General features: G+C 39.9%; 4 protein-coding genes and 1 long non-coding RNA gene across 10 annotated transcripts; 3 read left to right on the top strand and 2 right to left on the bottom strand.

Moving 5' to 3' along the window:
• Positions 1-343: 343 nt before the first annotated feature.
• Positions 344-4,752, bottom strand: TSTD3 (thiosulfate sulfurtransferase like domain containing 3). Its single transcript, XM_032105136.1, has 4 exons — positions 2,732-4,752; positions 2,499-2,654; positions 2,110-2,269; positions 344-762 (listed from the first exon to the last, which is right to left on the bottom strand). Exons 1-4 carry the CDS (start codon positions 3,000-3,002, stop codon positions 699-701), a joined length of 651 nt encoding a protein of 216 aa, XP_031961027.1. The 5' UTR covers positions 3,003-4,752; the 3' UTR covers positions 344-698.
• Positions 4,753-5,099: 347 nt separating this feature from the next.
• Positions 5,100-57,936, top strand: USP45 (ubiquitin specific peptidase 45). 4 transcript variants are annotated; one of them, XM_032105126.1, is made up of 18 exons: positions 5,100-5,150; positions 13,365-13,474; positions 15,560-15,729; positions 17,214-17,317; positions 17,703-17,803; positions 26,303-26,448; positions 27,691-27,786; positions 29,899-30,029; positions 38,659-38,746; positions 42,296-42,377; positions 43,374-43,465; positions 45,439-45,495; positions 46,843-46,986; positions 48,241-48,910; positions 50,590-50,687; positions 51,065-51,151; positions 51,602-51,755; positions 53,090-57,936. In XM_032105126.1, exons 2-18 carry the CDS (start codon positions 13,375-13,377, stop codon positions 53,221-53,223), a joined length of 2,454 nt encoding a protein of 817 aa, XP_031961017.1. In that variant the 5' UTR covers positions 5,100-5,150; positions 13,365-13,374; the 3' UTR covers positions 53,224-57,936. The 4 variants fall into 4 exon arrangements, with proteins under 4 accessions (XP_031961017.1, XP_031961018.1, XP_031961020.1 ...); XM_032105127.1 differs by lacking the exons at positions 45,439-45,495; positions 46,843-46,986; XM_032105129.1 differs by lacking the exons at positions 43,374-43,465; positions 48,241-48,910; positions 50,590-50,687; ... (1 more) ...; positions 51,602-51,755; positions 53,090-57,936 and having other exon boundaries at positions 46,843-46,874.
• Positions 57,937-60,187: 2,251 nt separating this feature from the next.
• PNISR (PNN interacting serine and arginine rich protein) lies at positions 60,188-87,494 on the top strand. 2 transcript variants are annotated; one of them, XM_032105124.1, is made up of 13 exons: positions 60,198-60,283; positions 66,424-66,552; positions 72,785-72,903; positions 74,143-74,328; positions 76,087-76,310; positions 77,971-78,157; positions 78,427-78,617; positions 79,234-79,371; positions 80,385-80,484; positions 81,195-81,248; positions 82,533-82,703; positions 84,199-85,300; positions 85,541-87,494. In XM_032105124.1, the coding sequence occupies exons 3-13, from the start codon at positions 72,816-72,818 to the stop codon at positions 85,569-85,571; spliced, it is 2,472 nt and encodes an 823-aa protein (XP_031961015.1). In that variant the 5' UTR covers positions 60,198-60,283; positions 66,424-66,552; positions 72,785-72,815; the 3' UTR covers positions 85,572-87,494. The 2 variants fall into 2 exon arrangements, with proteins under 2 accessions (XP_031961014.1, XP_031961015.1); XM_032105123.1 differs by lacking the exon at positions 66,424-66,552 and having other exon boundaries at positions 60,188-60,283.
• Positions 87,495-89,719: 2,225 nt separating this feature from the next.
• COQ3 (coenzyme Q3, methyltransferase) lies at positions 89,720-99,467 on the top strand. 2 transcript variants are annotated; one of them, XM_032105132.1, is made up of 7 exons: positions 89,720-89,820; positions 90,691-90,814; positions 91,185-91,337; positions 91,499-91,598; positions 93,199-93,441; positions 94,660-94,819; positions 97,424-99,467. In XM_032105132.1, the coding sequence occupies exons 1-7, from the start codon at positions 89,730-89,732 to the stop codon at positions 97,609-97,611; spliced, it is 1,059 nt and encodes a 352-aa protein (XP_031961023.1). In that variant the 5' UTR covers positions 89,720-89,729; the 3' UTR covers positions 97,612-99,467. The 2 variants fall into 2 exon arrangements, with proteins under 2 accessions (XP_031961023.1, XP_031961022.1); XM_032105131.1 differs by lacking the exon at positions 97,424-99,467 and adding an exon at positions 96,220-97,295.
• LOC116442301 lies at positions 94,773-102,611 on the bottom strand. Its single transcript, XR_004239495.1, has 3 exons — positions 102,541-102,611; positions 99,514-99,702; positions 94,773-94,857 (listed from the first exon to the last, which is right to left on the bottom strand). It is a non-coding gene; the product is annotated as an uncharacterized LOC116442301 (long non-coding RNA).
• Between the last annotated feature and the right edge of the window lie 2,314 nt (positions 102,612-104,925).

The following is a 104,925-nucleotide window of genomic DNA, read 5'->3' as shown; positions in this document are numbered from 1 at the left end:
AACAGAAGTTGTTGACTGAATCTTACAGCATTCTGGGCTCAGAAGCAGATCTGCATGTAAGAGTGGGTATACTTTTAAAATAAAGAATCATACAGCATTTTCAACAGTGAGTATTTTAGCATCAGGACAGTTTCCTTTTGTATTTTCTGACCAGTAGTTATGTTTTGGCCATATAATCACATATTACAAACCTAAAAATTTGTACTCGTATTTTTTGATGGCACAGCAACTATTTTAAAACTTCATCTACATGTGAAGTTTACTAAACCTGTGCTTAGGGTTCCATGATTCCATTAGAATATCTGCAGTTTGACTATTCCAAACAAAGTACCCAACACAAGTATTTGAGAAATAGTAATTTTATTTGTCCTTATCATCATTAGTTTCAACAGTCATAAACTACATCATACAAAAAAGCAGACATAATCAGACTTAGGTTCTCTTCATATACATTCACCAAAACCATAACCCAAAGTAAAGGTTGAAAGGTTGAGCAAATTTAATGTCCTCTGTTCATGTTGTAGTCTTTGGGTATAATTTAAACCAAGCAGTTGATTTGCATGGCTATTTGAAGGTGAATGTCCATTTACACAAGAAGCCAGCAGTAAGCTTTATTATGGAACTGGAATGTGTGCAGTTTGCTAAAACCTACAAGCCATCCTGAAGCATTGATGAGGTAAGGGTTGGGGCAGTTGTCTTCATTTCTTTTCTGGAGGTTCATGTTTTACCCAGTCGTCAAAGCCACCAGCATACTGCTGAACTCTGAAAATATGCAGAAGATACCTCTCTCAAGAAGAGTCCTTCTTAATATTGTCTCTTACAAGGACAGAGCAAAAAAAACAAAACCAAAAGTAAAAAATAAACACCCAAAACCCCACAAACAAAAAACCCCACAAAAACCAGATTTAAAAAAACGCACAGAAATTCTCTGCAACCATATACACTTGAACGTAGCTTCAATGAGCCAGATGGACATTCCTGGTACTCTAATACTGCCTGCTTCCATGCCATGAGTTCTGTAACTCCCTTCTTCCAAATGACACTGCTGGAGTGCAAACATCATGCAAGAAATAGCAGCTGGCTTAATGAAACAATTGCCGCTTCTTTTTTAAAAACAGGAGCACAGACTCGCAGCAGTGGGAGATTTACGTGTTACTGTGTCTAATACTTCAGATGTCACCAAAGAAACCCGGCACACTGATCTTTACTTCCTTGCAAACCTACGTACTCTATAGGTCTGACATACCCTGTGCAAAACTAAACTCTGGAAAACAAAAATCCAGCACGCAAAACAACGCTGACTCCTTCAATTAGGCATCACGAAAAGCAGGTAATGGAGGATATTTTACACTTTGAAACAAGAACATGCTTCCGTGCTTTTGACTAGAATTAATAGGAATAGTCCAGTTCATAAACTGCAGTTCAGTGAAAACATGAGCAAATAACCAATGTCTTAGATTTCATCTGCAGTCTTCAAAACAGCAAGGCACCTTCCAAAGGTAGGTTTAACAATTCTGCAAACCAAATGCTGCATTTGATTTCACTCTATCATAATCTCATTGCTTTGTTAGCTATTGCCTTCACTGCTTTACTCCTGGCAAATAATCCAAAGATTTTCAGGAAGTGAAGGCACCCTTTGTCAACAGTGAACATTACAGGTAGAACTGCAATTCAACAAAGGGTGTGGTTTCATAAACTATTTAAGATTGTACTTCTACCAAAGCAAGCAATTCTCCACCCTTCCAATCTTCCTCCATTTCAGAACTAGTGCTTATGAAGCTGTATAAGGAAGAAGCATCTCAGCAAGGGAGCCCTAAGAGGCAGAAGGACCCTTCAGTGGCAGCCTGGTCTTGGAGCAGTTTGTGTCACCAGTGGCACATGCGCAGAGCTGCTGAGGGGTTGTTTCAGAGGGTGGTACACCTCACTTAGCTGGAACATCCAGTGTTATCTTTCAGTTTCAGTGGAGACAAGAGGAGGTGTCTAACTCAAATACCAATCATTTTGTTCATATTCCACATGTAAACTTTTACCCTTGCCCACAAGGTGAGTACGTGTTCTGCTTCATGGGGGGAAGTAGCATTAATCCCATCCTTACACACGAAGTCATACCTGCTGAAACCCAAGGACATGGCAAAACTAAGTGCTTGTTTACTTCTTGTTCCTGCCAAACAGGAGAAAACCACAGGGTCTGACTTGGATGGCATCTTTTGATTATACTGCTCCTTGAACTCTGCTGGGTCCATTTGTAGAGCTTCCATTAATTCACCCACTGGGAAATACAGAAAACAAGGTATTGTTTATTCTCCATCCACAGACAGGTTTACATTGCAAGACTTCCAATTGCTCTGGAGGAAAAGTTCAGCCTTATTACATGCCAGCAGCTTTCTAGCACCGTTCCTCTTTGCTCAGTCACCACCACTTGACTGCAGCCTTGCCCATTCCAGCCAGGAGGAACAAGGAACACCCGACGCCTGCACACAGCGGCGTTGACAACTTACGCGGTATGTTGATGGACTCCGGGATTTTTCCAAACTTGTCGATCTCCCACCTCTCCCGCACGTCAATGTGGAGGACGCTGGCCTTCTTCAAGTCTTTGAGCTCCTGGTAGGAGAGGTTCGGCGCCCCGGCGGCGCAGAGGCTGCGGCAGGTGGGGCCTGGCGGGGAGGCACAGCCGGTCAGACCCGCCCGCCCCGGACAGACCCCTCCCCGCCCGCCCCCGCTCCCCGCTCACCGGGCGCTGCCGCCCGGCTCCAGCCGCCGCCCGCTGCCCGCAGGGCCCGCGCCGCCCGCCACCAGCTCCCGAGCCCCATCCCGGCCATGGCGGCCGCGCAGCCAGGACCGGCCCAGCCCCGCCACCCGCCCCCGCCGGCGGGGAGGAGACATCGCCTTCTCCGCAGGGGCGGGGGCTCGGAGCTTTGGTCGGTGCTGGGCCGCGCAGAGGATCGGGGAGCGGCGCCGGGGGCAGCCGGGTCACACAGACACCGCCTCCGGTTTCGGTACATTCAGCAACTGCTGCCTTGCCTGGGCGGGGTAAATTCTACCGGCCAACTCAAACTGTTGAGACGCCTGGAAGTACCAAAGGCTGGGAGAGTAAACAGAGATGAGGAATTTTGATGCCAAATCTAATTTAAAAAAACCTAGCCTCTGAGTGTTATACCGAGGAGAAAAGGTGATTTTAGCACCAGCCTGCACAACTTTCACCACTGTCACTGTCCCCTTAGAGCCACAGGAGATGTGGTCCAGGCACCGGTCTCCTTTCTGGTGACCAGTGAGAGGATGTGCGGGAATGGCATGACGGTGCATCACAGGAGGTTTAGGTTAGATATTACGAAAACCTTCACCCAGAGGGTGGTCAGGCACTCGAACAGCCTCCTCAAGGAAGTGGTCATGGCACCAGACTTCAAGAAGCGTTTGGACAATACTCTGATCCACATGGTGTGTGATTCTTATGGCTGTACTGTGAACAGCCAGGAGTTGGACTCAAACTTTGTGTGTGCCTTCCAACGCAGGATATTCTATGATTCTATGATCCCTAGTTTCAGTTTGGAACGTTTCAGTTTTGAACCAAGACCCTAGTTTTGTTTTTGAAAGCTGTCAGTCTTCCAGCCACAAGGACTAATGGCCAAGACATATGTGAGTGGAGAAATGAGGGTCCTTCTGTTCCACACATTTTAAATCAGTACTCTGTATTTACTGCATACCTTTGTAGATGTTACATACCAGCAATTCTATTATTTGAAAGCAGGCATGCTGGATCTTTTCATAAAAGATGCATTTTGAGGAGTATGTTGTGGAATCTTTACTAGTAAGAGTTTTCCTTCTCAAAACAAGAACAAAATATTTCTTTGTACTGTAAAGTGTGACAAATTGAACTTGGCACATATAACTGGTTCACTAGCTGCCCTTCTGCCAGCCTCTCCATATGGCCTCCTTAACAGGCATTTGCAAATTGCCTGTCTGAAGCAGTATATCTATAAAGGAATTGAGGTTTTATGCATTTTCCATTTCCCACAAGGTAAGGATAGAACACACTGCTTCTAGAAATTATCTTTTGAAGGATAGTTTACTGTATATTTTATCTGTAGTAAAATAATGACCACAGTTCATCTCCACTTATTGCATGTATCACCATAAGGACCATAATGCGTTCAATGTGAAGCACCAGAACACTTGTCATATGAAATGCATACTCACAGGAAGATGCGTTTTTATGGTTTTAATTTGTCCCTGGATCATATTATGTACAAAAGGAGAGAACACACTTGTTCTTGAAACTAGCTCGTTTGCCAAAATAGGAAGCATCCACTAGCTGTCTTGTGAAAGACTGAGAATTTGAGGTCAGAACAGATCAAGCTTGGGTAACTCCCGCAGCTTGGTGAGAAGGTGGGGAGCAGCACATTCAATTCTCCTTTTGTCTTCATGGCTGCACCCATCCAACCCCTCCTCAGCAGCTTCCTTCATTTCACCTCTTAGGACTCTCCATTTCACCCTCTCCATTTCACCTTTCCTTCACTTGACTCTCCCGTTCTGCACAGCCTCCCACACTCAAACTCAGTGGCACCCAACCCAGTTTCCACTAGCTCCTCCCTCCAGTGCTGGACGCCCTTTACTCTGCCTGTCCTCGGCGGGGATATGCACATTTGATGTCCCTCCCACGGTGGGTGCCTCGGAAATCCACGCAGGGCCCAGCCCCTGCTGCATAACCTCTGGGCACGACTGTCCACAGCCCTGCGCGCTGGCAAACCCCCTCTTAGCGCACTACCCACGGGTACAAACCCAGCGCAGCGTCTCGGGGTCTTTCAGCAAAATTCAGACGTGAAGGTCACCCCACCCTTTGCACCGTCCTTGCCCCGAGTTTCCAGGGTGCCCCGCAGCCAGACCTGTCGCTACCTGTTGCCTCTCAGTGGGCCCCGGTGCGCTCCCGGGCGGTCCCGCTTCCCCACCGCTCTTCCCACCCGGGACACGCGTTGTGCCCTGGAACCAGCACCAACCCCGCTGCCACTCGTGCGGCTGCCCCGAGTTCCGCGGGGAGCCGCCCGCGCTGCGGCTGGGGCGGGGAGCGGCGCGGCGAGGCCGGGGGCGGAGCGGAGCGGAGCTTCCTCCGCCGCTTCCTGCCGCCGCCGCGCCTGCCCGCCGCCGCCCGCCGCTCCGTGAGTGCGGGGCGCGGGGAGGGGGCGGGCGGCACAGCGCGGGGGGTGCCGGGGCCGCGCCGGGCCCGTCCTGCGCAGCCGGGGGGGGGGAGGGGGGTCGCGGAGCCTCGGCCGCGGCCGGAGGGTCGGGCCGGGCCGATCGGCCTCGCCATGGCGGCGGCCGGGCCCGCGGCCTGCGGAGCCGCGTCCCTCGGTGCGCCGGGCGGGCGCGGGGCGCGGGCTGGGGGCGGTCGGAGGGGGCTCTGCCCCGCCGTGGCCCCGGGCCGGGCGGGCCGCCCCTCCCCGCTGCCGGCGGCACCCACGGAGCGCTGCCCGGCGCTTCTCCCGCCGGGCTGGTGGCCAAGTGCGGCTCGTGTTGGGTCGCCGGCGACGAGCTGCTGGTGGCGACCTCCCGCTGTCGGTGTGGAGCGGGTTAAGCCTGCCGAGACATAAGAACGGCAGCGCCGGGCCGCCTCCGTGACCCGCAGCGCGTCTCGCGGTGTGTTAGACTGAGGGCGGTCGGTGGCGGCGCCTGTGGCCGGGTAGAACTCGCGGCCCGGTCACCCGGCGGAGGGCACGGGGCTGCGGTGCGCGCCCGGCTCCGCGCTGCGCGGCTCCCGCGGCCCGCGCTGCCTGTGCCGGCCTGCAGCTGCCGCCGCCGCCGCCTCAAGTTGGTGCTCCGCGCCCGTGCCCGGGGATTAGATGACAGCCCGGTGCCGGTCCTCGCGGTTAATCTGAGAAGTGGTGTTCTAAACCCATAGCTGCAACTCTCCACGTTTTATTTATTATTGGGATTCTCTGATTTGATTCCTTTTTTTTTCTTTCTGTCTTTTGCTGTCACGTCCTTTACTTTAGGATTTTGTCCTGCCCTTGCTATAGCTACGTTGCTACTTGTGCTGTTAAGCAGGGTATGCACGACAGCATATTAAACATAGGTGCAGTAGAATGAAGACATCAAGAACATAGAAGCAGATGGCAATAGCTGCAGGTGTAGCACTCTATTCTAGTTGCATGTCATCTTTAACTACAAGTATTTCCCGATTCCATTAAATAATCCTCATACAAACATAAAGAGTGGAGTTGTATTTAAAGGATTCTTTCCCTTCTCATTTTCTAGCTTTTTAAATAGAAGCATAGTAATGGCACGAGCATGTGCAAGAATGAAGCAGAATATGCCTTTGTGAAATTGTTCTGGTGTTTACTACATTTGTAAATATTTTGTCAGATTTCTTCATGAAATATTGAAGACCTGGTGCTCTGTAGCTTTATTTCTATGAGGTTCACAGAACTGCAGCTAGTGTCTCAGGGGTTCTGTTTTGAGCATCAATTGTAGATCGAGGACAAGTTGTTCCACTTCAGACATGCCATCAAAACAAACTGGGGCAGTCTGTGTGGAGGAAGAAAATGGAATAAAATTTTTTGTTCTTGGTGGCAAGACTTAGACTTTCAAAGAGCTCAAACTAGTAGTAACTTACTGTTTTATCTGTTCTACCCTCACTGATTAACCAACTTCCACAACACCCTTACAGAGTAGATAGGAAGTTATATGCAGCCATTGTCTTCCTTCATCTGCTCCAGCTCAGCCCTTTAGGCAGAGGTACAGCAGGAGTCTTAGCTTAAAGTATTGTCTTGTGTGGGTTTCAGCCTTCTGTCTCACACACATGCTGCAACCACAGTTCCTTTATTTCTTCGAATTCACAGAATTAGCATTTCTCTAAAAGTCCTCTAAAGTAAATATTGCCCTTATTTTCTGTTATGACATCTTGGACTGCTTTTTCCTCAGTTTTTGGCCACATGGTTGTCCTGGCAGGGTACTGTGGGTTCACTGGTTACTCTCCAGCTGTTTCAGTTCTTATGCCCTCAGATTTTCTATGGTGATGGCACAGTAATGTTGGTGTTTGTATCATGGGAGTCCACAGTCTGTCATCTGACTGCCTTTTCACATACAAAGTTTTCACTTGCAAGCCAACATCATTAGTTATAAGCTATGGCTCTTTTTATAGTACTTAGGTGTTTTGCTTTTTAAAGGATGAGTTTTCTAGGAAGACCTGTGTTGGACCACAAATGCATCTACCCAGATGTTTTTCCCTTTTGGTGTATTATAAAAAAACCCCAAACATTTAATGCAGGATAGAGAACATAAACGAAAGTTGCAATTTGCTTTATGGGGCTGGATGTTGACAGGTATATCTGAAATTTTCCATATAATTTTGCTATAAAATACTAGCAAAAATATGTCAGCAAAGTACTACTCTCTTTACCCGCTCAATGCTTTAATATACTCTAGTCATAAGTCCAGTTACAGAGTCTTTTCATTTTTGTTTCTGGACACATCTGGCTTCTGTTCATCTTTAGAGGTAATTTTTCTGTGGCAAGTGGTTTCAGAAGGAAATCTGAGGGGGATTGCGCAGGATACAAACACGAAAGTTGATGAAACATGCTTAGCATGGGCAGCTGGATAAAGTGGATTAATGAAAGTGAGAGATGCTATGAGATTTTTACTGTCACTTGGAAAATTGTATCTAGCGGTCCAAAGCCTCTGTCTCACTCCTTGCTCAAAAAGTACATCAGTGTCTCACCCTTTTAGGACTGTGATACGACGTCAGGATTGGCGTTGAGCTCCGGTGATGGTGTAGGATGTGTGATGTACCTTTGGGCTAGGGAATCTTGGAGATGGCGCTTTCAGAATTTCAGATGACATTTTCCAGGGGAAGAAGCTTGGCTGCCACTACCAGTCAGCAATTCTGGTCCTTTTACTGCTCTCGCAGGCAGCGGGGGCTCATTTTCCGCAGAGGTTTCGGTGGCTGTCAGAGCACGGAGCTTCCCGGCCTGCTGATGGGTGACACTGCCCGGCTGCTGACCGTGATGGATGTGGGGCCTGTTTTGATTGCGTGACACTTGGTCTAGTGGCGAGCAAGCCAAAATGCCACAGGTAACGCTTGGAACAGATGTCCGAAATACATCAGCTTGCAGCTTACATCAAAACATGCAGCAGTTGTGGAGGATCTGGCATTACTGATCCATACAGGGACCTTTCACAGATGTGTTTCAAAGCATCTTTGGACTTAATCTGCACATCTGTGCTGTTCCTTAATCCCTTTGGTGCAAGGCTGCTGTTGACAGCTGGACAGTTCTGTTAACATGAAAGTGCTGTCTTTCTGTTAGCATGAAAGTTTCTTTCACATGAAGTGCTAATTTTTCCCAGTATTCAGTGTATGCTCTGCCCTTTCAGTATGACACAGGTTTTTCTTTGCATTAGCAATATAAAATGATACAATTTTAACTTGAAAGTTTGACAACAAGTGGTGAGACAGCTGGAATTCAGGATACCTCAGATGAATTGAGAGATTGAGGTAAATGTGTTTTCCCCAGCTTCTTTGAATTTAGGTGCTCACTGATGAAATAATTAACAATACTGGTTCCACAGTTAATGGGCAGTCCTACTGGGAGAGCATTACCCATATCTGAAATAGTACTGGAGATTATCTGTAGACTCACTTGGGTACATTTTATAGAGTAAGTATGCTTAGGCTGGTGGGTTTTGCATAATTTTTGTCTTGTTTGCATTCTAGTAATGCAACTGTAATCCTAGTTAATCAAGAATCAGAAAAATACTGTAATAGGTATTACACAAATAAGAACAAAAATGTGGCACTTGTCTGAAAGAGCTCACACCCTGGTTATAAGAAGAGGGGAAAAGTGATCTAGGCAGATGGAAGCAGTGATATGGTATTAATCAGTGCAGCAGGTTGTTTCTGAAACATACTGGTGGTCTGGTTTGTGTTTCTTATAAGCATCATGGTGAAGGTACAGCATGGAAAAACTCCCTAAGGTGACACATTTCAGCATTTAGTAAGTGAACTGTAGACATTCTATGAGGAGGGGCTCAGCTTCCGGGTAAGAAGTGCCAGATGATAAGATGGGAAAAGGTTTTGGGAAGTGAAGACAGTTTGCTTCTCCCACTCCCTTGCATAAAGATGTTGTGAAGTGGAATAACCTGGTTGGTTGGGCTGGTTTGGTTTGGTTTGGTTTCCCAAGGAAAAGTGATTTTTAGTTCATACTAGCCTTGTAACTTTTATTTGTGTTAGCTGTACTGAATTACTGTAAAATGCAATTTTTTTTTAAAGTAGCAGTTACTTATTTTAGGAACTACATTCAACTCTTGTAAGTATCTAAATATATACTTTATGAAGAGGGTCAATTTCTAAATATAGGAATATGAATGCTGTTAAATAGAGACTATTTCAAGCATATCTTACATTTAAAGTAGTCTAGGCACACCATAGATTTAAGTTAACAAATTCAGCACATTGATTTTTGGCACTCTGTCAAATCTGAAGCTTTTAAAATTAGATAGGCAGATCATTCTGCTGCTTTTGAAGTGGTTTGTTCTTTCTAGAATGGTGGAAATGAGCAGTTGAGTGAGGAGGTTTTGATCTTAATCAGGTTTTTGTAGGAAGACTGACATTAGGAGTCTTTTAAGAAGTGAAAAGTCAACTGAGAATAGCTAGTGATGGTGATGATTACACTTCAAACTCTTGTATGCTGAGCTCAAAGAATCTGACCACGTTTGGCAAGGATTAGTTCTTAGGTTTGTATGAAATGATTTTTTGAAAGGAAAAAGTTTAGGTTTTTCTAATCTAGGTTTTTGTATTTTTTGATTTTTCCCAATGAAACTGCATAATTTCTATTTAAGATTTTTACTGTGTGCCAAGTAGAGATGAGGGTAGAGCTAACATACCCTCTAAACTCAGGTTTTTCTACCACAAAAATCAGTGTCTTTTTATCTGTCAGATACATTAGTCAAATATCGTGTGCTCCATGACTTGATTTTATGTGTGCAAAATGAAGAACTTAAATGTATTTGTTTTTCCATCACAAAAGGAAACTTCAAGCAAGGGCTTGTGGTGGCTTTTCTGCATAGGAAAAGGAGGAGAGTCTGTCCCGTTTAGGATACTCCATAGCTGGTGGCTATAGACACAAAATACTCATTGGACAGAGTAAAAAAATATGAGAATGGGTTGGAAAGAGGCAAATCATGGGAATACTACCATGGTTTTTAATCTTCAGTGTGTCAGGTTTGTTTTGTCTGAATTGTTTTTCTCTTTTTTTTTTCCCTTTTCTCCTGCTTGTCCTGAATGGCTTGTGCCTATGGCCAACAATAAGCTATAAAGCATCCCTTTTGTTTTTTTCTTAGCTGTATTTTATGCTTTCTTGAATCTATGTTTGTTCAGGATTTTCATTCCAATAAAATCTCAAATCTTTTATTTCCCATGAACTGAAATATTTCTGAGAAGTTATTTCTGAAGCATCTTAAGTTTCTTCCTCATTTAACTCAATTAAATATAACAATCAAATTCCTGGCATAAACATTTTGATTTTGAAATTACGTTGATTGATGTTGATCATGTTTTTATTAAATGGGATCTTTAATTTGTAATGTTTGCAGTCCCTGAATGTACTGGAAAAGGGCAGACAGTACTCCATATACACTGTGCTACTTGCATCGTAGATTGTGTGGAGTAGCTCATTGCTCTTACCCTTCCATCACACTGCCGTGCTTTTCAAAATCAGGCACAAACCCTGGCTGGCTAAGTCCTTGATATGCTCTGGTTTTTCCAAGAGCTCACAGGTCAGTAAACATTGTCTGATGGATGTCCATCTATGTGTGTGTCCATGAAAAGTAATTAATCTAATGGTCCATGTTGTCTTTTCCTCTGCCTGCTCTTAGTGAAAGGAAACTGAAAAGTGTCTGGGCTGTGCAGTGTGAATGCAGCTTCTTACACCAGTGTTCATTTCTAATGCCATGTTGATTATGTTGGGCTTGAAGTGCCATGTTTTCAGTCATTGTGGGTATCAGCTGACGCTGTTTTTTCCCCAGTGTCCTGAGGGTCCCTAGGATACGGGTCCAGCAGTGGTCTGTGTGTGCTCTGATCCAGATCCTATCCCCTGTGCTGTCAGTCACCGGAGTTCACAGGTGGTAAAGGCTTGCTTGTATTTCAGCTGCTTGGGCCCACAATTATTTATTTGAGCCCTCTAAATGTACTGATATGAAGATCACTTTCATTGGGATGAAGTCTGTGGTTTGGACAGTTTTACATAATCTGTCCAAAGAGATCAAAATTGTTATGCTGAGATGAACTCATAGACTGTTTATGTCAACGTTGAATCACCTAAACACAACCATGTTCCTTTAGGGAGGACATTTTTGCTGTCTTTGCTACTGACTCTTTACATAATTTAGTGTAGGACCTTGTGTTTTCTCACAGCAGCTCTATAGGCCTTAGTGTTTGATGAATGTCTCGATTAATCTTGTGCTCAGTTAAGCGGCAGTGTGACAAGTGGTGATGGGTAGTTTCACATGAAACTTGGGTATATATGATAAGCTGCCAAGGCAGAAAGACACAGATGAAGTTGTTTGAACCTCCTCATGTTTTAGGGATGCCAGGTTGCATGGTTGCTGATGGACATTATGTGTGCTAACATCTGTTGGAAATATATAATCAAGAGCTGGAATATGTAGGTCTTTCTTACTGTATGAACAGGAATTGCGAACCCATGAAATCAGCAAAGCTGAATTCAGTGGCACTGTTCACTTGCATGTCTAAGCTTTATAACCATAAGTATAGGAAAATTTGAAATCTGTGATTTAAGAACATGGTATTTAATATAGTGTAAGCTAATTTCTACGTAAATGTAGCATTTTGCAAAAAATGCATTGTGTTTTTGCAAGGCTTGAGGAGACGTGAAGCCATTGATGCAAGGAAGCAGCAAGTAAAGATTTCTTTCATACTCTACAAAAATTTGACTTGTCCAAAGCAAATCTCTGATGGGTAGGTTCATGCAGAAAACCTCCAGCACTATTAGCATGTGTGGCAAATGCAGGGACATCTATCCAAATCTGTAGGAACTGGGAACAGGAACTTGGAGGTACAAATTGCCTGCTTCACTTCAGGGAAGGCTGTTTAGATACCAGTGGTGGTGGTGCTCTAATACCGATATTGATGACTGTTCTGCTGATTGGCTTGATGGATAAATAAGGAGAGGGAATATTGAATTCAACATAATGGTTGATTCCTGTGTCTCTCAGAGCTTCAGTGGTACAAAGGTCTAAACGCATATACAGAAAAGATTAAAAAACCTTAAGTAGACAAACCTGCTAAACTTTTGCAAACTTAACTAATTGATCTGTAGTAAGAATATACCTTTTGGTATTCCCAAATGTAGGGCGTTTTAGAGGTTTCCCATACCTAAATGCAGTAGCACAGTTGAAAATCTTTGGTCCTGGTGGCTCAGGTGACACTACTAGCCTGTTTCTGGTGCACAATAAGATGTCATTTTATTTCTGAACAGAATGGCTCACATGTTTGCAGTGTATGAATATTTGACTATTTTATGTTCATATGCTTTGTATGTGAAAACAAAAATCTGTTTTTATGAACAACACTGTTAAAAGACAAACTGTAAACTAAGCCCCAGCGTCTGTCTGATGCACAACTACAGTCCTTCAGTGAATTCACATTTGGATTTTGATTAAATGACTGGTGTGTCAAAATCTCTGAGGATTTTTTTTTAAAGTTTACTGGCAAATAACTATGCTTTAATTCTGTTCCTCATAGGACTTCTTGATTAATGACACAAACTTCCTATGAGAGACTTCCATCTTTATGGATTCTCCAATGTTTAATAGAGGGGTCAGCTTGCACTCCAATCTGTTGTCCCTCATAGGATAGAACACTTTAATCAGATTTGGAAGACTTTTTTATTTTCTTATAGTGTTTGAAATTGCTCAAAAACTTTTAGGGAATGTGCCAAGGGTAAATGATGACTGAAACCTTTCATAAGGGATATATATTAAGAAAGAGAAACATTTATTTTGATGAAGTTTTTCTGGTATGTTATGGTTGTAGCTCTGTAATAACTTACTTTGCAATAGCATTATGAAGAAAATCTTGATCTCTCAAATATTTAACACCACTGCTTAGAAGTGAGTGTGTCCCCTTTTCCTACAGATACAATTCATCATGTTCTGTAACTGATCTAGCGACATTCCTAAGACTTCCTTCCTGACACGGTCATACTCCTTGTTACATAGTAGCTGACATTAGACCAAGTCTAAAACTGCGTTCGCCAGGTTCGAATGTGTGGTTTGATCTTGTGCTTTCAAACTTGCTACATTCGATGAAATATTTCAATAGCAATAACAATAAAGCCACCTCTGTTTGTCTTTCCTAGTAAGCAACAGATGCGGGTGAAAGATCCATCAAGAACCAACCCTGAGAAGCCAAAGAGAAGCAAAAGGCCTAACAGGCCACAGGATGAGGACTCTTCAGATGATATTTCAGGTAAGTACATTAGGTGATGTTTGTCCTGAGGTTGAGGATTAATAACTTCCATGTTGACTGATGAAAACCACAAATCATGGTACCATGAAATACTTTTCTTGCTTGAATTTATAACAGAAATATCCCCAGTCAAGTGTTTATGACATGATCAGCTGTTACGCTGCATGACTGCTCTGAAGGGCTGGAGAGTTGGTTGATCTTCGATGACAACCTCTTCAAAGCAGAATGGTCCTTTCCTCTCCATGTAAGGTCAAGCACGTGTGGCAGGAGGCTTCTTGGCTGAACAGGGAGCTTCCAGCTTAGCGCAGAGGGGAAAAAGAAGGGCAGAGAGGGTGGAGACAGGTTTGGGCTGCCCTTGCAGAGTGTGCAGGATTAGGGATTAGGTAAAGCAGCTTCAGTTAGATTTGGATCTGATGAGGGATGTGAAGAGTAAGATGAGCCTGTATGGATACAGTGACAGTAAAATGAAGACTAGGGTGAGTGCAAACCTCCTGTGTGAGGGGGCAGGGGTCCTAGGGACACAGGAGGAAGAGGCTGAGGAACTCAATTCTTCCTTTGCTTCTGTCTTCACATGTAAGCTCTGCACTAGATCCTCTTTGGCTCCTGACCTTAATGGGATACTTTGGGATATAAATATTTTCCAGAGTAGAAGATTGAGAGCTGTTAAACAGGCTGGATGTGCATGAGTCCATGGGGTCAGATGGGATGCATCTGAAGTTGCTGAGAAAACTGGTTGGCGTCATTGTGAGGCTATGCTCTGCCATCTAGTCATGGCAGCAAAGTGAGGAGAGCAGTTGATATGCAGGATAGGTCTGCCATTCAGAGTGACTTAGACTGGCTGGAGAAATGGGCTGGCAGAAACTTCTCAGTGTTCAACAACGGCAAGTGGAGAGTTTGGCACCTGGGCATAACCACATGCAATTACAGAGTGGGAATTAATGGCTTGAAACTAGCTTTGCAGAAAAGGTCCTGGGGGTCCTCATGCACACACTGAATAAAACCGAGCTGTGCTGTTTGTGCCTGCTATAGGCAGGATTGTATCAATGAGAGTGCAGGGCAGGTGGGGGATTTCCAGGTTTTCCGCATTTGTGGGACTTCATTGGAAGAACTGTGTCCAGTTGTGGGCTCCCTCGTCCAAGAAAGGCTGACTTGTCAGAGTGAGGCCAATGGTTCACCCCCTCCACGTTTTTAAGGAGATTGAGAACATGATGTGGGATGAGGGGCTGAAGCAAATGTCTTTGTTTAGCCAAAGGAGTGAAAGTGTAATTTCTTTCATTGACTGCCTGATGGCAGTTACAGAGAAGGCAGAACCAGATTCTTTTAGGAGGTCCACAATGAGAGCACTATAGGCAACAGACCAAATTTAGAGCATGGAAAATTTGACTAGGTGTGAGGAAATTTATTTTATTTTCACTCTGAGGGTGGTCAGACAGAAATCTGATTTTCCAGGGAGTTGGTGAAATCTCAGTCCTTGAAGATAGTCAACACTCAGCTGCACAAAGCTATGAGCAAACAGATCTAAATTAGTAGTTGGGACTACTTTAGATGAGGGCTTGGACAAAATGGCCTTCAGAGGGTATGTCAAACCTAGGTTATTCTGTGACATAGTGGAATTTGTGCAAAAAAATATGACAGAGAAGAATGGTTGATATTCACATTCAGAATGAGCAGTTGTAGTAGGGATGCATGGGTATTTGACAATCTTTCTTTATGGGTTGAAAAGAGGTCAAAAGCCTGTGTTATGTGCAAAAATAGATTTATGTATTATTTTATTGTCAAAAAAAGGGGAAATTAGTTTTGTACAAAAGTAATCCTTGGACTTTTGTACAAAGTAGTTTATCTGGTTTTAAGAGGTGGCATTTATTGACTTGAAAAGAATTTCCATTATGGAAAGACTGAAAAAGATTCCTTCATAAAATTCAGTATGTGAGGAGCAGCTGGCTGATCTTTCCTACTTTAATTCTGTGCTGATTTTTTTTCCTAATGCTGAATTCGTTGAAGATTATGGTCTTTCAGCGTACATGTGCTGCCTTTCATAGCTATTATTTTTGATGGATGAAAGTGAGTCTGTGTTATTTTCTGTAGGCTTAACCTGCCAGCACGTGAGCCAAGCAGTGGATGTGCATCATGTGAAGAGAGCGGTGGCTCAGAGCGTGTGGTCAATCTGTGCGGAATGCCTGAAGGAGAGGCGCATGAGCGATGGTGAACCCGTGGCGCCTTCAGACATCTGGCTGTGTCTCAAATGTGGCTCTCAGGTACACAAGTGCACTCACTTTGCAGAGGTGGAGTTTCTAAAGGATACAACTGTTGTAGATCCTTGTCTGTTTGGCATCTCATTACCTCCAGAGGAGCAGTGTGACATAAGTGCTTAGTTGTGAGAGTCCATGCTTCAGCTTCCTCAGGAAGTGGGATGTGACCTTATGTTCTTGTCTCATTTTTGGCAGAGTTTAGGGTTAGCTTTATGTGTCACGGTGAGGTGTGGCATGATTAGTAAGTGACAGTCCTGCCTTTTCTCTGTTCTTATCTGCATCCTGTTGCCACTTAGAGAGAATTGGCTCTGGGAACTATGTGGCTGCAAAATGCATCCGTTCAGCTGGCTCCTCTGCAGAAGTTCCCACAAATAGGAATGAATGAATGAAAAACCAAATGTGTATTGCTGAGTGAGCTTGTGCTGTGGACACTCAGTTGCTAGATTTGACTGAAACCAGGGAGAAAGGACTGTGCTGGAGTGAGAATGCTGCTTCTGTGGCATTAGACTGGATCAGTTATAATGTCAAATCATGGCCTCAGAGTTTAAAATGGTAGGTCCTGACCCCAACGGCTTGCACAGGTTTCTGCCCTGGGAGTGAAGTAAAGATTGATACAGCAAAATTCAGTTTATGGTCATTGTCAGGCTTGATTCAGCCAATAGTTGCCTGAACAAAACATTTCACAATTTTGGAATTTCAGTTGGTTTTACTATAGTAAGGACAGAAGCCAGCTCCTACCAGTATAATATGAACATACTTGATTGTGCAAAGAAACGTGCTATTCACAGGGTTCGGAAGATAGTTAACTAGATCTGAGGAGGACTCATATATCTTGTTTGAAAAATTCTAGTTAAGGAGGGCTTTTAAAAGGAGTTAATTCTGTCTGCTTCTTCATGCTGTTAAAAGCTTCTAAAATTCGTGCCTCATTCAGAGCCAGTCCTGAATCTAAGTCCCACTCTGTTAATACTTGAACAATTGCAAATGCTTTCTCTTGAAATTGCTGTTACAGAAATGGTGTGTTCGGAGCAGCTTTGTAGTACAAAGCACTTTATGTACTTTTTTCATTTGCTGTCTGGAATGCATTTGACATTCTTGAGCAGTGAGAGTTACCTATGCTGTCCTTTTTCTTGGTATTCTGTGGACTAAATATGCCATGTAGTTGTTTCATTCACAATTACTAGAGAATTCTTGCTTTTGTGAATGGTATAAATTTTTGTCTATTCGTATTTATTCAATACTTATCCAAAAGCTAGGAATTATTTCTATTCACTTAGAACAAACTTAATAAATCTCTATATTTTTAATTGATTTTTTCAAGTAGAGAAGATGAGAACGTTAACTCCTCTCAATCCTTAAGAATGCTAAACGAATAGGGCAGAATAGCTTCTTGTCTAATTTTGAAAAGTGGAGTTTTTGTAATTCATTTACTAATAACATAGTCTTTTCCTTCCCTTTTCCCACCCTTACTGGGTTGATGTTTCCATTTTTAGGGATGTAGTAAGAATTCGGAAGGCCAGCATTCTCTGAAACACTTCCAAACTGCACGCACAGAACCTCACTGCATCGTTATCAACCTAAGCACATGGATCATATGGTAAGAATCAGTCTGCAGGTGTTTGTGTGTGCTTGTATGTAAGGACTTCACGTGACTTAAAGTAGTTTCTTCTCATGATAAAGACTGATTATGACAGATAAAATTAATACTTTCTGTAGAGGAAGGGCAGGCTTTCTGGAGACAAAATACGTTGGTCCATTGCGTTCTCTGAAATTATTTAAATCTGTAAGGACCACAGTGAATTGGGACTGATCTATAGAAGAGCGTATAAGAAATGAAGGAATTCAATTCTATTCCAATTTTTAGTGTGAAAAATTGAAACTGAGAGCTTAAGTAATTAGTGTGAGGTTGTTGGCAAATTTGCCAAAGCTGGGATGTGCATGCGGATAGCCCTGGATTCCAGTTTGTCTCTTCTTTTGTTTAGGTGTTATGAATGTGATGAAGAGCTGTCAACACATTGCAACAAAAAGGTTCTGGCTCAGATAGTTGACTTCCTTCAAAAACATGGTGCCAGGGCTGAACCAAGTAAGTTTGCACAAACAATTTTATCTGGAGATACCTGTAATGTACTGTCTCTAAAAATAAGCACTTCAGATTTTGAGTCCCATTAAAAATACAATTGAAAAATTATGTACAATGTGACCATAATGTAATTTATCATTGCAGAGCTACTTGGGGAAGTAATGCCTGTCAAAACATAATGTCACTTTTTTTCTCCAGTATGATTACATTTTAAAAATATTTTGGGCACTGTAGGACAGTGTTTCCAAATTTTGTCTTTAACAAAGAAAATTTACCATAGAAGAGTTGTTACCTTAAATAAGATAAGGCCATATAAATTAATGCATAAAAATATATCAAAGTGTACACTATACATTCACTATAAATAAATTTAATTTTATCGGTATGGATGTATCACAACTTAAATTTTTCAGATTTAAATTTGTTCTCCACAGTTAGCTAGATTTGTTTAAATGGATTTTCTAGTACTCTGTTGTTGGATGTAATGTCCCTTTCTGCTATTCAGTTTTAATTGATAAAATGTTCATTTCTATTAAAATAAGATAGTATTAAATTATTTTCTTGTATTAGGAGCCTAATATACCTTTTCAATATATGTGATAGTTGATAGAACTTTGTATGTGTGGCCTTCAGCTGTCTACTCTTGATAATGTCAACTTTATTCATCCCTACTGTAATGCACTTGGCAGCATTTCTGGCTTGTGACTCAGAGAGTGCATTGAATTCCAGATTTGCTTCTCAAAAACCACCTTGAGTAAATCAACTGGTTAGAAGTAAGAAAGGAGAAGGGTTGCCTTACTGAATGACACTAAGTATTCTTCTAGCTGCATGTGCATAAATCCTACTGGTTTTAAGAGGCATTACGTATTTTTTGAGGGATGAAGATGAAGGACTACTTAGAAATACGATATTTTGATGTAGTCACAGGTTGTATGTTAAATTATTCGATTTTAATAAATTGATATATTGCTACCTTTTGCATCTTTTTTCTTGGAGCAGTTAAAATACAGCATGTGATTTCACTTTTGTTCACAGCTTTAGTTTCAAATTTATGTGTAATAAATGGGTGTTGCAGCTTTCTTGCAGATGAAAATGCTCTGGTGCTTTTTCAGATAATGTAATGAAAACAATTTTATTCCATTACTGTACTGAGTGAGTGATACAACTTTCTGAGTGATACAACTCTGTGCCTCATGGCTTAGATTCTTAATTCGTGAAACTTCAAAACATCTAAAGCTTTCAAATTATGAAGTTTAGACGTATTCTGTGAAATGTCTTAAAGTAAGCAACTAAAATTCCAAACTAACTCAGGAACAGTAAGTGTATTATAGCAGAGCAGGGTGGCATATGTATATGTTTCTGCTGTATATGCATTTGTGTTTAATTTTGATACTCAGTTTTGAAAACATATATTTCATGTAAGTGTTTGCTGATATAACTGGGAACTTTGCTGTAACTGGAACCAAAATTATATATATTTTTTTGTTTAGGGCTTAGACATAGCCTTGCAGGGTGCCTGCCTTGGCAGCAAGAGGTCTGAACATGCCAGGGTTGCTCCTGCAGGGCAGTCACGTCTCCTGCTCCATTCTGGGAAAGGGTTGAGGCTCAAGTGCAGGCTTGGATTCATGCATAAAGTGTGTGTGTGTACTTCCAGTGATGTTTTAAAGGTGGAAGTCTGTGACCCTTTCTACTCTGTCTGTGTTGAGCAGTTTGGATTGCATCCCTGAAAGCTCTGGAAACATGGGCCCAAAAATGATTTGTTGGGTTTTCCTAAGTGGCAAGGAAAAGACAGAAAAGCTCTTTGCCTGGGACAGTCTGTTGTTTTGGGCCAGGCTCCTTGCTGGAAGAGGCTGGAAAACAGCCGTGTGTTCATAAATGACTGGTGTGCATGACAGGGAACTCCTGACCAGAATCGGCACTCCTGGTTCATTTTGATAAATGACAGACTTGGTACTTCCCCTACAGAAATCTATCTAAGGTTCTTTTCTTTTCATTAGACTACCTTTAGGGATTCTAAAAAAATAAAACCTGAAATTGAAATGAAATTCATGCTGTTGTCCAGAACACAAAAGTACAAGATGTATAGCTGTTAAAATTCACTCTGCTTTTGTTTTGGTTTAATTTTTTTCAGTGTAGCATTTTATTTCATGTTCCATTGATATTTTCAGTGTAACTGTCATTCTTTAAATTATTAGTTGGTGTAATTTTTAAAATTTATTTTGTATATTCACCCCTTAAAAACATAAGCTAATTTAAAAAAAAAGGAAAAATAACTTGCGAGAAACAAGTAGTGTAAAACTGACAGTTAATTCATATTTCTCACTTAAAAATCAATCCTGTGCTTTTTTCCCCACTGCTTTTCCATTTCTTTCTAAAAAAGCAGTCAAAGTGAAGACAGTTCTCATGGCAGAATGTGGCACTGTAACAACAATTCATCTTAGGTCTGGATTTCTTTCTGTTGTAACAACTGGTTGGCATGGTGCATCATTAAAATTCAAATAGCATTGTGTAGAAATTTCTGTAGAAATGCAGTATGAACATGGATTAAGTAGCAAGTGAGGGCTGCTAGGATTTTTTTTTTTTCAGTTCTCAGAAGTGCAGGATTCATTTAAAGATAAAATGATCAGTTGAAACATGTGAGGGAGGGTTATATAGATTTCCTAATTAATGCATCTTGGAAAATAAACAAAAGCAAAATGCTTGTCATTTGGTACTAATGTGGTGGAATAGTGTGGCAGCAGGATCCCTGCTTTTCACTCGGCCTCTCATAAAGATTCAACTTCACTTCAGCTGTAAAAATGTGCAAATTACATTACTACTACATGACTGACTTTTGTAATTACATTAAGCGATTGAGATAAATCCCAGTGCTGGGTTCCCAAAAGAATGCTTGCAGCTGTGTGATTTTCACATCTGATCCTATGGTTTGTTGTACCCAGCAATGCCTGCTCTTTTCTTTTTTTTCCCCCTTTTTTTTAGAGGAGTCTGTTTGGTTAAGAGGTCATGTTGGGCACAAGCTGGAAGAAAAAAGCAAGATTGCTTTCTAGGGTGTACCACCCAGAAATTTGTTTTGTGGAGAAGGTTAGCAGGCCACGATGATTTCCACAGAAAGGCAGGTGCAGTATTGTCTGTGTGGCACACTTGTGAGCTTCACATGGACATAATGCACATGTAGTACACAGGAACCATGCTGAGACATCGCAATCTGTGTGTCTGCTCATTTACTGGAGACAACAAATTGTTTTGCAGTCTTAAAAGTGAATCTGATGTGTATTTTCCTTTACAAAAGCCAAATTATGTGTCAGTGGAAACATAAGATTGCATACTTTTTATAGAGCAGTTAATTAAATTGATTTGTGTGGCAATAGAATGGGAAGGAAGAAGATATATTCTCGAATTTTGTAGTTAAATTTATTGTTGGGAAGGGGCAAGGAGAGAAATGAGATTTTGCTAGTAAGTTCAGCTGCCCGGATTTGCCAATAAGTGAAAGTTAGAAACTTGATTTTTATTTTGATGGCTATAACTGATGTATAAAAATAGATATAATTTTACAGTACAAGTGAGAGTTACTGACTTGTATGGAAAAACAGGTAGTGTGATGAATAACTTTTCAGGTTTGCATTCTGCTGTGGATATTATCAGTTGACAAAAGATCATATTGAAAAAAATTGTATTCTTTCTTAAGTGACTTTTACTACATGTAGTTTGGAGTCATAGAAGACCATTCTATCTACTTAAAATTCACTAGCAAAATAAAACAGATTATGTTGTTTCTCTGAATCTTCTGAATCTGAAATACACTTTGGCAAAATGACATTTCTGTTATTGGTCAGAAATTTCTTTCAAATTTGCTTTTTTTTTTAGTAAGCTCCTTGCAAAGGAATGAAAACTGAATCATCAACAACAAAAAAAAATTTAAGCATTCTGTCATTTTTAACCATGGATTCTTACCTTTCCTGTCCACTTATTTACTTGTGAGGTGTAACACAAGTCGTCTGAGCATCTGAGGGTCAAAAGCAGTCCTTGAACAGGTTGCTCTTTCACACTGTGCAGATGTCTTTTCTAGTTTATAACATTGTGGCAAGACTCAAAGAAATAAAATTACTGTTTATAATCTTTGATTTGCTAGGGTTGTAACACTGCAAGAGAAATTGGGCTTTTAAAATGTAAAGCTAGTGCCCATTTCAGAAGAAAACCAGGATGTTTTTCTAAGGGTTGGATTCTCATTGTTGTACAGTGTCAAAAAAAAATCTAAATGTTTTAGATAAAAAAGGAGTGCCAGACAATTTAGTAGCATTTTGTAGAACAGCATGATGAGAACTTGGTAAAAGAAAGGCAGTCTGTTAACCTTGCTTTTACTGTGAAGACCTTCAGCTGAAGTACCAGAGTTGTATTCAATAGAAAAGGCTTGACCTTGGAATAAAAGTGCGTATTCCTGGAACCCTTATTTTTAATTAAAAAAAAGATGTGTTGAAAAGATGAGCAAAAGTGCTTACTCCCCTGGCTGAAAGAAAAATTTGATGTCATTTATCTTCTTGCTTACATACCATCTGCACCCCCAGACACAGCTCAGTTTCCGCAAAGGCGCTACAGAAGTCCATGTGCGCTGCAAATGTTTGAAATGCTGGTAAAACAAATTGATAGGGAACCCACAATAAGTTTTCTTTTGCAAGCAGATGTGTCGGCACCGTGTGTGTTTGTACACCTGGTCCAGTAAGTGGCTCTGCTTTGTGCAATGAATCGTTGTCCATGTTAACGTTGGGCTTAGGAATCTCAGTCACTACCCATGAGGCTGGTACTGAGCAGCTGTGGGACAAAGCAGTGTTCCCTGCCTCCCGAGAGCTTATGAGACAGGACCACCGGTGAGCAGAGCAGGCACAAGAAAAACTGAAGAGAAGAGCAGCAAGAAAAGGGTGCTTTGCAGGCAAGAGCTGTAGCAGAGGAGCAGTTTCTGCTGCCCTTCTTCCCAGGGCTCTGGTGGGAAGGGGGTTTCTAGCATGGCGGAGAGCTGGGTGGTGTCAGGAAGCTTCACCAAGCCTGAAGGCTGTGTCTCTGTACAAAAGCAGCTGTCTGAGAGCTGGAGGTGGATATCGTGGTGGGACCAGAGGCAGGCACTGACCTGGTGCCTATGGAGAGGTGGTCAGTAGGGTGTGATGATCTGGATGGAGAGCTGGGCAGTGGGTTTTGGCAGAGTGCTCAAGTAGGGTGTCTCTGTAGCCAGATACACTTTGTCAAAAGAAAAGAAGGTTCCGATGATCAAGGCACAACTTAAGTGAGAGTCTTCCTTTTATGGCTGGATTAGAAAGGTCACCTCTGCATGAAAACAGCAGAAAGAGTCTGACAGAGGGGCATGGTCTGAATGTGAGTCCCAGGCACAGTGGGGATGGACAGGTTTGCCTAGGGCCGATGTCCACACTACCTGAGAAAGGCAGAGAGCTTAAGGGTCACCATGTCAACTTTCTAAAAGATGAGTAAACTAATGACAGAAATCAGTCTGAATTTGATTACTTCTGTGCTTTTCACCTGCCTTGCTGTCATTAATGTTAACAAGGTCCTTTATAACAAATACTACTGCATGTGGATGGATGAGTTGGACTACATCTTTTATTCTGTTTGGCCAGGAGCTGAAGGTCCTTGTGGGCAGCAGCAGATGACAGCCATTTTGATGGAATCCTTCAGCTGGGATCCTTGTGTATATACTGGCTTAAAAGTCACTTTTCATACCCCAAGGCACGCCTGTTAAATTACAGGATTGCAAGATTGAAACGGCAAGGGTCCAGGAAACAGTTGTTCAGTGCAAATTCACTTTAAAAAATTACATATTAGCCTTTTGATTAATAACATGCTTGTAGCCTTGGGTTAATCTTGCAGAAGGACCCTCTAGCCCCAATCTGTAGAAGTATTAGCTATCACAGTCATTACCAGCATGTTCTATTAAGACTGACCAACTCTTCACATGTCAAGTAAGCATTCAGCTTCAGGCCTGTCTGTCATTTATCACTGAGCCGGGGACACTGAACAGAGCTAAATTAAAAACTGCTGTCCCTCCTCTGGCTCTGTATATGTACTTAAACATATCTGTGTATTGTAAGCAAGGCAGCAGATAATGGTTGTAATGGCAAAGCAGCGCTATTCTGTCAGGACTTTTTCACAGATACAAAAACATAGTAAAATGTCATGTGGATTGTGCTTTTAAAATAATTTAAAAATCAAGAGGCAGTAATTAAAACCTTCTGAATGGAAGGAGGTTCCTAACTTTGATACCAACATCCAGGCATTTTTTCCGATTTCCTCTACTTCTCCTTATCCCTATACTAATTATCCAGCTTTGTGGCAATCGGATGTCTGGTTCTCATTTATTGTGTTTTGTAACTGTGTATTCATCCAGCTCTTATCACAAAGCTGGATGCTTCGGCTTTGTTTTCCCTCCCTGAAATAATTTATATGTAAGGTTCAGCAAATGGAACCTTGCTACTTGTGTGAAGCTGCCATTTAACCATGAAGTGAAATGCTTTTATCGAGTTTGCCCTGCAGATATGGTCCGCTGTGGCAGTGCTGTCCATATTTGGTGGCTCTGCAAGGAGAGCCAGGTGGTGCTGCAAAGCATAGCACAGTGAAGCGTGGACAGATCTAGGTTTGACATTTGTCATCCTGTACTGCTAAAGGGAAGAGAAAAATCTGCTTTTCCATATGCTTATGCTTTAATTTTTGCCTGCAGTTTTGTCCAGATGGCCTTGTGAACATTGTTTACTTTAAGATGCTGTCCCAGATGTTTTTGAATGCCGATGGATAAATGCAACAACTGTGGTATACTAATACACAAATCATTTCCACAATTTTGGCCTTTTTTTCCCCTCTTTTTTTTTTTTTTTTTAACCATCTCTTTTCCCCAGCACTACTCTGGATGGCCCACTTCTCTGAGGGGAAAACATCTCCAGTTATAATATTAAACTTCTGAGAGTGAGCAGTGCCTTTGAGTTGCAGATACTTGCAGCTCCCATTCCTATGCTGTGGTTTTCTGGAGCTCTGTGGGTGGACAAGCCTCAGACACTGTAGAATGTCCCTTCTAAGCATGCCAGTTAAAAGGTGTTGCTTCATGTAGCCCATAAAACAGTGACTGTTTCAGGGTATGAGCAGCTCATTTGTTGTTTGTTACATTCAAAAACACTTTGTCTGCTTTTTCAAGGAGAACTCGGTCTTTACTTTGTCCTTGTACTCTCTTAATTTTCCACCTGAGTGGAAAGGAGAGTAATTTAAAGCTGTGTAAGCACTGTTAACAAGAACATTCAAAAATATTTTTAAACAGCAAAGCACCTTTAACTCTGATACAATTTGGAAGAATAGTTGCACCTCGATGGCACTGTAGGGTGCAGGCAGACTGGGTCAGAAGCTTGTTGCCAGATACAACAGATATTTGAATGACTTCTTTTTTATTTAATTATTGTTTTTTCATTTTCCAAGGAAGAAGGTATTTAGGAGTGTACATAAAAGAACCTTTTGGTATGAGAATTTCATTAACGTAAATAGGTCTGTTAGTTATTTCTCAAGAACACTTTAATGAGACTTCAATGTGAAACTCATTAGAACAAATACATGAATTCATATGTCAAGACAGAGATTGTAGCATCATGGTTCTTGGCATCTATTAAGTCCATAACTCGTTTACATTGACGTGCATTGTTAATCAATATTTAAGACACTGCAGATGTCAGTAATGTTCACATTTAGTCCTGCAACCATGACAATATGAAAGTTGCTAGTAGAATTCAAGGCTAAATATTGTTATCTCAAGTCTTTCTATTACCTCTAGGCTACAAGTTAATGACTATCTAACTTTGCTGCCCCTCATCTATTTAAATAATAAGGGAAAAAGGGAATTATGTGGATGTTATAGCATAGTTTTATCAATTTTTTGTTACTTGAAATTAAAACACTAGCATTGTATGTATGTGGGTTGCATTAGCAATTCCTCAGGCTGTGACAAAAGAAGGTGGGTTGAGGAGCGAATGTAGGGATAATGAATCTGCTTGGGCTGTTGACAAGGCAGTTGGAATGGAACACTATAGTTGATAAAGACTTGCAGCATTCAGTGGTAACTTTCGGCTACCTCCATTCAGACGCACCAAAAAGCGGCCTTTCAGTGGTGTTTCTAGTGTGTCTAATGAACATATAACTCAGCTGCCTATTGCTAATAAATGAACTCAGTTTATTTATTGCTTGTGTAATTGTGGAAGTTACAGTCTTATAGGACAGTATGATTACTATGGAAGGTTTTGTTGAATGTATGTACTTGTTGAGGGCGTTTTTTTTGCCCCCCAGGGCTTTATCTGATGATGTCTGTTTTTTTGGTTTTTTGGTTTTTTTAAGACTGCATACAGGAGCTTAGAGTATTATCAAGGTATCTTTCCACGTATGTTAAAATTAATAAACATAGTCATGAAAAGACTCAATTCATTAAACTATGCAATTATGTGGTCATATTAATCTGTAATTTAATTATAGGTTCATCAAAAATCATACGTCTTCGTGAAGAAAACAGTGAAACAAGTGAAATACTGAAAGGAAAAAGCTCTGGTAATGGTGCATCAGTTCCAGTTAAAGGGATAAATAATTTAGGAAATACATGCTTTTTTAATGCTGTCATGCAGGTAAGATGGAAAGATCATACCACTTTATCTTAATGGATTTCAGAAATACTACATCTGTATAATATCTATGGGCTTCTGAAAAGGTTCTGAGTGTTAGGAGTCTTCGTTCTGCTTTCTGAAAGTCCTTTACAAATTCTTTTTACTCCTTGCTATCCAAGGAGTATTTCCTGTTATAATAAAAAAGAATTCCTGGATCAGTAGCATTTTGCACAGTAATGAGACAAGTGAAAATGCCAAGTGTTTTACACACTGCATATATGTGTGGGTGTACTCTAGCATGTGGTTTTATTTGAAGTTCAGCATTATCAGTCATGACTAATGCAGGGTATTTACCATACTGGTCATATAAATAGTGGTACTTTGTGCATAATGTAAATTTCTGCACTCTGCTTTGGGATGATTTTAAACCCCTACAATGGATGCAGTTATAAAATTACTTCTATTGATTATGAGGTTTTTTTCTGACTAGAATAAGAGGAACGAGCTATACTAATATACATCTGTTGATGTTAAGTGTACAGCCAATCTAATGTCCTCAAAAAAAGCAGCAGCCTTAGCGGGTTTTATATTGCACCATTCTGTTGCTTGTCAGCTGAGCAGAGACATCTCTATGTCTGCAGACAGGAGTGAACAAATGAAAGAAAACTGCTACGAAGGTGTTCTGCACCAGTACACTTTACCTTGTGTTTATGATGTTGATTACAAAACTCATCGAAGAGATACTAAAATTACAAATCGTTATCTGTCCATACTTAGGGCATCATAGAAACCTAAGTGATCTGCAATCAGAGTTGACCAAAAATCAAGAAACAAAGCTGAGATATATTGAGTTGGTTTCACTCCTAAATTCAGGGAGGTAATACTTTTCAGTGTGCCAAAGCCTTTGTGCTTCATAGGGCATGATGAGAGGGACTGCAGAGTTTGAAAGAGGCAAATGGTTTCTAATAATAATGTCCTCATCATAAAAAAAAAAAAAAAATTAATCTTGTTCAACATAAATAACAAAGTTATTACTAGTGAACTATTTTGAAATTACAGAAAAAGAAATAGATACAATTTTAGATACAGCCAGATCAGTGATTTTTTTAGAACTCTTTCTAGTGGTCTGATCTAAACCTCAGTTATACATTATGAAATATATCTGGTTTTGTCTACCTCTGAATCTAGAATATATAACTAAAGAAACTGTGTATCTGAATAATCAGCATGTTTCTTGTGTATTTTTGGTTTTTTTCCTTTAAGAACTTGGCACAGACTCATGTACTAAATGAACTCATGTATGAGATAAAGGAGAAAGGAACAAAGTTAAAAATCTGTCATACTTCAGATTCTCAATTGGTAAGTATGCGCTGAGAAATACAAATTTGGGAAAATGGGGGAAGAAGCTGGAGGACAGGAAATCACGTCACTGTTAAAAGCACACTGTTACTCTCCCATTTCCTTTGCATTTTAATTTTTTAGCTGGTTTATGTTGCCTGTGAACTGACTTCTTTTGCAAAAATCATTACTCAGCCGTGGAGGAGGAGGAAGAATTACTTGCTTTCACGTTTTGTCATATTGAAGTATCAAATAATGCCTGATCTCAGGAAAGAGCAGCAGGTTTATTTTTCTTTGCCATTTAATTTCTTCAGTATGAACATATGATAGAGGATATAGTCTGTTCGGCTCTAGAATGTGTCCATGAAATATTTTCCATCCCAACCCTTCATTGATAAGTCATGTAAAGTCTATTGCGTGCTTCACAGCCTGGGGGATTAAAATGAGAGAAGCGAAAATTTCAGTGAGGAACAAATTTCTTCTCCTCAAGCTCATTGCAGGCACATGGGAAAGTGTCTCCTGTGGCTATTATCCAAAGAATATTCTGCTGTTCTGGTCATGTCTTAGAGACTTGGGGTTTCATTATATGTTGTTGGCAATAAAGATAATACCCCTTTCGCTCTGCTAGCTGAAGCAAATATTTTACAGAGGATTTTTTCTTAGTTTTTTCCTTTTTTCCCCTGCTGTTTGCTGTGAGCTTTCTGGTGGCAGTGAGGGTAGAAGAGTGGTATTCTGTTTCAGATACCTTTAAAATGATGAAGATTTCACTGTGTTGCTGTAGGTGATGTTTGTAGCTTCTCCAGACGAGAGCAGTGTGAAATTCACTGCATTGCTGTCTGTATTTCCTCCAGTGGCAGTTCTGAGCAGCAACATGTTTCACTAAGTTCTCCTGAGCCACAACAGAAGTCTGGAGCTTGTTTTTGCCCAAAGGCTTAGAAAGCCATTGGGGTGTTGGGTTATGCTTGATGTGTAACTTGCACAGCCATAAGGTTGAAAGATTTATTTTTAGTTTCATGACAATGCTTACAATGTAAATAAGGTCTTTGGAGCAAAGACTGTGTTTTCTGGTCTTTATATGCCAATGCAGAATTAGACTGCTGCAGTAGTCTAATTAATAGTAATATAGAAACCTGTAGCTTCCTGCTTGGTAAGGGGCCTTTTCCCACCTTTTGATAGTGTATATAAAGCACGTACTTTATATCTGCGTGCGTCCGTCGGGCTTACGTTTTGTGTGGATCTGCTCTCTGGACAAGGCATCCTCTCCAACTGTTCATCTGGCACTTGTTATCTGTTTTTCTGAGAGTCAGGTCAGCTGGTAGGGAACACTGTGGGCACATACGAACCTTGGAGTGCTGGTGGTGTGCGGCCATTGAGACCGCATTGAGACCATTGCTTACCTGGTGTGTAAGCAATGCAGGACTATCTTCTGCTTTAAGACTGGCTTGAGTGGCTGCTGGCTGGATCTTTTCAAACCCAGAAGTGCCTGCGGGGTAAATGTTATATCAAGAGGGGCTGTGCAGGATGCACCCTGTGCCTGTCTCACAGTGCCATGGGGAATGTGTAGGATCTGCCTTCATCTCTTGCTGGGAACCACTGCTGGTACCTTCACAGCACCTGGTTCACGGAGGAACAGGGTGCGTTTCTGTGGCTGACGGATGTGTGGAAATTGCAGTGTGTAGCTCACAGATCAGAGAAGCTGGACACCCCGTTCCTAAGGCTGGGTAACAGAGAGCCACTGAGCACAATCTTATGCTGGCCCACTGCGGTGGTCACCTGGGTTGTCACTCCAGTTGAATTTCAGTGCATGTTGGGCGTAAGAGTAAAGCAGGTAATACAAAGGTTGTCTGTTTTTGTGAGAATGAGACCAGCTCATTGACATGCCTGTTTGCAAAGCTATTGGTTACCACCAATTTGCTCAACAAGAATTGTTTGGTTTTGTGACTATTATTCCTTAAATAATAAGCCTGCTCTTAAACTATTTCAATCAAATAGGTGACATCAACATTTACAAAAAACACCCTGAAACACTGTTAAGACTGAAAGATACATTGCTCATTATCATGTGTGTAGTAACTCCAACAAGTCTTGTGTCATCACCTTTGAAATCTGATGCGTAATTTACCTTTGTTTTAGGATCCTTTGGTGGTAAACCTTTCCAGCCCGGGACCTTTGACTTCAGCAATGTTCTTGTTCCTTCACAGCATGAGGGAGGCTGGAAAAGGTCCTCTTTCTCCCAAAGTGCTGTTCAGCCAGCTTTGTCAAAAGTATGTATTGTCAGTATCTTTCACTTATTCTTTTAATTTCCAGTGATGTGTTTCTAAGGGTGCAATGTCTGTTGTCCTTTCTAAAGAAGCTGTTAGATTTTTACTGGGCAGTCCAGAAAACAGCTTGTTCATGTTTTAAAGTTGCAGGACTCCTTGTTGCATGCCAGGGTTGTACCTGCTCTTCCCATAATGTGTGGCCCAGTTCATAACCATGGACATTGAATTGGCTTCAAACTGAGTGTGAGGGGGCAGAAGAGGGCATGGTAAAACTAAAGAACATAGGACTACCTTCCAGGTTTTGTGTTTATTAGCATAAAGCTGTGCAAACACTGCAAAGTGTGTGTAGGTATTTTGTAAAAAAGAGTAAGATTTTAAAATGGGGAACCTCTGCTATGATGTCTAACCTTGGCATTGATTCAAAATTAGAAAGGGTCTAGTAAGTAAGGACTGGAAGCAGTACTGAAATGGCATATGGCTCCAGATTGCAAAGAGCTTACAAACCCTAAAGAAACTCCAGTTCCTTGGTGTGGAAAATGTTTACAGTGGTGCTTTGTAGGTACTTTCAATGATGATGCAAACATTCTTGCTTTTCAAAACACCTGTAGAAGACCTACTTAAAAGTTGATACAAATATTTAAACGTTGACTTTAAAGTAACAGAATCTGTAGAAGCAGAGTTGCTGGAGGATGGTATATATTAATCTCATATTTAAAAAAGAATAATATTGCATGATAATTTACTTGCTACATTATTGTTGCAAGGAACTTTAAGCAACTTTAAATTGCAGCCTCCTACCATGGTGTTCCAGGACAACCTTACTGAGCAGGAATGGATTTAAAAAGCTTTTAGACTAGAGCAGGGACAATTTAATTCTGTAAAGAAATAAGTCATTGCCTTTTCTTTATCCTCAAAATTCCGCTTCAGAAATGTAATATTATATTTTTCCTATTGTACTTGTCTCCCTTTTGATTCTTTTGAGCTGTAAAAGGAAATGTGTATAAAGTGACCTTACAGCATTTTTGAGTCAAACAGCAGTGTTCTTTGTTTAGCATTATCTACCTGGAAGAAAAATATATAGGGAAAAAAACTATATTGTTTTCTCACTCCTCCTCCTTGTGTTTTGAGGCTGTCTCAAAAAATGTGATTGTAAGAATTAAATTTGGCTGAGAAATGGAAGGGAAATGATTGAATAACAATAGTAGTTCTTTCCCAGTAAGTATTAAGGATCGAAGGGAAAAGATGATGTAAAACATGTTTTGAAGCTCACCTTAGCAAATTCATTGTGAAATAATCACAATGCAGTTCACTTCAGATGGCATGGCATTTTTAAAAGTGACAGGTATTTTGTATCTGCTCTGTGTGTATTTGTGTAGTCATCACACGATGTCAGTGTTAAATCTCAGCTATCTAGTTGTTCTTCTGTTGTTGTCTTTTGATCATTAAGATGTGCATACACTTTAACTAGCAGCTAAAATGGAAACATTTTAATGTGGTCAGCAGACTTTTGGTGTTTAGACATGTATCTGCCAGCTCCTACCATCCCTTGCCTTCATCCCTACTTCTTACTTCTGTTATCCTTGCAGAACACCACGTAGTTACAAACCCTTTACTAGCCCTGCTATCAATAGCAAAAGTGTCAGCCACATCCTGTTAGTGAGAAGTTAGGTGTTTGGGGGCAGTAAGGGGCTGGACAGGTATGACAGAAGGTTTTGGTCTTTGGATTGTTTATAATTGTTGGTGACATAAGCAAGAAAGGGGGTGGTTCCAGAAAATTCAGCGGTGTGCAATGGTAAAAGTAGGAGAATGAGAAATCTTTATCTTTGCCAACTTAATGTATTTACTATTTATTAGCTTTAACAGTATGAATGCAGTGTTCTGTCATGCCATTTTTACAAAGCCTTTTTTTCCCCTTTTTTTTAAAGTTGGCTTTCTGTTCTTCAGCAAGGTTGAAATGCAAGAGAGCACAGAGCAAGATTGCAGGAGTTTCAGCTAGGAAGAAGTCTGTGTTACTGCAGCATCCTCTGCTTCTTGAATGCTGCCAAGAGGTCATGCTAATAAAGTAATCCTAGAGGCAGGCACTACTTGTGGTCTTCACATTGCATTAGCATGAACTCTTTTTATTCAACAAGCAAACTTCAAACAACAAGTTTCCTAAAGAGATGACAGGATGAATGTGTAAAAGGGAGAGCTACAGTGACACAAAATGACGGAGATACATCAGAGAAAGACAAGTCAGTTAACTACCGGGGAGGAGGGCATGGGGGAGGCATTCTAATACTAATGTTTCGGGTTTATATACATTACATAAAAGCTTGCTGACTCCAGTTGCAACCGTTTTTCTTTCTAAATTCATTCTTTCCCCATCACAGATCTTGTCTCAGTACAAGTGTAAAGCGTATGACCATACCTTTCTTCGGTAAGGAATTTATGGAGGAGATTGTACAGATAGTGTAGGATGGAAAAGGCTGCAGACACTGCCTTGTTCAGCTGCAGCTCTGGCATGTCCGAGTGGGATCCCAAAACCTGCAAGTGGATACACGTTCACTGCTCAAAAGCAGTAAGAGAAGTGGAACACAGTCATTTTCAGCTGCAAACTGCTTCTTCAAGAGTCTGAGGAGATCATGGTGTGAAGTTCATAATCTTGTGTTTGAAAGGGCATTTGTGGTGCTCTTTTTTTTATTAAATAACAAAAGAAAAAAATGATATTGAGTGTTAATTTTATCAAGTGGTGGAGTAGCCAGGTTGAAGAAGGGGAGAAGAAGAAAAGGAATGGATGAGTCTTTCTATAGCAACTGTTTAGCGTCTGGTACTAATTCATCCACTGTTAATTTTGTTAGTGTTGCAGCTGTCAGATGTTTTGCAAGGACAGATTGTGAGCATAGCTACGGGGCCCTTCTGTTGGTTTTCCACTATGCTGAATATCAGGACTGCAGATTTCTGACTTATCTGGAGACTTAGTGACTAATGCAACACTGATGTATTAAGAGGACATACATTTTATTTCCTTTATTTTTTATGATTGAATAATTTTATTGGTGGAAGAAAGCTTAGCTTTGCCTAGCAAGTAAATGTTGCAGCATATAAGTGATGAGTCCAGAAAGGAGTTACAGAATTTAGCTGCTTCAAACCTCCATCAAATACTAATTAATAGAGATATTTTATTGCTACATTAACATGCAGGAAAAAATGCTTCCCTAACAAAGATTTTATTGGTGTTCACAAAATCTACATATGTCTTCCTTCTCCAAAGACTATTCATCTTTCCTTCTCATGAGCAGAAAATAGAACTGAAGGCAGAGGTGGTACTGGCAGAATGGAGGTCATGTGTGGTTAAGACTGTTAATATTAACAGAACTATAGTTTTGGAGGGGAAACCTAAACAATTCCACATTTATCACTTCTGAGAGGAAATGCTGAGGAAAACTAAGGTAATGTTATACAAGATACAAGACATAAAGGAAACAGGATTTTTCTCATTAATTAAGGAGTCTTTCTGAGTCTTTGCTGTCAGCAAAATAATATTTCTGTGGGAAAAATATCTTTTTAGAAAAGATTTTTTGCTTGCTTATTTTTCCCATATGACTTCTACCATTTAAGTATAATAGCAGCAGAACACACAGTTGATGTTATGAATTATTTTGTGTCCCTGTCATGCCTCTGTGTGCCTTGCTTGGTGGTGCTGTGTCATGTTCAGGAGATCTGACAGAGGAGATTACAGCTTCTCTGCGCAGCAACAGTTGAGAGATTGCATGTCTTTTTTTTCAGCAAACTTTGACAAAGTTTTCATAATTTTAGGAACAAGTTTATGAGTGCAAAGTAGACAAATTGCATGTAAAAGTGTGTGTTGGCAGAAATCATCTGCATGTGTTCCTGAGCTTTATGTTCACTTCTACTCAGGAGGAAGACCTGTGTAGCACTTTGGAGAACACAAGTATTTTCAATGTGTGGTATTGGTGAGCTCTGTAAGCAAAGGTTATAGATAAAATGAAGAAATAAATTTTTTAGGTACATTGGAGGTGTATTCTCTATTTGGGTTAACCAGAATTTGGCAGAGGTAACAAAAATAGGAAGCTTTATGTCAATAGGGACTTGAATATTAGGAGTTTAGGCAGGAGAGAACATGAAAAGAAGACGTGACAGCAAGAGAAGACAATGAATGATAGAAGATAAATTAGTTGTGCTTCTTTAACTGCCCTTGTAAGAGTTCAAGGAGCTGTCTGTGAAACTGAAAGGCAACAGATTTAGAGCCAGGGGAAAAAAAAAAAAAAGAAGAGTAGTTTTTTAAACATTTTGTAGGGTTAACCTGTGGAACTTGCTGTCACAGAGCGCTGTTGGAAATCTTAAAGGAAGAAAGAATTGATCTGGTGCATTGCAAGAAAGTGGAGGTATCTCATTTTCCCTTTTGGGGGAAGGTGAGACAAAAAAGATGAAATAAATCACCCAGAACATCCAAAGGAGAGCTAAGTGCTGTCTATCCATGCCCTTGAGATAATACAGTTGTGCCTGGTGTTATCTGTTAGTTACATGTGGGGCCAAGCCCTTGTTTGGTTGGGCTCCTCCCAAGCACCTCCTACCAAGAAGAACTCTGTAGTGTATGTACTGCATTAAAGGATTCTTGTGCATGTTGCCCTACTGGAAAAAATCAAATAGTATGTTCTGTTTTCTGTTTCCAAGCACTTATTGTTGTTTCTAAAGTTTTCCAGGGTATTAGGCTATCTTCTGCACAAAGATAGTAATCCTTGAAAGGATGATTTTGGAGAAGATTTTTTTAGAGACAGTAAAAGTATGTCGGCTTTGTGCAGTACGATTGAATGACTTTAATTGTATCCCAGTTCTGCTTTTAAATCATAGCTTAATTTCCCTCAAATGAATATAATATAGGAATTAAAACTATTAGTTTTTTTTTTTCTTTGAAATACTATGTTACTATGTAGTTTTTGTTACTACAGCGTTCTAGGAAGTAGATCATAATGAAAAGTATTTCTTTAACTGACAGTCAAGCAATTATAACTGGTCTCCAGATGAGCAACGAGAGGCTAGATAAGTAGCATGCATGTAGATGTCACAGTTGTCCTTCACCACTTATGGCCATTAGCAGGAGTTCAACCTGTTCTGTCATTATCCTGCTGACACTGTACAACAGGTTGTATCGCATTGGCACTGGCTTCCATATGTCAGCACATCTGTGAGCGGTCAACTCAACCAACCATCTCCAAGTCCCTCACTTTTGCCAAGGATATTGCTTGAAGCATATTTTCAAGGAGACGAGAGCACACATCTTTTAGTTGTCAGATTTCTGTGTATCAGCATGGATTAATTCCTTTTTCTTCTCTAATACTGGTTTTTAAGTGTAGGAAGTTTCCAGTAAATGCATTGTGAGGTGTGAAATTCCCTCCCTCCTTTTTATTGTTATTTTTTGGTTTCCTCTTGTGGTTTCCCCCCCAAAACAAATGCATTAATCTCAAATGTTTTTCCACAAAACATGAGATATTTAGAATTATATGCAACATTACATAGTATGCTATGTACATGAATGACAGATTAACTATATCTTAAGCAGTGTTAACAATGACATCATTTGTCAGTCCAAGTAAATGACTCAACCTTACAGGGAATCTTTACAAGTCACTTTCCCTACCACTTCACTTTTAAAGTGGTAGCTGTTACATTCCCATCATCCTTTTTTCCATTAAAATTCAGGCATATAGATTTAGTACAGGCCCTGAGAAGCCTAAATAATCTTGTACTTGTAAATGCACTATATTCTAATAAAATGAAAAAAAACCAAAACAAAAAATGAAAAACTCCTGTGGCTGAGTTAATTTCCTCCCCTCTTAATTTAAACTGATAAAATTGTGTGAAACATGCAGGTAAATTATTTTACTTTGAAATACAAATTAGTAAATTAATTTTCCTCTGAAATGATTATTGTATACTCATCAGTGAGAGGTTGCACTGCAAATCATAGGCAGTAACAAGAAGTGTGTGTGGGCATTTTCCTTATTTGCATTGAATATTTAGCTCTGTGAGGTGTCTCTGCAGTGAAAGAAAACCCTCCTGTAACAGTGATGGAGTTTTTGCTTGGTCCTTTGTCAAGCAATTATTAATTTTTCTTCCTTTGTACTGTAGTGTCTCTTACAGAGGTCTCGCTTTTGTGGCCAAAAAATAATAAAATCCCTATAGTACCAGGATCCAGAATGTGTATACATGGAAGGTTTTTTTGCTATACTGGAGCTATTAATGTGCCTATACTGCAGAAGATGGGCTGAATATACTCATTGATTCTCACTGCCACAGGAAAACAAGAAATTTCTCATAAGTTAATGATAATACTATGGCTAACTAACCAGATTTCTCAGAATTGAACTGATTTTGCCATCTGGGTTAAAAAAAAAGTTTTTTCAGATTCCTAGACATTCAATGAGAGAAAACTGTTTTCGTAATTGAAAAGTGAAACTGTACATGCATACAAACCTGTGCATGCAGCTACATATGTTATTTATTGTTTAAATGTATATTGAGTGTTTTATTGGAGCCAGAATAAAGGTTCAGTGCTTTTAAGAAAGTATTTGCAATTTATAATCAAAATTATTAGAAATAAAACATGTGATTTCAATAGAAGAAAAGACTGAATTTTAGGAATATCAAACAAAATATTTAATTTCTAAGATTATTTTAATTTTTAAATTTGAAATTAATTTTTGAGGTTGACTTGCTTGTGAAAGAAAAATTCACTTTCAAAAGAATGCTTAAAAAAGTCTGATACTGATTCCAGATTTTATAGTCTTACAGTACAGTAGCATCATTAAATCATTTTAAACTAGGGATATTGTCAATTTTCTGTCAAAAACTGGATATGAAGTGCAATGTGAAATTATCCTATCCTATTTAAATGTGAACATGTTGTTTTGCATACGCAGGTCCAGATCTGTTCCACTTAATTTTAGGCACTGACCTTACATATCTGCCTTGTCACTTTCAATCCTTCTCGAGTTACACCCCAAAGTGCCTCCAAGGAGCCGTTCAAAACGGAGACCCCTGTATCACTATCGTGCCTGTAGCCTATGTCTGCTGTGCCCTAACTTGGCATCTTGACACCTTGCCCAGCTTTAGATTTTACTGTTGCAGGCACGTTGCACATCTGGTGTGTTTTCTGGTCACCTTTAATTACTGCTGTCCATGAGCACAAACTTCCAAGGCAAATCTGAGCAGCTTTAGAGTGTGAGTGGGATGGAAGCCTCACTCACTCTCAAGAACCCTCAACAGCTTTGCTGGGCATGTGAGATCATTGTGCCAGGGGAAATACCAATATATATTTGCAGCTCTGTGTGCTGATTAGCCACAGCACACAATCCACAGCTCAAAGTGAAAACTGGCTCAATGTGTGTTTAATAAAATTGAGGAGCTGAGTGAGTGGTTGGTTTTTCTGGCTGCTCTGCCAGTTTAATAAAATTCCTGTTTGAGCTGTGCTAATCCAATTGTCCCGGTGCTAGGTTTTGGAAGGGGTGCACATGGTTAGGCCTGCATGTGCTCACCTCAGTCTGCAACAAGAGTCACAGCTGCCATTTGGTGGCATTACTGGAAATTCAGAAACCCACCTGTTGCAATCCTGAGTAACTTGCTCTAGAGGACTCTGCTTGGGCAGGGAGGTTGGGTTAGGTGACCTCCAGTGGTCCCTTCCAACTCCTTGTGATTCTGTGGAATCTCATTTTAGATCAGGTAGTTCAAGACTGTAATTAAAGATGTAAAGGGTAACCTGCCTGGAAAGACAGGTATTTGGCTAGTCAATTGCAGTGAATGTGAATAGAGATGTGGTAATAGTGAATATTTACACAGCCTCATTTGGGATTGCAAGAACCTGAAGATTCAAATTGTTTATTAGAAGCCTTCTAGCTGTGGTTATCGTTGTAAGGAGAACACCTTAAGGATCTATCCATGTACTCATAAGTTCTTTTTTTCTAATTTCTATGTAATCCGTGCCTGAAAAATATGATCTTTAGAATACATTTAGATGCTGTGAATAGTAAAAAAAGAATTCAACAGTTCTTTAATAGTAGTGATTGATACTACTGAATGGCTGTCTCAGAACAGATGCAACATTACCCCTGTGCAGTTGCCTAAAACATCACCAGTGTAAATGGGAGCATAGTCAGAAACAGATGTTTTTCCTCTTTTGGCTTCTGAGGATCATGTGGATGCTGCCAGTGATCTAAAAGGACTGTTTATGCACATCTGAGATTTCTCCTCAAATGAGAAAACGGTGAGATAGCAAAGGAGGTTAAGCACTTGGAAAATCTTCTTTCTCTCTCTTCCATGACATTGGGAATGTCTGGTGGTACAGATGTACTGGGGTAGTCTGTCAGGAAAGAGCTGCTAGCATGGATGAGGCTCTACTGGCAAATCTGTATTTTAGGCAAGCCATACTCTATAAAGTCAAACTGCAACCCAAGTTAAAGTGCAGCCTTGCTGATGAAATTGCCTGCCACATCAGGAGGTTCCTAAAGCCCCATGAGGTCCAGCAGGGATTGTACCTATTTGTACCCTGGCACCCAACAAGTGTCTGATGTTGACATTGTCTTGTTAAGAACCTCCCAAGATAATTTAAAATTCTTTACTGTTTCTCTCATAGGGCTCCTCGATTTAAGGGATTCCAGCAGCAGGACAGCCAGGAGCTTCTGCACTATCTGTTGGATGCAATCAGGATTGAGGAGACAAAAGTAACGTCTTTGTGTGTCTTTTAAAAGTGAAATACCAGTCACTGCTTCAATGTTCTTCATGTTCCCAGTGTTTTAAAGATGTGCTTAATGGAGTAGGAGTGTCTATTTTCACTGTCTTGAGAAAAATATATTTTTTTGAAAGATATTTAATTATGTTCATGTTGATTTGTTAAGATAGTTGATTGGAATGAAAGTTTCAGTTAGTAGTAGTAGGAGTATTGTAAGTAGAACATGACAACTTTAGGAATCCAAGTTGTTTGCCTTTACAAAAAGGAAAAGGGGGGGGAAAAAAGGACATCTGAGATGTCAAGAAAATAAAGTTAGGACCTCTGTGTTAGCTGACAAAGTGAATTCAAAGCTTTGGAACAAAAATTAACAGTTCTTAGCTATGGCCCTGCCCACAATTTTAACTGAAAATTTTCACTGAAAATTTTAGGAGAAAAAAAATCATGCAAAGTTTCTTGTGTCTCTTGAAAGTGTGAGGAACTCCTTGTTTTATCAGCAAGGTGCTGCTTTTCATTGCTTAAAATCTACATTCAAGTATGTGAAGAATAGAAGCAGTTTGTTATATTGAAAACATCCCTGTGTGAATTTTGTTTATTTTCCTTCATTATTTATGTTTCCTGCATTGTTCACGCAAGAAAGGGTGTGTTTGGTTGCTATTTTGACCATATCAGATTTAATCTATCTGACTTAGTCTTGGACCCTTCTTTTCAGATGATACTTTGTGGTAAATAGCCTTTTCTAGGCCTTCTCTAAAGGAAGGCCTTAAATCTTGTACTGAGCAGAGTACTTCCTCTTCCCTTTCACTTAGTAACCTGATGAATGTCATGATCCTGAGCTGAATTATCTCACAGATAAGATGTAAAGCTGTGTCTGAGCCCAGTTCCTGGCACTACAGTACAGCTGAACAAGTCCCCATCCTGCCAGAATACTAATATTTATTGGTCTTGTCAGGAGCATTCTTGATTATAAACAGAACTGAACTGCAAGAAAAAACAGTTAAACCTTGACACTGTCACACTTAGAAAATGATGTCTGGAACAGGGTACACAACAGAAGCAGCTGATTTCTTTAGAAAACAGTTGCTATGTTTTTGCAGCAGAGGGAAAGTTTATTATTTTATTTTTTGAGTTTCTTGTAATAAAAGGTGAAAACTATATTTTCTTGACAAAGGAGGATTCACAGAAAGCAGGATTATTACAACAAGCTGCTTTTGCAGGAGGTGCTTGTGCTTTCCCCTCAAGTCAGTCTCCTGTCAGCTTCACCAGCGGATGTGCCATCATTGCAGTAACCTGCATTACCATTTGCCTTTTGAATCATTTATTATTAGAGAGCAGCTACAGTACCTACCTCAAAAGAGTGATGGAAGATGGCGAGAATTTACAGTGATTTTTGGGCAGTATTTCTGCCACCCCATCACCAGACAGAGAGAGGTGGGTGCCACCCTGCCCTGCAATTACATCCCACTGCTGCCCTAATGGTGCATGACTGCAGACACATCTTTATCACCTCGGGGTGCTCTGCCACCGACAACACTAGTAAAAGCTCTCTCCCCCTCCCTCTCAGTTTTTTTTTAATCATCCCATGTTTCAGGTCTGTAGATGGCAGACAACCAGCAAACATAAGACCTGTGCTGGCTGGAAACAGGCAGGAGCCCAGCAGCTGCCCCTGTGGCCTCTCCACCATGTGGGCTTTGGCTGGGCACTGCCTGCAGCAGCGTGTTTGCCACCAGAACCCCATAGCAGGGGTTACAGCTGCTAAACTTCCTCTTTCATGCTGCTTTTAAACTTCCTTCTTGGGAGAGGGAACAGCCCTGCTGGAAGGTGGCTGGCTGCTTTGCCATCCACCTATGAGACAGCTGAACATGGCCATCCCCACTTCCCTATCCCTGCCAGGATTAGTTGTTTTTAAACCCTAAGTGTTGATGAGAAATACATATAATAAGTAACAAGACACTATTTATAGGAGCTAACCAAAAATCCTGTTGTACTTTTGCCTCTTCTGTGTGGTTTTGTGTTTGTATCTGACACCAGTGCTGAACTTTTTCATATTTCTGTGGCAAAAAGTTAGAAAGTGTGTTTGTACACAAGTGGACTTTTAAGCTAAAAGCTTGGCCATACAACAATAAAGATGACATAGCGTCTGCTGTTTCCAGCAATGTGGGCTGGAGATGGTTTCACACCAGGGCCTGAAGTGGCTGAACCCTGCTGCTAATTGATTAATGTCTGCTGCCATTGTCCACAGCACCCTACCCATTCAAAGACTATGTCTTTCTTTGACCTAAATAAATGGTTCAACGGGCTAATCCCAACAAAAGGGTTGCTTATGGCCCTAAACCCATTTATGGTGCTCAACTTCATGAATTACCTATTGATTAATCCTTTTAGTATATTGTTGGCTTTAAGATGAACAAAGCTGAGCTCGGGGCAGCGGGAGTTAATTCACAAGCCAGGTCACATACTCATAAGGTCGGAGTATGACTTGGTCTGATGGGTGTCTGAACTGGAAACCAAACCTCCGATGCTGTCTGTCATCCTCACACTACTGTGATATGTGGCTTGGAAGTGTGCTTTGCTGCCTGGAAACTAGAGCCATTTATTAATCTTTCTGTTAGGACATTGGGTTTGAGTTGCAGAAGGTTTGGTAAAACTATTTGTCTCTTAGAATGTACTTTGCTCTAAGTGTGACTTCAGTATTTGATTATAAATGTCATTTGCACACTGACAAGGGAGACTTGTACAGGTTACTAGAATTTGTAGATCAGAGAGACAGGACATTTGCCAGGAAAAGGGGAAGCACAGGTCATGCATACTGGAGTCAGGGGACCTGATTAATCCTCCTGCTTCTCTCTCTGCAGTGTGTCAGAGGCTGGGCTTTTCTACCAGCCCATGCAGTTCTGCTGCCAGGAACACAACATCTCCTCACCTCCAGGCAGCTGAGAAATAGTGGGCAGAAGCACTCCCTGTCTGGAGGGGCAGCTACAAATTCATTAATGAATTTGCTTTTTTCTGATCCTTCTTTCAAACCTGTAGTTTTTAGGATTTTTTCTGAGTAAATGTTGATAACATTTACGTGGATTCATAAGAAGTTTTCTTTCTCTTCTAAGGTTTTCTAACATACCTCTGGAATTTGCAGTGTTAGAAAATAAAAAGAAGTGATAAAAATAGTGCCCAAACGCAGTCACTGAAGTCTGGCTACTAAAAGACACTTAGCTGCCTTCCAAGTATTTTGTATCCTAGTCAATCAGTATTAGTCCATTCGCAATGGGAGAAATGGATAGTATTAGTTTACTGAAAATCTCATAGTTTCTTGGTAACCTGTAAAGTGCCTTATGATGGTTCCCTTTTAAGAAAAGGAAATTTTTAGATGATGATCTACTAAAGTTAAGCTCATGTAGTTTTGACATTGTTAGTGAATAACAACAGTAGTTTTACAATATTAAGTTATGCTTATTTTATAGAAATAAAACAAGATAAAGTCTAATCATATATTACTAGTTTTTAGAATGTTTACACTTAAAATACTTGGTTTTATTTTTACTTCTAGCGTATACAAACTGGTATCTTAAAAGCGTTTAATAACCCAACTACTAAGACAGCAGATGAAGAAACTAGAAGAAAAGTCAAAGGTATGCAACTCCTTATTGAAAACTTCTAAAACTGCACTAGTCTTTAAATACCATTTTCTTCAGAACTGCCTATTGCGAACAAATCCGAAGTGCTGTGATTGCTAGGCTTTATTCTGTGTTACTCTAGTGCCGCCTAGTGCGTACCTAAAGTATAGAGAGCTGACTTGCGTCTTTGTATCCAGGAGAAAGGCTCCCCGATGATAATAATGCATCTTTTAATAATAGGTAGAACTTAATTTTGTTTTCTAAAATAGCCTGCTCCATATTTGTTATATAGTCATAATTACTTTATACTCAGAGAGGCCACTTTCCATAAATAAAACTGATTTCTGTTAGTTGACTGGTACTGTGAGCACTCTAAATGCACTTACAAAGTCAAGATAGGCAGCAGTTTCTAAAGAAGGCATTTTATTTCAAGAGAAGAGGTTCTGGGTTGTTTTTTTTTTTTTTTTTTTTTTTTTTTTTTTGCGTGTGTTTGTTTATTCAGTAGTTCTAATTCGGGGGATTTTGTTTTAATTAAAGTCCTAATGGTTAAGATGTTTTGTAAGTCATCCTTCCCAAATCTGCAAATGTTAAGGCATAAAGATGTATTAGAAGAGGATTTTCTTACATTTTTTAGGGCTTTATAGTTGAAAAAAAACATTTTGAAAGGGTGATAACCTGTCTGCTTACCCCAGTGTCTATATCAAGGCAATGCAATATTATGTATTCAAAAGAAAACTGAGATTTTATTTAAAAAGCTTCTTCTTAAGAGATGCAATATTACTATTCTGTTACAGAAGATGGGGAAGGGAAGGATGAAAGGGAACCTTCTCACTAAAATATTTTCAAGTGTTGAGATAACAGTATATGATGTATTAGTTACTGTATTCAAAACATTTTGAATATGTTTAAAATTGTGCTTTCATAATATATCTTGGAAAGAATTTTGTTGTACTTATAGTGTGGCATTGGATGTGTTATTTTTCACATTTAAAAAAGGCAATGTTTTTTCAGCATATGGAAGAGAGGGTGTGAAGATGAACTTCATAGATAGGATCTTTGTTGGTGAATTGACTAGCACTGTCATGTGTGAGGAATGTGAAAATGTAGGTATTCTGGAATTTGGTTTGATGTGGAATAGATCACATACTGGTTTGATTACGTTGTCTTGAAAGTATAAAATTGTGTTGCCAATTTTATACTTGTGTGTTTGTTTGTAAAAACAAGACTTTATTGAAAGTTTCTCATTTGAAATTATTTATTCCTTCTTTAAAGCATTATTCTCCCAAACCTAAGAAGAGGGATCCTTTGAATTCAAAAAGGATTCAAGTACTGGGTTGGATTTTACATCTGACTTAAGGCTGGAGGTTCCAAATTTTATAATCATATGTGTTACACGTCAGTGTTATTTGATATTTTTAAAACACTTACCTATCTTAAAACATAAATCCTCCTGCCTGCTCTTCTGGGGTACTCCTGAAAATTGGAAATTACTTACTTTGAATTAGAATGAGTGGGAAAATGCTAAAAATTTACTTCTTTTTCTTTCAAGTATTTTTTATAATTAATGTAATAACTCTAATGAACAGTATATTCCTTTCATAATTAATATTACTGACATTCCATCAAAAATGCTTTCCATGATCCTTATAATTTTCTTTTAAGTTTGAAAGAGAAAAATCTTGTTTGCATGACTTTTCTAATTGAATGTTACATTTCTGTTTGGTTTAAAACATTCTATTTCATATTATAGAGATTAAGTAAATTAATCAATCTGAAAAATTAAGCACAGTCCTGCAGTGCCAGGTAAAGTTCCCTGTGTGTGATGTGTAGATTACTCTTCAATGTGCTACTAGTACCAATGAAGAACCTTGACTATATAAAAAACAGAGGTTGTATGTATTTTGCATGTCTCATCTATTTTTGCTGGATTCTTACATTCTGCCTGCACAGGACTTGGGAATATGCTAACTGTAGTCCTTCGAGGAAGAGTTTAGCTTTCATTCTCCTTTGCCTGCACTGGCAAGATATTTTTGATACATGTTTGGCCATGCAGACTGACACTGTAGAGGAACCCCTGTTTGAACATGGCTCACCAGGCAGTCAGTCACCAGAGCTGCACTGCTTTTGATCTCATTTATTGCACCTCGGGAACCTAAGCGTTCCTGAGTCCCTTGCATATAAACCTGCAGTCCATACCACGTGTCACAGGTGGAAGAAGGGGTCACAAATAGAAGAGAAGGGACACGGTAATTGATGGCATGACTGTGACTTAAATGTACAACGTGATTTTTACTTCTTTTTTAAAGGTTTTTTTTCACAGTCTTTCCAGAGGTAAGATAAGTCAGTTTTGGAAGGAATTCAAGAACAGCAAGGGAGAGAGCCTAAGGAACTTAGTGATAAAGGCAGATGGAAAGTGCTGAAAGAGATTGTCTAGGTATGCTTTGCAAGGTATTTCCAGCTTATACATGGCAAAATGAAACCTTAGTACAAAAAAAGAGGTTGGTTTCTTTTAGTCCTCTTTTCCCCTGTAACTGCATTTATTTTACCAATTACTATATGGTGTGAAAAGATCTAACAAAGCTTTTGACTGTAACCAGTAAGACTGACTTAATCTTAACTGAGAGCATGAGGTTAGAACCTGTCACTTAACTGTCATTAACCAGTCCTTGCTGCATAACAGCTCAAACACCTGTGCAGAAGTGTCAGAATCAAGAAACTCTGAAAGGTAGCTTTCTGCAAAATGGTACCACAGAGGCCCATGTGACTTGAAAATCCATCTGGAGCTCAGAGAAACTGAGCACCACACTGCTTCAAGTCAGTTCATGCCCAGATGAATGGCCTTGCCCTTTGTGTCTGTGTGCTGAAGCCTTGTGTGGTATTAGAAAGAAAATTCGAGCTAACTTAATAAATTTTTTTAAAAAGTTAGTGGGAAGTTCTTCATTGTAGTTTCATACATCTTGTAAGTAATTAGCTTTTTGTATAGTTTTTGGTAATACATTGATTAAATAGAGGGAGCTATGTACTAAGCCCACATACTGTTCTTTGTGTTTAAGTGAACTTTCTCTTTTTCTTCAAGATTTCAACAGTAAAAGAACCTTTCATTGATCTTTCACTTCCTATAATAGAGGAGAGGGTAAGAAACAGAATATGTAATAAGTAACTATTGCTTCCAGTGGATTGTTTTTAATACCCTTACGAAGTTATTTATGCATATACACATAGTTTTGATTTCAAGCCTAAAAATGTAACCTTGTCCATAAATACATGTACTGTTATCCATCTATTCCTTATATGATTTTCTACATATATACATATATATATAGGCATACACTGTCATAAGTGCATATATCTTTAAATTAGTCCAAACTTGGATCAAATCCCCCTAGTAACTTAGAGAATATATAAGTCTGAGATTAGCTTAATTTAATAGTGTGTACTTATATAAATAGAATGATTATAAGCATTTTCTTTTTTTGGAGGTCCAGAGGCAGATTCTAACCTATTGGTTTGCATCTAGAGAACCTGAGTCCCTTGGGCTGATGTTTACCTACAAGATGAGACACTGTAAAAATGGATATTTGAATATATTTGTTCTGGTGTTCTCAGCATTTCATGGATTGCCTCCATTAGCTGCAGAGGAGCTGTGTTCCTTTGAAGGCATAAACTGTTTTTTCAGAACTTGGGCTTTTCATCTGAGAGTAGTGAGGGTGGGTTGAGAGTGGTTCTTCCCTCATCCTGCATATATCCATCTACATTTAAGGGAGAGTAATTAATGTAATATTTTTTTCTATATAAAATGTATTCTCCTCCAAACACCAATTTTTTTCCACAACAAATTCTTCATCTTCGTTGGTGCATTGAGTGCAGATGCCTGTGGGAATTAAGGCTTTAGCAGCATTTTGAGTATCTGGGCCCTTGTGCTTCCTGGCTCTCATGTGTAACAAGGAAACTTTGTGGGTTCTGTTTGAGAGCAATTTCTGTGGGCATTTAGCAGTTGCTGCACTTACGTGAGGATGGGCATTACTTTATAGTCATCACTTTCCTTTACAGTTGAGATGTGCTGCTGCCAGTAATGTGATGGGGGTGTGTGTGTGGCGGTTCTGTTGTCACAGACTGCACCAGGCACTGACTTGGGGACCTGTGTCCCTTTTGATAAAGTCACATCTCATACAGCTACACATGTGTTTATACAATAATAGAGTAGATTATTTTGTATTGTATTACATACAGAAATTTTGTATCATTCATATTCCTTGTGGCTTTCAGTTGAAGCTTCAGAGATAATGACAGTGAGTTTATGATTTAAAAAAACATTAGAAAGTAGTCTTATGTCACAATTCAGGGGGCCATTTAATTGTTTTATGTAGGTCACTGTTTTCTAAAATAAAAAAAATCCACCTACATTCATCTTTTCTGTAGGTTGCAAAGGATTAACAAAATTGACATGTTGCCTTTCCTGATTTCCTGTCTAATTTCTTAGGTTGCAAAACCTGTGCCCTTGGGAAGAACAGGTAAAAGTAAAAGTGTACAGGAGGCAGATCTTGGTCAGTATAATTGTTCTTCTATCGGTACACTGAATAATCAACCCAAAATTGTCAAGAAACACACTTTAACAAAAGATAAGGTAAGAACTTATATACTCACACTAACCAGTCATCCTGAGTTAACTGAAGTTTCTAGGGTGACTGGGAACTTCCAGGGAATTTTGACACATGTCAGTCGGGTTTTATAGTATACATATAGCTGACATAGACTCATTTTAAAATATTTAGGTCATCATTAGAAGCATGAGAAATGACAGTCATTGGTAACCATTTAGCTTTCAGTTACAGCATTTCATTTATAGGGAAAAAGAAAATCTGCAGGCTAGTTTCAATTCATGTTGCTTTTGGGACTATTGCAAATGTCTGCGCTCTGTTGAGTACCATAAAAACTCTCCTGAATCAGGTCCTAACACATTAAACACATGTGAAGAAAAAATAACCATATAAAATAACCATATAAAACAATGATAGGAGAAGAGAATGAGAGAGAAGTAGAAGAAGGACATGAGGTAGAAACAAAGGAAAGGATGGAAAGAAGTAGTGCAGAAACATTGTTATAGAAGAAAAGCCCTAAAACTCAACTTGTTGAGGTGAGTGGAAGGATTTCCATTGGTACCACTGCAATTTTGATCCAATTCAAATAAAGGAAATAAAAAAGAGGAAGGAAAGTTGCTCATTTCTTCTGGAAAGCAGCCAAAGAAAAGAAGGCAAGAAAAGAGTCATGAACAGTTGCAAATCACCTAAAATTATGGCAGCTTTGTGGGTTTGGTTTTTTCAATCTATAGGAGTAGTTTTCTGTGGAAGCAATCTTTTTTTTCTTCTTGCAATCTTGATTTTTAAAAAGTCAATTTCAGGTAATATTCAAATCAGCAAACATCCTCCTAGGGATGCTTTAGTTAATTCTATGATAAAGGCCTGCAAGGTTAGTTGAATTTTTTCTGGGGCTGTTCATCAACTAACGCCTCTCATGGGAGGTGAGGGGAGTAGCTTAAACTTGAGAGCCTTTTAGAAGCTTAAATTAGATTAGCGAATACCACTTCAAATGTGCCATCCACAGCTGTCAAAAAGTGAAAGTAATTAGTTGTGGGAAGTATTGATCTCTCAGTAAGTATAATGCTCTTAGCTGACTGGGATGTAGGTTTCTAATCCTAAATTAGTATTAAAACATCTTAAGGAACATAGCTATCTCAAACATGAGAGATGAAGAATATAAAACAATATAACCCCCCAAGAATTTGCTTTGAATTTGAATCATGTTTCAAAAGATGTCAGCTTACAAATCTGCTTTCTATTTCTCCCCTCTATTACCGAATTAATAATGCCATAATTTACAGAATCAATTGAACCATGAGAGACGGCTTGCCAGAAAAGCTTCCTCAAAGGAAGAAGAAAGAAGTCCTGTTATCATGCAGGAAAAAGCCAAAAAGCTTGAGCTGGAAGGTAGCTCTGGTGTCCTGTACTCCAAAGACCCCACTGCTGAGGCAGCTGTCAATGGAAGCCAGACAGAGGGCAGTGAGAAGGAAGCCAGCCGCTCTGAAAGCAGCTTTGATGCAGACAGTGAAGCCTCAGAAAGCGAAAGTGCTTCTAAGCAAACAACTTTGAGCCCACCCAGCAGCGTGTCTGGTGTGCACGTCAACCACTTAAACCCTAAAACGCCGCACAACAAGCCGAGCAACAGCAACGAAGAGATGATTTCCAGTGCCATATCCAAGCTTAGCTTCTGTGAGCCTGTAAATGAAGATAAGAAACCAAGCTGTGGCGATCCAGCATTGGGTTTATCAAATAATTCCATGTTCTCAGTAGGCAAATCCTCACTATCCCAAACCCCTCAAAATGCTTTCCAGACGCTTTCCCAAAGCTACATAACTAGCTCAAAGGAATGTTCTGTTCAGTCCTGCCTTTACCAGTTCACCTCTGTAGAGCTCTTAATGGGGAACAACAAGCTTTTATGTGAGAGCTGCACAGAGAGGAAACAGAAGTATCAGAAGAAAACCAGCTCCACAGGTAAAGTGCTTGTACCTCTGGACCATTTCCAGCATTGCCTCCCAAAGCCTGTGTGCTGGCTGCTCTTCCATTGCTCCAGCACGGGCCTCCCTGCTGTGGCTAAACAGAAAATGTCTCCCCAAGCAGAACTTGCTTGTAACAACTTAAAACTTCATCAGGCAATGGCAACAAGGCTAATTTTTATATTAGAACATAATTGTAGATGTAACATAGAATTTATTTTGCACCTTTATTCTATCCAAGATAATGAATTTAAAGATGACCATAAACTGAGTATATGCACTGCTCGATACTAATCTTTGCTGCTGTTTCTGTTCCTTACAATCCTCAAAGCTTTGAAATAAATGCTGTAATATTCAGCCCCAGTAGCTTACATACTCAGGGAAGTAATGTAATTATGTATGGAAAAGGGGCAAAAAAAGAGAGTTGTAATGAAGAGAGGAAAAAAACTTCCAGGATTTGTAAGAATGGAGATGAGAGAGAAGTACCTTCTTCTGACAATCTTTTCCTTGATGCCTGTATAGCCCAAGCATTCACTGAATAAGAAAAACAATTTAAATTTCATGAAAAATAAACATTTTAAGAGGATTGGGGGTTTTTTGGTATTGAAATTCAGAATAATGAAGAAATTAAGCTCTTCTCATAATCTGTAAATAAAATATAGAGGGATGTCTTATAATAACAAAAAATTGCCTGTTTGCTGTGCATTTATAGATACCTGAAGAGATACAAGTTAAGCACGAGTAAATTCAGAAAAATTAATCTAAACATAATATTTTATAATCATTCCTGTAATCATCATTGGACTGTGCTATATAAATAACACTTGGGTTCCATGGGCACCATGAAAAACGGAAAAGTAAAATCAATTCACAACTAATCATTATTTATTTTTTCCTTCTAAAACAGAAGATGTAAGAGGTCACCCGATTAAAAATTAACCATTATACCTCAAATGAACTATTTTCTTCTGAACATATGTAAAACCAGTAAATTAATTTTGTCAGCAAAAATAAACGCTAGCGACATGTTCTCTTTTACTGTGGAGCTTTTCTGTGGAGTTTTCACTGTGCTACTTTTGGTAAGAGCCCTGTGTTCTGTGCCTTATGCACCATATGGGGTTTGGAGGCCACATATCCCAATCCTGTATGCTCAAACCAATAAGTTATGAGGCTTCCTGAAGTAGACAGTTCTCCTCAGACCTTTCTCTTAAATAAGTATGAAGTATGTAGTCATTCAGAAAGAACTGAAGAATGGAAAACTAAACTCTCAGTGATTAGGACATTAGCATAGATAAAGAGACTTGTGCCTTCCAGTTTTTGTCCAGGGATCATCCATTTATTTTAGGTTTTAACAGGAAAGTTGGGTGCTATAGTAACAGACAATGTAGGTATCTCAGTGTGCAAGCTGACCTAGATAGTGTACAGGCTTCCTGCTTCTGATCTGATTTACACAAAACTGGCTAAAATAATGCTCAGATTTTGCAGATTATGTTTATTAATAACTAGAAAAATGAGAAAATATTATTCTGTTACTCCACAAAATTTCCCTTGTGTTTTATATAACAAGTACAAAACCATTATAGCATAGATCTATTTTGTCAGATGTTTAGAAAATATTTTAAAAATTCCCTATGACTGCCTTCACTTTAAAAATTATTTTGATATTCATAAATACAGAAAAGAAAATGGAAGGTGTCTACACAAATGCTCGGAAACAGCTGCTGATTTCTTCAGTTCCTGCTATTCTTATTCTCCACCTGAAAAGATTCCACCAGGTAAGAGGCCAAACCCCTCTTGTATATTCCTCTGCCCCACTGGTGAACAAGCAATTCTTCAAGTGCCATTGTGATCCCAATGCTGCCTTTTTAGATGGAGACCTGGTAGAAGCACTGTTTGAAACGTGCTGATGTTGTGATTATCCTAACACCTTCAGAGTGCATTTAGCCATCCTGATGTATCCAGGGAAACCCCTTATGTGTCTGTCATGCTTATGTGTAGCAGACACTGTATTGAAAACATATCAAGGTTTAAATCAGTTAAAATCTTACTCTTGGATTTGGTTAATTTTAATAGTACAGTGATATACCTTATCTTTAAAAAGCTTCGTAGTAAAAATATTTCTTTTACAGTCTTCCTTTCTGTTCTTTTGAAGGCTGGTTTGAGTCTACGGAAAGTAAACAGGCATGTGGATTTCCCATTGATTTTAGACTTAGCACCATTTTGCGCTGCATCTTGCAAGGTACCATTTCAAATCTTTATTGTACTTCAGCAGTTGTTGTCCTGATCACAAGTTAAATTGGATTGATGATGACGATAATGATGATTATTTCTTCCTTTTTAAATTAAATTACAGAGTGAATTTTTCAAATAGTGTCCTGAGATCAGAACTGTAATTATATGCAATTCCATTCATGACAAGAATATCACAGATGTTAGCTAGTATTAGTTAAGCTGTGGTGCCCTGGTGATGTTGGTGTATCTAACAGCATTAAGGACAAGTATTACTGCCTCTATGGTAACTAAATTAACAAGACTACTGAGTACTTGTAATAGAGGTGTTTCACTGTTGGAAATGCTGTAGATGTCTGTTTGCCTCTTTCGGAATAGTACTGCTGATAGGTACTTAAGACACCTGTAAAATTCATTGTGAAATAATTCACCTTTGTTTTCTGTGTTTCTGGGAATGCAGAACGTTATGGATGGTGCAAGAGTGCTGTATAGTCTTTATGGAATAGTGGAGCACAGTGGGTCAATGAGAGGTGGTCATTATGCGGCGTATGTGAAAGTCAGGACATCTTCCAAGAAATTGCTAGAGCATATTTCTACCACTAAAACCGTTCTGGGTACGTACAGACAGAGCTTCCTTTCCTTCACTGTAAACCAAAAGCAACTGTCTACAGGGATTTATAGCAAATAATTTTTTAGCTGAGAGTAATCTGTGATTTTTAGACAAGTTGTAGAAACCCCATCCCAGCATGTGCTCTAGGCCAGGTTGGATGGAACTCTGAGCAACCTGAACTAGTGGAAGGTGTCCCTGTCCTTGGGAGAGCTGTTAGAACTAGATGATCTTTGAAGTCCCTTCCAACCCAAACCAACCTATGATTCTATTAATTGTTCTCTTTTGTTGTTGTTGCACACAATGCATATCCTACTTCTGCTGTTAATCCCATATAGAGCTGAGTGAATAATGGAATTTTGATTCAGCCATTAAACAGATAATTGAGGGAAAACTTTCCTCTCTTTCCTAGTCAAAATAATACATCCAGTATTTGAAAATGGTTTAGTACACCAGTCAAACCCATGACATTAAATTAAATTACATTTTCTAAATATTTGAGCATTTTATGTATCTTATGTATTTTAGGATTGGGAATTTTTTCATACTTAAAAATCTGGAATACTCTGGTCTAATGTGAACAGCAGGAATCTTTTTCATGGAAGATATAAGGTTTAGTGTAGGGTTTCTGTTGGCATTTTGAGAAGAGCACACTAGTTCTTACTAATACTTGATGGATATGCAGAATGAAGTAAGTTGCCAGGACAGAATCAGAATCTGTTAGTAAAAGATTTGTGGCAGCAATAATATGTTACGCTGTCAAGAGTTGGGTAAATATATTTACTCTTTCCCTTTTGGGGGAAAGTGAGAACCAAGCATTATCTTTTCTATCCTATGTAGTATCACTTTGCATTTGAAGCTCATTTCCAGTAAGACAATCTTTTACATTATTCATGACATCCAAGTTTCCTTCAGTCTAATGCTTGTCTTGCAATGATTATTAGAACAGATTAGATCTTTTCATGTTCTTAATTTTACACTGGTCAGCTTTTAAAATAGGATCTTTTTTCAATGTCAGAACTGGTTGTGTTCTAGTATAACTTCCTGTTGGAACTCAGCAAGCTGTACTTGAAATGTCTTTGGCTTTCTAAAAAAAAATGAAAAAAGCCATGGCAGCATCATTGCATTGTCTTCCACCAATTTCTATTACAGTGCTCTTTGACGTGTAAGTTTCAAACTTACATGTCAAACTTACATTCCAACTATGAATAGCGGACTGCATCTAAGTAATGAATTACTCTTGTGGGTTAGAAGCTTTTCTTGCTTTTCGAAATAGCCACTGTATTTGTTTGATAATGTTGTGAAAGACAAGAAAAAATTTCTTTTGCTTCTGCATTTCAGGTTTAAAAGAAGCCATGGGAACATCAGGAGGACAGTGGGTGTACGTTAGTGATGCCCATGTTCAGATGGTTCCAGAATCAAGAGTGCTAAATGCACAAGCATATCTACTTTTTTATGAAAGATTATTACTATAATTCTTAACACTTTAATTTCAAAGATGGTAGTGTTATTTAGTTTATCTTATTTAAAGCTGCAGTGGTAAGAGTACCTGTAAATATTGTGCCTTTATCTTGTAGAGAATTTATCATATTTTGACTCTGAAGTTCAGTTAAACTATCATAAATATCTGAATGATTCTCTTAAAGTATGCACTTTGCCAAACTTTTAAAATTCTGGTTTCGTTAAAATGCAGTACCATTAGAATGTAAGATGATGTCCTATCCTACTGAGGTCTAGGGAAAGTTTGTTTTTGATTATAATAAAGATAAGCTTTTGCCCATAGCTCTAGAACAGTTGAGAATAGAAATACTGATAGCGTTAAGTGCCTGGATTTGCTGGTGTACAGTAAAAATACAAAGTGTTCAACTTCTTTTGATCCAGCCCAGACCCTTCCCATCACTGGGTTGGATGTCAGCTGTTAAGATTCCTGCAAACAAGAACCTGTCAAATTGTGTCGCTTCCATGTTTAGTAATTGGAAAGCAGAGTCCTTCCAGAGTGGAGTAACAACAGCTGTCTCTGGGTAATGCACTTTCCTGATAAGAGCTGGGAATAGATTGGGAAAATGATGGCTTCTAAATAGTGGCAGTGAACCCTCAGATACCCAGTACCCTTTCAGTTGTCTGCAACTGGCACTGGTATAACAATGTACTCCTGTTTCAATATAAGTATGTACTTGGTGTGCGTTAAGTATATCCTCCGAGATATATACACACACCATAAATCCATCAACAGATATTGTTATTTTACCTTCTAGGAAAGAGAATTGCAAATAATTTCTGTATTTAGTAATTTTTCAACTTCACAATTATGACAATGTACAGCATATAAGCTTGTGTATGTACAGAGTTTAAGCATAATTCAGTAAATGCTGTTACTTTTGGTTCTAAACATGAACTGGTTTATCTGTTCCTGAATACTTTTCTGACAGGAGTAATAAACTATAAATTATTTTTGCACTGTGTGTATGAGTTGGACAGTAAATGATGACTTTTGCCCTCTGATACATGTCTGGACTTCCTTTTGTCAGCAGTGGGGGACAGCAGGTGTCCTAGTGGCAGAACTAGTTTTTCTAGACTTTTTGACTGCCCTGTTTTGAGGTGTTACTTCCTTTGGTAATTTCTTATTTCCATCCCAGAGAGTAACAGATACATTCTACGGTCAAGACCTGATGACTACTTGAAGTTACGTGGTAATTAATTTATTTAATAAGCTATTACTGAAATACAAATTACTTCTGTAACAGTTCCATCCTCTATGACTTGCTCTTTAGTAGAGAAAAACTGTTAATACATGCTTACTGTTTTCATTTATAGTAATATTTTTTAATGAAAAACATCCTGTCCCTATTACTGTCGGTAGCACATGTTGTCATACCTAGCTGCCTGACTCTCCTATTCCCTAGTTCTGTTTCAGAGCTTCATCCCACTTGCATTCCCTCTTTTGCATGAGAACATGGCAGAACCTGCTAGAATTGCATTTGCTCAAACTCCTTAGGTGTATCTTACAGCCACAGTACTTGCACATTCTTGTGCAGGCACTAAGGATTGTAGGCCATACAACTGATTGTCATAACAGAGTGAGCCCCTGGTTGCACAGGATTTTATTTTTAAAAGGAAAACTCCTCTGTTCAGATCAAAATTAGGCTATGTGTTTTAGCCAAAACAATGGGGTTTTTTCCTTCTACAAATGAAAATTGTCTCAGTCTACCCAAAAGTAGTAAAACTGAGAGAAACCAAGCAGCCAGCTTTAGCCATCTGTATTCCAGCTAACAACATCTTAACCTGAGTCTACACTAAGTAAGAAAGAAAGATGTTTAGAGGAGAGTTGGTTAAAATACCCTAATTATCTTTTAGCTCCTTATCTTCCCGTACCATTCATCCACCTACACACACCGGCCTTCTCTTTGTATGTAATTGATTAAAACTCAGAATTAGTTACAGGCAACAGTCATAGCAAATGGCAACTAAGTGTCACTTGTGTGACACAATCTTGCTAGGAGAACTCCACCCTAAAGCAGACAGACTGAGTAGCTGATGCCTGACCTTCCTCCTTTTGCTGACTATTGTAAAACTACTGAATTTATGTACCTGTATTGATCTACTTTTTAGCCTAGAACTACTTCCCTAGACTGCACAACTAGGAGAGAAACTGAACAAGGTTCTTAACCTGTTACTTCTTACTTTTTATGCCATTTTCAGGAAATTCCTGAGGTGGTCTTGGCTTCTTTATATCTGGAGTTTGCAGATTGGACTGCTGAAATTTTCCCAAGTGGACATAACTGACTAGGATGCCATAAAAGATGCTGGCAGAATTATTTTCTCATTAACAGCCAGGGACCATTTACTTGTGTTTAGGTATTTTACAGAACATGGAGAGAGAGTACCATGAAAAAGAGCCAATGCCTTTATCCAAGATAGCCATCACTGTTGCCCCTGGATGAGGCATTCTGACTTGAAATAAAAAGCTGTGTTGGCAGGAACTCTAAGCCTTGAGTCAGGAACAGGTATGAAAATACCACAGAAGGAAGCATTCTCTAAAAATGAAGGCAACAGGTGAAGTTATGTCTTCGAAGTGAAAAAACTGATGACCAATGCAAGACGTCACACACAATTTTAGATGCAAGTCATGGTGTCCTTTAGACAGACATAGGTTTTTGTGTAAAGTTTGGCTCTAAAGAAACTACATAAATGTGTGTACTGAAGACTTGTTATAGTTCCTTATCAGGACTTGGAAAAGAAGCTCAGAGAATTCTGGGAAAACAAGGGTGTACATCCTGTATGTGCTAGAATGTTAAATATGATTCTAGAGTCTAGGAGCTGCAGTTTCCTGCAACTGCCAGATGTGTGCACACTACTGAAAAGCTATGTGTTTTCAGAATTTAAGTGAAGGGCTTGAAAGTTTAAGATTCTCCTTAAAATATCTTATGTTACCAACCAAAAATCTCTTCAGGCCTACAGCATCTACTCTTTACAGAGCTTCACTATATTTTTGTGGTCCCCCACCCTGAGAAAATGCAGTAACCTGTGTCTTCATGTGGAATAGTTTCAAAAGGGCTTTCTCTTCATCCCACCCTTCTCTTCTCACAAGGGCACCACTACTTTCTTCATCAGCCCCATCTGTTCTTTATGTTTTTGGGGTCTCCATAGGCCTCTGTGTCAATATCTTTGCTTTCATTGATCCTTAAACATAATATAGTGGTTCCCAATCTCATTACTTACTCTGTGAACTTGCAAAGCTCTTGCAGGAAGAGCTACTGTAGCTGTAGTCGGGCCTGTCCTCACCACCACACTGGCTCTGCCTACAGGCTGCGACACCAATCCCTGAGAAAAGCTGTGACTCCTGAGCAGCTCTCTGCTGACCAATCACAAGACAGCTCCTGTAAAACAATTACAAAGGATTAAAATTAAACAGTTCCTCACTCATCAGTAAGTAAACTTCACCCATGGGAAGTACCTGATTTACATATATGGACAACTGGAACCCCCTACAAAAGTTTCCCCAGAACAGAGACATCAACAAAGACCACTGCATCAGCTAAGCAGTTAGTACAGATTATAAGAAAGAGCTTTGTTATCTTTGGATTTATATATAATTTATGCCAAAAGTGGCAAAAAGTGATGGGGAGGTTTATTACACTAACCTGTCTACAATATGTGTACAGACACTATGTTTGCATTAGTCTGTTCTCCTAAGAGATGGCTACAAATAGAGGGGAAGGAAAAACAAACCCTGAACTTTGCCACCCAAAATGTACACACTGAAATCGCCTTTGTTTAGAAAATTACATCCATGCAGTCTGCCAAACCTTCCTCCCCTTTCCCATCTGCACCCTCTGTGTGTATCAATGAAGTGCTCTTGCTAATGGATTTCAAGTGGTAGCAGGTGAGAGTGGTTTATAAATTCATTAAAAGGCTGAAATGTCTTAACTTCACCATTTGCTTCTCTGTATGCTTCTTTTTTATACTAACACAAACTGGATCATAAAGGGACATGAAATTAATGCATCTCCATTCTCAACCCATTATAAAAATCTTATTTGAACATATTGGTAACAAACTAAGAAAGGAGTAATTTCTTTAGTAGAAACTCTAAGATGTATTAAAATGGGAACAAATTAGATGGGAACAAAGAAAGCATTCAAATACAACTCTTCTGTTAACAAAAATTAATAAATTCAATTTTCATTAAAAAGTGGTAACACACCTCAGAAAACAGCTTTACAGCAGCCCTGATTAAACAAAGATTTGATATTCCTTAGTTTTCAATATCTGGACCCTCTTTTGCTGTACCCTGTACAAATTTATGCCTTCATACAAAGATTTATATATCTATATGAAAGAAATGCCACTACTGTTCAGTAGAATCATTTTAGTCGAATTATTTTAGAACAAATTATTATTGCTTCTGTGTCTACTTGCTGTATCTTAGGCTGTTATTTTGCCAGCTGTTCTAGCTGTTGTACCTCTCCTGTTGGTGTATAAACAAATTGCAGAAATGGTGGAAAAGTGATTATTCAAAATGATTCGTAATCTATTTTTTTTGTAAATGAGATTATAAAATATATTTTCAGATGGATGTCTTAGTACAAGTCAAAACACTTGACTTGCACAACATTATATAAGACGTCTAAGTGAATTTGTATGTTCTAATAAAACAATTGCAATGCATTGCAACCACTTTAAAACTACTTGGTGTACATTCTACTTTATATAAAGTTACAAATATTTCCGTCTTCATTTATAGCAGTAGAAAACACTAACTTTTAAGTGTCAAGAATGTCTCTTATGTCTATTGCAGCTTCTACTATTTTTCTAGTACAAAAGGTAAAGGTGCAGCACTGCTTTTAAAAGAAAACAGAAGAGCATTTATTCTGAGTGGGTTTATGACTTCTTAGTAATTACCTCATTGCTTTGCTAGTTTAGGAGTTTTTTTGCTTTTGGGCTGTGTAACCTGGGAATCATTGTAGTGTACTCAGTAGGGAAACCACTATGTCAATAGGCACCATTCCCTATTTAGCCATTCCACAAAGTTGAGTTCTGATTCGACGGTCATTTATGCATGGAGATAATGCCTGATCATGTGTGCCTGCATTTACACAAAAGGCAATCAAAGTAATCAAAAATCTTGTTGCTGAGTCCAAAATACTTGTGAGCAATGAATCAAGCATGTAAAAGTTTCATCTAGTTTTCATTAATTTCTTTTTTTCATCTGTTTGAACTAATAGTCTGACTCTACTCTGCAGGTATTTAAATAACAAATAGTATTTTTAGAATTGGACTACAGTGCTGATACATGGTACGTTTCTTTTGTAGATTTCTAATTCCAAATATTACTAAGTAAACAGGGTCTTACATACAGACTGTATTTTAAAAACACAAGTCTTATCAGTTTTCCAGTCTATCCTAGGTGCTTTAACAAGTTTCTGAGAGTATAGCTGCATTTGTCATCTATTTATTTTGTCTTTTTATCTGTTATATATTGTTAGAAAAATACGTAAATAAAATATCCAGCCATGTGGAAAACTGTGTTATTTAAATATAAGCTGTATGTTGTACCACTGAGTTCACGTATTTTTGCTTTTGTCCTGTCTCACATCATCACTGCCTGTGGAAGAGCTCCCCAGAGATGAATCTGTATCCTTGAACACTTAAGCTACCCTGGTTATATCCCTGGCCTTACCCCCTGTAACAAAGGGCATAAAGTTTGTTCCCTTTACAAGAACTGAGTTCTGTAATTCTGTGATAAGACTAGGACCAAGAGTGGGACTCCCTCACATGCCCAGTTTCAGTAGCAGCAGGAAGGTTGTCCATCCATAAGCATCACTCCAGAGTTCTGTGAGTCGACACTGGACAGACTTAAAACTTCCACAACACTTCTGTCCATGGAAAGCACTTCCACAACACTTCTGCCATTCCACGTGACACAAAAAGGGAAAAATCTAGAACACTTCAGCTAACACTAATATGTAGCCTAAGTGGCACTGACAAATCTTACACTGAAATCATTACAGAAGTTTCTTGAAGCCTTCAGTTTTCTACAGATTTATAAAAGTTAACTTACTGTGTTACTCTGTGTGGGTATTAATATAAAGTGTTATGCAATGATCAGAGAGACTGGGGATGTTTTAGGCATTTGCATCCATGACGCTGAAGGAAGGGAAGGCAGTGATCACAGCGGTAAGTAATGTGCCAGCTAATGGAAACCTCTGCTCCACACAAAGGAATGGAATTACTCAGTCCCTGCCTACAGAATCATCCCCAGTGACGATACAAGAAGAGCTGTTTACCGCAGGTGTTTTTGTTTTTCCTTCGTACCTTAAAACAAAAGGAAAAAATCAAGGTAGAACTCACAGAAGTTAATTTGGATATTCAGAATAAACTACTTAGAGAATTGTCCTGCTTCACAAACACTCCTGATAGCCATCCGCTGGCCGGACTTTGAATGCTGACGCCCTGCAGCTGTGCAACACAGAAGTTACTGTGTATTTCAGTGTAGGGCCATTGCCCAGAGCCTGTCCGCTTACGTACTTCCACGCGTAGCTACCAGCTCTACATACTTCTTCACGTCGGCCCCGCACTGGAAACACGGATCACACTCTGACTAGCAGTTACCTGTGGAGCCACGGGGCTAATGAGCCTCCCAGGGGCCTCCTCACACTATTGCAGGCGGGAACGTGAATCCCGCTTGATTCCCACCGCTCCCAGGCCGGAGCCCGTCCCCGCCTCCCTCTCCCGCCGCGGCTGCCATGCAGAGCCGCCGGCAGCAGAACCGGCGGGGCTGCCCGCAGTAAAGATGGCGGCCGGGCGGCGTTGCGGCGCCCCCGGGCAAGGGAAACGGGAAGCGCCGCTCGGGCGCCCTCAACAAAGATGGCGGCGGCAGGCGCCCGTGCACACCGGCGAGGGTCAGCACCGTGACGACTTTCACTTCCGGGTGAGCGCCAGCGGGCGCCATATTGTCTTGTCCGTGAAGACGAGGAGCGATAGCCGGGGCAGCGCGGCCGCGGAGCGGCGGCACCGGCGGCGGCGGGGGAGCGCGTAAGTAGCGGGGCGGGTTGTGCTCGCCAGCGCTCCCGGGAGGCCGGCGGGTGTCGCTGACCGGCTGTTCCCCTTCGCTCCGAGCCGAGCCGGGAGGCCACCGCGCGCCGCGGCGGCGGCAGCAGCTGCTCGCCGGGCGGGAGGAACCGGTGGCACCGCCAGCGGAAACCGGCGGCCAGGACGAGAAGGGACGAGCCGAGAGCCGCTCGCCCTCCCCCGCCGCCCGTCCGGGGGGAGCGGCGCGCCGCGCATGCGCGGCGAAGGCGCGGGGGGGCTGGCGGGGACCCCCGGGACCCCCCCGTCCTGCGCCGACCCCCCCGGCGGGGGTCCCCAGTGGGGACGGGCCCGGGGCCGGCACTGCGCATGTCCCGGGGCCGCCCCGCGCCGCCGCCGCTGCCGCTGCCCTGGCGGGGCCCGGAGAGGCCGGTGCCGAGCGCGCGACCGCGCGGGGACGGCGATTCTGGGATGCTGGGAGCGCGCAGCCGGCCCGGCCGAGGCGGGGAAGCCGCTGGCTGCTGGGCAAGCAGCGTCCGTGGATGCGCGGGGGAGAGTGGCTACTTGGTTTAGCCGGTAACCTAGTTAGGGAAGCAACATGTGCCCTGGGATTTGGTAGTTGGCTGTGTCAGCAGCCTGGCTCCTGCGGATGAAATGTATTTGTGGGATATTTGTGCTGTTTCATGGGTTTCGTGGCCGTTCCTATGAGTTCGTTCCACTGGAGGGCTCCAGAGAACTAAAATTCACAGAGCAGCATTTGTAAGATACCTGGACTAGTAGCTTGGAAAACGCAGGGTGTTTTTAAATGGAGCCTCAGACAGATGATGGGTTTGAAAGCCTTTTTGCTTTTGGCACTTATCCCTGCAGATTCTCTGTACTTCATTAGACAATCCCACAAAGTTGTTGAAGTGAACTTTAATGGGATGTGCTAGGCTTTACAGTTAAGGATGGAGCCACAAAACTGTTCAGGGGGCTGGAACCCCTCTCCGGTGAAGACAGGCAAAGAGAGTTGGGATTGTTCAGCCTGGAGAAGGCTCCAGGGAGACCTTATTGCAGTCTTTCAGTACCTAAAGGGGGCACGTAAGAAAGATGGAGAGATGGAGGAAGACTTGTTATCAGGGCCCCGGACAAGGGATGACAGTTTTAAAATGAAATTTAGATTTAGACTGGATATAAGGAAGAAATCTCTTATGATAAGGGCAGTGAAACAGTGGAGCAGGTTTCCCAGAGAGATCGCACATGCCCATGGTTGGAAATGTCTAAGATCAGGTTGCACAGAGTATTCGGCAACGTCATATCATGCAAGATGTCAGACTAGATGGTCTTTGAAGGTCTCTTCCAACCCAAACCACTGGGTGATTCTATGATGTGCTACCCCAGCTGAAATGTACTAAGTTTCTTCTGTAACAAATTACTACGCAGAGTATTCAGCCACCTTGGTTGTTGTTCGCTTCTCTTACAGTTATACCTGTAAATGTTTTCAAGCAAACAGCCTTGGAAGGTGTGAGATACAGGGAACATGGGTTGCCCTAAAAGTTTTGTTTTAAGGCAGAGTCAGCCACCTTTTGAAGAGGGGGAATGGTGGTCTTCAAAGCATAAGGCATGTGTACCAGCAGATAGTAATCTAACATAATTTTCCAAAGACAGGGTTACAAATGCCATTCCAGTCCAGCCGAACACCTGTGTTGTTGGTACGAGTAAGAAACCTCTTTTTGGAGTCTAGCTGTGCTAAAAATGGCTCTCATGGGGGTTATGGATGCTGTGGCTCCCCTGCCTGTAGAACAGAGGGGGAACTGAAAGTCTTGCCTTTGTTCGGGGACAGGTCGCTGGGGTTACTGACAGACAAGCTCCTGGTTTTTAATTTGTTTGGTCCAGCAGCAAATCTTGTGCCATCTCTACTATTATGCCATTACAAGACTTTCTGTACTGTCTTTGTCCCAGATGACATACAAACTGCTCTGGTAAGAGTGCTTTCTCTGCTTTGGGCTCAGAGGTGTTGTAGGGCTTAAGAGTCCACAAATTTAGCACAGTTCCACAATTTTTCAGTGGCTAACTCACCTTATAAGCTGTAGTGGTAGAGTGGAGTCATAGCTGTGTTTGATTTTTAGTTAGGTGCAGGATTATGCAAAGGTACTATGGGGACAGGAGTGTCCAATCTCACTTCTTTTCATGACTGAGGTATGTAGTGATTCTAAGTCTGCTTTTGGTGAAAACTAATATTTTGGGTAGGTGTTATTAAAGTGTTCTTACTTTCATCACTAGCTGATCCCTTATTAAGTGATAACTGTAGTTATCATTGAGGATGATATCTGCTCATGACCAGCGAGGAGTAGTTTATTTAGCTACTGGTACTATTAATTTTTTGTGCAGAGCATGTTCATTGCAGAGGAAGTTGCAGATGGACCATCCACTTCAGAAAAAAAATGCTGGGTTACAGGGGTAATTGAAAATCCTGCATCAGGACTTCCAGCATAATGATACATGAAGAAAATAATCAGACTGGCCTTTTTTTTGCCCCCCAAACCCAGTAGAGTTTTGACTTAAACTGCCTAAGTTATGATAATGTTTCTGTGGTAGTAAATGTTCTAGCAGTGATTTTGGTACTTTATGGTAATCAAATCATGTGTTTGTCCTTATGTCTTAGAAATACAAAAAATAAGTAAATGATACATGACTGCCAATACCTTTTTCTCTTTTAAAAAAGAGTTGTGTTCAGCTCAGTGGATATGTGGATTTAAGTTTGAAATGGCAGACCTTGGAAGCTGTACTGCTCGAGTGACTCCCTGAAGATTTCACAGTACTTTCTCTTTCTTTTTCTTTTTTTTTATTTGACCTTTGTTCACACTGCTTTATCTTGTTAGCACTGTAAATATTAGTCAGACGTAGTGATGTGTGAACTAGGTTCTGGAGAACTTCATGGATACTGAGCAAGCTGTTTTCATCAGTTCTTTTTCTGGTCCTGTATTTTGGATCTTGGTTACACATTTGAAAAGCCTCTGTTCTTCAGTCTGAGAACGGTTCTGATGTTAAAAATGGAGTGGAGCAAAGTTGACCTCCAGCATTTTAGTGATACACAACTGTAAGTGAGCTGGAAGATTTGACATGTTCTTTGACTTGACATCATGCTAACAGATCCCAGCAGGCATATAGATATAGCTTCTGGCTCTTAAGAGGAGAAAAGATACGTAGTATCTAGGCATTAAATACCTGCAACAACTTAAGAGTGGTGCCCTAGATGATGTATAGAAGTCTTCCTCCAAGTGAAAGTGCAATGAGTGAAACAGAGTAGCAAGCAAGACACTTACTTCAACTTTTTCTGATTTATTGCAGACTTAACTCACGCCATAAATACTTAATTTTCCAATCAGCTGAGTATAATATAGTAGTAAATGTTAATTCTCCCTTGTCAAATGGAAGCTGGTATGTTTTTGTCTGAGTGATGATATGCATTTGTTTTGAGTGAATGTGTCTGCAGACCCTCTGTCGTAACTTGCAGGGTTCATTGCTATGTGGATGCATAGGATACAGTGCTTTTCCAGATTCCCAGATATTTTTAACTGCAGAAGTGTTCTGACTTACCTGGGTCTCCTATGCCAAAACCACCAGCTGATGATAATTCTTGTGACACCCTTTATGCATTAAATTTTCTTCTTGGTGGGGGGGCTCCTTTGGGTATGCAAAGCTGTTTTTCTTGTGCAGTTCTCTGTACAATTGTACAAATTCTTACAGAAGAGTATCCTTTATTCCAGTGACACAGTCATGGAAGAAGTGCTCAGTTTACATCTCCTTCCAGTTTGGAGTACTTCGATATAGACATCTTTGGAGTTTGTACAATGTGTGTCCATTATTGTCTTTGGATTACAGCTTGGTTAGATAGTGATAATACCATGGATGAGCTGCTCTTTCTAATTACTTGGGAGAACTATGTGAACTCTTGGTGTTGTATCCCTAGAGTATTTATCCACTAGTCCTTCCAACCTCATTGGTGATACCTTTCCTATCATGACCCTGTTGAAGCAATAGCATAATGGGGGGAAACAGCTCTCCAGCAGCACTTGTTCAGCTTGAACTCTTGGTGGTACTGGCTTAATTCCTGTCTTTCTGGTAACTGCTTTGATCCTGGCGTGGTGAATGTAGGATTAGATTTATCCTGCTTGCAACTGAACAGTTAGACAAAATTCATCATGGAAACTCATCATGAGCTTTCAGTCACTGTGCTGAAACTTCACGGGGTCAATACCAGCTACCTTGAAGGAAAGATAAAAACCTTACATTAGAACAAGGCACCCACATGAAAGGTCAAGAAATCAGGCTCTTGGTTTCAAGGAGCTCTGCTTCTGAAACATCTCCATTTTCCTTTGGGTTCACCTTCAGAGCTTAAGTCTATATGAGATAAAGAAACTCTGCCCACAGAGTGTGTGATGCTTTTGAGATCCTTCTCAAGATGTGACTTGGATAACTTCTGTAGCCCAGGTTCTACAAAGAGTGTCAGAGATTAATGTGCCTTTGCTGCTTGTATTGTCTTAAGCTCACACCAAAAGATTACCTAGCTAATGACACTGAATGTTTAATAATAATGTGTTTCAAAACCAGTAATTGCAGTTTGTTACAAACCAGGACTCCTACCTCTTGGGGTCTTTCCCTTCAACTATGTAGACCTAAATATAGTCCAAAAGTCATGGCTGGACTGTCAAGTTATCTTGGAGGATGTGGAACATCTGTCTAGCTTTTTTTTTTTTTTGGTTGGTTTTGGTTTTGACCTAGATATCTGACCTGTGAATGGAGTACGAAAGAGTGCCAAAGACTCTTTGTATAGGGATTCTCCAAGTATGCATGGTGGCCTGCTCTTCCTTGTTTATTTAGGTAATGGATATTTCTTTGCTAAATGCAATGCCTGTTTGGAATGCCTGCAAGACAAGATTTTTAGTCACCAGAAAAACTTCTGCAGCAGTGTGTTAAGAGTTCAGTTTGCAAGTAAAACTTGTCAGGCCATCTTGTGTCATATATTGACCTGCTGTTCAGGAATGATGAGTAGAATGATCAGAAAGGTGATGCAACAGCCTCCCCTCAGCATGAGAAAGCTGTTGATTATTGGCTGTGGGTTCTGTAGGTTCCAGAATCATTAGTCTGTCTGTCTACAAGGTTGAATAAATCAGACCGCCAGATTGTGCCCTGAGGATCAGGTCGAATGATATTGATGTCTGACATAGGAGTTCCTCACCTTGATCTCTTCAGCTCATGACGCAGCAGAAGGTGTGTGCCACTCTCCTTCTAGTGACAGCTTTATTCCTAGGCTGTCTCCTGATTTCTTGGAGTTGAGATAGTCTAGCTTCTAACAAATATTTGATTTTGTATTCCAAACAATGCTTTTTTTCCTCATTGCTAAGATATTTCACTTTCATTAATTTCCAGGCAAGCCATTCAGAATCTCTGTATCTGCTGCAGAAGCTGTTGAACTGTAAGGTGTTCTGCATAGTTAGGATGTGGTATAACATTCATACTGCGAAGAAGCAGATTGTCAGAGTGATGGGAGTTACTTATAAGGAGCAAGAAAGAGTGCACAAGATGCACTCATCTGGACAGCTTGGTATGGTTAGTTATCTTCTTGATGCTTTTCTGGAGCTGAGCTAACTTTCTAAGTCTGTGCTTCTTGTCTTGGACTAGCTGCATGAATTGGAACAATTCAGTTATTCCATTAACTGTATTAAATTTTATTTAGGGACAGATCTTTCTTATCTTTCCAGGGGAAATTTCTTGGTATTTTTCAGTTCTGCTGCAGCCAATGTCATAAGGCATTTAAGGAAGGTATTATCTCCAGGATGACAAGCAGGCTTTGTCTTTTGACATTCCCAGGACTGAGCCTTGCTCCTTAAGACTGTTCCTTTGCATTGTTGAGAAGTCAGAGCGCAGTTAGCTCTGCCACAAGTACTGTTGAACTGATAGCAGATTTTATGAGTTTACACTATGAAACTGCTGAGGTAGAGTTGTCCAGGGAACCTGAATGAGCCTGTTAGTGCTCAAGTTCTGTTGGTGGCCTTGTCTAAAAGATGGCCACATCTTTGACATCAGTGGGCACTGAGCTACAGGGGACTTCACTAAGCACTGTGCATTGGCAAATTCTCAGGAAACCATGCTCTCCTTGACAGGGTACATTCCTGTTGGTATGGAAATATGTAATTTGCTGCAAGATAACTGTGTTTTGTGGGAAGTGCTTGGGGGAGTCTCCCAGAGTGAAAGGTGAGCTTGTGAATTACCACTCAAGATTCTGTTTACTGGTAAGTACCTTGTGATTGTGTGCTTTTCAGTGTGTGGTGTGTCTGGACACATCATACAACTGTGTTGGAAAATAACTTATTATGCAAACAAATAGGTTGAAGGAGTTGCCTTTTTTTCCTAAAAGAACAGGTTAACATTGAGGTGTAATTTGTAGTTGAGATGCATGTTACAATCAAGGAGAGGAGTTGAAAGGTGCCTTTAAAAATATCTGTTCTTTCTATGTCTTTACCCAAAGAAAAGTTAGTTTAAATATTGTAGTAGAGAGTTTGACACCACATTTAAATGTTTGAGTGCTATTGGCTCTCAGAGGTTGGTAGAGATCAAGGTAAGTCCTATCTGTGTTACTGTCTCAGCTTTTATCATCAGCAGGGGCACCCTCACTAGCAGTCCTCTCAAGGGTGGCACATTTTCATACCGGTAATTTGCTTTAATAAAACTTCAGCAGATCCTGGTCCAGCCTTTGAGTACAAATTTAATTAAAAAATAAAAAACCCCAACATGTGAAAGAACATATTTGAGAACATGTTTGCTCTTAAGAACTCCAGCAATATTTTGAGATATTATATGAATTTTTCCTAATCTATTAAGTACATGTAACTGGAATTAAATGTGAATTGATGGGGTGTTTTGCTCATGTGATTGTGCTTCTGTATAAAACAAAAAGAATCCTGAATTGGCTTCTGTTTCTTCATTGGTAAACAGATTTTTAATAGATTCAGGTTCCTGTTCTGTGATCTGACATCAGGGAACAGCTCTTGAAGCACCAATAAATGTTCTTTTGTTTATTTGTGTGTGTGTTAGAGAGAGAGAGGGAAAGAAAAAAGGCTATGTCCAATTGAATTGGAGGGTAGAACAGCTAAGTAAAGGAACCTTAACGCATCATCATAAAGGAGGGGTAGTAACTGCATTTTCCTTTGTAAGTAGGTGCCTACAAAATGGATCCATTCTTTGAACCTGTTGCTTTTCAAACCTCTTGTATGCACTAGTGATGTCAGAATGGGTGTGTCTTAATGACTGCTCAGCTGAGGTATCCTTCTGTTAGTGTCTTCTAATGTTTGAATTGAGTAAATTTTAGCCAGTATTCATCTCCCTTCCCCCCCCTCCCCCAACTTCAGTAGAAAATAAAGCTTGTTTCAGTGCGATTTGGATGCTCTGCTGTGTATTTGGCCTTGTGTCACTATTGGGAAATAGAGCTGTCCATTGTGTTAGGTGAAGCCTGTTCTTTCAGGTGATGCTGATTTGGGAACTTTGTAAGAAATAAAAACTTGTTTATAGTTCATGTGGCAGCATCCTAAGTTAGTTTTGTCAATGCAGATTTTATTTAGGTGGGAGAGCACTTTGATTGTGTGCTTTTCAGTGTCTCTTTTCTCCATTATTAATTACTACTTGTGTCTCAGGAAAATAATGGTTGTTTCTTTTCACATACATCAGTACAAAAGGTTCCAGCTGCTTTAAGCCTTTAAGTTACTGATTTGCTGGGTGAGAGGCATTGTTTGTTGGGTTTGTTTCCTCCTCTCCTGCCTTGGTACTGGAGGTGAATCCCTTGCAGTAATTTTAAAATTACTGAGTACAGGCTACATTTTCTCTGCTGTGTTTTGTGAGTTCTTTTTGAAGTAATTTGTGCCCTTTCCATTTATGGTACTGAGTTTCAAAAGTGTTGCATTGGTAACTCTCACATTTGGTTTGTTCATTATTGTATGACTTGACTTGGTCTGTTTTTATTTTTGACATCTTTAAAATATCACTAGGAAGGAAACTCAGTGATGTCTGACAGGACCGTACTGAGATTCTGTTGAAAGGTCCTTGCATACTCAGTAGAGTTTTACAAGCAGAATACAAAGTTACATTCCCTTTATATAGAGAAGAGTAACATCGAATAGCCTAAGTGTTTGTTTTAGTTACCTTTTAGAGCAAGGCAACTGAAAATGAAGAGCTAAAACCAGGGGGCTTTTGCCTCTGGCACTTAACAGCACATGAAACCATTAGACACTGTAGTGCTTAGCAAAACAGTTTTTCAAGTCAATGAACCATCTTTGAATGCCAGTAGCCTCCCTGTAGTAAATGAAAAAAAAATTATCAAGTACCTTTTTTGTGTTTACCTTGTACCAGTTGGTGAAAACTTGGAGAAAATGCAGGAAAATAAGTGGAGAACTAAAAAGCAGGGAGTCTTTTTCCCTGAAAATGACAGTGTCCTTCTGTTCCAGGTCACCATATAGAGAGGGGCCGTAGAACCAACCTCTTCTGGTCAATGGCTCTGAGCCACACATTTAGTCTTCAATACTAAAACACATCATCTAGTCTTCAATACTAAAATTTTGCAATACACATGATCTTCTCTTTTAGCCTGTATATGTTAAGGTTGGTTTTATAAACATTTTAAGTTGCAAATTTTATTCCTTCCATATCCAATTCCTGTTTTTGTAAAACAAACATTGCTCAATAAGGAAGATGAATTGAAATAAACGAAAAATAGTTTTGGACAGTTTTCACATTATATTTGAAAAAGGGCTTTTGCATGTACAGTTGCATTAAAAAGTGATGTCATTGCTTAAGTGTTTGTGTAGTACATATTTCTGATTAGTAAAGAATTTTTTTACACTGAATTTGGTAATAAATCTGTGTATTTGGAAACCAGCATATTTTATGGTTGACAACCTATGAAAATCAACATTTCTTCAGGAAAACAGTAGAAGTACAACTGCAATACAGAATTAAAAGCTTTCAAATACAGTTCACAAACTAAAATTATCTGTTTCAAGTAGCAGTGACTTTAAATTAGTTTGCTCTGAATGGCATAAGTTGAATTAATCAAATGTTGAAGTTCTTCAGGGTTTTATGCTGTTGTTGCTGTCTTGTCAAACTGTTGTGTATCAATATAGAAACCATTTCCATGCCTTGACCTATTGCTTTGCACTTCCCCACCTGATTTCTCTCCCCAGAATAGCAGTAATAAGGTGAAATAATCTCTCTAGGGCAAGTTGAAGTCCGGGCCATATTATGTTGCAGAGCAGTGGAGAAGCAGCTATGTATGCTAACAGCTAAAACCCAGCTGTGCATTTTATTCTGGCCCTGCAGCCAGCTGGCACTGAGTGAAAGCCTCTGACCTTCCAAACCAGAATGGACATGTCCTAACTGCATGTTGGGTCCCAGGTCCATGCTGACACCTGAAATGTGCTTGGAAGCAGCCCAGAGAGTGCAAGGTGGCCTGGGTCAGTGCTGTTGTCTGATGGGGAGACTGTGGGGGTCATTCAGCACCACTTTCTGTAGGAGTGTGGACTTGGCCTTGGTGTCCCGGGGCATAATAACTTGCTGACAGAGCAGCCAGGAGATGAATGAATGCTGCTGCTGACTGAGGTCACTGCCTGTCTGCTCTATCCCTTGGTCACCATTTCAGATGCCAGTTGGTACAAGCTGCAATGTAATCTATCTTTCCCACAAGATTGATTTGAATACCTTGTAAAATAATAAGGGAGCTGTTGACTTGAGGGCAGGTTATACTGAGATGTGGAGACATTTGTTGCCTTAGACTGTATTAATGATCTAAACAAATGCTTCAGTTTGTCCATAGTAAGGATCAAGGCCTGAGAGTAAAGAAAAAAAAAAAAGACCAGAATACTAAGTGTCCATTTCAATTGAGAAATAGATATATAATTGTGTTAGCTGGAGCATGTTTAAAAAATCTGGAATACTGAAAAATTTAGGACAGAGATAGAGCCAGTCCAGTACAAATAAATCTCATCTAATCCTAGCACGTAAAAGCTGTGTGTAGGAGGTTCCAATTTAGTTGAATTTGTAGAATGGTCTTAATATTCTTGCACTTTGATAAGAGAAATTGATGTTTAACTGTGTAAATTTTTTTTTTTGCATTTGGTTATATGCAAACCTGTCTTATAAATTATTAGTGAAAAAAATTAAGCCTTTTGCTGAGTGTATTTTAGTGTAATTCCACAAACCTGTTGCAATGTACTATGTATTGAGGTAAAAAAGTGCTACCAGAATTAGTGAAATCCATGTTTATTATTGCTAGTGGGATTTAACAGCTAGAAACAAAGGGAGCGGCACGATGAGGCTGTGCAGTGCAGTAGTAGTCTTGAACCCCAATTCGTACAACTTTGAAAGTGTAAACAAGTTTATTTTGACAATTGAAAGAATTTTTATTCTGGATAGAAAGATGAACTGAGGAAAGGAAGAAATATTTAATTACCTTTTTCTTACTTTAGGGGGCAAATAGTATTTGCAGTTACTTCCTCATACCTAGTGTATGAAATATGTATATATGAATACCTGGAGAACTAGTTTAAGAGGTCAGCTAAAATGTTGCATTAAGTGCATTAGTAGCCACCCTTACACTCAACTGGTGTAAAAAAGTTAATTTCCTAGGTACAAATAAAATTGTGGAAAAAAAGGGACAAAAGAAAGGGCAGGGTCTTCACTTATTAAAGGTTTGAATATAATAAAAGCATTCATGAAATGGGAAAAAGCCTCCATACTTAGTTTGGCAAGAAAAGATAGTGAAATTAATAAAGTATTAGGTAGGTTTTGCCCAATACTTCCCCTGTTGCCAAAGTTGATCTGGTCTTGTTTAAAGCCCCCCCCAAAAGGCATTTGCAACTGAATGTTTCAGAGCCACACATGTAATTTTTCTACAGTGTTGACAGTAAATGGTCTCAGAACAAAGGTGATCTACAGTTTTTCAGATAAAAGATTTAATTTGACAGAAGTATGCAAAATACAAACTTGCATTCATCTCCCCGTGGCCCGGTGCCCCCTGATGTTGTGTGCAGCTCTTTGTGTGGTGCACTTTTGTAGAGTGATGCTCTCTTCATATGCAGTCATGCAGTTCCTTGTGCAAGCAGGCAAGCACAAGATGCCTTTCCAAGCAGGTTCCACTCCAGTCGCTTTGTCCATGTGCTGAGAGCGGGCTGTTTGTGGGGTGTGTGTGTCCCACTCCCTTGGAGCCACTGGCATTGTTGTTCCTGGCTGGCCACCCAAGTGGCACTGGCTGCTTTGAGCTGGTTTGCTCTGAAGCAGAGGCTCTATTCATCTATTCTCTATTGCACTTGGCTGTGAGCCACAACTGGGTCCTGTGTGCTGCTCCTGTGACCTCAGGGAATGAATTTTTCTCTTTCTTTTAAGTTTGGAGTGTTCGAAACAATCTACATGCTTGATGTTTTAATAGCGTGAGCTTAAGGATTGTATTTTAAATTCCACGATGATATATTCATTGAGTGGAAAGCCTGTTGAGAAGTTCTTAACAGATTGGGTAGGACGGAGGGGGTCACATTCAGTGCATTCCTACCCATACTGGTTTTTGGGAACAGCTTCTGGAGTGAGGTATTCCCAGAACTGTGCCTAGTTTATATCTTCAGAGAAACTGTTCAGAGCAGTGCAGGTGGCTGCTCTCAGATCTTCCATGTGTGGCAGGTTAGGTGCGTGCCGGAGGTACAAATGACGGGAAGGAGCTGGTGTGCCATTATGGGCACACCTGCCTGTTCTGCTGTGCCTCAGCAAATTCATGTCGAGCTGCCCCTGGAGCTTTACTTGAAGCAGGCTGTGGAGCTCTGCTGCCTGCCGTCCGGACCTAGGGCTGCTGCTGCCTGCTCAGTGAGGATATATACAGCACGGCAAAAATAATTTCTCATGATTTTAAGGGACAGTGTGGTAATTGTGTGGTCATTTATTTTTCTTTCTCAGAGTTGAAGGAATATATTATTTAGAAATTAAGATGAGTTTGTACAATGCCTAAAATGCATGTGGGCACTGTCTTGTACCTGTGCAGTTCTCCTGTGCAATCATAAACAATGTGTTTTACCATTTGGTGACTTTTGTCTTGCTTAACAGCCTTGCATGACACTTGTTTAGAGAAATACACATCTTTTCCCTAAGAAGCAGGCAAAGATACCAATCATGCCTTTTATATTTTGACTTGCTTTAAATTGCATTTATTGCCAGATGAGATCTTGTCTTACCAACTTGTCATATCTCTCCTTGAACATCATTTTGTAGTTAATTTCTTTGTGAAAATACAGAGAAAGCATACTAGACTCCTGAAATCTTACAGTAATATTTGAGATATTACTCTGAAGGATGAACCATTTCCTCCAGCTTAAAATATTAAGCCAGCATTGCTTCAGCTTGCTTTGCAAGGCTTAACTATATCTGCAGTTATGTAAGTTTCAGTTATGTGATATTTCATGGGCATCTATTTAAACATACAACTATTATTTTTAGTTGAAATATAGACTATATAAAGACTTAAAAGATGTGGGATCAAGGTGGACAACCTTGGCAGCAATGGCCTTTGAACCAACAGCAGTGGATGCAGTCATTTCAGCACCAGCAAGATCCAAGTAAGTATATAGAAAGCTTTGTGGATTAATTCTTTTAATATGTTGTCATTTGAATTTTTCAATCTTTGTAACAGAGTATGACTCATAGTTGCCTTTTGTAGCTGCTCTCAAGATAATGCATTTATGATGCTTTTCTGAACTAGAAAAAAGAGAAAACATAGAAAACACATATTGATTCCAAATGTTTTCGCATAGTTAATATATAATGTGCAAAAACAGGCAAGAAACCTGAGTTATCCTAGACAAATTACCAACATTTTACCAGTCATATAGATCAACATTTAGACCTCATGTACCAGATATGTATCCCTGTCAGTTCTTTAGCCAAGCTGAATCCTTTGTTTGAGAGAATCTGCTTTTTTATTCGATACCTGTTTGGCAGAAGTACTAATGCAGCTATATATACAGAAAAAAACCTCACTGGAAGACTAATATGATTCTTGATTTAGGTTACAGCAGTGATAATCATGATCTCTTGTTTGGATTTTTTTTTCCCCCCACCAAAACCACCAAATGCTTTAAACAGTAGAACGTAATATACCTTAAATTGAGAATGGGGTGACAACAAATCAAAATACCAAGAGAAATAGAGAAATGGATGAAAATACAGGTGTGTATTTAATACTAAGGCAAAGTGATCAGGCACATGGGTTTTACTGTCACTTTAATTTCTGTTAAATTCACTGGAGAGTTTTCCTGACTTGATAATAAGCAGAAGACATACTAGTGTTCTTACCTGAGAGTGCAGTTTATTTATTTACTGGTAGGAATGGCAGTAAAGAAAAAAATGGGAGAGAGAACTGAAACATAATATATGGCAATGGTTATACGAAGAGTGTACATTGAAAAATAATTTTCTAACTACGTCTCTTTCTTGCTCTCAAATCTTCATGAAGTTATAATTTAAGGATATGTATATTAATTTCTGATGTCAAAATTAGCTCACTTATGAAAAAAGTGCATTTCTACCACCCACTGAGTGCTAATGCGAATGTAAAATAATCTGCCTTATGACATTTTGAACATATGCAGAGCAACTGTACTTCAGCAAGTCTGTACACTGACATTTGCTTGATTTCTTTTACTGTACACTGTGAGTAAGTTTTAATGGTGCTCACAGTACTTGCTGAAGGTAAACGTTGCCCGTTTATCTTGAGCAATAGGACATGTAATTGAGAAACAGTGTTAAACTTCAGACATGTGAGTTCTAACCTTTTTAACTTCCTCTGTTTATTTTAGGCCAGATTGACTGGGCTGCATTAGCTCAAGCATGGATTGCTCAGCGAGAAGCCTCAGGGCAGCAGAATGTAGTGGAACAACAAGGAATGATGCCAAACGGACAGGATATTTCAGGAATAGAGTCTGGTCCAAACAACCATAATAATTTTCAGGGGGATCCCAATTTCAACAGAATGTGGCAGCCAGGTTTGTTTCCCTTCCGGTTCATTCCCGTTTTTCATGTTTCTTCATTTTATTAGTGTCAGACATTTTTTGGTGTGAACATGCCCTGTCCCTCAGGCTTCAAAATACAAAACTACCAGTTGACTTATTAATCACACCTGCCCCTCAGAGAGCTACTGTTGCCTCTCCTGTAGTGTAATACGTGCTTCTGGCATGATCTTGACATGTAGAATGAGTTCACAATATAACTGGTAGATGATGGCTTTAGGTGTCTTAAAATCTTTAAAAAGGGAGATCAGCAAAATTCTGTGTGAAAAATATGTTTTTATTACGTTTCATATACTTAGGATTTACCCTTTTTAGCTTAGGTATCTGATTGTCAGCATTTTTCAATTATTGCAGGTTAAAGTTGGTTGGACGCTTCTGTTAGTATCAATTATTTTCAGTTCCTCAAAACTTCAGTTTTTTCCAAAAATTAATTTTCTTTTTAAAACTTCTTAAGATACTATTGGTAATAAGAATGGGATAGAAATTGGTAATTTTCTGCCAAGAATTTTTCTGAAGCTGTTTTCTGAAAGGTGGGTTATGACACTACACTATAATGCAATTTGAAGTGTATGAACAGGATAGTTATGTGCGTGTGTTCAGTTGTTCTGGGGAAAACTGCACTTCATGCTTGATTCTGTTAATGGTTGAAAGAATAATACTCCCAGTTTTCATTGTCACTATCCAAATTTATTGAAATGTAACCTTTAATATAAGTAGGCTTAATATGTTATTGGCAGTTCTTATATGCACATAATAAAAGGGAGGTAGCTATCAGGTTTCACCTACCTGTGCTGGGCTACGAGTTATTGTAGGCACATGTAAGAATTTTTAACTTTTCTATGTGGCAGAGTGTATTCTAGCTGTATTTCTGTACAGTACGTAGAAATTTTCACAGAAATAGAAAAACTGTGATAACACTTTTTAGTTGCTACAGTAATGGATCCAATTATGATGCAGATGGGAAGGACAGTAAAAATTAGAAAAATGTACTAAAGGACTGGATGGAAGGTGGGAATTAACCTGAGAGGCTAGATACTAATTCTGTTACTGGTGAAAGTTATAGCGCAGCTCTGTCATGGTCTGTAAGTATCTGTATAGTGCACATAAATTTTGTCTTTTTAAGGAATCATTCAAAAATTATGGCCACATGAGCTATTAATTCATTCCTTAGACCCTTTTCACTCTGTTAGCCAATTGTAACGTATGTTTGAGGGCTTATGACTACAGCTTATTCTAGGACCTCTGCTAGATATTGGACAATCCAAGAAATCATCCATTATCAAGACACAGGACTTTGGAGCACAGGTTTCAGTGGTTGTGCTTGCTTGCAAAACCATTTTCTCTTCATAAGAGGTATTTCAAGTCCTTGCTTTCAAATTTGAAGTAGAGAAGTAGGAGCAGTTTTTTTAACAGTTTAAACAATTTAAACAAGTCCTGTGGTGAACTCACTATCACTAGAAATTTATAAAAACAAGTTTACAGGGTGTCTGTGCCTGTCCAGTTCTGTCCCCATACTGCATGTTTTAGTTCAGCTATAGCCATTTGTATTTCCTTCATTTAGTTAAAGAAATTATTGAGACAGTATAATAGAGTCTGTAGATTGATGATTCTTCATTACTTTATCATCCGTGATGCTTTGAGGAACCTTGTGATAAATACAAGAACACTGAGCGATTGATGACTCATACAAATTATACTAACTTGGTATTGACTTGTATTCTAAATCCTAAACAGAATGGGGAATGCCTCACCAACCCCCTCACCCACCTCCAGATCAGCAGTGGATGACTCCAACCCCAGGTCAAATGGAAATTGTTCCTCCGTCTGAAGACAGCAACAGTCAGGACAGTGGGGAATTTACTCCCGACAACAGGCATATATTTAACCAGAACAATCACAACTTTGGGGGACCTCCCGATAACTTTGCAATGGGGCCAGTGAACCAGTTTGACTATCAGGTGAAACATATTTGTTGCTTTAATATTGTAGACGCGCAGAGTCCCTTCCATGGATGTGTTCCTCTAATATCATCTAGCGGCGACTTTCATTCTTCAGTTCTACAAACATCTACAGAATCTGTTATCTGCTAAGACACATTTTTACCAAACACTTTACAGAAGAGACTTTAGAGTTCTCTGTTACGTTCAGAGGCCAAAGGGTTTTATTTTTCTCCAGTAGTAATGAGAAATGGCTGTTGTCTGCAGTATTAAAATGAATCACTGTGTTCCAGTATATAAATTAACATTATGTAGCTTTGTGTTTAAAAAAAAAAAAAAAAAAGAGGAGAAGGAAAAAAAATAAAGTTCAGAAAGATATGCTTAAATATGCTAGATAATGTACCACAGGAAACAGTCCTGTATTTGCAGACAGATAGACTGGATGATCCATTGATCTTTTCCATATCTATCTACTGTGATTCTTTGAATAAACAATGGTATTTCTAAAAATAAAATCCATATCCACTTTTTTCTTCATTCTGGCATATAAGTTGTATAGCATAATAAACATGTAGCTGGTTTTATAATAATAGCAGGGTGCATTGCACAGATCTTTAAACACAAATAATTTTTTTATCTTCCCTCTATTTTCAATATTTTTCTTTCAAAACTCCTGATAAAAATGACAGACTAGCTGTTTAAAAACCTACCTCCTGTTCATAAACAGATACAAGGGAAGATGGGCAGAAAGGGGTTTTTTTTTAATCTTCTCGTTTATTTTTCCTGTTACAATTCTCTTGTTCAGCAGTATTGTTAAATAGGCAACCATTAATTTTCCAATACATGAGTTAATTATAATTTTCTTTGTTTATGTCATGGGAAAAACTCTTAAAATTAGCTTCTCTAAATACTACAGAAAACTTGTTTTGCAGTGAATGAAAGAGATGCTTAACCTGAAATTGTAATGGAGAGTGCTTCAGCACTAGCGAGTTAAATACTCAGTAGAATATTTGATGCTATACCGTTTTTCCTAAACACTCTCTTCTTAAATTGTTTCATTAGGCTTTTCTGGGCAGTAAATATTAAAACAAAAAACTCTGCATGTATGCCTCAAGACCTACGACATTTGGATTGTATACAGCTTGCCCAAAACCCAGGATCTGTACTAAAATTTCATATTTATGTATTTAATATTTTAATCAGCCATATTAATAAGATCTGTGAAGGATTACTAGAAAGTGCACAGTGCAAAATTCTTATGTAATAAAAGGCTGAACTTTAAATTCTTGTTCTCATGCTGTAGTTAAAAGACTGCTAACATAGGTAGACTTTTAAATCTTAATTTTGTATACTCTTGATTTAACTGCATGCTCTGGTGCTAAGCTGGCACGGAACTGATGGAGATAGATGGTGATTATAGGGCTTAGTATTTAGCACAATATGAAAGGAGATTGGTTGAAGCCCTTTCAGGTTTGTTAAGTATACCTGCTTAAATCTAAGTTTAGTCATTAAATATTTAAAGGAAACTTGTTTCTTGGGGACCACAGTAAGAGAGATTGAGAGATTTCAATAGCATAGAAATCGTGGATTCCTACTTGCATGGATTTTTGTAGACCAACTTGCTCACATGCTGCATTTAGTGTTACCATGTGAAGAAAAATAAACTGCATTACTCTTTCAGCATGGGGCTGCTTTTGGTCCACCTCAAGGTGGCTTTCACCCACCTTATTGGCAGCCAGGACCACCAGGGCCACCAGGTCCTCCAGCACCTCCTGCACCTACTCAAAATCGAAGGGAAAGACCCTCATTCAGAGATCGACAGCGTTCACCTATTGCGATGCCTGTGAAGCAGGAGCCTCCACAGATTGGTACATGTTAACCACTCCTTAATGAAAAAATCTAAAAGCTGTGTTTTATAAAGAATTGCAAAATTTGATGACCTTTGTCTTTTTAATAGAAAGTAAAAGAGCAGGGAAAGAAAAAGCCATTATAAATGTTTTTTTTCCCCACAATCAGATGTGGGACTTGTTTTGATGGGGGTGGGGGGTTTGCTTCTTTGTTTTGGGGGATTTTTTTTGTTCCTTTTTTGGGGGGAAGGTTTTTTCATCTTGCAAAACTGTAAACCTTGCTTATGTAGATGCTGTGAAGCGTAGAACTCTGCCTGCCTGGATTCGTGAGGGCCTGGAAAAGATGGAAAGAGAAAAACAGAAAAAATTGGAAAAAGAGAGAATGGAGCAGCAGCGTTCACAGATGTCTAAAAAAGAGAAGAAGGGAAGTGAGGATGCTGAAGAAGGGGATGGTCCACGGTTACCTCAGAAAAGTAAATTTGTAAGTAGAAGGGTTTGTTTTTTGCTCAGGTTTGTATTTCCTGAAAGATCACCTTTTTAGTCTCTTTAAAGAAGAGACTGTGTTTGTGGTTACCTCATTGGTTTTGTTGCTTAAAGTAAGGTTAAGCTGCTGCTCTGTTGATAATTACTTGATGTTTTGAAGTTTTTAATGGCTAAGATGTAGAAGTATATAATTTGGCCTGTAGTAGCAAAGAAACAAGGATGAAATTGGACTTTTTTTTTTCCTTTTTTTTTTTCCCTTCCTTTTGGAACATACAGATCCTTTGAAAGAATTCTAAATCAGCAGCTGAAAAAATTCAGATACCTGTATTTGCTAAACTGAGCCAATTTAGGAAGCCTTGCATTGCCTTCACTTCCACAGTTATCTTGTTTGTAGTTCAAAGTACATGTTTGGCAGGGAACTGACAACTAAGTATTTTCTTAGCTTGTGTGGGTAGAGGTACCCGCATATTTTTTAGGAAGGGAGAAAATAAATGGTTTTATGATAACTGAAATACAGATTTCAGTACAAAGTAAATGAAATTGACTATTACAAATAGAGACTAAGGAGCTTGATATTTAAGTTTTTCCTGAAATGTATGATGCTGTTCTTGTAGGACAGTGATGAGGAAGATGAAGATGCTGAAAACACAGAGGCTGTAAGTGTTGGGAAAATCAGCAGGAGTCCATCCCCAGCTCCTCAAGAGGAGCAAAGTGAACCAGAAATGACAGAAGAAGAAAAGGAGTATCAAATGGTATTAATACTGGTGTTCTCAATAAGTATTTCTGTTTAATTGCTCATATTTTTCAGGCATATCAAAGTAAATCACTTTTTCTATGCCTGATACTGTCATTGGGGTACAGTATGCATTGTACACTAAAGCTGGGTTATATTTGCATGTCTCTTCATCATGCAGTCTTTCTCATGGAAACAAGGATATCGGTTATATAACTCATATTTAGCACAATAGTGAAAGAATGTAATGACTGTAATCTTCACATTGATCTTTATTAATTCTATGGTTTTGCTTCACTTACCAAATTTCTGAAAACTTTTAGTGATTAAATGCACCTATCTCAAATCTATGCTTCAACCTCAGTTCCTGTGAAAGGGAATTCAAGAAAGGTATTCTTGCAAGGAAGTGCTACAAACTTAAATCCTAGATCAGCAGCAGTTTCACTGTGTCTGCACAACCTTCATACTTTGAAATGACAGTTGCATGCAAATTGTACAACCGAATCCTTGTTAATTAAGAGCCTGAATTCTACTAAGTTTGATGAATGTATTTTTGTAGAGCATGTGGCTAGACATAAACAGCTTGGAGAACTAGCTACCATAATTTCAATTTTTATAGAAAATATGTAGTAATAAAATGCTATATAAGTAACCTCTGATCTTTACAGTCAGAAATGTGCTCTTTATTTTTTGGAAGAATAATTGGAATCAGTCTAAGTACGTTTCTGATTTACATACTCATTTGTTATATCATCTTAGACGTTAGGATCAGTGCCCTGGATAGCTGTGTACAATACAGGCAGATACAATTCACAGTCAAAATACAAACTTTAAGGTTGTGGAATCAGGTGACATTTAAACAGCTTCAATCTTTGGTTTTCTAGTTATGTCTTTTGAAAGAGGTCATTAAATAAAATATGCAGGAGACCACTTCCATAGTCATCAAAAGAAGTGAAGCTGTATGGATATAATTTGAATGCAGCATTTATTCAAGGTATTTTGGCCTTTAATTGTATATGCAATTTTCTTCAGATGATGCTGACAAAAATGCTGCTGACAGAGATTCTCTTAGATGTCACAAATGAAGAAATCTATTACGTGGCCAAAGATGTTCACCGTAAAGCAACTAAAGGTATGCTGGGTTTGGGGGATTTTTTTTTTTTTTTTAGTTTCTTCTGCGAAAATTCTGTATTTGCATGTCTTTAGAACATTTAACCCCCATAGTTCTCCCTCAAGAACAATTCCAGTATAATGCATCCAACTTGGTAGAGTTCAAATCCAGTAATCATGTACTGTCGTCCTGTGCAGTGTATTGTGAGTTACTTGAGTTATTCCATTTTTTTTCATACAATTCATTTCAGTTAAAACGGTACCTGTGTGTTAATGGCTCTTGAGTTGTAGCTGTTCCTTACTACTATCATCTTTATCTCAAAGCTGTTCAGAAGTGAAAAGAGATGAACTTTGAGTCCTCAGTTAGTAATTAATTTGCTTTCACTATTAACATGTATTGTACTTACAGAACAGATTATTTTAACATAACACAGTTAATCTAAGTATGTAACTACTGAAGTTGAAAATTATGTGCAGATGCTGTAACTTGAAAAGTGATTTATGAGTATCTATTTGGTTTTTTTCTGTTCACTGTTGATTGCAGTTAAATTCTAAATCTTCATGGTCAAAAAATCTAGAAGTGGTTTTAAATGGATGATGCGTTTTTAATGTTTCTTCTCTCCCTCCAAAGAACAGCAATAGTAGTAGATTTAACAATACCATAGACTCATGACTATGAAATCGTGGCTATTTGTGTTAACATGTTGTTCCTGTTGTTGATGTGATACAAAGCTCCTGCAAAACAGCTGGCACAGTCCAGTGCACTGGCTTCCCTCACTGGACTCGGTAAGTATGTTCCTTATTTTTGAGAGGGCTTAAAGGGGGAGTTACACTTTTGCCTTGCATTTCTAGAAATTGCATTTTGAAACTAGATTTTAATTGCCTGGGAGTATGGGTCACTTTCTGATAACTTTATCATTATCAGCACCTTTGTTTGTTCCACAGGTGATCCTACTGATATATAGTGGGATAGTTGCTGGAGTAAAGGACTAGGCAGTGATTTAGTGTATGAGAATCTTGCCCTAATTTTGAAAATCCGGAAAAATTTTAGATAAATTTACTTTTCAAAGTATGATAGTTTCAGAAGCACACTGCAGTCTTCAAAGAAAGGAATACTATTTCATACTTTTCTTCTATTTTGATCCAAGCAAACCAGAGGGGAAAGTTGATAGAAGACTAATGTGAAAGTCTATAAATAAAAATATTGTAATCTTTGCAATTACTATTTTCTTGAAAAGCTACATAAACACAAAGGCTCCCATATCATATACTACCAGAAACAACACAGAAAAGAGAGATTGAAATTCCAGCTTGAGACACAACTGCAAGAGATTTCTCCCAACATGACTTTTATCATCTAAAATGTACTACAGCAGTGTCAGTGATCAGTTATATGTTCATTACATGGAATATTGATGAATTAGATTGAATATTATCATCACAAGTATTCATGTTTCAAAACTAACTCAGTAAAGATCCTAAGGACCTCAGACTGAAAGAAATCCATGTCAGATGTTTAAATTGACTTTATCCTTTTCAGTCCAGTAGTTACTAATATCTCTGGGGGAGAAGAAAGTCTGTTTCTCTTCCATCTCCATACCTGTCAAAGTGCAGTGTTTTCTAAATCATATGGAAAAATTGATAAGGCATTCAGAATTTCTGTAGCCTTGGACTACGGAGGCAGCTGAAGTCATTTCAGGGGTGTCTTCTGGGAAAGATCCCAGGCATTTTCTGTCCGGTTGCTGATACAGAGGCAGGCACTGTTACAGTCTCCACAGGGAGCTCTTTTGCCTTTCCATACAATGGGAAAAAAGTACCATGGTCACAGTGGTTGCTTGCTGAAAATAGACAAGCTGTTCCAGAAGGAGTAGAACCAGACAGTGAGCATCAATGCAGATACGAGGGCCTTGAACACACTGGCAAACAACACTGGCACTTACCAGAATAAAGTGACTTCTTCAGAGACGAGGAAGTGAAGGAAGGGCAATGTTACTCTCCTCTTTGCCTCACAGAAGTATTAAGAACAAAGCTTAATCTTTCCTCGTGATAGACTGGACTTTATGCACGCAGGTGGACTGGGTGGTTATGGATCAGGAGACAGTGAAGATGAGAGAAGTGACAGAGGCTCTGAATCATCTGATACTGATGATGAGGAATTACGACACAGAATAAGGCAAAAACAGGAAGCGTTTTGGAGAAAAGAGAGAGAACAGCAACTACTACTAGAAAAACAGCTAGAAGGTAAATTTTACAATGTCTTTTACTGTGCCACTGTATATGGAGTTTACTACTTACTGTATGTGAATTGATGGCAAAGAAACACATTTTAAGCCAAAAATACAAAACGAAATATATAAATAATGTATTTTTAATTAAAATTTAAAAAAAACCCCAAAACTCTGTGATTTACTTCTGCTTCTCTGTAGGTAAGGTTTTCCTTTTGTACAAATAATGTAGGTCAAAAGGGTAGCACAGTCGGCTCCCAGTGCTGAAGAGTTGTCTAGAGATGGATGCAATGTTAAGAAGTCATGAACCAAGTTCACAGGCTGGAGGAGAAAGTGCTATTGCAATAGAACTTAAAATTGATGGTTTCCTCCACCTGAAAATAAGACATATGGAGCCCTTAATAAAAGGCTGGACTAGCGAAACTTCTGGTTTTCTTAATATTCCTATCTCTCTTTGAGTGTTTTAAGATGTATGCATAAAAGGATAGCCATATGGAGAGTGACTGAGTGGTGGCCTGTGACCTCTGTCTTCCTAGTGCAGGAAGCCAGATGTCAGTGTGGAGATATCTTCATGGGATTATTTGCAGAAATACAAATCTAGAGTGTAAAGCAGCTGATTCTATACATCCAAAATACCAAAGAATGCTAATGCAGAGTTTCATTTGTAGCAGTGTTTTGGAAAGGCAGAAGATTTCTAATGGACAATACAGCATCTTCTAACATACACTGGCTTCTGCCTGTATTGCCTAATAACTCAGGGACCAGCTGGAATTGTTTTCTGGGTTAAATTTGACCATCAGCTGCCATTTGGAGCACTCTGGGTTTCTGGAAGCAGTTTTATTCCCTAAATTAACTCAGGAAATGATGGCCCACATCAAAAGGCCATTTTTAGGCAAAAAATGTTGTATGTCAGTTATTTTTTCTAGATTCAATTTAAAATGGGGAGATAAAGTTGGCAGTGATGCAAAGGATCCTAGGTTGAATAGAAATAATTTTTATTTTGGAAACCTCTGAGGGTCTCACTATGTGAGAAATACAACTTCTTCAGACCAGTCAGTAATCCTCAAACCCAGATGAATGGGGCTCAAAGAAAGGCAGGAAACATCAGTACCACTAGAGGAGTGTTGTAGGAAGGACAAGGGGAGAAGCAGATGTGCAGAAAGGCTGCAAAAGGAAAATGTCTTATGTGTAGATCAGTTTGGGAGTTCTGGAGTTTCAGGATATTTGTTTGATAACTTCATCTTAAACCACTGAAACATGAAATAGCATCAAGGACTTCTAAAAACGACTGGGCTCTATACTTTCTCTAAGCAGGAGGTCAACTTTTCTAGAATTACAAGAAAAAAAAAAAAGAGTGGCTTGGTAAGTAGTTGGTATGGTGGCAGTGTTTTAATTATAAGTATTATGAGAGGTGCTTGGAAACTTGGTTTCATCAATGTAACAGTGTGGAAATTACTGACATACTGCTCCAAATTAATTGCATCTTTTCTTCTGTGTACTTCCTTTTTCAGAAGAAAAGCTACAAAATGAAAAAGTTTCAAAAGAGATGAATGAATTTATCATCAAAGAACAAAATAGTAACTTAGCATCACAGGAGGCAAAAGAAATTGAAGCAGATATGGTTCATGAAAAGAAAAGATCTCCAAATGCAATCGCACCTGACACAGAACTCAAGAAAGAGGGTAAAGAGAGGACAGGAAGGAGTGGGTCAAGAAGCTCTAGCAGTGGTAGCAGCAGCAGCAATAGCAGGAGCAGCAGCAGTAGCAGCACAGTATCCAGTTCATCCTATAGCACTAGCTCAGGTAGTAGTCGCAGCTCTTCACGTTCTTCCTCTCCCAAAAGGAAGAAGAGACACAGTCGCAGTAGGACACCGTCACATAAAGTTAGGCGCAGTAGAAGCAGGAGTTACTCCCACAGAAACAGGAGAGAGAGGAGTCGGAGCAGGGAGAAAATAAGGGAAAGGAGAAGATCTAGTAGAAATCACAGTGCTGAAAGAGGGGAGAGGCGGAGAAATCGGAGTCCTTCGAGAGAGAGAAGTTGGGATAGACGTAGAAGCGGCAGCCGCTCAAGAGACCGGCGAGCCAACCGTGCGAGCCGCAGCAGGAGCAGGGACAGACGTAAAGCCGAAGATCAGCGTAGAAGCCCTACTGGAAATAGGCACAAGCATAAAAGTGAGGGCAAAGATCATGAAAGGAAGAAGGAGCAGGGTGGAGGTGTAGACAAAGACAAAAAGAAGAACAGAGAAAGGGAGAGAGATCAGGAAAAGAGAAAAGATAAGCCCAAAAAAGAGGAAAAAGAAAGTAAGGCTGGCAATCATGACGACAGTAGATTAAAGAGAAAAAGAGACAGTGAAAGAACTTTTTCTCGCAGTGATTCAATATGTGTGAAAATAATAAGACAGGATTCCAGACAAGAAAGCAAAAAAATTACTACCAAAGATAGCAAAAAACGATCAGGCTCTGAATCTAGTGCAAGGAGTAGTTCTGAATCACCAGGAAGCAGTAAAGAAAAGAAGGCTAAGAAATCGAAGCATATTCGGTCATGCTCCATGGAGAAATCTCAAAGGTCTGGTAAGAAGGCAAGCCGCAAACACAAGTCTAAGTCACGATCAAGGTAGTATACTTTTTAAGTATTTTGTCTGACTTTTAAAAAGTTTTTTTATATTCGTCTTCATGTGTACGGCATATGAACTTTTTAAATAAAGTATGGTATTTATTAAACTTTTTGTCTTAGGCAAAAGTAACTTTGGAAAATCTTTTAAAACTATTAATTACTAAGCCTAAAGTGTGTGTGGGTTTGGGGGTCTTTTATTTTTTCCAATTAACTTTCTCCCCCTTTTCCTTTATTTTTCAGATCAACAACTCCTCTTCGTCGTAAACGCTGAGGAATTTATGGCACCAGTGCTATGACGTTTAAAAATTCCATGAGTTATAAAAGGCTTGTCTCATTATAGAGGCACATTGTGGCTATGTAGGTGAAACCAGAATCCTTTTTTTATCTGTAAATAGGTGTATTTTTTCCAAATGCTGCTCAGAATTAAATACCTAATAGGATTTCTTTGTATTACATTTTTTCAAGAACGGTAGTGCTTATTAAGACTATAAAACAGGCCATTCTCTTTCAGCTGTAATGTTCTTAAAATTACTATTGAATGTACTGTGATGTCAATAAAGCTCTTTAGTTCATTTTTTGTTTAAAATTCTTGCACCTGAATTTTGTGTTAAATGGTAGAAAGTACTTAAAAAGAAAAAGGCAGCTTTTTTGGTATAACAAATTTTTAAAGTACTTGAAAAAGATTTAACATGAAACACTTGTAATCCATGGACATGATGAGATTACTTTATTGGGGGTATGGAAGAACAGAGAAAGGACATCTTAGTTTTCTTTAGATATGTGTAATAGATTTTTAGTAACTTTTTTTTTGGTCTAGCTGGTACTATATGCTGTGTGTGTAAAATATGGGTCACTGTAATACAAGCTATACTTAAACAGACTGAACCCCATTAGGAATATGTGCGATTAACTGATCTCCTGTGGCAGTGTTAAGCTCTGGAACTATATTCCTCACCCAGTTTTCAGAGAGATCTTTGGATGTTCAGGGATATTACACACATCTCAGAATTTTAGATGTTTTTATGGAATATGTTTATAAATGTCACTCAGTACACATTGGAAAACTGACAATAGGCTAACTTTACATTTTGGCACATGCATCAAATGCATAGTGAATATTAAAGCTGGTTCTTAGTGTTACAAGAATTGTGACTCCTGTAGAGCTAATACATTGATGTATTAGCAATGATGTCACTAAATTTTTGATCTTAATATTACCATGCAGTGAAAGAGGTCACTGATTACCTACTTAAAGAAACTGACTATTGCTGTTAGAAACAAGAGTGTGAAATAATAGAAGTTAAAAAACAAACCAACAATACCCAACTCTAGGCCAGTGACTGTTACAGAAGAACGTGAATTCAGGGAGAGATCTGTGCCTAAAAGGTCTGGTGTGACACCAGTTGTGAAAAAGAAAAGGCTTAATATCAAAGTAAGTTCTCTTTGATTGGCTGTATCTTCTAAGAAAAAATTATACTAGTTCAGGCAACTTGCAAAGCATGTCTTCATGAACAGATTAATTAATCCATTTAACTAAGTCAGAACTCAGCTCTGCAGCTTTTTTCAACGGTAATTTTTTCATAAATAAGATGCAGAAATCAACTGCTTCTGTACAAAGAAACACGTTTTAACTATGTGTTTAATAAGCAAGCTAATGGCTAGTGAATACATGCATGTTTATCAAAATACTGTTACAAATAAATAATCAGTTATAACACCCCCCCTTAATTATATCCTTTCACATAGAGTAAGCAGTCGTATTTATTAGCAAAATAAGGCATAATTTACAACACATGACTTTTACTTGCAGTGGTAGGCATATAAATAATGATGTATTGATCCAATCTCACTACACTCTTGACTCTGGGTAAGAGTGAGGAATTTTTGAAAAGTAGGTATCATAACAGTTCAGATGTCCTAGACGGATGTCTTGAGAAAGCAGAAGGAAACTAGAAATAAGCTTAAGAAAAGCTGTTGAGGAATACAGTTTCCAGGATGCATTGAATTTGATTTTCAGTTCAGATTTTATATTCTCTGTCTTAATAATAAAAAAGGTTATGTATGAAAAGCTTTATATACTCTTCCAACAACTGAAATTCTGTCACTTCCTGTAAATATGAAAATTATTTTTTTGACACAAATGCACTTATGGGTAGTGACTGTATGCCAATAAAAAGAGCATACAATCTCTGTATTTAACTGTTTCAGAAATCTTACTATGACGGCCTACTCATCCCTCAGCAATTAAATACACGTCGGTACTCTTGTCAGCATCACGTACATTAGACTTCTCTGGGCTTTGGAAACTCCCTTAGGAATGTCTTTCACCAGAAAAGGCTAAAATAACAACTGCTCTTTTAATTCCATACCTCTTAAGTGATCCCAAAATGTGCAAATACATACATTCCCATTTTTGTATCATTTTAAAATGAATGCTGCAAAAACATTTCAGTGCACTACAGGAAAGCAATACATAGGATTTTGAATATCATGGAGCAACACGACATTTGGAGGCATTTCCCTTGAAAACTTTTTAATAAATAAGGAATAGTGTGGAATCAAATGAACAATGATTTCCATACAAATTGTTTTGAAGATGAATACAACCAAGCCAATGTTGGTATGTGCCCCAAGGTGCCCACTAGACCATGTAAGAGCAAGAATTAGCTGTGGCCAGGGATAGGCCAAAAAAGAGTAGTTGGGTAAAATATTCTGACTTTAAACATGTGTTTTGAAATATGGCACAATACCAAAAACTGTTCCTGTCTTTGAGGCTCTGTCTCATGGAATAGCTACTTCTAGTTTCAAATGAGCTTATCCTGTTAAGTTTATTACTTGCCAGTGTGCATGTATTAACTGGCTTGTAATTGATTTTAAAATCACAAATATAAAAGCAATGCCAACGTAAGGTTTGTCTCTCTCACTGAGATTTTGTGTTTGCTTTGCTAAATGAATGACAAGTAATAAATTAAGTTGAATGATATGAGGATGCCTGTTTTGAAGGAAGGCTTGGTTTTGTCTCTTAAGGAGACTATCCTAGCATAAAGGAGCTCTGTTTTTATCAGTAGCTCTGAGGCGTTATTAATGACTCTTAACTGTAGTGCACCGTGAGCTTTTTTGGATAGAAAGCAGGTGAGTAAAGAAGTGAGGCAGGTACAAATCAAGCAAGTTTGCCATATATTTCATTGCTGTCGAGACAAGCTTTTTTGAGCCCTTTCAGCAGTCCTTATTTAGCTTTAAAAAGAAAAAAAATCCAAATATCTACTACATGAATTATACTGTATTTACAGGAGACCTGTAAACAGGCAGACTTCAAGCAGTGAGGGTGGTAGTACCAAGCAAGGTCAGTTAATAAAGCAGGCTGGCACTAGAGGGAAGGAAGTCAAGCCAGGACTGGTTCTACTACTCCAAACTTCCTGCTGCCTGGAGGATGCTCCTGCCTCTGGCTTTGTGCAGGCCGTGCCTCCTGCCGGCGGATGCCAGCGTCCGCACAGCCAGGCAGGGAACCCGGCCTGTGATCATCTGCCTGGCAAGCACGGGAGCGCTGCCAACTCTGCTTTCACGGCTTACCTTTGCCTTGCTCTGCACGCCTGCCTTCCAGCCAGCTTTGGTTTTCACTGGGCTTTCTTGTTGGACCTGCAGCTCAATAAAGTGTCAGAAAACTAATATTTTTTAAAACTGGCCTAATTCTTTTCCATTTTAAGCATGTTAAACTAGCTCACCATGGGGATTTGAAATTTGAAAGTGCTGGAGCTCACAGTGGGGGAGAGGCTCCCCGTGTGTGTCAGCCCTGAACTGCCAAGGCCGCTCGCCTGAGCCTCAGTTCGGTGGCCCGGGCAGCAGTGCCTGCAAGGGAGCAGAGAAGGCAGCGTGCTCCTTCCTGGGCCACAGCCTGGACTTCATCTGCAGACCGTGCCACGGCAGCCTCTGAACGAGGCAGCAGCCCCAGCCAGCTCGGATGGTTCCCATGAGGAAGCGCTCGGGAGCCTGCCTCAGGCCCAGCCATGTTGGAGCCCAGGGGTTCTGCTTCAGGCCGCAGCGGCGCAGTGCCGGCTGCTGGGATGACTTCCCTCCTGAGGCTGCCCTGACTCGGGGACTCTTGTACTTTGTGCCGTGCCCTGCATGCCCGGTGTGTTTCTCGGTAATGAAACGGACTGAAAGCTGTGGGCTCGTCAATCTGTCATCTGAACGAGCCGCTGCTTGCGGGTCTTTTCGTGTTCCAAGACACGGAAGGATCGGGAGTAAGCAGTAACATTCAAGCAGAGTTGCTCCAGCTGAAGCCCTGGCGACAAGTGCCACCGTAGGGGCTGACATTCGCACCAGCCTCAGCTCCGGGCGGAACCTTCCCGGCGCCCGCCCCGCGAGGGAGCCGGCGCTGCCAGCCGCGGACCGGGGCGGGGCGAGAGCGGCGCTGGCGGCGGCCGCGGCCATGGCCATGTGGGGCGGCGGCGCAGCCCGAGCCCTCACCCGCGCCCTGCGGCGCCGGCGGGCGGCGGCCGCGCTGCCGGGGGCTGCGGGCGGTGAGCGGGCGCTGGGCGGGCGCGGGAGGGCCCCGGCGCGGGCGGCGGCAGGGGCGGCGTAACGGGGCTTCGCTTCGCCGGCTCCCTCACAGCCGGGCCCGGTAAACCTCCCGCCGGCGGCGGCCCCGGGCAGCCGTGTGTCTGGCAGCTCCTGGCCGCGTCCCACGGCAGCCCCGGCCTACTCAGCGCCAGCCCAGCGCCGGCCCGTTGGGAAGGTGGTGTTCCTCTGCCGCCTCCTTTGTAGTCCAGAGGTGTCTAGATAGCTCCATCGCTCACTGCGGCCTAAAGTCATCTTCAGGGAATGGTTTACTCTGAGTTCAGTGAGGCATTGCTGGGATTCGGGGGCTGTTGGTAACCAGGCAGCAGCTGGATGTGAGCGAGTGTTCGCTGTGCTAGGGAGAGCCCTGCGTCGGCTAAGCAGGAGTGGAGAACAATTGCAGGATAGTGTCCCTGCCCTGTCTGTGCACTGTCCGTGAGGGTTTTTTGCTTAGGTTTCCTTACCAGTTCGTACAATGCAAAATGAGTGTGCAGGTGTGTATTTCTCATTACAACACATAATAAACCCGGTGTTGCTACAGCTTACGGTCAGAGTAAACATTTTGGGGGAATTAACGGAAACAGTTGCATAAAAAGTTCCTTTCCATTCAGTCAGTGAAAAATGGCATTGTACATAATTTGGGGAGTACAGGGGTGGTGAACTAGCACACATTTTTTATTTAATTCCCAACTCCCTAAGTACAATAGTGAGCAAATTTGCAAAGATTTGCATGGTTAGTGTTCTGCTGGAGAAGCACTCTTGCAACTACGTGGTTTGCCTCTGAGTTCTTGTAAAGCTGATGTTTTCCATTCGGTTGTCTTTTATTTATGCAGATGACCATGCTGATCTGTCTTTGCAGACAGGTCTGAGAGGTATCCTTCAGGATTACAACAGGAAAATACAACTGAAATCCAGTAGTACCTTGCCTGTCTCTCTGACTGGAATGAAAAGCAACATGTAAGTATTGTATCTAAAATAACCCTGCGTGATAAGGACTATCCTTTTCTGTAACAATTTTATTTTGACTTCACAACAGTGTCACATGGAGCTGTTTTTATATCTCATGCGTCTGAATGTTTGATGTGGCCTATTCTCATTTTACTAATTACCAACTTAAAAATTACAGGCATGCAGCCATCTGTTTGGGAAGATACGTTACCCACCCAGTGTAGTATCTGTATGCTACTAAACAAGTGTAACTCCAGTCTCTAAAGAAACAAGAGTTTTGCCTTTTTGCATTTTCCAATGCAGTATTTGTTTTTGCCATATTTCAGCTGACATGAAATATTAGTATTGATTTAATGACATTTCAGCTTTCATTATTTAGGCTCATTGTGAAGAGACCTTTCAGCACTTCACACTCATCAGTGGATTCAAAGGAAATGAAAAAATTCCAGCTCCTTGCGCATAAGTGGTGGGATGAAGAAGGAGAATATGCAGCCCTTCATTCTATGAATGATATTAGAGTGCCATTTATTAGGTATAGTTTTGAAGACATACTTTTTTTTATATGTACTATTTCTGCATAACCTCAGAAAATATTGTAAAAGAAAACCAATTACCATTACTTAAGATAACTACATATTGCATCTACTAAAGCACCTTGTGGGTTTGACCTTAATCACATCCCTTTTCTTTCAGAGATACTCTGTTGAGCATGAGTAGTAATTATCATCCGGGAAATCCACTTTCTGGAATCAAGATTCTTGATGTGGGCTGCGGTGGAGGACTGCTGAGTGAGGTAAGAAACAATGTGCTCTGCATTTTCTTGTTAAAAAGCATGCAAGGTATTTGAATTGTTGTACTAATGACACTGCTTAATTTCTAATCCTCCAAGGAGGATTAGATTTCTCTTCTATGATATATTAGTTACTGAGTAGAGTGCAGTGCACTCTTACAAAGCCCACAGAGTATTTGGTTAGCATAGTGGTGGTGGTTTACAGAGAATGAGGGAATTGGTAATGAGAAGTTCTAAAATTCTGAGGTTCATCAGGAAAATAAGATTTCAAGCACTGCAAAGAAAAGGAGAGGGGAAGAATGATGAAAAAGTCCTTGAGTTTTCCTTTTTTATTTTTCTTTTTTTACTTTATGAGTCTGGGCAAGAATACTTGGAATCGTGACGTCCTCATTACTAAAGAAGTAATTTCTGTTATAAACTTGTTCTTACACATTCATTTCTCTGAATTGCTTATCTTCAGTTTTTTATATGGGGGTGGGGATTTTCACCTTTGATTTGATCTCATGGGAAATGCATGGAATAACGTCAAGAAGCACCCAAGACATACATCTTCTGTAGAAATCCCTGTGCTACAAGTCAGTAGAAATCCCTGTCAGTAGAAATCCCTGTGCTACAAGGGCTTCCAGAGAAGTCTGCACAAACTTGGGATTGAGAAGTTACTGTTCATGGTGGAACACTGTGCACACAGGCCCTGGACAGTGCTGTGTCCCATCAATAGACTAGGGATGGTTTGTGAATTTAGGGTTACAGATCTGGCTGACTTAATCTGGGAACTTCATCAGCATTGGAAGTGAGGTGTTACAAAGGGACCTGCATCTCTCCCATGTTTTCTTTCTTTTTTTTTTTCCTCTCTTTTGAGCAAAATCTTGTAGTCTTGTGAGAGGGGTCTCTCCAACAATGCTGGCAAAACTGGTGTGCTGCATCACCTTCCCAGGCTGAACAACCGGTGAATTTCAGGTTGGAATATCATACATGTGGTCATGTTCTGCAGCCTGTTTCAGTTTCAAAAGAGGTGATGACTAAGGTGTTAACCTTGGAGTAAGAAGACACTGGAGAAACCTGAGTGACAGCCAAGGCTGATGCTATCCTAGTAAACATCAGTGTTTAGTTCTCAGCAGTGAGAAAGTCCCAGAGATAATCATATATTGAATTACCACTAAAAAGACATGAGGATTTACCATTACAGGTGGATGTTGAAGAAAGTAATGACAGTAATTAAATACGGCATTGTTTTCCCCCCCCTTTAATTACTGTGTTGATTTTCCCCCTTTGTTTTTCCTCTATCAGAGAGTAGTAGTGGAAGAAATCTTTATTTGGTGTAAGAAAATGGATTCAGAACAAATTATTCTAAAAGACAATTTAGATGTGTGTATAGTCCAGTATATAATTTTCTAAGAAAATTAACACCACCTCTCCAAATCTAAGGCTGTTTTTGCTTTAATAAACATTTAACATAAAACTGCTGGATCACTTCTCATCATTTACTGTTGTTTGTCATATTCTCTGATGGATGCTCTCTTCATCTTGTATGTACATTGCAGTTTCAGAAACCTTTAAGTAAATTGTTTTCATGCAGAGAATAAATTACACTCCTTTTTATTAGCCTTTAGGTAGACTGGGAGCTTCAGTTACTGGAATTGATCCTGTGGAGGACAACATTAGCACAGCAGATCGGCACAAGTCATTTGATCCGGTCCTGGCCAAGAGAATACAGTACAAGTCCAGTTCACTGGAGGAGATTGTGGAAGAGTCTATGGAAACCTTTGATGTAATTGTAGCTTCTGAAGTAGTGGAGCATGTGGCTGACCTTGAAATGTTTATCAAGTGTTGCTCTCAGGTGTTAAAGGTAAGAGAGTTTTTGCTTTCATTATTGGGAATATTTATTCTCTTTTATTATTGTGGCTTTTTAAAAGGAGTGTGAAAACACATTTGCACACATTTCTCCACTAAGTCAGAAGCACGTTCTAGAAGTCCCTTCCATTCTTCCCCATGATGCAAATACATCTTCCCAACTTCATTAACTAAAGTTACGGGAAATTTATTTCCCCAACTCAGCCTCAGAAAAGTGTTAGGGCATTGCCTAGCATTGCAGGGTTGCATTGCATCAGGACTTTAAGAAATCTAGTTGCATCTGGTTTCACTCAGGTGAGAGAAAATGTGGCAGTACTGCTGTTGATGGACAGCTGTGGCTCAGACTCCATGGGAACTCTGTAATGATGTTTCTGACACAAGATTTTATTCCAGTGCTAGCATCACATCAGATAAGGTCCTGGCTTGCTTTTAAAGGTGTCTAGTTAGGCTTTGGAAATAATCAGCTGGTTATTCATCTTGATATTAGTTCATTTGCAAAGAAGGATGGTAGGCTCAGCACACAAGTGGTAGCTTTTCTTTAATCTCTTTATCTTTCTGGTCATCAGAAGAAATATAAATTATTTCAATGGAATGCACTACTAATTTTTAGCCTGCTGGGGACAAAAAAATTATCCCTTATTTCTAACGAACAGTCCTTTAAGGACTAATTAGAATTTGTTTCTGGCTTTATTTCTTTGCCCATGTAATTATTAAAACAAGCATGGCATGGCATTCAGCAGTCTCAAAAATTAAGGAAGCATTTCACATTTTACTTTGGTTTCAATTAAAAAAGCGGTTTGTGGTTTTGTTTTGATTTTTTGCTTCATTGGGTTTTTGTTGTTTTTGTATTTTTTTTTTTACAATGGATTTGAATATGCTTTAATACCTTTTATTTTTCCATTTCCTGGGCAGGAAATATCATAAGTGACTTTTCTAGGTGTTCTTTGGGCTAGGGAATAGTTTTTAGGCCACCCAAGACTTGATTGTGTTGATTCTTTGGAGATTCCTGAGTCATACTGTTAGAACATTATATTCTTTCTTGTATTAAAATGTTAGACACATAAATATCTATCCTGGGATGGAGTGACTTCTTACTCTTGCATTGTGTAGACATTGATGTAGACAAATTATCTGTCTCAATGTGATTAAATGTACAAATTTTAAAAAATACTAAAAATACTATTCTAATTGAACATTTTAATCTTTTAATTAGCCAGAAGGTTCTTTATTCATTACGACAATCAATAAAACACAATTGTCCTACGTCCTGGGAATTGTGGTTGCAGAAAAAATAATGGGGATTGTACCAGAAGGAACACATGAGTGGGAGAAGTTTGTTTCCCCTGAAGAGCTGGAGCGCCTCCTGGAATCAAGTAAGTTTCAGGCCAGATGGTGGGAATGCAGAGATATCCTGTGCAAAGGGCAAAGGGTTAAGTTAGGTGAGGTGAGTGCTAGCAACAATACACAGCTTTTCCTGCTTGAGTTAACAGTCGTATACTAAGAGTATCATTCCTGGTTTAAAGACACTGCTGCTTACTGGAATTTGCACAAAATAAATTAAGTGGAATCCTAAGAATGCAGTGATTACTTGAACAAAATCACTGTTGCAGCTGCCCTCTGTTTAATAGCCTAAATTAAAAGTTCCAACATTTTCCATTGTGTTCTGGTGGCAGAATGTATGCTCTGAAGTGGTTCATATGCTCTAGGTCAGGTTTGAGGAAATAACTGTGTTGGCACTCTGGGGCTGCACTGCTGCCACTGCATTGTTTGTCGCCTTTCCTTTGGGAGGAGGCGTTTTTACTTTTGGTTTGCTGCTCCATGTTCTCTATTCATGTTATGTTACTAAAAGATTTCTTTCAAAATGTGAAGATGAAACCTACCACAAATTCATTAGTCACTTCTTGAGAAACTCTGTGATACTGATTTTAATTATTTCTAATTAAGTTACCCTCATCTGATTGCTTTTAAAATAGACAAGGCACTGAGCTGGGAAGACTTCTGCCCATTGCCCTGCTTTGCTGCAGATGTTCTAAAACCCTCTCACCAAATATTTCACTTTGCTCTAGTTCACTGCAAAGAAGCTGAAGTATGAGTGGAGCTATTCTCTTGGCAAGGTCTTTTCCTGGCATTTTACAGTGATGCCATAAGGAATATGACTAATACTGGTGGTTCTTTCAGTTCTTCCTTTGAAAGGAGAAGCAGGTGCAGTGGAGTGATTTGTTTTGATAGGGTGTTTGTTTTCTGCCTTCCATCCTGTATCCTGCTGGGACACAGGAGATCCATGCAGTGAACTGAGTGCTGCTCAGCCGGGAGTGATAAATAACTATTTGCACTGAGTCCTTGATGGCATTCATGTGCCTTTTTCTTACATTTTTCCATTCCTAAAGGGAATCTCCAGAATCCTTGAAAAGATGTGCTCAGATTTTGATTTTGGAGTGTGTGATGTCAATCTGAAGCATGTCTCCACCTACAGAAAACGTTACCAGTCAACCCAGATGAGGAGGTGTGAGGCTGGGGTTTCCAATACAGCCCTGTAGCTGCTGGTGGTGCCTAGCCTGGCACAGAGCTGTTGCAGCCGCTGCCAGGAGCAGGACCTGCTGTCACCAGCGATGCCAGTGTCACTGCATGTGGGGGTGTCTGACAAAGGCCAGCTTCTTCCCCAGCCTGGAGGAAGAAGTGTGTTTCAGACTTGCTGTTCTAAAGAGCTTCATGTTGCAGTGACTTACAATATTTAAGAACATCTGTTGGTTTATATGACTTCTTTCTTTCCTAGATGGCTTTTCAGTCAGGACCGTGAATGGGATGTTGTATAATCCGCTCTCGGGCTCCTGGGGCTGGATGGAGAGCGCGAGCCTGAACTATGCACTGCACGCAGTGAAGTCTGGGGCTCGGGCACGGTCACACGCGACAGACGCCCCGCCAGAGACAGACATTCAACAGCGCTCAGCCACAGCTGGCACAGCTGGCACTGTCCCAGATGGCACTGTCTGACATGTGTGGTGATGGACTGTCACTAGAACAGAAAATGAGCTTTTACTCAGATGGACACAATAAAACCTTCACTCACAACAAGCTTCCTGTTTGCATCAATAATACTTGCGCTATTTTTGGCCAAATATCTAGGGCAGTCGCAAAGAAAACAAGTGCCTACTATCTCAGGAGTATGTTAAGATTGAAATGAGCAAAGCTTTTAAAGAATAAGTATTTTAATGAGAAAGTAGTTTCAAATTGTTGGAAAGGGAAATGCAGATTATTCTGTTGGTAGCTTGGAGGAAGCTCTATTATGCGGTGCCATTTTCAGTCCTGCTGGGACTCAGATCTCCATTGAATAATGGCGTAGAATGAGTTAAAAACCACAGTGCTGTACAATAAATAAAATGCCTTAAGTATTCCAGATACTCAAGTCTGTTAAGATATATGAAACACTCAAGAGCTACGAGCACTTATTTCTGTAATACACCTTTCTCCCTGAGGAGGGGCAACAAAATAGCAAACCTTTACTGTTGAGTCCTGCTGTTTCTGCAGTTGACATGAGGTAATTGTGCAGTGGAAGAAGAGTCTCTGAGACCAGAGTGCCTCAGCTGTCAAAGCCCCTTCACCCTAAAGATACGTGTATCTGTGCCTATTATTTTAACTTTCCTCCTCTGCCCAAATAGAGAGAAGCTGCAGGTAAAATTTTACTAAGCAACCAGACCTTTATGCTAGAAAAAGGACATATTAGCAGTCTGTCCTAGAACTGAAGTGCCATACCTATTTAGTCTTAATGCTCTAGAGCCTGGGTAAGGAAAAGTCATTTACAATGAAACAGAACTTTCTAAATAAAGTGTCGTTGGTGTGTCTATGACTGCATCTATTTCCATCTTTCTCCTTTTTCTTTCAGCTTGTATACAGCTGGAAAGGTGTCTTGTTTTTGGTTGCAGGGATGAAAATGAAACTTTTTTTCTTTTCTTCCCCCCCTTATTTTTCTCCCTGTTTAGGTTGCTCGTGTATTTCTCCTACTGTAGAGGTGTGGTGGGCTAAATTAGCTTTTTACACATTTGCATTCTGGTTTTACACATTTGCATGCTGTATCTGCATGTTGCCTTCAGATCCAAGTTTCATGATGGACCTGATGATGCCCAGAAGAATACTGCTGATTTATAATGGAAATAATAGTAATTCATAGCTGTTAAAGATCAAGAAGTAGTATCTGGTGTGATTGCTTCCATCACAATAAGCTCTGCTTCATAATATTTCTTTGGGCTATAGCTTGGATTCAAGAAGAAGATTCATCATTGTGTTAGGAGTTCAGTGATGGAGAAGCCACTATACCAGTACGTAAATTGTTCTGAAGGTTCATCAGTTGAAGTGGTTTAACCTTGGAACCTCACCAGTGATGTCTTAACATACTCATTTTTATGCTTAAGTACCTCTGTCAGCTGCAGTTTTGAGTTGTCACCCCTTAATTTTCTCTTAGAATGGTGGTCTGAGATTATCTCTACAGGTATTACCGCTACATGTGAGTTTCTGAGTTCACTGAAGTTGTGTGGTAAACACTGTTTCTGGAGCACGACAGTGGAAATGGCTGCAACATATCACTAATGCATTAGGAGACATTCCCTGTCTGCCTGACTTTGTTCTGCAAGGGAATCTGTGCTCCATTGGTCATGCATACCATGCATGTGTGGTGCACAGTGTTTAGGAGAGGAGTGACGCTGGCAGAAAAAGTGGAGTCAAAGGAGCTAACCTTTGCTAAGCTGGTTGGTAGCTAGGTGGTCTTTGCTCCTAACAGTGTGTTCAGGCATGTTAAACCATATGGCTCCAGTGAGTTCCACTAACCAAATTACCAATGTCAATCAAAGTTACTACAACTGTATGACTCGTTTCAAATTTTGCCAGCAGCTCTGAAAAGCACTGAGACCTGGACAGATTCCTCAGGTAGCCCACTAGAAACATCCCCCAAGAGGTGGTCTCCCCTCCACTGATTAGTTTTGAGTCTTGTCAAGTGAAATAAAAATAATGTTATAAAACTGGAATAGAAAGAGCTGATTTTTGTTTTCTTTAAGAGCCCTTAGTCCAGCTGTTTATGCGACTGACTAGCTGTTATCCTGGCTTTCTCATCCTTTACATTTTTCCTCATTTACTTCATAGAATCACAGAATATTCTGAGCTGAAAGGGACATACAAGGATCCAATCCAATTCTTAAGTCAATTACTTGTTTCTTCCTTGTAGTTTTTCATTAAACTGTGAACCACCTAGGGAAGGGGTGTTTTGTTTTGGGGTTTTTTTCACTGTTATTTCTATTGCACATAGCACAAAAAGCCTTTGATGCTGCCTGGGTTCTCTGTCCAGGCTCACAAGAGGGATTCTGTACCTAATGAACAATGGCTGGCATTTAAATGACAAGCACGTGGACCTGGTTATCCAGAAAAAACCCCCAAAACCAAAACCTCTGGTTTTGACAAAAACCTTACCACAAGCACCTACTCTTCTGCTCCTACATGTGTATTGGAGCCCTGTCAATCCAGGAGAGTTTTGTGAGCAGTGTGGACAAAGGAGTGGGGACTGCTTGAACAGGTCCTTGTACCTACAGTATATTGGCAGATGTTCTGATATGCTCCATCCCCAGTCCTTATCCCTCAGTTTTCTTCTCCTGCCTAGTATCCTAACTATTCTGGCTATATTTTACCCCTCAGCTTAAAACAACCTTGTTTTAAGCTAGGAATGCTAGAAAGGGTAGAAAGAATTTTAGTGAGATAACAAACAGTACAAAAATATCCTACACCTTGTGAACTGGTTTTATTTTTTCATATCCCTACCTTTTTCATACACGTGCAACTGGCACAGTGTAATCAAATTCAGTACTATGCAGTGAATATGTACTATGCACTTGTGCTCCAGAAACTTATCTTAAAATCTGTACAAAGAAAATCAATGAAGTTTTCACACTTTGCTTAGCCCAGCTGCTGCAGAAATTTCATAGATGCTATTGAAATGGAAAGAATTTAAATCAAATAAATTTGCACATCTTTTGTCTTTCATTTTGCAACTTGTTCATGTTTATGGAGCCATAGCTTCAACACTTACAGGCACAGTGGTGGTAGGAGGTGAAAAAAAGCAATGTTATAGCAGCAGCCATGCTCCCAGGACTAGGAGTGAGACAAGAGGTGATTCTTGCCTTGAGATAGGGAAAAAACTGTATTTGGGGTCTTTTTCAGCCTCTGTGTTTTCTTTTAGTTGCATACCCTTGACTCTCCTGTTACCAGCCATTTATTTCTGCAAAAAACCAAATCAGAGTAAGGAGCTGATCCTGCAAAAAAAAAAAAAAAAAAAAAAATCCAGCAGAGAAAACAATGGTGTTCTGGGTGGTCTCAGCTACTCAGCTGTGGTTTGGCTTGTTGTGTTGTTTCATCTCTCCCACATTGCTCCACATGGTCCCAGTTCCAGCTCTTTGCTGAGATTGATTCTTGTCCGAGGCGTAAATATATTTTTTGCTTTCTTTCCTTTCCTTATAATGTTTCCATGGGATGCTGCTGGTGGTTGCGCTGTTCAGGGAGCTGAATTTTCCCACTGTGGAGGACTAGTGCCATTTGGGAGGTGAGCACTGGGAGTAAATGGACAGGGAGAAGGTGGGACACAACAGCTCCTTGAGGGGCAGTAAGCTTTTAGGTTGGCTCAGCCTGTCTTGTAGAACAGCACATTCAGATAATAATTGAAACATTTATTGTGCTCAATCCCAACTGGAGTAGTATGAGAGCCTCAGAGGAGATCTGCATTTAATCTCCTTTTAAAATAACAATACAACTTGAAGTTTCCATGGCTCCCATTATGCTATCTTATTGCCCATTTTTCCTTTGTGGTCCAGTGACATTTTATAGCCATTTTTGCAGGACTTGACAGTTTCTTTCATTACATTTCCACTAAAACCCTGTGTCAGGTTCCTCAGGAATGGAAAAAAAGAGAAAGGAGTGGGAAAGGAAATGTGCAGTGGCTGTGAGTTGAGATAAGAATAATGAATATCTTCTTGGACGTTTTTCTGAAAAGGGCTTCTGAAGTTTTTCACTGTGTTGAAATCTCAGCTTTAATTTAAAAAAGAGCAACAAACAAACTTATTTTTCATGCACTTTTAATAAAGGCTTGAAAGGAATAATCCCATGCAGTCTAGAAGTTCAGAAGTCAGAAGACTCAGTGTCTGTAATGAGCCAGCCTGATGAAGCAGACTGGAGGAGAAAAAGTGAGACAGAACATGAATTATTATGTGAGTGCTGATACTGTATTTGCAGGGGTTTGAGAGGTGCCCAGGAGTACCTGGAATGGGGGAGAGGATTGAACAGCCAGAAATAGGAGTATGAGTGATGCCTGGAAGATAAGTATGATTCTGATGGAGAGAAGAAATGTGAAGCAGAGGTATAGAGGGCAGTCTGGTTCTAGTGTGCCTTTGAAGAGGAACTACTGATGGTTGGGAGAGTGGCTCTGTGTCAGACCGAAGCATAACAGTTCAGGTGTTCATAGTCTCCCACTTGCTTTTGCACATTAACCTCCAGTGCCTCATTCCAAATGCCTACACCCTTGCTGAGGTCCGTGACTTACTAATCATGAGCTGCGGACAGATCTCTCATTCATGGTGTTCTCCAGGTTACAGGACAAAATTCTAATCACTTAAAGTTTGTGCTGACAGTAACCTTATTTTTAAGGTTCCACTGAAGCAATATAAAATGTCATGTTATAATCTAGCTAGAATGGCTGGGATTTCACTTAGACTGTAAAATCACCTGACCTGTCTTGACTTACACAAGCATTAATTGCACAGCCACCTCTCAGTGCATTAGGAATTCAGGATATATAATTTGATCTCCATTTTATTGTGCTTGTATTCCCCCATGGAGTCACTCCAGCAGTATGATCAATATTCACTTGTTCTAAAAAGGCATAATACTTTTTTCTTCTTAAAAGGATTGTGAAAATCATTAGTGTTCCATTAATAAATCTGAAACTCTCATGAGGTATGTTAAAGAAACCCTAAACAAACAAAACCAAAAAACAGTCTCAAAATAATTCAGAGATTGAATTGCTAACATTGCCTTGTATGGTAGTTGTATTATAAAACTTTACAATAGTAGAACATAGAGAAAATGATAGGGTGTTTATTTTCCTGAGTTAGAATATGCACATACAATCTGCAGACATATAAAACAAAACGTACAATAAAGGATGCCTCAGAAGGATGTATCCAACTCAAATGTAAATTAGTAGATTTACCTTGAATGCCCTCTGATGAAGCATAGCCCCAGGACTGAAACATGGGGTTTAATTTCCAGCTTTGCCTTTCAGCTGTTGCAGAAGTGTCAGCTCAGTGCCTAGCCTCCCTTGATCCACCCTAAGTTATGCTTTACAAAACTGAGAGGAACTGGCTACCCCTGGGGGAATCCCTTCGGGGTGCTCCCTGCCTTTGTCCCCAGCTGTAACTGAGGAGGTCCTGACCTGGATGAGCACGTCCACAGCCACCGAGTGCCTGCCACTGCTGCAGGAACACTGAGCATTGAGTCTCTCCCACACTCGGGGATGTTAAAAACCAGTAAAGCCCTATGTTGTTCTTTCTAAACAAAGCACTACCGGCTTTCCTTTCAATGTCAAAGAGAGGTACGTGTTCATTACCCTCCTCCTCAGCCCTCCCAGTCCTAACAACGAGACCATCTAACTTCTCAAAAGCACAAAGCTTTGGAATACTGAGGTGGTTCTCTGATCATGGACTTGTCCAGAGGCCTCTGTTCTGCAGCCAGGAAAAATGACCCCTTGAATTTAGAATCACCAGAACAGCATTTCTCAGTACACCATAGTAAGAAAAGTCCTGCCAAAGCTGCCAACAAAAGGTGTTCACTAAGAAGAAATGTGTGTGTGTGGGATGGGATTTGGTTCACACTGCTATGGCTGAAGACAAAGTACTCTGGAGAAACCTTGGTTTTGCCTTCTCTAGAGGAAGCGTGAGGCCCCAGATGAAGACACCAAAGTTTCTGAAGGTGTTGTCAGATGAGATGATGTCCCTTGAAAGGATAACAAAGGGAGGAAGCTACACAGGCTGAAAAACTTCATGGCAGGCAATGAAAGAAACTTTACCTGGCCTGTCTAGGTAGGACAGCATTCCTGTGTGGGTTGTGCAGCATCTCTCCCTTATTGAATCTTACCTGTGGATAAGAAAAAAACTTCTGTCTACAGGATTACTTAACATGCATTTTTTTCCAGAACCAAATTAATAATGAACCAAAATCCTATCTTCTACAGTGCTCAACAGTTCACCTTCTTGGAGGATGCAGATTGCAGGCCATTGGCTCTGTCGCTGTCTCTCCCATCCATCTTTATTTCCAGAGCTCTTGGGAGATGAAAACACAGCCTTGGCCTCAGGAATATGGCCTCTGGAAGAGTCTCTCCTCCTCTCTGATCCTGTCCCTTCTCATTCCCCTCCCACTGCCTTCAGCTGAGAGTTTATTTGCAGACAAATGTGTCATGCTGGAATGATCTCCTCTTCCCATTTTGTGGCCCTATTGCTCTGGGTTGGCAGAGTTTGTTTTCCCTAATGTACTTTGTTCCATTTTGCAGTGTCTGCAGCAGCCAGTGCTTTTACCTCTATTACCACCTTAGGCTAGTTGCAAGCAAATCTAAGGCAGATGAATTAAAACAATTCATTTTCCCACAAAAAACCAACACTTCTTACTTAGCAGGGTAAAACCTGAAGACCATACAGATCTCTTGAAAAGAGTAAATATGGTAAGGAAAGGAAATCTGTGTAAGGAAATCTGCAAAAACTTCATACATCTCTATTATTAGTTAAATATGAACTGAGATTCCAACCAGGTCACAGCAGTATGTACTGCAAATCTTACTTCTTCTGAGGATGCTGTAAATCAGAGAGCACTTATAAATGGGCAAAGACTGGGAACTACTGCACCAGGCTATGGCAAGCAATCTCTAGCAGGTTCCCACCACTATTCTGCTATTGAGAAAGTTTTATATGAGAGATCTGACTATAAATCATGTAACTGCCCCCATGACATTGTGAGGGTTGTCAGTTGTCCAAAAAGCTTGTAAAAGAGAGTAATAAAATTAAAAACAACTAAAGAATTGTGAGACTGTAGGTCTGTAGCTGTCAGCTATACTCAGCTACCAGCCTGAGTACTTCCACCTGCAGAAAGCAGGAGGTTTCATGTAAAGCCTTGGGGTTTTTTTCCCGTGAAAGCGAGGAACTTGAGTTACATCATTCAGAGCAGTCTCAGGGTATGTGTTGCCTTAGAAAGTGGCTTTGTTTACTAGCAAGTGCAAAGCAAACTCTGGAGAACTGCTGGAATTGCACTTAATGTGTACTTACATACACACACTTCCATATAGCACAGAAGTAGTTTAGATTCTGGATGTTCTGCATTTTTACCTTTGTAGGTCATTAACTAAGTAAGTTATCATTAGCTCCTTTTCTAAATCCAAACTGAATTACTGTTTTGCATCTATACCATGGCTATTTTTATCTGAATAATTAAAAAGATGTGTTTATGAAACTCAAGCTGCCCTGAGAGATCATTAATATTACAACAAAACCGATCCTGGCAGCAGTCAGCAATTGTTGCAGAAGGATCCTGGAAGCTTGCTGGTGATGAAAAAGCCTTTTTTCACCCTCTCATAAACTGAGCCCTCACCACAAAATCCATTAAATTATGTCATCTGCAGTGAAGGGCTCAGTAAGTTTGGGTACTTCAAAGAGAAGGAAAGCATTTCCATACCACTGGATGAACCCCGGCAATACAAAAGTCAGAGCCCTGCCTGGGCTGGGGACAGCCAGTCCCTGTTCAAGGGCACAGCAAGGTGCTTTCGCCTCAGGCAGAACAACCTGTAAAACCAGCCTATACTGATTCATGGAGCTGTTCAAAGCTCCATGCTGCACAACCTTGGAGCACTTGGAAGAGAGAGAGGCAGCGAGTAGGAGCCATGGATGATACCAGTGCGGGAAGCGAGTGGAAAATGGGTGGCCCTGTTTCTTGAAGCCCCAGCGGAGATCTGGCAAGTGAATCTGCTGTTCAAACCCAGCTGGCAGCAGCACATGAAAGTTAAACCTGTGGTAAGCATGAGCTCAGAGCATGAGCTCTGATTTTTAAAAAGCTTACTTAGTTGTTGGCTAAAACACAGATGGGACAGCTTGTGCACTGGCACTCTGTAGAGTCCCATCACAACCACTGGGTTCAGACTGTGGTTTCCACACCTGATGCCACCTCTGTGGGCAGCCTGCCATGGTAACCTCAGGCTTTTTTAAAGATGTGCAACGAACTCAAGGACATTACAGGAAAAAAAAAAGTAATGAAGATCAAGAGTCTTTATGCCAATGTGCAGAATCTAGCAACTTTGTAAGTGCCTTCCTGCCCCCAAATCAAACTGCAGACTTCGGAAGAAAAATCTGACTTGCTATATAACAAATTAAGCTTAGATTTATGCTAACTAGAAAAATCTACTTATTCTGTT

Source organism: Corvus moneduloides, chromosome 3 (genome assembly GCF_009650955.1).
Source record: "Corvus moneduloides isolate bCorMon1 chromosome 3, bCorMon1.pri, whole genome shotgun sequence".
NCBI classification, from domain to species: domain Eukaryota; kingdom Metazoa; phylum Chordata; class Aves; order Passeriformes; family Corvidae; genus Corvus; species Corvus moneduloides.
Note: the sequence above shows the minus strand (reverse complement) of the source record. Positions and strands in the feature narration are given on the sequence as shown.

What these genes read in the sequence shown, in the direction of transcription:
- USP45 (XM_032105126.1), top strand. Translation starts at nt 13,375, where the DNA reads ATGCGGGTGAAAGATCCATCAAGAACCAACCCTGAGAAGCCAAAGAGA. An exon ending in CTAAGCACATGGATCATATG is followed by an intron (nt 17,318 to 17,702) that starts GTAAGAATCAGT and finishes TCTTTTGTTTAG; the next exon opens with GTGTTATGAATGTGATGAAG. An exon ending in TGTGTGAGGAATGTGAAAAT is followed by an intron (nt 43,466 to 45,438) that starts GTAGGTATTCTG and finishes TTTTTCTTCAAG; the next exon opens with ATTTCAACAGTAAAAGAACC.
- COQ3 (XM_032105131.1), top strand. Translation starts at nt 89,730, where the DNA reads ATGGCCATGTGGGGCGGCGGCGCAGCCCGAGCCCTCACCCGCGCCCTG. An exon ending in ACTGGAATGAAAAGCAACAT is followed by an intron (nt 90,815 to 91,184) that starts GTAAGTATTGTA and finishes TTCATTATTTAG; the next exon opens with GCTCATTGTGAAGAGACCTT. An exon ending in ATTAGAGTGCCATTTATTAG is followed by an intron (nt 91,338 to 91,498) that starts GTATAGTTTTGA and finishes CTTTTCTTTCAG; the next exon opens with AGATACTCTGTTGAGCATGA.
- PNISR (XM_032105123.1), top strand. Translation starts at nt 72,816, where the DNA reads ATGTGGGATCAAGGTGGACAACCTTGGCAGCAATGGCCTTTGAACCAA. An exon ending in GGCTTCCCTCACTGGACTCG is followed by an intron (nt 81,249 to 82,532) that starts GTAAGTATGTTC and finishes TTATGCACGCAG; the next exon opens with GTGGACTGGGTGGTTATGGA. An exon ending in AAGTCTAAGTCACGATCAAG is followed by an intron (nt 85,301 to 85,540) that starts GTAGTATACTTT and finishes TTTATTTTTCAG; the next exon opens with ATCAACAACTCCTCTTCGTC.
- TSTD3 (XM_032105136.1), bottom strand. Translation starts at nt 3,002, where the DNA reads ATGTACCGAAACCGGAGGCGGTGTCTGTGTGACCCGGCTGCCCCCGGC. An exon ending in GGAGTCCATCAACATACCGC is followed by an intron (nt 2,270 to 2,498) that starts GTAAGTTGTCAA and finishes TGTATTTCCCAG; the next exon opens with TGGGTGAATTAATGGAAGCT. An exon ending in ATGTCCTTGGGTTTCAGCAG is followed by an intron (nt 763 to 2,109) that starts GTATGACTTCGT and finishes GCATATTTTCAG; the next exon opens with AGTTCAGCAGTATGCTGGTG.